This window comes from Schistocerca cancellata, chromosome 4, assembly GCF_023864275.1.
Source record: "Schistocerca cancellata isolate TAMUIC-IGC-003103 chromosome 4, iqSchCanc2.1, whole genome shotgun sequence".
NCBI lineage: Eukaryota > Metazoa > Arthropoda > Insecta > Orthoptera > Acrididae > Schistocerca > Schistocerca cancellata.
The window spans coordinates 566,994,596-567,138,774 of NC_064629.1; the positions used below are offsets into that span (position 1 = coordinate 566,994,596).

The window sequence follows — 144,179 nt, forward strand, 5'->3', positions numbered from 1 at the left end:
ATTAACTGATGGAATATTGTTCATTGACCATTACCAATAAACCTAAATAATTAAATGTAGATCTTACAAAATGATCTGCATTATGAAGAAGTAATTTTGCAGTAGCTCCAGAAGTATATCATATCTGTATAAATATCAAGTTCTATGGCACATCAAATCAGCAGCTGATGTAAACAAATGTATCCACCGTCTTGATTAGTTTAGCTCATGGATCTGCATAGATAAAAAATGAATATCAAACCTCTCTCTTATAATATGTAAAGGAGAGCTTTACATGAAATAAGTACAACGTGCAGAGCTTATATACAATGTAAAACCTGTTGTAAATCTATTTAATCAAAAAACCTTGTTACGTTTTAGAACAAAAATGTAAATCTTAACTGAAAATCCATGCTACCATCTGAAAATGGACTCAGGCCCGAAACTAACACGATACAATAAAATTACTTCTAAAAAATTCTGGCTGGTTACAGTTAATTGTACATTGCAACTTAAAGCAAATATTTTGCCTACAAAAATTTTATTGTATGCATAGAAAATTTTTCGTGTCATTCAAACACGCAATTATAATTAGTCACCTCCATTATAACTAGCAGCTGATAATATTGTCAATATTCCGTGTGGAAGAATTATATTTTAATTTCCTATGCAATATAGAGGGAGGTTTATTAGTTACACGACTTCCACTAGGCCACAATACAATCAGAAGTATGTTTAGAACTACCAATAAAAAATAATGTAAATATCAGTTTTCGTAATTATAAGAAAGTCTCACTAGGGACAAAGTTGGTAGTACATTCTGAAAGAACAATTCAGTACTCGAAAGACAAAAAATGAGATGAGAAAGCTGCTTGGGAACCACACACTGTCTTGATAGCATTGGCAGCGAGCCAGAGTCAGGTACAGCTGTGGCAGTTAGGTTATAAAAATATGAGGAACTGGAGGCTAGGAGATACAGATTCAACCTTTTTAAACGACAGCCGCCCATACAGTGTAGAGTCTGACGTCTTACAAACAGTTAAGAAAATCAGGAATGTGACACACTGGAAATACTTGAAATTAGACATGCAAAATGCCAGTTTAAATCTGACTATATATAATTTCCTCCCTCTCCACTCTATTAAACTGAGTTTCACTTAGCCAAATTTTGAATTACAGCGAGTAAATCTCCTAATTCCGATTTTTTATAGAATCCAACTTCCATGCATAAAGCGGTTTCAAAAGTCTGATTACTTTACAAATGAGTTAATGAGTCAAATATTAGACACAAAGCATGTAAGCGATAAATAGTTAATAAAAGGTTTGAAAGTGTGTTTAATGTTTGTTGGAAGTCTCGAAAGGCTCTAATTATCAAACACCGGGTGACCATAGTCTGAGTAATTTGCACTCGGTTTTAAACAAAAGCTAATTTCTGATACATTTCAACGTTTATGACGTCGTCTTCCCTGAATCAAGTGTTGTACAACGACACAATTTTGCGTATACATTCAGTTATAGATATAGATACTGTCTGCAAAATGTGTTGCGCACAGAAGTAGCAGTAAAGAAGTAATAAATTCAATGTCATGCCCCATCCTGAAGTTGTACTACATGGAGAACGAAAATGTGGTAAGCGGAAAACTCTTTTGTGGGGGTATCAGCGATCAGCGAGATAAAGCTTCATAAAGTTTGAAATAATGTATGCAGTTTGTTGGAAGTCGCTGAGTTACCTCATTTTCAAATACTGGATGAATATAATATGCGGAAATTTGAAAGCTGGAAGCTATGCTACCTCAAGACATGTAACACTTGACTTCCATATTAAGCCTTTAACAAAAGACTACTACTCTTAATGAGTAGATTGTGACAGTATTTTAAATTTTTAAATTCGGTTAGAAATTATGAAAATGAAATACTGAAATTCAAATGTTTGTTGCCCCTGAATTTATTAGATAGGTAACCTGCAGCTGTAACGTGTGACTGTGCACCTGGTTAGCCGTTTGTCAATATAAATACAGCACAGTCAATCTTATTTTACATATTTTGTTAAATGTTGCACGATTTCCACACAGGAAAAAAAACTCAGTTTTTCATACTTTTGTTACATGTAATGCTTTTTGCATAATATGAAAAAGTAATACTTTCTTGTGTAAGCAATCTGCCTCATCGTTTTAGTATCTTCTTTAACACTATCAGCGGTATCTGTGTGTTGTACTTGCATCAAACAAAAAGAAAACGGGAAGCAGTAAAATGATAAGCGCTTAAGGGATCGCAATGCCATTGCCTATGGAAGAAGCTGTGGAAACTATAAAAACACTGAGGCTCCAAACTCTCAGCTGGAGGAATATGGGTGAACACCCACGCGGTGACAGAGCCAGCACGTGCACGCGTCGACCGTCCACTGCATTCGGTGTTGCTGAAAATACAGAAATGGAGGCTTCCAAAGAAGAACTAAGAGCTGTAGCGCGTTTACTAACAGAGGAAGAAGTGCGGGCAGCGGAAATACATCGAAGAACGGTTCTGGGGTACTGGCTGCCTCCGTAACTCGGCTGTTTTCGATAATGAGGGAAATCATCTGTTGGACAATGGTGCTGGCAGTGCTGTGTGGCGCTCTAGATCACACGTCATCGGGCAACGGCAGCCGTGCTTTATTGATAAGCTTGTGCCAAGCCTTGATCCTTGTGATGAGGCATGCAGTGCTCTTTGTACACTTGTTCCATTCTTTGATGAATTTCTTTTCTCCGCACTCCTTCCGCTGTCAGGAAACGCACTACACCACTTTAGTCTTTTTTGGATGCTCCCATTTCTTTGTTTTCAGCACGAATGTGTGCATTGGACGGTCCATGCGTGTCCTTGCTCACTCTGCTGACATGTGAGTCTGCGCCCGTGTCCATCCGAATTTGGGCTTCAACGCTCTCATTGGGGCCACACCTCCTTTCATAGGGAATGACATCCCGATCACTTCAGTGGATTTCATTTTACAGCCTTTGGCTCATTTATTTTTGAGTGACCCTGATACACGGTCCCGTCACATTAATGAGACCACCTGCTAAAAGCCTAATAACCAACTTTTGCAGCGCGGACGTACAGAAAGAGAGTCAGTGAGATACACACAGGGATGTGAAGCCATGCCGACTCCAGAGACGTGGCCAGCTGTGCTAGGTGTCTCGTTTAGGATCCATGATGCGAACAGCCCAGTTGAGGTGATCATACAGATTCTCGATTTGGTTCGAATCCGGGGAGGTTGGTGGCCAGAGGAGTATGGTAAACTCATCCTGACGCTCTTAGAACCACGCACGTACACTGTGAGCGATGCGACACGTTTCATTGTCCTGCTGGTAGATGCCATCGTGCCGAGAAAAAATAAACTGCATTTAGGGGTAGATATGGTCCCCAAGTATAGATGCATACTTGTGTTGATCCATCGTGTCCTCCAGAATGACGAGCCCACCCAAGGAATGCCATGGAAACGTTCGCTAGACCATAACGTTCCTTCCTCCAGCCTGGATCCTTCCGACGACACGCAAACGGCCATCTTTCGGATGACCCAAAAAACGAGATTCATCTGAAAAGTAACCTGTCGCCACTCAGTGGACGTCCAGTTGCGGTATCGGTGTGCAAATTCCAGCCTTCGTCGCCGATGAACGGCAGTCAGCATCGGTGCATGACCCATGCACCTGCTGTTTAGCCCCAGACACAGCAACCTTCGGTAGCCCATTGGTTCACGTGGGCAGTCAGTAGCTCAGCAGTTGGACGTCTGTTCGCTTGTACACATCTCTACAGCCGTCGTTCAGCCCCGTCACCTACGACTCGTGCTCCACTAATTTCGCACAGCGTCAATTTGTCTTGTACGGTATGCTTTAACCACGACGGCACGCGAACAGTAGAACCTTAAACGTTTCGGACATGCTTCTACCCCAGGCCCGAAACCCAGTGATCATTTCCTTTCGGACGTCAGATAAATCGCTCCGTTTCCGGACTACGACGACTGCACCGTTTCCCATGACCCAGAGATACTTTATATACCCTCCACTGCTAGTGCTGCCACCAGCCATCTGCGTATATGTGGTTGCAAACTTCAACTGTCATCTGACGGTGGCTTGCGAAGTCGAAATCAGCTTCATGACAAATATTTTAAAGACCATCTGCTAAGTGTTTCGCATTCCATATTAATAACAGTGATTAACTTAAATTAGAAGGAGTGTTACATTCTTCAACAGTGTGTGCAGTATTTGAAGCTTCTTTGATGATTAAGAATTTGTGTCGCACTAGGAATGGAAGCTACAACTTGACTTTTGCTTTGGCTAAGCCATTTCTATACGATGTCATATGATCCACGGGTGTTAACCAAGCAAAATACGTAGGAGAGCATCTGTGAAGTTGAGAAAGTAACAGGTAGGTACTGACAGAATAGGAACTTTGAGTTGTGCTTGGATAGCTCAGTCGGTAAGAGTACTTCTCGTGAAAGGAAAGTTATGGGTTAGATTCCCAGTCCAAGAAAAATTTTTAGTATACCAGGAAGTTTTAATACATAAATTAGCTTCAAGATGTGGGCATATCTTATTGAAAAATGAGAAGAATCGGTGTTCCCAATGCAGGCCTTACTAAATCCATCACAGCAAGGTTCTATCACGTACACTGCTGACCGTTAAAATTGCTACTTCATGATGATGACATGCAACAAACGTGGAACTGGCATGAAGTATAGTACAAGTATGTGCAGCACGACCGCACAAAATAGGTGGAAGTAATATCACCTTCACTGATGAATCAGACCATTGTGATCACCTGTTTAATAGCTTGTTTGTCCGTCTTTGGAACGAAATACATCACTGATTCTGCGTATGCGTATCCGACAGTTTATTGGTAGGTTTGTGGAGGTTCAAATGGCTCTGAGCACTATGCGACTTAACTTCTGAGGTCATCAGTCGCCTAGAACTTAGAACTAATTAAACCTAACTAACCTAAGGACATCACACACATCCATGCCCGAGGCAGGATTCGAACCTGCGACCGTAGCGGTCGCTCGGCTCCAGACTGTAGCGCCCAGAACCGCACGGCCACTCCGGCCGTCGGTTTGTGGAGGTATGTGACATTAGAGGTCCGCGCAAAGGTCATGTAATTCTCGTGAATAACGGGCCGCTGGTTTGCGTATACGGTAATCGCACCCGACAGCGACATAGATGGGTTCCATACGATTTACATCAGGCTACTTTAGTCGCCAAAACACGAACGTGAGATCGCTATAATGTTCCTCAAACCACTGAAGCACGGTTCTGGCTCTGAGACGTGGACAGTTATACTGCTGCAAGATGACGTCGCCGTCGGGGATGATATCAAGCATGAAGGGATGCAGGCGGTTCGCAGCTGTCAGCTTGTCTTTGGTTCCTACCACAGGTCCTACGCAAGCGCAGGAGAATGTCACCCACAGCATAATACTGCTCCCAACAGCCTGTGTCCGTGGCGCTCTGCATGTTTCGAGCCGCTGCTCACCTTGCTGACGGCGTTTTTGGAGACGACCATCGACCTAGTGAAGCAAAAATGTGATTCGCCCGAAGAACCGACACGTTTCCATTGATCGACAGTCGAATCCCGATGGTCCCATGCCCACTGCAGTCGTAATTGACTATACTGTTGAATCAACATGTGAATATGTAAGGGTGGTCTGCTGGATGCTCCATGTTCAACAATGTACGATGAACTGTGTGCTCTGAAACACCTGTGCGTGCATCAACATTGTGCTCTTTCGGCAGAGATGCCACTAATCACCACCTATCCTACTTTACGGAGCAGAAAAGCCTCAGAACCCGACGTTCTTTGAAGAGTTGAGGACGTCCATCCATTTAGCACCTAGTGGTTGTTTCACTGTCCTACCTCTTTCCGTAGATGCTCACGACAGTAGCACGTGAACATTCGACCAACTTCGGTGGGCTGTGGTCATAGTGTTTTGGCTTATTTTCGAGATACTTGTTCACAGGCTGTGCGTAATAATAATTTTCTCTTTGTCAAAGTCACTTATCTCAATGGATTTTCCCATTTGCAGTCCATGTGTCCTCTAGGATGACCCCAGTCCGTGTTTGCTTCGCTTACTTATTTTTGTTTCCGCTTCACATGCCCGCAAAGCCAGCAAGCGGCATCCCACGTCGCGGTGGGCTGTGGTCAGAGTGTTTTGGCTTCTCAGTATATATTCTGTATGTAAAGGAAAATTATGCAGTTAGTTTCTCATTCAGAAATCACATTTGAATGTTGGTGGTTTGCGAGTAGCTGGTGTTATGCCTCGTTCGAGAAGGGGTAATGTCTACCTGTAAATGTCCGAATACTGCAGTGGCGGGGTCGTGACCTGTCTTGACTATGATTTATCATTCCGCAATACGAACGATCCCATTGGTCTGTGTCCCACAACTGTCATACTAACATGGAATATATGAATTCAAGGGGCCATATTTAACACCATATAGGGATAGTCAAAATAATGTGAACAGTGGTAGCAAGACGGTCAACAATGCAGGTAAGGCATGTGTTGCGCTAGACTGTGCGTGTTCAGTACGGACTAGGCCTCAGTGCAGGTTGTTTACGAGTAATGCACACTTCGTATTTGCATTCAGAGGCCGAGGTCGAAATGCAATGAAAGGCCTAGCAGAGTTCCAAAGAGGGCAGATTATGGGGGACCAGATTAACTGGAGCATCAGTAATCAAGACAGCCAACTTATTGAATGTTTCAAGAGCAACTGTTTCAACATTAATGACAGATTACACAAAATATGGAAAGACATCATCGTGTAAACGTAATAGTGGGCGCAAATGAAATCTAAATGACAGAGATCGTCGTACACTAATAGGAATTGTGTCAAAAGAACACAAAACTACGGCGGCTAAAGTGACTGCAAAGCTCAATAGCATCTTCGAGATCCCGTATCTATCGACTCTATACACCGAGAACTCCATAAAGTGAATATTCACGTAAGATCTGTTATCCGAATCCATTAGTGACGACAACCAACGCAGAGAGGCGTAAAACATGGTGTCAGGAGCATAAATCCTGGACGTCTGATCAGTGGAAACACGTCATACGGTCCGACGAGTCAACATTTTCTTTAGTTCCAACATCGGGTCGGGTTTATGTCTGGAGAAAGCCAAAAGAAACCTGATTGCTTGATTCCAGCGGTTAAGCAATGAGGTGGAAGCGTGAAGGTGTGGGCAGGCATATCATGGTATTCTGCTGGCCCCATCATTACTGTCAAAGGCCGTATTACAGCCAACGATTATGTGAACTTTTTAGGTGATCAAGTGCACCCCATGATTTAAATATTGTTCCCAACAATGATGCCATATTTCAGGACGTTAATGCACCCATTCGCACAGCCAGGAAAGTACGATCGTTGTATGAGGAGCATGCAACTGAACTGCGGCATCTTCCCTGGCCAGCACAGTTCCTTGTTGGCGGTATTGGAGCGCAAACTCCGGAGCAGATTTACACCTCCCTCGTCACTACAGGAGCTACAAGAGGTTCTGATCGAAGACTGGCATTACATTCTACTGGAGACTATACAATCATTATATCCCAGTATTCTAAGAAGAATCGCAGCTGTATTACGGGCAAATGGGGGTCGAACCCCATATTACACTACTGGACATTAAAATTGCTACACCAAGAAGAAATGAAGACGATAAACGGGTATTCATTGGAAATATATATTATACTAGAACTGAGATGTGATTACATTTTCACGCAATTTGGGTGCATAGATCCTGAGAAATCAGTACCCAGAACAACCACCTCCGGCCGTAATAACGGCCTTGATACGCCTGGGCATTGAGTCAGACAGAGCTTGGATGGCGTGTACAGGTACAACTGCCCATGCAGCTTCAACACGATACCACAGTTCATCAAGAGTAGTGACTGGCGTATTGCGACGAGCCAGTTGCTCGGCCACCATTGACCAGACGTTTTCAGTTGGTGAGAGATATGGAGAATGTGCTGGCCAGGGCAGCAGTCGAACATTTTCTGTATCCAGACAGGCCCGTACAGGACCTGCAACATGCGGTCGTGCATTATCCTGCTGAAATGTAGGGTTTCGCAGAGATCGAATGAAGGGTAGAGCCACAGGTCGTAACACATCTGAAATGTAACGTCCACTGTTCAAAGTTCCGTCAATGCGAACAAGAGGTGACCGAGATGTGTAACCAATGGCACCCCATACCATCACGCCGGGTGATACGCCAGTATGGCGATGACGAATACACGCTTCCAATGTGCGTTCACCGCGATATCGCCAAACACGGATGCGACCATCATGATGCTGTAAACAGAACCTGGATTCATCCGAAAAAATGACGTTTTGCCATTCGTGCACTCAGGTTCGTCGTTGAGTACACAGGCGCTCCTGTCTGAGATGCAGCGTCAAGGGTAACCGCAGCCATGGTCTCCGAGCTGATAGTCCATGTTGCTGCAAACGTCGTCGAACTGTTCGTGCAGATGGTTGTTGTCATGCAAACGTCCCCATCTATTGACTCAGGGATCGAGACGTGGCTGCACGATCCGTTACATCCATACGGATAAGATGCCTGTCATCTCGACTGCTAGTGATACGAGGCAGTTGGGATCCAGCACGGCGTTCCGTATTACCCTCCTGAACCCACCGATTCCATATTCTGCTAACAGTCATTTGATCTCGACGGACGCGAGCAGCAATATCGCGATACGATAAACCGCAATCGCGATAGGCTACAATCCGACCTTTATCAAAGTCGGAAATGTGATGGTACGCATTTCTCCTCCTTACACGAGGCATCACAACAACGTTTCACCAGACAACGCCGTTCAACTGCTGTTTGTGTATGAGAAATCGGTTGGAAACTTTCCTCATGTCAGCACGTTGAAGGTGTCGCCACCGGCGCCAACCTTCTGTGAATGCTCTGAAAAGTTAATCATTTGCATATCACAGGATCTTCTTCCTGTCGGTTAAATTTCGCGTCTGTAGCACGTCATCTTCGTGGTGTAGCAATTTTAATGGCCAGTGGTGTAATAAACAATTCCCAAGTAAGTACAGGTGTCCACATTATTTTGCCTATTCCCTGTACGTACCCTGCGTCAGGAAATGGGTTTACTTGCAACAAGAGAAGTAGCCACTTCACACAACTATGATGTATGGAGCACCACTAATTATCATCACTGCTACCATTGTTTCAACTTCTCTCGAAACAGCAGCAGAGACAATACTAGACGCCGGCCGCGGTGGTCTCGTGGTTCTAGGCGCGCAGTCCGGAACCGCGCGACTGCTACGGTTGCAGGTTCGAATCCTGCCTCGGGCATGGATGTGTGTGATGACCTTAGGTTAGTTAGGTTTAAGTAGTTCTAAGTTCTAGGGGACTGATGACCACAGCTGTTAAGTCCCATAGTGCTCAGAGCCAATACTAGACACAGAAGTGGCAACACGTCTACTTTTCAGGCAGGTCCCCGATTCTGTATACAGCATCACGATGGGCATAACCGAGTATGCTGGCTCTGAGGAGAGAGAACGTTGCCACATTACATTCATTATCGTCATCGTCTGCAAGCACCGTAATGTTACAGAGTGCCTTTCGGCACACATCACGATCACCTCTGGGTCGTATAACCGATAACTTGGGCAGCAGCCGTTACGCTTCTGATGTGTTATTGCTGGTATCTGCGCCCTGTCTTCAAGATCTGCGTGACCACTTGTTACGTGCGCTGTCTTGACATATCTCAACACAGAGTGTGTCAACTGTAGCTCTGACCAGTTCGTCTCCAAACCTCTCACCCATTGAAAACATATGGTCACAGGTTGCAGAGAGACTAGCGTGTACCACTCGTCAGACTTGATGAACTGTGACATAAAGATGAAGCAGCACGGAACGACGTAACAGTTTTTGTCATCCAAGTTCAGCTCGACTTGATGCCCAGCCAGGTTAGAGCCATTGTTGCTGCGATAGATTGTACTCTGTGTATTACGCTTCGCACCCTTGTGCCCCTGAATCACCTTCAAATCTAATCTTGTATTCACCTCACTACACAGTTTACGCACAACAAGCATATTTTCGTTATTTGCTATTTGCTCTGGTGTTCGAGTTTTAATGATCAGCGGTGGGATTTCGCTTATGAAGTGTATATTTGTAGTGGAAACACAGCTACATCCATCGTGGGATTTGTGCGAAATGCAGACCTGGACTTACGACTGTGTGGCAGATTTCTTTCTTCCAGTTAGTGCACTCGAGGTCTCGTACTCGGCTTCTGGTGCCAGCTAAAGAATGGACAGCTCTGAAAAGGATCGTCAGAGTGAACGTAGGGATCATGAAGAAAAGAAAGTGTGGTGAGTGTGACGAGCTTTATTGTGTTACAGTTACAGCGTGGCGCGGTCAGGTGTGTCGGTATCCGTGCAGAAAGGAGTGCGAGAAGCGCTGGTTGCGGTCGTACTCCTCGTAAGCGGGCAGCCCGGGCCGCAGCAGCTCCAGCACGGAGTCCGCGACGGGCGGCGGCGACCACACCGGCGGCTGCGGCTGCGGCTGCGGCGGTGCCTGCGGCTGCAGCAGTGCCTGCGGCTGCGGCGGCGTCTGCGGCTGCGGGCTGATGGGTACCGGCCGCTCGCTCTGCTGGGTGTGCGAAGGCTTTTCCTGGGAGCTCTGCCGGAAAATATCAACACTTGTTACGCCTGCCTTGTTATGTGAGGCTCGCTTTTATCAAGACAACTACAAGTCCCTCTTCATAAATCCTTTGACACGACAGCCCCAAGATCATCGTCCACTAATACTTGTTTCTGTGGTAAGGTAGCGAGATGGCAACAGTTTGCAAGAAAACTGTAATCTCTGGTTTAGTTTTTTGAGCGGCCAAAGCCAGAAGTGGCACCTAGTGCAGGGAGTTGGGGACGATGGTGGGGAGGGGGGCACCTCTTCAACCAGGAGAAACTGCGTTGTCGCATTCCCGAAACGATGAGGTGCTTCTCTCTCGAATGAACTGTTACAGAATGGGCCCTGACTTATCTTCCCCCTCACCCCAATCTCCCCATCCTCGAGAAGAGACTATGGCGTGAAATAACGAATCCAAGTTTACGAAATATTAACACAGTGAATCCAAAATTAAAAATACACATCTTAAAGGCAGAGGTACATTTTAGAAATACTACATAAGAAGCCGGTATTTGCAACAAGGGGAGGTGGCCTGACTTTGGTGTGAAATCTGGTGAATGCCCATTGGCGGAGTTCTTCAAAATCGTGCAGTTATGTGTGATGTGGATGTCAGCATGCTAAAGCCGCTGTGTAGGACCTCACTCTTGGCTGGGATCTGATAGAGGAAGGACATGACCTAGGTGCTCCAAGAGACAGGCTGGGTAAAAATTCCATGACACTGCAGCAGCACACATGGACGAGATTCTAGGATTGGCTGTGTAGATCGTTTGCTACTATTTATTTACCTGTTGTGTTACTTCTAAGACGTTCCTTTTTGTCAGGATGAGGTAATAATTGTTTTAATTGCGTGTCGATGAATGTTTATTGTGCCTCATGCTACAAAAGTGTCATCATAACCCGTAATTTCCGCAAGTTGACAAGAACAATGCACCACAAAGTAATTATCCGAAAGAGCCAGATATCGGTTTATGTGATGTACATGTACAAGTAAACAAATGATTATGATAGTAGAAGAAAGAGCTTCAGAAATTCAGCAAGTCAATAGTGTGTTGTTCCACCTCTGGCCCATATGCAAGCAGCTGTTCGGCTTGTCATTGATTGAAATAGTTGTTGGATATCCTCCTGAGGGATATAGTGCCAAATTATGTCCAATTGGCGCATTAGATTGTCAAAATCCCGAGATGGCAGGAGGGCCTCGCTCCAAACGTTCTCAGCCTTGCTGGCCAAGGTAGGGTTTGACAAGCTCAAAGACAAGCACTAGAAACTCTCGCCGTGTGCGGGCAGGAATCACACGTATTATAGTACAGTTGTCTTCAGTGATCAGTCCCAGCAAAGGAGAGCCTAGAGACACCCCAGACACCTGTGGGATACCAACCTGACTGTCTCCTGCCATAAAAAAAAATGTTCAAATGTGTGTGAAATCTTATGGGACTTAACTGCTAAGGTCATCAGTCCCTAAGCTTACACACTTCTTCACCTAAATTATCCTAAGGACAAACACACACACCCATGCCCGAGGGAGGACTCTAACCTCCGCCGGGACCAGCCGTACAGTCTACGACTGCAGCGCCTGAGACCGCTCGCGTAATCCGGTGCGGCCCCGCTATACAGCCCGGCAACTGGGAGTAGTGGTCTGGGTAATACGTCTTTTCATATCAGGACCTCTTTGGTTGTCATCTTCGGCACCCTTACAGCATAGCAGTACGTCGATGATATTTTACGCCCCTTCATCGCAAGTTATCCTGGGCTTACATTTCAGCAAGATAATGTCCGCTCACACAAGGCGAGAGTTTCTACCGCTTATGTTCGTGGTTGCCACACCCTACATTGGCCAGCAAGGGTGCGGATATCTCTGAAGTTGAGATCCATTTGGGGCATTATGGGCAGGGCTGAATAACTGTTTGCATAACGGCCAGAAGTGGACCAATGCGTCATTGGCTTGATGAATCTGTGAAGATCATTCTCTTGAATAAATAATACAGTTTTTTTTCTGAAACTGTAATAATTTATTTGTCTGTACATTTAGATCACATCTACCGATTTCTGTCCCATTCAGATAATTCCCTCGTGGTGCGTTTTTGTCTTAGAGTGTAAATTGTTAACGAAAGTTGAGTCACTGCTCTGTTATAGACATGTACAGCTGGAAAACTTACTTCTTTCTTTTCTAGATGTTAAAGTCTACTGCCCCCCCCCCCCTGTTATTCAATATTTAATTTATTTTTATCATATTTCAGAGCTGCCAGTTGATTTGCAACAGCGCCTTAGTTAAACAATAATGTATAAAGGGGAAGGGGCTATCAAAAGGTTTTCGTTTGAGAGCGTTGTTGCAGCGTATATGCAAAGTAGCGCGACTCTAATAATGTGTATATATAAGCACCGACATGTAGACAAGGCATTAGTGTGGCATTCGTGTCTTCCCACGTCCGTATGGTAAATGCGGAAACGTGAATTACGGCGATATTATTACTACATGCATCCAAACAGGCCCAAAGTGCTGTTATTATTTTCTTGGCTGTCGAAGGACAAAACTGACAGAAATTCGTCGAATATAGAAGAATGAGTATTGGCAGCGTGTCTGTCGAAAACTGCGACAGGGTGTGCTGCTGCTTCATGATAACACACGTTCCCATATCACAAATGGAACGCAGAAGTTACGCTGACTCAAGTGGGAGACACTCGAGCACCCGTCCTAAATTCCTGATCTCTCCCCATGCGATTATCACGCCTTCGGTCCCGTAAAAAAGACCTCGAAGGGTTGCCTATTCCTGTCGAACAAGGAAGTGCAGCGGGCAACTACGAATTTCTTCATGTAACACGACACAGTGTTTTACGAAACGGATATCTTCACTCTGGTGCGTCAGTAGGATGATTGCCTCAGTGCTCATGCTGATTGGCATACCGATTCTGAACTGTACGGCCTTCGAACGGAAACTGTTTGATCACTCCTTATAAAAAAGCTATGAAACAATATGGAAGTTAAATGCAAGTGCTAAGGTAATTAAGGAGCTTGTACTGTGAAGGATGACCAACGCCAACAAAATCCGCCTTACTTACAGAAGCCCACGATTTCCACAGCCCAGCGACATTTGCAACTAAAGGTGGAGGTGGACAAAAATATGGAAACACCGAAAACACAACCCATTATCCTGGCCAATACGATTTAGAAAAACCATTGGCATTTAAAACAGCTCCCGGTCGTCTTGGAATGAATAAATACAGGCCCTGTATGGTTTTCAGTGGAAAATTATACCATTCATACTTTAGAATACTGGTAAGTTCAGGTGACGATGATGGAGGTGGGTAGCGGTTACGTGCCCTCCTTTCCATAGTAGACCACAAAGCATCAGTAATATTGATGTCTGATGATTGCTGTGGCCAGGGGAGATGGGACAATTCATCCTCGTGCTCACAAAACCAGTCCTTGACGTTGAGACTTGTGTGAACGAGGGCCGACCGTGGTGGCCACGCGGTTCTAGGCGCTGCAGTCCGGAATCGCGTGACTGCTACGGTCGCAGGTTCGAATCCTGCCTCGGGCGTGGATGTGTGTGATGTCCTTAGGTTAGTTAGGTTTAAGTAGTTCTAAGTTCTAGGGGACTGATGACCTCAGATGTTAAGTCCCATAGTGCTCAGAGCCATTTGAACCATTTTTTGTGTGAACAAGGACTCTGTCGGTTTGGAACTCAGTACCACCATTTGCGAACAAATATTGCACCGTGACATGGACAGCCAAAGCGGTCACAGAAGCCTTGGCAGTAATGTGACCTTGAAGAGTAACCATGGATCCTGTGGAATACCACGATAAAAAATGTTCAAATGTGTGTGAAATCTTATGGGACTTAACTGCTAAGGTCACCAGTCCCTAAGCTTACACACTTCTTAACCGAAATTATCCTGAGAAACACACACACCCATGCCCGAAGGAGGACTCGAATCTCCGCCGGAACCAGCCGCACAGTCCATGACTGCAGCGCCTTAAGACCGCTCGGCTATTCCCACGCGGCAATACCACGATATGCTTGCCCAAATCGTCACCAAACCCCCCTCCCCCCTCCCTCCCCATTTTCACTGTTGGCAACAGGCAACTCTGGACGACGTACGCCAGACGTAAATTCGGCTAGAAGTTGGAAACAGTGCGAAACAAGGCGAAACAAGGCTCACCCGACCAAAAAACTTTCTTCCGTTGTTCCATACTCCACATTTTATGGCGTCAGAACCACGTTTTACTGTTAGAGGCATTTGCATAACTGATGTATGGTTTTGGAAATCCAGCTCACCCTTCAATTCGCAGTTACCCGTTTATGGAGCCTCCGTTCGTGTTGTTTTGGTGCTGATAGGGTTCCCGAGTGCCACATTCAGTTCTCCAGTGACTTTGGAAGCTTTCGTCCTCTCATTTTTCGTTGCAATTCTCTTGAATGACCGTCTTTCACCATCACTGAACACACATTTTCGTCCACTTTGTGATTTAGCGGATGAGGTTTTCCGCTTTCCTTGTATGCGATATAAACGCTCGATATGTTGCCTCTTGAAACTCCAAACACCTCGGCTCCCTCAGTTACAGAAGAACCCGCCACACAAGCACCAACAGTTTGCCTATGTTCGAATTCACTTAACGCGAACATAAGCATTCACAACTACACAGAACGCTGTTATGGCGACGACTGACTCTTGCAATGTATTGAGGGCACTGCAGAAGTACCATTTGTGCTCAAATACAATAGTGTCACCTGCAGGCTTGGTTAGCATCTGCATCTACGTCCAAACATGCATTTCTCGCGGTGTTTCTATATTTTTGTCCAATCCATATATTTGCTACATTTTCTTAGCTGAGCGGCCAGTATTCACTGTACAAGAAACACTGACGGGAACTGAAGGTCTTAGCTCATGGACTCCTTGTCTGAACGCTACCAAACTGATACTACAGTAGTGAAGCCTGACATTGTCAGGGAGTAGACGTAATGTAATTTATGAAATAAAAAAACTAATTAAAAAATTTAATGCTTAGATCGTAATTTTTCACCTCAATCCATTGAAGCACAATAACTAGTTTCAATTGCTCTCTAGAACCATCTTCAGATCTTCCACATCGTAACTAATGCAACTGGCCATTCGACTTTCTTAATACCGTCTTCTTGCGAGATTATAGTTTAAAACCTGGGTCGCTCACGATATTTGTAACTACATAATGTCATAGTCTTGTTGGTCCACAGTACGAATGCATGCAACTGCATGATTACAGTTAATGATGACAGTATTTACTGTGTATTCACTGCTTTTTACTGTTTGGATGATCTGATGGTTGTAGGAAGCAACGGAAACTAACTTTCGTGCTTTAATTCTTTAAGGAAAACCCCCAGTTGCGGTCTAGGAATTAAAAAATCTTTAAATTATTTTTTTTCGTAAATATAATACTACAGTATTTCCATCCCCATGGGGTATGTTGAAGAAAATTTCGTCCCTTCCCTCCAGTATACAAAATAGCCATTCCTACAGATGAATAATGGTATGGTGATATGACGGCTGTTTGCTTTGTCTAACTGTACCGAAACTTTTCAGCTGGAGGTCGCAACACAGCATGCTCAACGGACGTACACGTGCGATTTATCTCCTTCTTTCGGTCTCTGAGAAAGGTCGCGTCATTGCCATGAGGGACAAGAGACCATCATAACGACATATTGCACACACAGCTGGCTATAGCCCAATGACTCTGGATAAACAGACGGATGACAAAAGCTAAAGTCCAACCAGAGGTCACAGGAAAAGTGTCACCACGATCCACCAGAGGCGTGTTGTTAGATTGTTAATGGGAGCTTCGATCAGCATGTGGATATTACGGATACTACGCGAACTCAAATGGGAATCACTGGCGGGAATAAGACCTACTTTTCGCGAAGCTCTTTAGAAGAAGTTTAGAGAACCGGCATTTACAACAGACTGAAGGCCTAGATACATTTCGCCTAAGGACCACAAAGACAAGAGAAATCAGGGCTCGTACGAAAGTATATAAATAGTCATTTCTCCCTCCCTCCATTGACGAACGGAACAGGAAAGGGAATAATTAGTAGCAGTACAAATGCTCGATATGATGGCTTTCGGAGTGCGTATGTTGGTTTAGACGTAGATGTAGTTCAGGTTGCCGGAAGATGGGTTGAGGGCTAGAGTTTCCTTGTGTCTTTTACCTTTGACACCGTACCATCATTAACTGAGACTTGCCAGAGTCAACTGTAACATTAAGTAGCATTCTTTGCTGTCCAGCAAAGACTGTCGCTTCTGTTTATAGCCGCCAGATAGTCCCCAACGCGCCCGTAGATGATCTGGTGAAAAGTTGCAGGTGTGGTGTGGGAGATATTGGATATGATAACAGGACTGGTAAACTTTATGTTGTAGGGAGTTGTAGGGATGATACCTTCAGCTGTATTTACAGGTCGTATTTTATTTCCATTCGATTTCGGTGTTACATTACACAACAGTTATGTTTCCCTATGATACGAGATTGAAAGCTACGGTAAATGTACAATGGAGGCTGAATGCTTTCCAATATGTGCCAAAAATGTTATACCATTTTCCAACGGGATAATGCAAGGTCCCACACCGCAGTTCTCACAAGGCATGCTTTGAGGAATGAGCGGATTCTTGAGTGGCCTGCCCGGTCCGCTTACGCATGTCTGGATAACCACGTTCCTCGGAAAGAGGTCAGGATGGGCCAGGTTGATGGGAGAGAAGTCTGCTCACCGGCTTATCGTGCAGGCGCGCGCCAGAGTGCGCCCCAGCGGACTGGACCCGCTGCGCCCACAACAGCAGCTCGTGCAGCTGGTCTGGGTTGGTGGGCCGCAGCGACGCCGCGGCCAGCGCCACCACGCTCCCCAGCAACAAAACCTGCAACACACACTATCTTAGCTACAAATTTAAGGCCTGAAGTGCTCGCCTCCATCTAGTGTTAAGCTGCACACTCAATAACTCTTGTCAATAATCATTTTGAATATGCTGTGTGATAAAGGCCTACGTATTTTTGGTTGTAAGATCAAAACGAACCGTTAAAGTTGTAGTATCTCGTAAGATTCTAGATATATTTAAAATCATGTTTTTTTTTTTTCATTTCCGGTCGATTTTATTTCATTTCATTATCCAGTGTGGTCCATTGATAGTGACCGGGCCAAATATCTCACGAAGTAAGCGTCACGCGAAAAAACTACAAAGAACGAAACTTGTCTAGCTTGAAGGGGAAACCAGATGGCGCTATGGTTGGCCCGCTAGATGGCGCTGTCATAGGTCAAACGGATATCAACTGCTTTTTTTAAAAATAGGAATCCCCATTTTTTATTACATATTCGTGTAGTACGTAAAGAAATATGAATGTTTTAGTTGGACCACTTTTTTCGCTTTGTGGTAGATGGCGCTGTAATAGTCACAAACGTATAAGTACGTGGTATTACGTACCATTCCGCCAGTGCGGACGGTATTTGCTTCGTGACACATTACCCGTGTTAAAATGGACCGTTTACCAACTGCGGAAAAGGTCGATATCGTGTTGATGTATGGCTATTGTGATCAAAATGCCCGTGTGCTATGTATGCTGCTCGGTATCCTGGACATCATCCAAGTGTCCGGACCGTTCGCCGGATAGTTACGTTATTTAAGGAAACAGGAAGTGTTCAGCCACATGTGAACGTCAACCACGACCTGTAACAAATGATGATGCCCAAGTAGGTGTTTAAGTTGCTGTCGCGGCTAATCCGCACATCAGTAGCAGACTAATTGCGCGAGAATCGTAAATCTCAAAAACGTCGGAGTTGAGAATGCTTCATCAACATCGATTGCACCCGTACCATGTTTCTATGCACCAGAAATTGCATGGCGACGACTTTGAACGTCGTGTACAGTTCTGCCACTGGGCACAAGAGAAATTACGGGACGATGACAGATTTTTTGCACGCGTTCTATTTAGCGACGAAGCGTCATTCACCAACAGCGGTAAAGTAAACCGGCATAATATGCACTGTTGGGCAACGGAAAATCCACGATGGCTGCGACAAGTGGAACATCAGCGATCTTGGCGGGTTAATGTATGGTGCGGTATTATGGGAGGAAGGATAATTGGCCCCCATTCTATCGATGGCAATCTAAATGGGGCAATGTATGCTGATTTCCTATGTAATGTTCTACCGATGTTACTACAAGATGTTTCACTGCATGACAGAATGGCGGTGTACTTCCAACATGATGGATGTCCGGCACATAGCTCGCGTGCGGTTGAAACGGTACTGAATAGCATATTTCATGACAGGTGGATTGGTCGTCGAAGCACCATACCGTGGCCCGCACGTTCGCCGGATCTGTCGTCCCCGGATTTCTTTCTGTGGGGAAAGTTGAAGGATATTTGCTATCGTGATCCACCGACAACGCCTGACAACATGCATCAGCGCATTGTCAATGCATGTGCGAACATTACGGAAGGCGAAGTACTCGCTGTTGAGAGGAATGTCGTTACACGTATTGCCAAATGCACTGAGGTTGACGGACATCATTTTGAGCATTTATTGCAGTAATGTGGTATTTACAGGTAATCACTCTGTAACAGGATGCGTTCTCAGAAATGATAAGTTCACAAAGGTACATGTATCACATTGGAACAACCGAAATAAAATGTTCAAACGTACCTACGTTCTGTATTTTAATTTAAAAAACCTACCTGTTACCAACTGTTCATCTATAATTGTGAGCCATATGTTTGTGACTATTACAGCGCCATCTATCACAAAGCGAGAAAAGTGGTCCAACTAAAACATTCATATTTCTTTACGTACTACACGAATATGTCATAAAAAATGGGGGTTCCTATTTAAAAAAACGCAGTTGATATCCGTTTGACCTATGGCAGCGCCATCTAGCAGGCCAACCATAGCGCCATCTGGTTTCCCCTTCAAGCTAGACAAGTTTCGTTCTTTGTAGTTTTTCCGTTTGACGCTTATTTCGTGAGATATTTGGCCCGGTCATGATCAATGGACCACCCTGTATATTTGATATGTAAAAAGTGTCAGTATTAAGTTACTTTTTTGCGTTACCTAGTGCCGGTTTGCGTGTACGCACAGATATAAATGGTTTTATCCAAGATCTGGATGTTCAGCATAACGCTCAACACTGGCAACTATTTATCGACTGCATGTAAAAGCATCTTAGAAGCGACATTTTTGTGTAATGGTAACAAACTTCCATCATTACCTTTCGGTCATTTAGTGGATAAGAAGGCCATCAAGTATAAAGATCATGAGTGTATGATCTTTCTGTGATTTAAAAGTTACTGCACTGATTACAGTTTTACAGCTGGCCGTGGTGGCCAAGCGGTTCTAGGCGCTTCAGTCTGGAACCGCGCGACCGCTACGGTCGCAGGTTCGAATCCTGCCTCTGGCGTGGATGTGTGTGATGTCCTTAGGTTGGTTAGGTTTAAGTCGTTCTGAGTTCTAGGGGACTGATGACCTCAGAAGTTAAGTCCCATAGTGCTCAGAGCAATTTGAACCATTTTGAACAGTTTTACAGACCAGTTTCACAAAAAGATTTTTTTTTCGGACACCTGACACCTCTAAAACCAGAATGTCAAGAAATGGCTTAGGAGACATACCCATGTTACAGGAAATGAAACGTTAAGAACACACCATTACTTTTAAGAACAATTACTTTTGTCCATTAAAGTTATACAGCCTCCTCTTCACATTAGATTAGGCCAGATGAAGAATTCCGAACAGAAAACTTCGATAAATCATGTGAAAGGAGTTTTTCCTAGGGTAGCGAAGCCTACTTGGAAGAAGCTGTTTTTATGGGGCCACAAACAGAAAATATGACATCGATGAGACTGTCGATGCTAAACTTGCGAATCTCAATTTGCATGTTGCAACTTCTTTCAAAGCAATTTTTCATGAATTTTTGTGCAACAAAAGAGAACGGAATTATGTTTCCATAGCGATTGTACTGTTGCACAAACACAAAAAAGTATTGTAGACTGTCACAACAATAAGCTTTTTTATTCGTAGTTTAATTTTTTCCTGTGAAATATGGTGGCGGTTACCGATATGAGTGAACGTTTCCACCAATATACTTTTACCATGGAAGCTGGAACCCTCAGTGATGAACGATTATACGTTGTTGTTTAGGGAAACTGATGAGAAATCTTACAAAATAGAAGCATCATCATCCAATATTTTCAGTTATGATTACTGTTTTGATCGTAATGTGATTTATTTTAGAATATGATAATTGTTTTGGTGTTTTATGTAAATGTTTGGACAAATTTCGAGTCATATACTTCATACTTTTGTTTTATTGATGTTCATCGCGTTTATACATCATAATTTGGTTTTACTAATGTTCATGTCGTGTCTGATATGAAAGCGATACAATTTTTATTGTTATATTGTGTTTCAGAAATGTAGCGTGATGGAAAAATTTGTCTGCTCTTCTGAAATCCTCGTCCCAAAATTACTTAAATACGATAGTTAGAAATCAGATGCAGAAGCAAAATTTCAGTTTGTTGACCAGTATAATTACTTGGATTTGTGTCGCTGTGCCTTTTGGGTATGAAATTTGCGATGTAAATTTACATCAAGTTTCGCTTATTATTCCATAAACCATTGTTATTGTTCAGATTATATGTATTCTGGCCAACTTTAGTTGCTGGCTTGTTCTGAAATATCCACGCATCACTGCAACTGCTACCTTGTATCCATTACCTACATCTATACTTGACGAATCACTGTGAAATGCTGAATTGAGAGTACATTTCTATTGTATACCTTGCCTTTTGCCCGCGGCTTTTCACCTGTGCACATATCTCCTTCTCCTATCTCTTTTGGTCCATCTCCTCCTCTCCCCTCTGCCCATCTCGTTATCTCTCTCTCTCTCTCTCTCTCTCTCTCTCTCTCTCTCTCTCTCTCTGACCGTCCCTTCCTCCCTCCCATCTCTCTGTCCATACCCTTCTCTTTCTATCAGCACAATCTATCCTGCTACACTCTTACAACCTTTTCAGACTGTTTTTGACTACCCTATGTATACTGTACACTACCCTTTTCTCTGCGACTTCGCTCATGTACTCGTTTGACACATATATCGCACTCGTTTCCTCCTCCCCCTCTGTGTGTCCATCCCTTCATATCCCTTCTCTCTGTCCACCTCATCCTTCCACGTCTGTCTGCTCATCTCCTTCTTCCAACTCTCTCTGTCTCTCCATTTCCTTCTCCCATCTCTCTTTGTCGTCTTCGTTTCCCATCTGCCTCCCCACCTCCTCTCTATCTGTCCATCTCCTCCTCACTTTCCTCTGTCCTTCCTGTCCTCCCCTCTCCCTCACCATCCATCTCATCACCCCTTTTTTCAGATGGGTCCATCAGGAAATTTAGCCCCTGCAAGACAGGCCAATACTACTCGCACAACATGTCTTCTCTCCTGCCTTTCTGTCCATGTCCTCCTCTCTCTGTCCATCCCCTCCAGCCCCCCCCCTCTCCCTATCCATCCCCCCTCCTCTACCCTCTACATATCTGCTCCTTTAAACGCTCTCATATAAGCTTTCTTTCCGTTCCATTCACAGATTAAGAAGGAAAAAACTGTGTGTATGCCTTTGTGAGAGCTGAAATTGCTTGACATTTCTTGGGATGCACGTTCTTTGAACTGCAACAGTAAAAGGAGTTTGATGACCATTTCTGCATGGCTGTCGTGCTCTCTAACCGAACCCATAACGAAACACGCTTCTCTTATTTGGACATCCTCTACCTCTTCTATTAATCGTAGCTGGTAAGGACCCAAAACTGATGAGCAATACTCAAGACTCTGTGGAAAAAATGTTTTACAAACCACTTCTTTCCCCACTACTAGCTGTATGTGGCCATTCCACTCTAGGTCGCTCCAGCTGGTAACTCCTAGGTATTTTACGTTCGTTGCTGTTTCCAGTCATTTTTCGCCAATTGTGTAACCAAACAGTAATAGGTGCCCTCCGCTTACTCATGTCCAATACGTTACATTTATTTGCGTTGGCCGTTAACAGCATCTCCCCACACCAGTTATCGATCCTCCACAGATCTTTCTTTATTTTGCCATTTTCTGGCGTTGTAATCTCCTTATACACAACAGCATCATCTGCGAACAGCCTCTCGGAGCTAGGTAGGTATCTCTGATTGAATTCCTCGGAAGTTTATTTTAATGCACAAAACGTAAAGGCCATGATTACTACACAATTTTAACGCGACCCATTTCCTAACAACGGTATGGGGATCTACTCTGAAAGAAGTAACATGACAAAGATCGGCCTTAGTCTTTGTGTATGGTGTTTCCAAAAGTGTTGTACACTCAATGCTGTACCGAGTGGGTGTGCGATAGTCCCCCACCAAGGGCGCACGCACAGATGGGACGCAAAAACTGACAAAGAATAAAAAAGAAAAAGAAATATGGTTTAAGAATTTACCGGAATAGATATATGAGTTGTTCTAGTCCTTTTGTTTCTGTCTACTTCCTAGGAGAAGAAGGCTTTCGCTCTGTATATGCACACAGTAGTCACAGTGAACCGTTTCAGCAAGAGTGCTCGAGTACAGAATAAAGAATAATTAGTGAAATTGAAAACAGATATCACATTATTTCACCTGAATTTAAGTTCCTGTCAGGAAAGTTATAGATTGAAAGATGTGTATCTTATCGTGAAAAGTGTTTAGCTGATTTTGGTGTGAAATATAGCAGAGATATTCATACAGCATAACTACTTAATGACATAGTTGCTTTCAAGTTCCAGGTGAAAGCGGATTTCCATTTAGACATTCTGAAGGTTTTTGAAAGAATGGGTTAAGAGATGCTTGTCCGAACATTAAAATAATTTTGAGGACAGTCAGTGACTAAAGCATCTTGTGAATGCAAAAATGGTTCAAATGGCTCTGAGCACTATGGGACTCAACATCTGAGGTCATCAGTCCCCTAGAACTAAGAACTACTTAAACCTAACTAACCTAAGGACATCACACATATCCACGCCCGAGGCAGGATTCGAACCTGCGACCGTAGCAGTCACGCGGTTCCGGACTGAAGTGCCTAGAACCGCACGGCCACCGCGGCCGGCTCTTGTGAACGCAGTTTCAGCAAATCAAAGATGGTAAAAAAACTACGAAATGTCGAATATGTGTGAAAGAACACTGCCAAATTCTGCTACTTTGTCGATAAAATACAATGCAGCTGCTGAACACTACATCAGTGGCACGATCAATGCGTTCGAAATTCGTAAGGTAGCAGGGGTTAGATGGCAGGGGAAGAAAGGTTACTTACGATGTGCGTTCAATAAGTATTGTAACACATTTTTTCTCGGCCAATTTCGGACGAAAAAATGCGGAATTTGTTGTGGGACTTCGTAGAATATTCACACTTCAGTCCCTATTGTTTCATGAAGTTTGGCCGGCCGCGGTGGTCTAGCGGTTCAGGCGCTCAGTCCGGAACCGCGTGACTACTACGGTCGCAGGTTCGAATCCTGCCTCGGGCATGGATGTGTGTGGTGTCCTTAGGTTAGTTAGGTTTAAGTAGTTCTAAGTTCTAGGGGACTGATGACCACAGATGTTAAGTCCCATAGTGCTCAGAGCCATTTGAACCATTTTGAACCATGAAGTTTGGACAGGTGGCGACGCTATACGTAACATTCAAAATGGCGTCTGTAATGAAAGTTCGTTCCAAGAGGAGCGTTGTCATTGAATTTCTTTTGGCGGAAAACCATAGCATCGCAGATACTCACAGGACCTTGCAGAATCATTGCGGAGACCTGGCCGTGAACAAAAGCACGGCAAGTCGTTGGGCAAGGCGTCTGTCATCATCGCAACAAGGTCGCGCAAATCTCTACGATCTCTCGCGTGCCGGCCGGCCGCACACAGACTCCTGCAATGTTGGAACGTCCGGACACTCTCATTCGAGGTGATCGACGGATCACAATCAAACACCTCGGTACACAAGTGGACCTCCCTGTTAGTAGTGCTGACACACTCATCCATCAGTTGGGGTGGCCGCTGGGTTCCTCCCCACCTAACAGTAGACCATAAAGAGCAACGAAGGATCATGTGTCCGGAATTGCTTGCGCGCTACGAGGCTGATCGTGACAGCTTTTTGTCGAACCTCGTCACAGGCGATGAAACACGGGTTCATCACTTCGAACCGGAAACAAAATGACAATCCACGGAGCGGCGACACACCACCTCTTCTCCGAGGAAGAAGTTGAAAGCCACACTCTGAGCCAGCAAAGTCACGGAGACGGCCTTCTGCGATTCTGAAAGGGTAGTCAGTTTGATGTCCTCCCTCATAGTGCAACGATCAAGTCTAAAGTGTATTATGCTACCTTCAGGAAACTGAAGGAACGACTCCAGCGTGTTCTCCTTTTCCATAACTCACATAACTTCATTGGACTGTTCTTCCTGAACCACCCTACTGCCCGGATTTCTCGCCTTCCGACTTCCGTCTGTCTGGCCCAAAGAAGGATCCACTCCGAGGGAAGCAGTACGTGGATGATGGGGAGGTTAGGGGTGATGCAGCCAGAAGTTGTCTTCGACGTCGACCAGTAGAGCTGTACCATGCGGACATACAGGCCCTCCCAGTGAGATGGTGTAAGGCCGTCACACTGAACGGATATTATTTTGAAAAATAGGATTTTGTACCAAAACAGTAGGTAATAATATGGTGTACTGGAATACTGAATAAAACCAACCAGCTTAGAGGAAAAAGTGTGTGGCATTAGGTATTGAACGCCCCTCGCACAACTTGTACAGAAACCAGACCGTATATACAAAAATCGAAGGGCATAAAAGGAAAGTAATAGTTAAGAAGGGAATGAGACGACGTTGTAGCCTATACCCGATGTTATTTAACGAGTACTATGAGCACGTAATAAAGAAAACCAAAGAAAAAATTGGAAAAGGTATTAATGATCAGGAAGAATAATAAAAATTTTTGATATTTGCCAAAGACATTGTAATTCAGCCAGAAACAGTAAGAAACTTCGAGGAGCAATTGAACGGAATGAACAGCGTCTTGAAAGGAGGATACAAGACGAACACTGACAAAAGCAAAATAAGGGTAATGGTCTGTAGTTGAATTAAATCAGGCGATGATGAGACAATTAGATTAGGAAATGAGACACTAAAAGTGGTAATTGATTTTTCTTTTTGGGAAGGTAAACAACTGATGATGACCGAAGTAGACAAGATATAAAATGCAGACTGACAATGGCAAGCAAAACATTTATCAAGAAGATGGGAAATTTTTAGCATCGAATATAAATTTATGTGTCAGGAATTCTCTTTAACGTATTTGTGTGGTTTTTATTAATCTTACTTCCACGGAAGTGAAATGTGGGCGATACTCAGTTCGGACGGGAAGAGGTAGAAACGTTTTAAATGTGGTGCTACGGAATAATGCTGAGGACTGGATGGGTAGACCGCGTAACTAATGAAGAGGTAATGAATAGAACTGGCGAGAAAATAAATTAGTTGTGCAGTGTGAGACATCAATCATCAGTTCAAAATTAAAGGGAAGCGTGGTGGTGAAAATTGTAGGAGGAGACCATGAGATGAATACAGTAAGCAGTTTCAGAAAGTTATAGGTCGCAGTAGTGATTCGGAGATGATGAGACCTGCACAGGACAGACTGGCATGAAGAGCTGCATCAACCCAGTCTCTCTACAGAAGCTCGCAAACCCAATCTTCCTTCCTTTAATAACAACAACTAAGAAATATTTTTCAACAATTTTTCATTTTTATTAATCTTACTTCCAAAATTATAATATTGGGGTTCAAATCACATTGGTGCGGTTACGTGTTTCGTTCTCTAGTCTAGTTAGCCAAACATGATCTCCAGAGGTAGCCGGCCTGCTCGTGCAGTTTAATGCTCAGCGCGCTATCTTACGAGGATGAGAGATGAGGCAGATTAATGTCCGATGAGCGAATATTAGCCTGGTTCACTGCTCAGCCCGTGTGTGCTTTAGTAGCATGTTTTCCATGTGCCTACAAGATGACTGCGGGTAAACTCTGTATATTATACTTACTGGTCGCTTCTGTGTAATCAATACGTCCTTTCTAGCTGATAAATTACCTCAGAAAATGATTCCACAAGACATTATTGAGTGAAAATACAAAATATGTTAGGTGGTTGATTCGCTTGTTCCCAAAGCCAGAAATTATACGAAGAGCAGAAGTAGCTGAATGTAGTTATTTGAGTAGGTCAGTAATATGCTTCTTCCAGTTCAAGTTTTCATGAGTATGAACACCCAAAAGAATTGGAACATTCTAGCCTTTTTATTGATTCCTGTTCATGTGCTACATCAATTGTTCGTGTAACTTTATATGTTTTACAGAACTGAAAAGAGTGTTCTCTTTTTTTCAAAATTTAGTGAGAGACCACTGTCGCAGAATCACTTAATAAACACTTAATAATTCTTTGAAAAATATCATTAACAATTTCTTCTATCGCTTCTTTTCTAATAGGATTTTTGTAACACTAGTATCATCTACAAAAGAACAATTCTGCTTGATGAATATTGAGTGGAAGTTCAGTCACAGTTATAACGAATAGGATTTGACCGAAAATTTAGGCCTTTGGGAGTCCTTTGACGGTTTCTCCGCAGTCATTAAAAGTTTCTTTCCTTCCACCGTCGTTTGAATTATGCAGGACAACGTTTTGGAAATCAGTTGTATCTATGTTTCTAAATCCGTCAGTTCCATTAAACTTACGTTTCTGTAAGAGAAATTGTGCTTAGAGAGAATGATTGTTAGCCAGCCACCTTGCGACCTTGAATCTGCATTCATGGTCGTTTCACGAAATACATGAAAGAAGATGCAATATATTAGTTGACTTCTAGGAACGTACGCTCTCAGAACATTAACAGTAAAGCTTCCCTTGATGCAGAACACCTCTCTTGCAGTGCCTGTAGCAGGACTTCGCTGAGCATCTGCGTGACGTTTTCGAGCTTTCTAAATGAACCTGTAACGAAGCGCTCCGCTGTTGTTCGGATTTTCTCCGTTTCCTCTATCAAACCCGTCTGGTGTGGATCGCAGACTGACGAGCAACATTCAAGTATTGGTTGATGGGCTACATTTCCTGAGTATACTTCCAATGATTCTAATTCTGGAATCTGCCTCAATTTTATTGGGTCTTTCTGTCTATGTATTCGTAGCACGTTACATTAGTTTACGTTGAGAGCCAATTGCACTACCTGCACCAAGCTTCGATCCTCTGCAGGTCTTCCACCATTTCGCTACAATTTTTATTAATACAACTTCTCTGAATACAACAACATCATCTCCGAAAAGCCGCGTATATTTCCTACGTTATCTATTAGGTCATTTATGTATATATTTCTTTCTTTCGAAGACTGACTTTTAAAAATAGGGATAAATATTATCTTAAGAAAAACTCTTCACATTAATCATCAAATAATTGTTGTGAAGTATTGAATACTCTTCAATACAGTAGGATTTACGCAAGAAAAAGTTGTTTGATTTAATCTTAAATTCCAGCGCATACAAGAAATGCAATATGCTCCGGCAGACTGGTGAATACATGTACACCCTTATATATATATATATGACTCCTTTAAGAGTTTGTACAGACTGTTTTTGGTTCTAGAGGTATATCCATGCTTTCACTACTTTTTGTGAGAAAATAAAAATATTGATGACGACAAGGCGCTTGTCAAAATAGCAAGCTTCTTGAATAATTTTCTGCGGGATGTTCTAGAACGAAATTATTAAAACACGTTTCTTTTTTGTGGAAATCATATGCCTGTAATTTGACATCCCCGAAGAAGTTCCATAACTTATTATTGAATGGAGATGCACACAATAAATTTGTTTCTTTCAAGTTAAAATATTTTACTGCAGTACTATGCGTACTGAAAATGCTGCTGAACCAAGGCGCTTCATTAATTCTAAGAGGTGTGTTTTTTATTTACGATTATACTTTATCTGTACTCACAAAAACTTAGCACTGTCTACTTTTTATATTTTATTGTTTGAGAAGCCTATTGTTATAGCTTGTGGAGTTCTGTGAGAAGTACCGATTTCTACGTATTGAGCATTGTAAAAGTTTCATAACAATACGTTTTCCTTCGAAAATGTGTTGATATTTTTAAATATTTCATTATCTACCATTTCAGAAAGTTAGCTAACACTAGTTTTATTAATAGACTTTTATCATTTGCGGAAATGACCGAATTAGGATCTTCTGATAATGCAAATGAAAGATCATTTACGTATCTCAGAAAAAAAAACAGAGGACCCGAAATAAAACTCTACGCCACACCACACCTGCTAGCTTAAAATACTGGTGTAGCTATTGGTATATGCTCGACATGGAATCGGCACTTTCTCCCTCCTGTCATACGGTAAGATAAAAACCACGAACCTTCTACATTGTTTGTTCCGTAGTATTTTAACTTTTGCGTGAGAAAATCTTGGTTATCACAATCGAAAGCCTTACTTACAGATCGTGGTACTATGACAATTATATTTATGTAAGTAGATATGCACCATACGAAGGAACGATCGAGTACTGGACCACGAAATAAAGAGTGGAGGATTAGAGTTTAACGTCCCGTAGGCAGTTAGGTGATTAGAGACGGAGCAAAAGCTCGGATTCCGAAAGGATGGGGAAGGAAGTTGACCGTGCCATTTTAAAGAAACCATCCTGGTATTTCCTTGGAGTGATTTGTGGAAATCATGGAAAACCTAAATCTGGATGGCCGGACGGGGAGTTGAACCGCCGTCCTCCCAAATGCGAGTCCAGTGTGCTAACGGCTGCGTCACCTCGCTCGGTTTGGACCACTCAATGTGATCAAAGCACATGACGACCATCCTGTTCGCACGAAAACCTAAGCCAACAACGTTGGTCCAACAAGAGGGTACTGCCAGAGTTGGGCGTGTGGCAGCGTCGGCATTTCGTTGTCTGCTGTGACCTTTGCTGGCGGGTCCGGAGTCCACTGCGTCGACTTCCCTTTTCTAGACGCAGTCAAAGTGTCTGATTTCTACTGGGGACGTGAACGCCATCCCTGGATACCTGACTGGTAAAAGTGTAGTTTATTCACAATAGTTCCTCTCCATCCTGTCTTACGGACTCTACCATGATGACCGCATTTTGGCAACCTGGACTGAGTGGCATAGATGACAAACGATGAATGTAGTGATTTAGGTCACAACTGGATAAAACATGCGATCTCGACTAACCTGCAGTTCTTTTGTTATACCAAACTGAGCTTTTGTAGTACTTCGTGTCTAACATGATTACGAAAGATTATAACTGCATTTCTCACTTTACAAAGGCATAACATTAATATCCAAATTTTTAGGATACTGACAAATGGAGGAATAAATAGGTGGCGTATAACGAATCGGTTCATGTGAAAATATTAGTTAAAAAGGTCTCATCTTTGGTGTACCATATTTTAACCAGCCAATGAACGTAATACGTAATTTAAATTGTCTGAGCAGCTAGTCACCTTACAAAATGTGGTGTGCGTACTGTAAGACCTTCAGTACACATTCCATCAGATTATTTGACTTGTCACTCTAACGAAGTAGACGAGTGTCAGCAATATGTCACGTGGTCTTATCGTGGCGTGTTTATCTTCTGCCGTTAGGTCAGACGATAGAAATGCCACTTGCATGCTTAGAGTAGCAGATTGCCGGTAACCAACTTCAAACAGAACTTGATTAATTTTCACACACATTTATTAAAATAATAACAAGCATAAAAATTACTTAACTTGGTTCTGGATGCTATTTACAATTGACGATCTGAAGTTCCTTTGGTATTGGTACGTTAATCTTATTCTCACATATATCTCTGATACTTGCCAAAAGTGTCTATACATTTATCTTTATGGCTATGTACAGGAATATGGTAATCTTATTAGGTGCAGACTGAAACTTGACTATAGACTGGTACAGACAAATGTAGAACTCATACAGACTGTTGCAGACAAATGCAGACCAACTAATCGGAGGTCTGTACACTCGTTATAATACCTTGCGCGTTCACGTATCACTGCGCGAGTGTGATCCACGAGGAGAAAAGGTTCTACGTTAGCAGCAATCTCATTGGCTGCGTTACATATTAATACGCGGATCGGCGGAAGGAGAATTTGGTCCATCTCTATGGCAGCGCCATCTCGTAGTGCGGAGACGGACGAGTGCTGCGCCTGCGCTGTTGTGCTTAGCAGGGCGCGCTCTAGTGGGAAAGTTGTGTACGCGCTGACTACGCGGAACTATGTACACAACACAAAATATTTCCCCACTTTTTTACTTTCGTCCCTCTAAAGCGATGGTACGTTTATTTAATCCAACAAGTATGTTACAAATTACAGTGGGATAGCTACTTCGAAGGTCACGGTGCGGTGAAAAGGGCGCCAGTTTTATCCTGTGGGTAGAGGTATGTGAGGATTCCCGACAGCCTGGTGCCAAGGGTACGGTACACACGATGCGTCCGCTACTTTCGGCAATTGTCGGAGGTGCTTGCCCTTGGCTTGTGCATTGCAACAGTAGAGGTGACTCCTTCAGGGCAGCCTCGCTTGCACTGATATCCTGAGGCAAGCGGTGGTAGAGTAACTATCTATCGCTGGCGCCTTTGTCCCGCTTTTTGCGCGGGGTTGGCGTGGTTAAATCGGATTTGGCATGTTAATGTGAAGGGGTGGCCGGATGCCCTTCCTGCCACCACCCCGCGGTGGGAGAGTAACTCAACGGATAAATTACAATGGCGAAGGTTTAAAGCGGCCACTGTCTCGCTATTAAAAGATCCGTTGAGAAATCACTCTTAGTCCGTCTCGATCGGTGCCACCGCGCTAACGTGTGAGCAACTTCTCAATGTGGGGAGACAGGCTCGTCATTACTTGCTTCACTGCGTACTCCATCTCTTAACTCTGGTTAGTCACTAGATAAATCACTGCTTGGGGTGATCAAGTTGTGGCACACCAATGTGTTCTTTATTTTCAGTTCATCACTCTCATCGCCAAAGGTATCTATAAACTCCTTTTATATTTCATGTCCTTATAAATACGGCTTTTATAGTGTAGAGTAACGGGATAAGGATGAAGTTAATCTATCCCTTGCAAATCACGGCAAATAGTAAAGCCACTATCACCGAAATTACAGGACAACAGCCCCTGCTGCAATTAGGCAAAGAAGTCCGAATTACTTGTATAAGGGACAAATGATATTTACTGCTGTGTGGAATAACTTAACAGCACAAAAATCCACTTAGAAGCCTATTCCTCCTCCAGGTTCGAACGTCTCCTTTCCTCCTCATATCTGCGTTACCGTATGTTCCGACGTGTCTCAAATACAGATTCCAACCATTGTGTACAACGCGTTTTGGCATATGACAGTCAAACATGGACTTTCAATGCGAAAGCCGTTCAACTATTGTTAGTTGCTAAGCAAACAATAGAGAGAGGCATGTTAGGATTACTAGAAAACACAGACAGTAGCAGGTGTACTGGAAGAGGTAATTGTGACAGTGATGAATGTTAATCGGATCTGGGATGCAGCCGGGCGACTGAGTGTGAGATGGAAAAGGGAAGTTCTTTGCTGTATTTCAAGAGATAGGAAACGACCGTGGCTACGACATAATAGAAGGTGGGTAGATGGTATGCCTTGCCGTTGGTGGGGAGGCTTGCGTGCCTCAGCGATACAGATGGCCGTACCGTAGGTGCAACCACAACGGAGGGGTATCTGTTGAGAGGCCAGACAAACATGTGGTTCCTGAAGAGGGGCAGCAGCCTTTTCAGTAGTTGCAGGGGCAACAGTCTGGATGATTGACTGATCTGGCCTTGTAACATTAACCAAAACGGCCTTGCTGTGCTGGTACTGCGAACGGCTGAAAGCAAGGGGAAACTACAGCCGTAATTTTTCCCGAGGACATGCAGCTCTACTGTATGATTAAATGATGATGGCGTCCTCTTGGGTAAAATATTCCGGAGGTAAAATAGTCCCCCATTCGGATCTCCGGGCGGGGACTACTCAGGAGGACGTCGTTATCAGGAGAAAGAAAACTGGCGTTCTACAGATCGGAGCGTGGAATGTCAGATCCCTTAATCGGGCAGGTAGGTTAGAAAATTTAAAAAGGGAAATGGATAGGTTAAAGTTAGATATAGTGGGAATTAGTGAAGTTCGGTGGCAGGAGGAACAAGACTTTTGGTCAGGTGATTACAGGGTTATAAATACAAAATCAAATAGGGGTAATGCAGGAGTAGGTTTAATAATGAATAAAAAAATAGGAGTGCGGGTTAGCTACTACAAACAGCATAGTGAACGCATTATTGTGGCCAAGATAGACACAAAGCCCATGCCTACTACAGTAGTACAAGTTTATATGCCAACTACCTCTGCAGATGATGAAGAAATAGATGAAATGTATGACGAGATAAAAGAAATTATTCAGGTAGTGAAGGGAGACGAAAATTTAATAGTCATGGGTGACTGGAATTCGTCAGTAGGAAAAGGGAGAGAAGGAAACATAGTAGGTGAATATGGATTGGGGGGAAGGAATGAAAGAGGAAGCCGCCTTGTAGAATTTTGCACAGAGCATAACTTAATCATAGCTAACACTTGGTTCAAGAATCATAAAAGAAGGTTGTATACCTGGAAGAATCCTGGAGATACTAAAAGGTATCAGATAGATTATATAATGGTAAGACAGAGATTTAGAAACCAGGTTTTAAATTGTAAGACATTTCCTGGGGCAGATGTGGATTCTGACCACAATCTATTGGTTATGAACTGCAGATTGAAACTAAAGAAACTGCAAAAAGGTGGGAATTTAAGGAGATGGGACCTGGATAAACTGAAAGAACCAGAGGTTGTAGAAAGTTTCAGGGAGAGCATAAGGGAACAATTGACAGGAATGGGGGAAAGAAATACAGTAGAAGAAGAATGGGTAGCTCTGAGGGATGAAGTAGTGAAGGCAGCAGAGGATCAAGTAGGTAAAAAGACGAGGGCTAATAGAAATCCTTGGGTAACAGAAGAAATATTGAATTTAATTGATGAAAGGAGAACATATAAAAATGCAGTAAATGAAGCAGGCAAAAAGGAATACAAACGTCTCAAAAATGATATCGACAGGAAGTGCAAAATGGCTAAGCAGGGATGGCTAGAGGACAAATGTAAGGATGTAGAGGCTTGTCTCACTAGGGGTAAGATAGATACTGCCTACAGGAAAATTAAAGAGACCTTTGGAGAGAAGAGAACCACTTGTATGAATATCAAGAGCTCAGATGGCAACCCAGTTCTAAGCAAAGAAGGGAAGGCAGAAAGGTGGAAGGAGTATATAGAGGGTTTATACAAGGGCGATGTACTTGAGGACAATATTATGGAAATGGAAGAGGATGTAGATGAAGACGAAATGGGAGATAAGATACTGCGTGAAGAGTTTGACAGAGCACTGAAAGACCTGAGTCGAAACAAGGCCCCGGGAGTAGACAACATTCCATTTGAACTACTGATGGCCTCGGGAGAGCCAGTCATGACAAAACTCTACCATCTGATGAGCACGATGTATGAGACAGGCGAAATACCCTCAGACTTCAAGAAGAATATAATAATTCCAATGCCAAAGAAAGCAGGTGTTGACAGATGTGAAAATTACCGAACGATCAGTTTAATAAGTCACAGCTGCAAAATACTAACGCGAATTCTTTACAGACGAATGGAAAAACTGGTAGAAGCCGACCTCGGGGAAGATCAGTTTGGATTCCGTAGAAATATTGGAACACGTGAGGCAATACTGACCTTACGACTTATCTTAGAAGAAAGATTAAGAAAAGGCAAACCTACGTTTCTAGCATTTGTAGACTTAGAGAAAGCTTTTGACAATGTTAACTGGAATACTCTCTTTCAAATTCTGAAGGTGGCAGGCGTAAAATACAGGGAGCGAAAGGCTATTTACAGTTTGTACAGAAACCAGATGGCAGTTATAAGAGTCGAGTGGCATGAAAGGGAAGCAGTGGTTGGGAAAGGAGTAAGACAGGGTTGTAGCCTCTCCCCGATGTTATTCAATCTGTATATTGAGCAAGCAGTAAAGGAAACAAAAGAAAAATTCGGAGTAGGTATTAAAATTCATGGAGAAGAAGTAAAAACTTTGAGGTTCGCCGATGACATTGTAATTCTGTCAGAGACAGCAAAGGACTTGGAAGAGCAGTTGAACGGAATGGACAGTGTCTTGAAAGGAGGATATAAGATGAACATCAACAAAAGCAAAACGAGGATAATGGAATGTAGTCAAATTAAGTCGGGTGATGCTGAGGGAATTAGATTAGGAAATGAGACACTTAAAGTAGTAAAGGAGTTTTGCTATTTAGGGAGTAAAATAACCGATGATGGTCGAAGTAGAGAAGATATAAAATGTAGACTGGCAATGGCAAGGAAAGCGTTTCTCAAGAAGAGGAATTTGTTAACATCGACTATAGATTTAAGTGTCAGGAAGTCGTTTCTGAAAGTATTTGTATGGAGTGTAGCCATGTATGGAAGTGAAACATGGACGATAACTAGTTTGGACAAGAAGAGAATAGAAGCTTTCGAAATGTGGTGCTACAGAAGAATGCTGAAGATAAGGTGGGTAGATCACGTAACTAATGAGGAGGTATTGAATAGGATTGGGGAGAAGAGAAGTTTGTGGCACAACTTAACTAGAAGAAGGGATCGGTTGGTAGGACATGTTTTGAGGCATCAAGGGATCACAAATTTTGCATTGGAGGGCAGTGTGGAGGGTAAAAATCGTAGAGGGAGACCAAGAGATGAATACACTAAGCAGATTCAGAAGGATGTAGGTTGCAGTAGATACTGGGAGATGAAGAAGCTTGCACAGGATAGAGTAGCATGGAGAGCTGCATCAAACCAGTCTCAGGACTGAAGACCACAACAACAAACAGATGGTATTAGAAAACATTTAGCATTCATGTTGTTTCTTCATGTTTTCATGACTCATCTACTCATCTTATGTTGCGTCGTAGACTCGGTATTCGTCAACCCGTACCAAAGGAAGAAAGAAAATTAGGGTTTAACGTCCTCTCACAAATGATATCATCTGAGACTGATGATATGCTCAGTATGGCAAGGATGGGGAAGGAAATCAGTTGCGCTCTTTTAGAAGGAACAATCCCATGACTCGCCTTAAGATATTTCGGAATAACACGGGAAACCTAAATCATAAAGGCCAGATGGGTATATGAACCCCTCTACATACAGAGTGTTTATAAACTGGTATCCTTTCATGTAGGGATGCGTTCCTGACACCAAAATAATACAAAAGTCCGCATGACCATGGGCCCGGGAATTCTTCGTTATGGAGCTACTGGTCCTGCATGCATTTTCACCTACTTTCTACTTACTTCTTTACAGATGGTAGTGGCATTTTTTAGATTTGTTTGATTGTCTTTTCTCTTTTGTGCTATTTTCAAAGTAACTTCCATCACTTTATAAAGCTATGTATTCAGTGCGCGGAATGATGGGTAGGCACAACATGTATTGCCTTGCATGTGGGAATGCGGTAACAGCACGCTAGATTTATTCAGAAATGTACACTGGGAGGCGATTACCTTGCGTAAAAACGTTTGACGATTCCACCAACACTTGCAAGAGACACATTTTAGCGGAGAGTTTATTTCTGTCAAAACATGTTGTAGGAGTAAGCTGTGTGCATGTATTTCTTAGCATTTACCCTATTCACTGATGAGGCTGGCTTTGCTCGTGGTGACATCTTCAATAATTAGAAGAATCGCATCTGGGCGTATGGGAACCTCAATTAAGTACGACATGATAAACATCAACAGTGAATCAGCATCAACGTGTGGGATGGATTCATTAATGATTATCGTCCCTGTTTCTCCCCAAAGCGTCCTATTGGACAAACATCCCTAATGTTTCTCAGAAATGAGATGCCACATGTACTTGATAATGTATCTCTAGACGTCATCCAACGACTGCGGCTTCAGTACGATAGTGCTCCATCTCACTATAATAGTCCTCCCGTTTCTCAATAACCAGTGTCCGAATAGATGGACTGGTCAAGTGGATCCATTGCATGGACTGTCCAATCACCAGATTTGAATCCAATGGATTTTTAGGTCTAGGAATATCTCTAATTTTTGGTTTATTTAACTCCTGTACCAGATATCGAAGCTCTGAGGGAGCATATACAAAATAGACTTAATCAAATACGACGCACTCCAGGAATTTTCAACAGAGAATGGGAAAACATGGAACGCAGGCTCAGGGCATTCATCAGTTCATTGCAATTTTTGTAAATTTACGTTGTTAATGTATTACAAAACCCATGCAACTCCCTAAAATGTTCAAATGTATGTGAAATCTAATGGGACTTAACTGCTAAGATCATCAGTCCCTAAGCTTACACATTACTTAACCTAAATTATCCTAAGACAAACACAGACACCCATGCCCGAGGGAGGACTCGAACCTCCGCCGGGACCAGCCGCACAGTCCATGCGCCATAGCCCGTTCGGCTAATCCCGCGCGGCTGAAACTCCCTGACGAAGGGTTTTCGTACCTGTGATGACACGATAAACATCCTGTATTACGTCTGTAGAAATCTTGAAGAAACAGGTATGATAGTAAAAACACACATATAGACGTTATATCCTCCAGCCGTGCACTTGTAATGACAATTTGCTATGTCAATTGGCGAACTTCATGTAGACCGTTGTTCAATTGTCTCGGAACTTTCACTATACCTTTTGCCTGTTAGTTATGTAGTGACTCATTCCATGATCAACTAGCTTTGGCTTACATGGTCCCACAGAATCTGAAGAACTAAAATTGGAATTACAACAAAGAGTAAATGTAGTTGGAGATGCAGAAAAATTTACAACACAGCGAGAAGTGGTTCCACACGCTCAATACGAGTGGCTGTAGCCAGTGTCGTCGCGCCAGTGACCTACATCGGTGGTATAAAAAATGTGAGCATTTCAGTTCTGTATAAACAGGGACTCCGAAAAGAAAATTACTTAAGGCCTTCATAATTAAGCGTAACACATTCACTAAGAAATAGCCGTGACACTGTAGCCTGCACTGGTATCCACGGAGATAAACAAGTGTGTCGGAGAGCTAGAGTGCGGTAGGCGGCAGCGGCTGGGCCGTTGCCAGCGCAACTGTTCTCGCCGTTGCCAAGACCACTTAATGAAGTGTATCAGAAAACAATCTCGCGTATCCTACCTGCTGGGAATTTCGACCCACACCTGAGACTTATGACACATTTTTGTGTTGCGTAGCAGCGATTTCACCAATAGCCAGGCGTCTCCGTTTTCGTGTCATGGGCTACAGGCCACAGCTGACCTTAAGGAATGCAGCAGCTACGTAACTGCTTTCAGCTGTCTCCAGCCGTCCTTACGTAATGGACTCATACAAATCTGTTTTCTGCGGTGCTCATCAGAGAAAACGAAGACACGTGTAGGAGAAGAACGAACCGAGCACAGAAACGTTCTATCATTATTTAAGGGGCTGAAAATACAAGTGGAACAAGTGACATTTCGCAAGAAAATGATCTAAGCGCATATTCGTTAAGTTAAAGTGTGTATAGCTTCAGACTAAAAGATGTACAGGCAACTTCTACCATAGTTCTGTATTTTCGAAAGTATTGCAATAGCCTGATGTGTTTGCTTTTAAGATCGCATACAGCAATGTTTAACGCTTGTTTAAATAGACCTGTTTTAAAGTAGTGAATGTACATCCTGAAGCAAAATCAGCAAACTGACACCATTGATCACAAGTTCCTTGAACCTGGTCGTACGTAAACGAAATGCCATAATTGAAAGAAACACTTGAAATATGTATTTGTTTCTCCGAGACAGGATGGAAGCAGTGAAGAACGTAAGCCTAAAGCTTACCGTAGTGGCAATAAAAACAGAAAACTTTCTTTCAATTAAAGCCATGACTGTCACAGCAAGGCAAAGTTGCTGACGACAGTTAAGGAAAGAAAATACGACAGACTAATGTTATTAGGATCTCAATTAGCAAAGAAGATCCTCTAACAATGCAGTTCAAGTATTCACGAAAGCGTGCTCTTGAGTTTCTTGAAATGGATTTTAGGAGGCTGTAGCCTTTACATCAAGATAAGTACGAAATAAAATTTTAGAAGTGGAAAAATCTTCAGGAAATAACGAACTACATCCCTCCAATTTATCGTGAGTTCTGTAACAATATATTCCATTCTCAGACTTCAGTTAGCCTGGGTGAAAGAAGAGGAAGTGGAAAAAGAAAGTACGAGGTCAGAGATGAGGACAAAGAAGGCTGAAAAATGCACAACACAGTCTTCAAGGCATACCACAGAAAGAAATGATTTTGATTCCATATTAAGGTAGAGAGTGTGAGGGGATTATAGACGGTGACAATGAATAATCCCTCGTACATGTTGGAACCACACCAACATTGATATTTTTATTTTACTTGATATTTATCTGTCGTCTCTCAGCTTGTTGTATTAAGTTTGCATTAATTATGCACACATTTATCTTTCATAGCGATAATGTATTGTACTAAGCGTATCCTGTGTGTTGTACCAAAAAATCCTCAGAATAAAGCAGAGTAAAGAAAGTGTTTTTGCACTTGTACCCCATTTACTCTAAAAAGTTTTAAGGTGCAATGAGTATAAGTATTTTTAATATATTATAAAAATAAATGCACAAGTACTACAGTCTTGAGCCATATCTATAGCTATACACCGATTAACTGACCATTATAAAAAAATTATCTGATGGTTCGGCAGTAACTTACATAGTCCATAAACATCCAGCTAAGTTTGGCAGTGATTTACTCACAAGGGGAGGCCACGACGTTGGGATCATGGATTTAGTTCAGACTTTGTACACTAGTAAGGTGCACGACTGTGGCAATTCCGAGAAAATCACAAGAGAAGTTATACGCGCCTATTATGTGTCAAGGGTCTGGCTATAAGAAGGCATTCTGATCAAGTGGTTAGGGGTTGCGCATTGGGGGAAGGGCAGGGATAGGGCGTCGGTTCGAATCCTGCTAACACGTATTTTTTAATCTATATTTTTTTCATCACTGGACACATTATTTAATTTTCATGGCATCGAAGAGGTAATATAATGAAGAAGAAAAACCACGTGCATTTTTATGAAGTTGTTGCGAAGTTCATGTTATTTGTCTATTTACTACTTTTAATTAAACTGTCAAGGACGAGGGACAGGCTTGGTAAGTTCAGGTCAAACCTTTATAAATAATGATGCGAATGACGTTATTCAGTAATATAGTAAGTGACAGTGGGCCAGATCACAAGAGCAATGTACAATTTCTCGCCGGGTATGCACTCGGCACCACACATTGCAGGATGGTATTTGTCATACAGACACGGAAAGCATAAATTGAAACGGCATCTACTACATCGAATTAATGCATTTTTCCCGCATTTACAGGGAATGTTCAGAGCTTCTAAGGTAAAACACACCTCGTCGACATTTTGAAAAATTTCACTTTCTTCCGATAGTATAAATTAAAAATTACGCTTGAGCGAGAGTCGAACCGTAGCCTCAGACACGTTCGTCTCTTGAGTTCGAACACTAATCACTTGACCATAATGAACACAACCGATCGGTTCCTACTCACAGATATATAATCCACATAATAGACGCGTAAAACTCTTCTCGAGATTTTCTCGAAATTGCCAGAGTAGTACGCCTTATTACTTGCACATTATATTGTTTTAATGGCCTACTAAAGGTCAACAAAATTTGAAGTAAATCTGTGATTCCAACATTGACCTCCCCTTGTCAGTTTGCTTGTAGTCTCAACCCCTCATTTAGTGCATGACGATGGTGGCTGAGCTCCATGGCTGTGGTTTAAATTGTCAGCTACATTTCGAATGCTACAGCTGCCAATTCACCTACGTACTTTTCCTTGGTTACTTCTTCAGTATTGATCGTTCGCCGTAAATGTACTGTTTCTTACGTCATTTTCGATGTGGTAAATATTGCTTCCGGCACATTCAAACAATTCGCTAAAATTCAGAGCAACAAGTAAACGGTACATCTTCGTCGAAGATGTTAAAACTGAAGAAGCACCCGAGAAAACGTGCGTAGAGGGAACAGTAGCATTCAAACTGCAGCCGACATAAAAGTAATAATGGCGAATATTTAACTGTATTGCGTCAATTGAGGAAGGATGAAATCCCAATATGTGCTTTGTCACACGTAAAATTGTAAAAAAATATAGCCAGTTACTATATTCTTTTAAGTAAAACAAACATTTCTTGAAAGATGTTATTTAGTCTTACTACTTATGGAAGATATATATTGATACTTAAATCGTAAACGGGGAAATTTTAAAAAAGTTTAACTGGCGAGTTCAAGACTCGCTGAGGAACAAGTAGGTTTTAGGAAAGGATGTTTGATGCAATACTTCTTTTCCACAGATTATCGAAAAAAACAACCCAGGGAGAGTTCATTCAAGAAACCAAGCTCTCAAGGACTTAAAGAAAGCCTTCGACCATTTCGTAATATAAAAAGTGTACAAGGGATATCCTCTGTTCCTCACTTTATCAGTCAAAACTATTTATGAAAATATAATTACACTATTAATCTTCATTTGAAACTAACGAAGCCAATTAATTACTCCTCAGCACTGAATTACTTACACATGGAAACACACGAATTTAACAATATCCGCACCGAATTAAATATGAAAATATCTATGCAGGAAAAAAAAACAATGTTGAGACAAAAGTTGTTTTCTAGCAAAAATGGTTGTTAACAATAAAGTGCTACAGCTTGTGAGACATTTTAATTGCCTTGCTTATAACATTTCCTGTGATTGCTACTAGGACATACGATATATGGTCAACAAGTTTAAAATTCGTCAAAATTATGGAACCATTTTAACCATCGTAGGCTATTAGTTTTATAGCTTTAATGCACCATGCATGTAAATTACATTACTGGAAAGTTTCACCCTTAGGCCGTTTTCAGGTGTCTGCAATATAATACTAAAAGTACAGTCAGTAGGTTAGATACGTTAGTGCTCAACATTATGCTTCCGTATAACAACTGTTGTTTAAATTACTTGTTCCCACATACATAAGTCGAATGTTCCAAATATAGTCTTGCGGATACCAATTAGTTTACACGCACAAATTGCACATCACGTCGTGTGGACAAAAACCTTACTGACATCTAGCTTACAAGTCCTTGCACATTTGTTTAACAGCACACCGTGTACTTTCACGCAGTTATACATAAACATAACTGTTACAAATCGAGGTAAACCCAAGCAGTATGCCAAGACCATATGTGTAACATTCGACGCATGTATGTGTGGGAACAAGTGTCTGTCCCCAAGTAACACGAAACAAGATTTTTAAATGTGACACACACATCACAAATACCATGTAAGTAATTTGAACAACAATTGTAATACATAAGCATAATGTTGTTCACTAATGTGTTTCACTTATTCACTAAATTTTGGTATTATATTGCAGACATCTGAAAACGGTCTAAGGCTGAAATTGGCCAGTAATGTAATTTACATGCATGGTACATTTAAGGTAGAAAACTGACAGCCTGCGTTGGTTAAAATGGTTTCATCACTTAGACGATACATTGAGGCTGTGGACGCGTACATTAAGAAATTAAAGTTTTAAAATTGTACTCTTGTTGACAGTTATGTGTAGAAGTGAGTTAAGATATTTCATTAAGAAATAAGGACATCTTAAAAGTGCAGATATGAAACTTTACGAACTATTGAAGGGTATGGTAGGACACAAGGAAACAGTGACCCAGAATGAATTTTTCACACGGCAGTAAAGTGTGCGCTGATCTGAAACTTCCTTGCAGATTAAAACTGCGTGTCTGACAGGACTCGAACCTGGGACGCTTGTCTTTCGCAGGCAGGTGCTCTACCGATAGATCCGTCCAAGTACGACTTAGGACCCCGCCTCGGCCTTCGCAGCTTCACTTCTGCCTACCTTTTGAATTTCACGGAAATTCTCCTATACTGCCTGCAGGAGAACTTCAGCGAAGTTTGAAAGGTAGGAGATGAGGTACTAGGAGATGAGGTAATGGTGCAAGTTAAGCTTTCTGGGCGGGTACAGCGTCGCATTTGGATAGCTGTATCAGTAGAGCACTTGGACGTGAAAGATCAAGATCACAGGTTCGAGTCCCAGTCCGACACACAGCTTTAATCTGCCAGGGAGTTTTAGAAACAGTCATGTTTACGTTCAAAAAGAACGTCGAGGGAAAGGGAATTTGGAACGATCACCTTCAGTGAAAGTATTCCTATACACGGGCTGCACGTCGGAGATGGTGTGTGCTATGCGTCAGGCACTCACGGTCTGGCCGCTGTCAAATTCTCCGTTGTCGTACACCTTTCCTACCCTGCGCTAGACTGTCACGCCGACGGCCAGTGCAAGGTACGAGGAATAACATCTCATTCACGTGACAGGAGCTCTCTTCCCGCCCCCCTCCCCCTCCCCCACCCCTCTCTCTGTCTCTCACTCTTTCTCTCTCTCTCTCTCTCTCTCTCTCTCTCTCTCTCTCTCTGTCTCCCCCTCTCTCCCTCCCAAACACAGCAGCTATCTACTGTTCAGTCACTCGTCAATGTATTAGTTGTCTGATAGGAGACCTTGAAATACTGGGAAATATCAACTGAACTATTGCCAGATACAGTCTCTGAGAATTTGTAGGGCAACTGTCACATGCGTGTCAATGTTTCATTTTGCAGAAGTAATGATTTGCAGCGGATGTGGCATAATATGTCTTGTTTCACGATCACGAACACAATACACTGTGCTGAGTACGTCGTTACGTAGTTTCCGTAGTATATGTCCAGATGTGGCATGGAATAGTTTCGTGAACATTTTGTTACGGGTAAAGACACTCCTGCAACTCCTATAGCAAGTGACTAAAAGAAAAGCACTGAATAAATATGTGTAACGCTCCTGAAATAATTAAATTAGCTACATTAAACGGAAGTAATACAGTTTTCTCGGTGCAAGTGTAGCAGTAAGTCTAGTACAGTGACACACTGTCAACAAGAAAAGTACTCAGCATTCAGGACTGAGAGTACATTTGTCTCGCGCTATGTAACTCAACAGATAAGGTCTGACAACGATCATTTGTCGTCCCTGCAGCTTTATTAGGGCCAATCTCAGCTTTACAACTTGCAACGAGAAGGATTGGTCCTTCCGGTTAGTAACCGATGAAAGCACAAAGACGTCTCCTACATTTTGTCATCCTTATTGTGATTAGTCTTTCACTTCCGCTTGCGCTAAAATCCCACATATCTACCGGCTTTCTTGCAGCGCCTGTGTAAGGTCGATAATTGACAGATTCTTGAACACATGAACGTCTTTGTTTTTTAACATACATTTACGTAATATTTCAGTTGAATTTCGATTGCAGACAACATATATGTCTGACAACATATTAATTTTGTTTATAATGTTCTGATCTGTCTGATACCGGCCCACTAAATGCATTTACTCGTGTGGATATTTGTTAGTGTATCAGTTATGTAAGGTGAGAGAAACAAAAGTGGCCCGATAAATATTTACCTCGGGACTGACGCGGGATTCACCCCTGTTAATGAGAACCACAGAAGATGCTGGAAATTACCACCGTTTACGTCGATGTAGCACTGTGATGTTTAAGACTGTTCGCCTACGATGCGGTTGTCTATAAGAAAGTAGCAATGCCAGAAGACAGTATCGACTTGCAGAATGACCTGTAGAGGATTTATTAATGGTGCAGGCTCTGGCAGTTGACGCTGAACGTCCATAAATGTAACATTTGTGCATACATACGAAAAGAAATCCATTACTGTACAACTACACTATTGCTGGAAGCAGCATCTACGGTAAAATACCTAAGTGTGCGTCCTCAAGAGGAATGACCACATAATAAAAATAATAGGAAAAGCAGATGTCAAACTCAGATTCGTAGGAAGAATCTTAAGGAAATGTAACTCATCTACGAAGAAAGTGGCTTACAAGGCGCTTTTTCGACCAACTCTTGAGTATTGTGCATCAATTTGGGATCCTTACCAGGTGGGACAGATAGAAGACATAGGAGAAGATCCGTTACAGTAGAGGCGTTACAATAGAGGCGTTGTGCATCACAGAGAGGTTTACTATTGAAACTTCGAGTGAGCGCTTTGCGGGAAGAGTCGGATAACATATTACTTCCTGCCATATACATGTCACGAAATGTCCACGATGAGAAAATTCTAGAAATTAGAACTAATACAGAGGTTTACTGATAATCATTCTTCCTATGCGCCATTCGCAAGTGGAACAGGGAAAGATGGGGGGCGGGGCGGGGGTGGGGGTCACATAGTGGTACCGGAAGTAACCACCGCCACACACCGTTAGATGGCTTGCGGTTTATGATGTAAAAAAAAAGAGAGAGAGAGAGAGAGAGAGAGAGACGCTTAGGACCTCTGCGTATGGGATAGAAGCAATAGCGCTTTCAATGATGTGCTGTAACTTTTCCATTGTGTGAGGATTGTCTGCGTACGACTGACACTTCAGACTGCCCCAAAGGTAAAACTCACAGGAGGGGAGACATCAGCTAGCCAGGATACTGTACTTTCTCTGCTGATTGTCCTCTTCTCACCGAACGTCTCGTGCACTCCTGACAAGGTTGTCAAGGCGGCGTGTGCTGTTACTCCGTCTTGCTGAAAATATCCATACACTCGTTTATCTTCTGTGGGTTGATCCACATATAGATGAAACAGTTCTTGGGCTCCCAAAGTAACATTAAGGGATTGGGGTGGCAGTTTGTACGAATACCATTTAAATAAATAATAATTTCAAGTAAACTGCCTTTTGATTTTCAAAAGTCAATGTGCATAGTGTTGCTTTTAGAAGAAAAGCTTCAAGTACAAGTGACAGTTGGTGCTGCGCTCGCTTGAGAACGAGACATGCGTCTGCTATCGCCGTTTTCTAGGTAATCTTTTTTAGAAATTTTGGGTTGGCAACACGTTTGGCAAGATGGCTTGTGTGTATGGTGGTAAGTTCCTGTGGGACCAAACTGCTGAGGTCATCGGTCCCTAGGCTTACACACTACTTAATCTAACTTAAAGTACGTAACTTACGCCAAAGACCACACACACACCCATGCACAAGGGAGCAGTCGAACCTCCGACGGGGGAAGCTGCGCGAGCCGTGGCAAGACGCCTAAGACCGCACGGCTACCCTGCGCGGCAAGTGGGCTTGTAAGCAAGTGTGTGTTTATTTATATGAAAAATAAATATGTAATAAGTTAGCAGTGTTTCTGTAAAATAATGAATTGAAATTCAAGATGCCACCATTTTTCAAACAGTGAACCTGTCGACTTTGAACCCTGGACTACGATATCGAGCACAAAAATAAGTATGTCAAATCGTTATCCGGATGGACTCTCCACTTCTGGTATTCACCACACGTATGTTCGCTTGAGCCTAAAACGTGTCTGAACTAGTTGACAATTTCACACAACGTTCTTAACAGCTACATACCTTGATACTTTTACACTTTCATCGTGAATTGGGAAAACAAACTAAATTATTTATGAACTAGCGAACAGAAAATATATTGAGGCGACAAAAGTCATGGAATACTTCCTAATATCGTGTCGGAACTCCTTTTGCCCAGAGTAGTGTAGCAACTCGACGTGGCGTGGACGCAACACGCCGCTGGAACTCCCCTGCAAAAATATTGATCCATGCTGCCTCTGTAGAGTTTATGCACGATTTGACCTCTCGATTATGTCTCATAGATTTTCGATGGGATTCATATCGAGCGATCTGGTTGTATTCTTTATCGTGTGTTCTGCGGTGTACCGTGGAGACCAGCCCGGCACCAACCCAAACGACCATAAAAAACACCCTAAAACAGCATAAAAAGCACCAACAGTCTAATCTGGCTCACCTCTCAGAAAGCGCGTTGCGCGTTAAACTACTCGAGCAGGTCGACTGTCTCTGGAGACCCTATTTGGCTAACTGGAGTAGAGAACGAAAACAGTGCCTCGTCCTTGCAGCCAACTAGCAAAGTCGGCCGCCGATTCGTTATGCGACACAGGCAACAACAGTTTCCATCGTATTACAGTTTGAACGAGTAGTTAATTATTTCAGCGGGGGAATGTGAAAAGAAAATGTAGCAGCTATAGTTCGCTTAAAGAATATTTGCAGCCATGTATTCGTTTAGCGTACGTTGCAATATACAGGGTGATTCAAAAAGAATACCACAACTTTAAAAATGTGTATTTAATGAAAGAAACATAATATAACCTTCTGTTATACATCATTACAAAGAGTATTTAAAAAGGTTTTTTTCACTCAAAAACAAGTTCAGAGATGTTCAATATGGCCCCCTCCAGACACTCGAGCAATATCAACCCGATACTCCAACTCGTTCCACACTCTCTGTAGCATATCAGGCGTAACAGTTTGGATAGCTGCTGTTATTTCTCGTTTCAAATCATCAATGGTGGCTGGGAGAGGTGGCCGAAACACCATATCCTTAACATACCCCCATAAGAAAAAATCGCAGGGGGTAAGATCAGGGCTTCTTGGAGGCCAGTGATGAAGTGCTCTGTCACGGGCTTTCTTTTAATCTTATCAGCTGCAGACAGTGCTTGAACCAATTTCAGACGATAAGGTTTCATAACTAACCTTTTTCGTAGGACTCTCCATACAGTTGATTGTGGAATTTGCAGCTCTCTGCTAGCTCTGCGAGTCGATTTTCCTGGGCTTCGAACAAATGCTTGCTGGATGCGTGCTACATTTTCATCACTTGTTCTCGGCCGTCCAGAACTTTTCCCTTTGCACAAACACCCATTCTCTGTAAACTGTTTATCCCAACGTTTAATACACCACCTATCAGGAGGTTTAACACCATACTTCGTTCGAAATGCATGCTGAACAACTGTCGTCGATTCACTTCTGCCGTACTCAATAACACAAAAAGCTTTCTGTTGAGCGGTCGCCATCTTTGCATCAACTGACGCTGACGCTTAGTCAACAGCGCCTCAAGCGAACAAATGTACAACTAAATGAAACTTTATAGCTCCCTTAATTCGCCGGCAAATAGTGCTTAGCTCTGCCTTTTGTCGTTGCAGAGTTTTAAATTCCTAAAGTTGTGGTATTCTTTTTGAATCACCCTGTATATTTTTTCTAAAGAAAATTTAATTTCATTAAACTCCTAAATAATTAAAAAAGAACTATCAACAAAATTTTAAATAAAACTGCTTTCTACAATGGCAGTCGCCTTGTCGCAGTGGTAACACCGGCTCTTGTCAGATTACCGAAGTTAATCGCTGTCAGGCTTGGCTAAGTGACCGTCCGGGTCTGCCGGTCGCTGTTGACAAGCAGGGTGCACTCAGCCCTTGTGACGCCAATTGAAGAGCTACTTGATTGAGAGGTAGCGGCTCCGGTAACGAAAACTGAGCGCAAGACCCTCCACAGCCGCGCCCAAGTGATGGATAACACGGCTTTCGGTCTATACCGTTCGGCCTTCCGAGGTCTGTTGGGACAGAATTTGAGTTTCAGCTTTGTACAACCAGAGAATTTCGCTGGAAATGATACAGTTGCATCTACATCTATACTCCGCGAATTACTGTGAAATGCGTGGCAGCGGGCAGTTTTTATTGTACCATAAATTCCTGTTCCATTTACGGATGGAGTATGTACGTCTCTGTGCGAGCTGTCTGTCTAATTTGATATGCTTGATCTCTTTGGGATAAACAAGTAAGAGGCTGATGAATATTCGTAGCTTCTTTCATGGAACACGGTTCTTGAAGTTTCTCACCAGATGTACGGCGTATTTCTTCGAGTTTCAAACAAGACTGTAATTATTAACACTGCCCTTCTTTGAACTCGCCCGCTGTCCCGTTTTAATACGATCATAAACTTGAGCAATGTTCAGACATGATTTGTAAAAGTGTTTTGTACGCATTCTCTTTCGTACACGAATTGCCGTTTGCTTTATCTACAACTGAACCTACGTAATTGTGCAGTTTTGTATTTCTTCAGACTATTACTGTCAAATATTTGTATACCATGACTTACTCTAATTGGGACTCATTATTCCAATAGCCAAAGAATACCACGCCTTACTGTTTCCTGAAGAGCAAAACCCTGCATTTCTCTATATCAAGAGCAAGTTGACGATACTTACACAAGGCTGATATTTAACCGATATGTAACGGGATATTATTGCAATTTTTTACTATACAGAATTTCCTCACAGCTAACTGTATCATCTAGAGAGAGCCCCGAACTGCAACTAAACTACCAACTAGATCACTAATGCTTGACATAAATATCAACCGTCCTATTACTATCCTTTGATACACTATCAGATATTAACGCTCATCAGATATTAATTCCGTGTTTGTGAATGCCTCTCCATCCGGGGTAATCTGCTGTTTCGTGCCTGTGCTAAAATTTTCGATCCAGTCGTAAACCTGGTGAAATGGCTTATAGGAACGTAATTTCATTAGGAGACGAGGATGTGGTAATGAAATGAGTCAAAAGATTTTCGAAGGTCTACAGACGTATACAGCACAGAATGTATCGTGTGCGTATTGTGCGAGCTGAGTTGCACACGACTGATATTTTCAGAGCTCGCGTTGGTGTCCACAGAGCAAGTTACTTTAGTCCCTATAGGTTGTAAAGTTTGACAGATAATTTTAAAACTGGGGCAACCGCAGCTAAAATAGTTGTACATGAGTGACTGATAGTTACTACAGAACATCAGGTATTTAAATACAGGTGTTAAAACTATTAAAATACAAAACTGAATGAAAAGTCCAATACTTCGCTGAAACTGTAATTATTTAAGTCGATTAGAGACCCACACTACCGGTTTCGAAGCTTTTAAGTTGCATCTTCTGGTGTATATTTGTACAGATCCCTATCTGTTTTCCATTTGAGTTACTGCTTTACTGTTTTTTAATCAAGGATTAGTTTCTAATGCTTAATTTTGGTCTTTCGTTTTTTAAACATGAAATTCATCATTGATGATGGGTTTTATCAATTGACGAGGGTTGAAAACTTTGCCTAGTCACGCCAACTGTTACTCTGCGGCATTCTGTAACCATCCCTGTGCCATACGACATTGCATTTGTAGCGTTCTTTTGATATGAAACTACTATTTTTGTTTATTGACTACATGTAGGACCGTTCTTTGTGGGGCGTATGTGATCAACTCGCAGTTTTCTAACTAGGCTATCCATTCAGTACTTTAAGATATCTCAGATAACTTCAATTTCCATTATCGAAACATTAATTTAAAATTTTCTGTACAGATATATACCAGAGGATGCAACTTGAAAGTTGTGAAACCGGTTGTGTGGGACTCTAATCGACTTAAATAAATACAGCTACAACGTGGAATTTTCACTCAGTTTTATATTTTACTCGTTGTAATACCTATATTTAATTACCTTTGTACTGTATGAATTGTCAGTCTATTATGTATAAAGTTTGAACTCAGAATATTTGTAACTGTATGCTGCAAAAAGATGTGAGTGAAACAGGACGGCACTTTTGGATGTAGCCCATAGTCCTTTCCGATCATAGGGAACGTATCCTTGCTCACTGAATCTGCAGGAAATCAAGGTCAAGAGAAGAGCTGATTTGCTGGAAAGTCCTGTATAGAAATTGCAGGAACTTCACTGGGTCTTCTGGAGTTTTGGCGTAGTTAGCTGTTTTTCGGCATCTCTAGTGCCCATTAGTATGTCACTGATAGCGGTAGTACGACTGCTGAATGATGGCAGCATTTCTTGATTTTCTTTTATGAAGGAGCGTTTGAAAACAAGCCAGCAATTCTGCTTCTGTTTTGCTGTCTACCATGAAGGCGGTACGCCACCAACGTCAAATTGGTATGAAGTTTACCACATGCTAGGGTACTCAGATAATTAGCCTTTAAAACGTTAACACCGAAGCTGAGAATTGTTTCTCTCGTGGTGGGGTTGCGCGTGTATTCATGCTTTCCTTTATCTGGCGGTACCTTTTTTCCTGTTACTCGCTGCGGGGCTGTGAACGTATTGAAATGCCCTAGGCTACTGTTTTAATATATTGACCTTTTATTTTGAAAGTAGTATAAGTCCATTCTTTTAAAACAAAGAGAGGTCACATAAAATAATTTTAGACTAAATTAATCACAAATTATGTGATATCTCTTTTTGAAGAAAGGTTGACGGGTCACACAAAATTGTACTCAGAGCTGTTCGTTATGCCTGTCTGACACGTAATACATCGTAGGTTAGTGTATTGTGGGTAGCTTAATTGGTAGAGAATCTAGAAAAGAAGAGCGACCGATCACGAAATCCGTCGTTTTATTACAGCAGATATAGATTTCAACTATAACGTAGTCATCTTCAGTGCGTATAACAACAGGCGACAACAGTCCAAACTGTTACGTAGTAAACAATATTGGTTGGTATAGAGCATACAGGAGTGAATTTGGCATAGTTTATGCAGCGGCCGGATGACCTTCCTGTGCCACCCTGTTAGACCCAGGACGGAAAACGTGGAAACCAACTGTCTGCGTGTAGTGTTATTCATGTGAAAGTATGCGAACACTTTCTAAACGTTTGCGGATAGTGCATCTGGGTACCAACCCGGCATTTACGTAATTGGATGTGGGAAACCGCCTAAAAACCACATCCGGGCCGGTCATCACACCGGCCTTCGTCGTCAATCCACTGGGAGAATTCGATCCGGAGACGGTGCACGTCCTCGTCCTGGAACCAATCTTTAACAGAAAAAATCAGTTTCACTTGTGAATTAGAATATAACGATCGTCAGCTTAATTAATTGGACCTCAGTATTGCTCTTGACAACGACAGACTTTCTGTCGGAATTTTTCGAAAAGCCACTAATACAGATCAAATTGCGCCCACCAGTTCAGTTCATCCTCATTCCCATAAGGAAGCATTTTTTCATTCAGTCATTCATCGCGCAGTTTCTGTATCTCTGTCACCAGACAAGCTTAGTGAAGGGATAAATATAATAAAAACAATTGCACTTAATAACGACTATGATCCTAGTTGAGAAGATCTTCAAAGTTAAAACTGATGCTAAAGTGACCACTTTAGGCAACAGTGCTGTTTCCGACAGTAATGAATACAAAAACGTTTTCTCGATTCCAGTTTTAGGCCCTCATTCTTATAAAATTCGTCGTCTTCTGATTGAAAAATATACCTTTTCCACGAACAATAACTTGCAAATAAGTCTCATTCACAATCTCAAGTCCGTAGTTGTTCCTATCCGCAATTCAGGAGTGTGTAAAATTCCTTGCGATACGAGTCCAGTTTATTATATAGGACATACTGGAAGGTCTTTTGGTGTAAGGTACAAGGAATATTTATTGGGAAAAAGAGGCACTAATGTACACAATTCCACTTTTGCTGATCATCTGCTAATTTCCGAACACAAACAGAAATGCGTTCAAGAAATTTCCATTCTAAATAGAAAAAAGAAAGGTCATAGGCTCGATGTACTCGAAGAGCTGAAGATTTTCAAGTATATTTCCAAGAACAATGACCTCATCCTCAATGAATAGTTACAACTGCGTAACAAAAAAAATTTTAATGGTTTCAATCCACTGCTCGCTGAATTTTGATTTCTCTATTTTTACTGTATTTTCCTGCCTCTGGTTCGAAAACATCGTTTTCTTCAAATCTCGTAGATACAGTATGTGCTACTAAAGTTACCTTCATGCAAATATTTTCTGGATTGTACAACTGTTTGTAAAAAAATTTCTATACTATTCCGTCCCTTATGTAATAGTAATTTCTGTAACGACTATTGATGGTTCTTAGTTATACTTAATATGCTTTACTACTGTCTAGGTCTCTTTCTTTACACTTTTTTTTAAATTAACTATCGTATTTTATGTTATTTCTGTTATAATGTTTCAAATGGGCACATGTCACTGTCCGCACGCGATGGGCGGCACAACTTGTATTGTTTTCGTGGCAACAATTAAGCCACTGGGCCGATTAGTCCAACGTTGTTCCCAGCAACGTGCACGTGGCAAAGGCTGGAACGTTGTATTTTATTTTTTTATTTTTGACTTGAGCATAACTGCTCTAATTTCTGACCATTGACATTTTACAATGTGATTTTACGTAAGTAACCTTTGTACGTCATTACAAATGTCACCTTGGTTAACGCATTTTTTTCTCATACTAAATTTTCTGTGTACTTCATAGGGTTTATAAAAAGGTTGTTCTGATGAAGACACCCTTAGTAGGTGTCGAAACCTAGATCAGTGCACCTGACAGTTATTTGCAACCGGTTGGCTGTATAATCCTATGCTCAACAAAATTTTTGTAATGTTATCTAGTTTTGGGGACTATAAAGACTATTCAAAGGAAAATTTATTTTACGAATTTATTGGTGAGAATAAATACAGAAGTGCCTGCCATGATAACGACTCAGAGCCATATCATGCCCAGCACAGCGGGCCAGACCGCACACAATGGTGCGCACTATTATGGCGCACTCAACAGTGAAAGGCTTAAGTGACGATGACCACTTTTCTCCCTCATATTTTTCGATCTCAGTAAGTTCTACGTCTAACAATGATTTCGTTGACAGGGCTTTACACTAAACTTCATTACAACTGATAATAAAGTCTATGAGATATCTACACTTCAAATCGTCACGACTTAAGTCGGTAGCTGTTCTCATTCAGTACATCTCGAAGGGTAAACGACCATTACACGAGAAAGCTTTTGCCAAAGGCAGCAAGTATTGCTTCCGAATGTGGAATCTCTTAAAGGGAAATCAGCCCGAATCTGTGATGGACCCATCAGTAAACCGTTGAGTGTTGTCTAGTGGTAGCAGGTGTACCAGCCTCGAGTCCAATCCGTCTGGAGGATTAACGACGAGGGTCCGAGTGCCACCCTGCCTGGGTGTAGTTTTTAGGCGGTTTCCCACATCCCATATCCCAATTCAGTTACACCACTGGTAAATATTTAGAAAACACTGGCGCTCTTTCAGATCTGTAACACTACGCACAGACAGTTACGTTACACACATTCCCTCCCGGGAGGTAACGGGTCGGCGACAGGAAGGGCATCATGAGACCCATTAAAGAAACCATGCCATATCCAATAATAACCACGACGATCCCGTGTATATGTGGGATAAATGCACAAGAAAAAGAAGAAGATCCGTTACACACTACAGATTACGGGGAATTGGTCCCTAAGACAGACCACAAGCCCAGAATCCAATCACATAACTGTTTGCTATGTAGATAGCATAAATCTTCGAGTGAGAATCTCCGTAGCTTACATAAATAAACTATCAAAACATTAGAAAAAATTGTTTTTAGTTGATTGTTAGTGAAATGTGAGGCTGCAATTCTAGCAACGAAATTATTCCGAGATTGAGATTTCTGGCTGAGAGATTTAGTTATACACGCGTAGTGAATGTTAGTGATATTACTGAGACCAGTGAGCATCAAAGGCAATCAACATTCTAGCTCCAGCATGTCTAAGAAATTAACTGACAGAGACGTCTCAATTCTGACGTACACTGTACGAACCAATCTACAGACATGTCAGTTGTGGCACTGAGGTCATTGACAAAACCACCCATCGATATGCGATATGGATACTTCCAGCTTCCTACTGCTGTCAATAAGCTACTAATAGCAAGAATGAATTAGTGACGTCGCTTAAAGCTGTGCAGATAACATCTCCATTCGTCTGCGTACTCTGTAGATGATGAGTCACGGTTTAGAATGCGGCACTCCGATGAGCGTGTGTTGACAACCGGATACCTGGCGCATGCCATGGCAATTACCTCAGTGTGTTGTCGCGCCAGTGAAATCCGGTGCAAGTATTCGGACTGTCTGGAGCTGTTTTTCTGGTTTGGCCTTAGACTCTGAACTCGTAGAAGACACAACTGGCCATGTATTTTGCCGATTCTCACCAACAGCCAAAAATACAGTAGTCGGTTTCTGAAGATGTACAGTAAAAACGCTATACTTTCATAAGGAAATGACAGAGGGTAATAAAGGATTTGTTTTTAAATTCCGAGTTGTGAACTGAGGAGGAGACATATACTGAGCGTTCAAAATCTAATCCTACTGTATTTGACTAGCTGGAAGAGGCAGTGTGTTGTTTCGAGCATTCGAGCATCGCACTGAGGTGCGAGGGTCATGCTGAAAGGCATGAGCAAACCACTGTTATGAACATTCACTTTTGATTTTTGGACACCCAATGTACAGTCGGTGATAGAATTCGCGAGACCCGTCGCCTTATTGTTATGCTGAACTGCACAGCTGTACGATCTAAAAAATGGCTCTGAGCACTATGGGACTTAACTTCTAAGGTCATCAGTCCCCTAGAACTTAGAACTACTTAAACCTGACTAACCTAAGGACATCACACACATCCATGCCCGAGGCAGGATTCGAACCTGCGACCGTAGCGGTCACGCGGTTCCAGACTGAGCTGTACTATCTGTTATCACAGCACATCGTGCAAGGAGACGAAGTGCTACCAACATATTGTCTACATGCTTGGAGTCGGAAAACCATCCAATCACTGTCAGGTTGTTTTGCATAATGTGGGAAAGTATATTGCTGCTGGTTAATTTATCTCTTATGTTTATAGGGTCTGTTCAATAAACTAATGAAAAAACGCTATCGCTATTTAGTATGCTCCGTACTAATACAATTGAATTTTAACTTATCATAATATTAAGAAAAGGTCTTTCTTAATACAATAAGGTACCCCAAATTGTCACGAATTAGCAAGATAATATGAACTTTCGGCTTCGAAACAGTCTGTGTCTACGTCATACTGGAGAACTATCCCGGAAGTGTGCAAATGCAGCAGTAGGAGTGGATACATAACGACAACCAGATAACAAACCATTCAGTGCCACAGGTGAGTCAATATAATCGTCAGTAGCAGGAAAAGCAGGTATCAACAAGTGTGCAATTCAGCAAGTATTCCACTCTTAGACCTACAGGGTATAGATTTAAGGTAGCGACTAAACATATGGGGATGGGGGAGAGGGGGGAGAATTTGTCTTAGGATTTCCTTTGTGATTGTCGATCTGTCTGCTAGCATCACTTTCACACAAGATATAGAAATATTGTCCCCAGCGAGACTGGAAACGAAAACTAACGCAAACTTTCGCTTGAACATCAAATACTTTACCGCTAAGGTAGCATATAACAGCGTCAAACAGTGCTCGCATGCTGACAACTAAAATAGAGAATTCTCAACATAAATGGTGAAGTAAGCTGCAGTTTCTGATGGAATGAGCTTTCTGGTCTCAAAAACGTAAATTTGTTACCTCTATGTCATCGCCTAAATGAGAATAATTCAGAATATTTAATCTAAATGACAAGAACTTATCGAGTGAATTTACCAGAATGACTCTGAACCACTCCATAAAGTAAGTCGACGGTCACATATTTGTCAAATGTATTCTGCAATGTTGACAATTCTGCATTAGGCAGGCAAAATATGTTTGCTCAGGCGAAGTGTTCATTGAGCTGGCTGACACTGGGGAAGATCGCGCTTCGAAGACACGGTGTCGCAGCTAGCACTGCTTTGTCTGGGAGCAAAAATACTTAACCAACGACTTTTATTCGCATTTCTGTAACTATGATCTAGGTCCTAAGCGTAGTTACGAATAATATCCAGATAAACCGACTGCAACTCGAACATCATAAACAAAGAGCAAGGAAAATTTCTTGGGTGGTTCTCCTCTTCAGTAGCAGTAGTAGATATTTTTGTTTTCATTGGACCCTGCCTAGTCGTCGAATATGAGGTGTCTAGGAAACCTGCTTTCTCGGATCGCTAGAGAACATTCAAGCAAATCATATTAATGAGTTTTATTGCGAAAAGAAAAAAATTCAATGCTTAAGTTTATGTTAAACAGATGTGTCACAAGCAAAGGGCGACAGACAAAATAATCAATGTCCTTCAGTATATCAATCCTAATACAAGAGACAGACAAAATAATCAATGTCCTTCAGTATATCAATCCTAATACAAGAGAAGTAATACAGTTGACCCTTCTATTCAAGTCGCTAGTGTTGTGGCTCTTGTATAACTGGGCCGCGGCGCTTATGTTTTCTTCGCAGAGTGTCCGCTGCTGTCGCGTTGTCGTCCTGGAGAGGGGTCGGTCAGCGTGCAATTGGCTGATGTCTTCGTCACAGCCCTCTCTGCTCTCTCGTTCTCGACTCGCGTATAGGATAATGTTTCTAGGGCGTTTATCATGAAGTGTACGACGGAAATCCAAAAGCACCTGAAGAAACTCAAACAGAATGTAACCCTCTACATCTCAGAAGACGTAGCCCCTAACTTTCCCAGCAGATCGTATTGTCCTTTCTCTCTCTTTTTTGTTATAGTCAGTCCTAGTGATGCCATTCTATACTGCGACGTTTTATTTCAGGTTCGTAATGGCAGAAAAGGTGTTCATCAACTGTCGAAAATATTTATCAAAAATTGTCTCCTTCATTTGTGGTGGTTCATCCCAGAACTTCGCACTTTCCGTTAAAAAACTTGGGACCAAAAGACGCAAACTTCTGAACAACCAAGTTTTGAATCATTTTCCGCGCTGCGCTACGCACTGTCGCAAGTTTTGTTGCGATTTCATTCACAGTGACCCCTCTGTCTTCTCTAATGAACGCGTCAGCTCTTTCTTTATTGAATTTCGTGAAGGCAGTCAAAGGGCGAACTCGAAGACGCTCATCTTGGATGCTCGTTCTTAGGTCTCACATGAATTTTAGCAGCAGCTTTTAACCCTTTACGAAGGAATGTTATTACAACACGCTGTCGAAACGAAACATCGATTCGGTCATTTTATAAATACAGCCTGTTGTCACTTGATAAACTTCAGTGATATTGAAAAGTGTCGACAGATAGTACTAAGTTTATTATATTGTCCGAATTTCAGTTGTAATAAACTGTTGCTAATGACTTTCAGAAAGATCCTAGTGTTCAAACTAACCGAGGTGGCTTCTAAGGTAATTTTCGTGATCAGAACAGGTTGTACCTTGGTGTCAGTAATGGTTGCTAGTGATAGCAACACACTGGACTCGCATTCGGAAGGTCGACGATTCGAATCCGCGTCCGGCCATTCAGATTCAGGTTTTCCGTGATTTCCCTAAATGGCTCCAGGTGAACGCAGGGATGATTTCCTGAAAGGAAATGGTCGATTTCCTTCCCCTTCCTTGAAACTTTCCGAGCTTGTGCTCCGTTTATAATGACCTCGATGTCGACTGGACGTTAAACGTTAATCTTCCTTCCTTCCTTCCGTCCTTCCTAGTATTCAACATTGCAGAAAATCCAGAGTGCCATCGACGAGCACAATCAGTGCAAATAAATTGATTTCAGCGAGATTGCGTTGTGTGTCAGAAGCAAGGGTTTGAGGGCTGAATGGTAATTCCGAAGAGATAGCCAACGCTTTGAATGTAGAGTGTTAGCTATGAGATGTTTATGAGTATCAGTGCTAGTGGTCTAGAGATAGTGAAACCGTAGTCATCTTCGATTAGGGTCAGAGCGTTATCTAAGACCACTAGAAAGCGACTCCTGGAAGCCTGGCTCCGTAGAAGGTGGTCACTCACCACCCTTTCTGTCACTTTTTCAACGTGTGGTCTGCTACGGTGATGCAGCGAAAGACTCAGTTCGAAAGGTTAATGATTCTAAGCTATGTTTAGTGATGAGAACAGTTTATGCCTTTGTGTCAGTAGTGAGGGTAGCATCCATCAGAAGGGTAATAGCTGCTGGAGATCATCAGACTGCGACACCCAGGACGAACGCCTGGCATTATGGTTTGTCTCCAATCGGCAGTATGTACTGTTGTTCATTACGGAAATGCAGAACAGTGCAGGATACGTCCAGAATATCATTCAGCTCATTCTGTTGCCATTCGTACGTGACGGTGGTCTAATCTTCAAGCAGGAAGGTAACACACTGCCCAACTCAACATACACAGACATGTCTCCCAGTTATTATGTATGGGAGAATTTATGGTATTGTCCATATTACTAACAACATCCTCGATCTGCTACTTCAGCTGGTGTAAGTAGCATAAAATAAAGCCTCCCAAGGTGGCATCCGACACATCTATGCTAGTCTCTGTACAAAAACTGCCTTTTTAAATTTGTGGGGGTATGAACTGGAATGTTCACATAGGGTCAATCATAGGTAAGGCATGTAACACACTTCGATTTATTCGTGGACTACTGGGTTCAAATAGCTCTGAGCACTATGGGACTTAACTGCTGAGGTCATAAGTCCCCTAGAACTTAGAACTACTTAAACCTAACTAACCTAAGGACATCACACACATCCATGCCCGAGGCAGGATTCGAACCTGCGACCGTAGTGGTCGCGCGGTTCCATACTGTAGCGCCTAGAACCGCTGGGCCACTCCGGCCGGCAGACTACTGGGAAATTGGAGTCAATCTATACAGGAAAGTGCTTAAAATAGTCGTATATCCCATCCTAGAGTATTGTTCTAGTATGTGGGACTTATAACAAATAGAACTAACGGGATATTGAACGTATACAAAGCCGGGCAGTATGCATGGCCACAGGTTTGTTTGACCCACAGGAGAGTGTCACGAAAATGCTGAATACCCTGAGCTTGCGGGCACTTCAATTAGACTCCAACGATCCTGCACTAGTCTACTTACAAAGTTTGAAGAACCAATACTCAGCCATTAATCTATGAACATATTACAATCTTTTACTTGTCGCTCCCGAATGGTCCCGAAAACAGAAGTAACCTAATTAAGTGCGCACACGTGTATTTAAGGTTTAAGCTATCTTTATTCTCGCGCCCCACATCCGAATGAAATGAGAAGAAACTCTAAATGCGTTACATTAGTAAGTACCCTCTACTATCCACCTCACAGTCGGTTCAAGAGCATAGAGGTACATATAGCTAGAGGAGGCTATGAAAGTTATAATATGTGCACTGTTTTATGGCCACGCGTTCACAATCATTCGCACATTTTTATTTTTCCTTTGTGATATCAACTTCTTCATTTTTGCTAGAATCCATACTGGAAAGCTATGCAGATAATATCGTTACTACACTTTTCACGGTAGGCGAGGAGGATAATCATATAGCTACAGACGCAACAGCCATCAAAAGAAACGAGAGAGAGAGAAAGAGAGAGAGAGAGAGAGAGAGGGAGGGAGAGAATCTCTGTCAAACAATGGCCTGTTAAATCCAAGCTCATCAAAGAAGCCGGTACGTCCAGTAGAGTGAAGTTTGTAACTATTAATATCTTTGGAAATTTTCAATTGCGAGGTTACTGCAGTGTATGTATGTATGCATCGCCGCGTGTGTGTGGAGGGGGGAGCAGGGGGGGGGGGCAGGAATAGGATAGCGTTACAGGAAGGTTTAACATATAAAGTCGATTAGGAATTGTGTTGCCTTCACAATAAGAATCTCGTTTGCTTATCTCTAATGGCCTACATGCTGTCACGTATTGTCCGAATATTTCCATTAAGAATGAGAGTTAATACGGTTTATTTGTACCTCAGTCGACCCACTTCTGAATATACAGCGTGCGACTACGATAAGCAAGCCAAGTAATGAACAGCTGGAGACATGCCTTGACGCCAGTACCCGCCCACAATGTAGCAGGTAACACAATATGCGTGGACTGCTAGTGAAAGCCTGTGCCTTGAAGACAGAGGCGCATATATCGACTGAAACTTGCGTCAGAATCTCGGTGCCACGGATTAGTGCAGTCACAATGGGCTAGTCGGGTTTACAGGTGAAATCTTACACACAGCCAACGTACGGAAATGCTTACGACCCGCAGGCCAAAACAGCGTGTGGCAACGAGAGAGAGTCCTGTGAAAAGAAAGATAAAGGAGGAAAAAACAGTATTTACTCAAGCGAGTTTTTGTGTTATGATGAATAGTCAAAAGCTGTTTTCTTTTTTTAAGTGCAAAACTTAAAAATGCGATTTTCACACACCGAAAATATATGTTACATCTACTACAATATTAAAAGGTTAAAAAGGACACGAATACCGCACATGAAACGTAATTTTACACTTGTTTTGGGCTTCAGACTAGTTTGAGGAAAGAGTCAATATTTTAAACGGAGTTCTTAAATGAAAGAGTGAAGAAGTGCCAATATCTGCAGAGCGAAATTCTCCTGAGATCATTGTTAGCTTCAGGGTAAACTCTCGGGATAGAAAGCACTTCATTTTCCTGACTTATTTCTCCCATGTCAGCTCTGATTTAATTTAGCGTTGATGCCATCAGAGGACGTGTACATAAATGACGCATTACATTGTATGGCAGACAGTCTAGGGTTTACTGGTTTGATCTTTGATGCAGTAAATAAAATTCCACCTATACCACAATGTCAGCCGGCCGGAGTGGCCGTGCGGTTCTAGGCGCTACAGTCTGGAACCGAGCGACCGCTACGGTCGCAGGTTCGAATCCTGCCTCAGGCATGGATGTGTGTGATGTCCTTAGGTTAGTTAGATTTAAGTAGTTCTAAGTTCTAGGCGACTGATAACCTCAGAAGTTAAGTCGCATAGTGCTCAGAACCATTTGAACCACAATGTCTTGTACTCATAATATTATATCCTTCTGAGGGTTAATCCTTCATCTGAAGACACCTGCCAAACAGAATTACGTTATTGAGACAGTTCAGCCATAAATAAACCGAAAGTTATTGAAAATAAAATTTATATCACAACGGTAAGACCGTTTTCCACAAAAGTGTAACCTAATTTAACGTAAAAACTTTCAGACACGTGATAAATTCAAACTATTAGCGTCGAATTTACTTGGTCCATTAAGAACAATTAACTGTGAAAGTTCACATTTTAACCCCCATTACCTTAGCGATTCAATGTACAATGTGATAACAGCAAAGATGGTTCTGGAGGCTTATGATCACATGGTGCACGTACGCTCTAAGTAGAAAAAAAGAAAAGAAAGAAAACGATGCATCACGAAGGACTTATCCGAATGGGACGGAAATCGACAGACGCTAAGTACATGTACACACAAACAAATTATTACAGCTTCAGAAAAACTGAATGACTTATTCAAGAGAAAGAGTTACACAAACTGAGCAAATCAATAGTGCGTTGGTCCACCTCTGGCCTTTATGTAAGCTTGGCATTGATTGACAGAGTTGTTGGATGTTCTCCTGAGGGTTCTCGTGCCAAATTCTGGCTAATTGGCGCATTAGACCGTCGTAATCCCCAGATGGTTGGACGGCGCTGTCCGTAATGCTCCAAATGTTCTTACTTGGGGAGAGATTCGGCGCCCTTGTTGGCCAAGGTAGAGTTTGGAAAACACGAAGTCAAACATTAGAAACTCTCGCCGTGTGTGAGCGGGCATTATCTAGCTGCAGAGTAAGACCAGGATGGCTTTACGCGAAGGACAGCAAAACGGAGCGTCGAATATCGTCGAGGTGTCACTGTGCTGTAAGGGTGCGGCGGATGACACTGAAAGGGTTCCTGCTATGAAATGAAATGGAGCCCCAGACAACCGCTCATGACTGTCAGGCTGTATGACGTCAGGCTGGTATCCCACCGCTTTCTTGGACGTCTCTAGACAGGTCTTCGCTGTGCATCAGCGCTCAGTTCGAAGCAGGACTCATCACTGAAGACAATTCTACTCTGGTCAAAGAGATTCCAGGCCGATGACGTGCCTGGAGATGCGCTGGACAGCGGTGGGATACCAACCCGAACGTCGCCCGCCATTCGAGCTGCCAACCAGGAATTATGGTCTGGTGCGCCATTTTTTTACATAACAGGAGTCTTTTGGTTGTCACCTGGAGCACCCTTACAGCACAGCCGCACGTCGACGATATTCCACTCTCCGTTTTGTCGCCCTTCATGGCAAGTCATCCTAGGCTTACATTTCAGCAAGATAATACCTTTGCGTTCACGACGAGAGCTTCTACTGTTTGTCTTCTTGCTTATCAAACCCTACCTTGGCCACCAAGGGTGCCAGGTCTCTCCTCAATTGAAAACATTTGGGGCATTACGAGCAGGACCCTCCAACCAGCTCGGGATTTTGACGATCTAACGCTCCAGTTGTACAAAATTTTGCACGATTTCCCTCAGGAGGGCATCCAACAACTCTGTCAGACACTACCAAACAGAATAACTGCTTGCTTAAGGGCCAGAGGTGGACCAAGGCCTTATTGTCTTGCTCAATTTATGAAGCTCTTTCTCTTAAATAAACCATCGAATCTTTCTGAAATTGTAATCATTTATTTGTGTGTACATGTACAGCGCATGTACTGATTTCAGTCCCATTCGGATGATGCCTTCGTGGTGCGTCGTTGTTTTCTGTCTTAGAGCGAATATTTGCAGGTCACCGCCGATGGACTGTGCCGGGCAGTCGAACTGCACACTAAAAACTATAGATTCATACCTAATAGTTCCAGTAGAATTAAAGGTACTTCCTCTGAAGTGATATATGCAAAAAATCTGACTTTACCAACTCACTGAAGATCTTTGTCTGTCACAGTTGCCAGCCTAGTATTAGCTTTGGTGGTTCACAATTAACAATCAATGAGAAACCGTTGCATTGTGGCACAACCTCTCTAACGTTAAGCTATTACTAATTTACAAACGAAAGTTCAAACATAATAGCTGAGGTGCTGAGGAATAACATCTAATTCTGAACAGTATGGCTACAAACGCAAGATGAACGGTCTACTGCTACGCGACAGATGATGCTGCTTCTTATTTGCAGTGTGTTGAAAATAATGTGCTATTTTGAAATAATAAAAGCTACATTAAGGATGCAAAAAGTAAAATTCCGTAGTTGTATAGCAACCAAGGTTACGTATTTCAAACACAAGCTTTCGTAGTATCCAGTGACCCAAGGGGAGATTTTTGCGTTTGCGATAAAAAGTATCCGGACATCACCCAAGATGAATGCGACTGGTAAAGATAATTCATCTATTGTATGTAAAATGCGATTGGTGAAAAAATGCTCTGCGGGACTTTTCAGCCCTTCTAAACATAGATCAATTATTTTCGGTTTCATAATGAATCGGTAAAGCGAAACACGGCGCATCATATGCAGGACGCGTTCAGGTCGATTTCACATTTTAACAAACCGGCGAGAGTTGAAACAACCTCAGTAAGAAGCCGACACTGTTTCGGTATTTATTCGTGCCCATAATCCCTACACTACCCTCCGGGATGCAAGGGGCTGAGCTGATGTGTGTAACGGCGCAACAGGATCGTAGCTAACTGGCCACACTTCCCACAAACCATGACATGGGTGTGTGTATTACAGCTATATCTGAAACAGACTGGCTCATCAATGCGAGTCAAGTATGCCATTTTACGTTCACACAAAGCCGAAGTATTAATTGTTAAAATGAATGGTGGTGTCTTTTCCAGATCATTACTGGCTCTCTTCATTGCAATCCGGCGTTTAAATTATCGATTTACGAATATCTTATCAGAAACTCTGATCAAATGTTCAAAATGTCCACCGAACGGTTCTACATATGTTTGCAATCCCACAAAATTTGTGGGCAGATGAAAACCCTCTTTGTAAATTTCAGGGCATGTAGCATCGTTAGTTTTGGATTAATGTATGCGTTTCTGACTTGTAGGTCCATTTTTTCATAAAATTATCCCAGTCTTGCAGCGACTGAGGTGACTCTAGGGTATGCCACAGGACTCATAGTCGGGGTCACTTAAAATCCTCGTCCCGCCATTCATAATTATGTTTTCCGTGACTTTCTTTAATCGCTGAAGCTGAATGCCGGGATGATTGCTTTGAATGGCCGGTTTCCCTCCCTAATCCGTCCCCCTTCCAGGCGTGTGCTCCATCCCTAATGACCTCGTCGTTGACGGGACGTTACACCCTAATTATCTTTTCTATCTCTTAATCTGCAAATAAGAGATAGTTAAGTCACACTGCTCTACCTGTACCATTATATGCGGATAGGTAAAGGAGGATCAGCTCTGTTGCCTGCAAATTCTCTGACGTCAACACTTGGTATCTGTGGGATCACCTAAAGCAGTTGGTTTATAAAGCAGTCATTCCTAATGCAGAGGTATTTCATCAACCTGTGATGTAAACGTATGAAACAATGGAGCACTGTCCGCCATTCGAAAGCGTGCAACAGCCTACGATCCGACGAGTTAATGCATGTGTAAAACCAAGCGGAGACGACTTTGAATATTTGTTATGGGTTGCTGGCTTCAGAACTTTGTAAAATGTTCTGTCATTTATATATTAAAACTGGATTTTAAAAGCATGTTTCAATGGAGTAGTCTGCTTAGTTTGCTAAGTAGCATGGCTCCCAGAAATAGTAAAAGTACTGGTATACTTTGCACCTTTCCAGTAAAATAACGCATTCCCATTGTACTTTTCGTTTAGTTCCTCGCATCAGTACTTATCAAGGGTCAGCAAAAACAGTATTCTCTCTCAAATTCAGCTGTTTGTACAGTTCAGTTACTAAAAGATAGCCGCCATGCAAGTCACATTTCACCCTAGCCAGCTTTTTATAAAGGGTGTTTGACAATCCCTCTTACAGGCTTTTAGAGGCTGTAGAGGGAACTCAGTAGATATAAAAATGGTTCAAATGGCTCTGAGCACTATGGGACTTAACAGCAGAGGTCATCAGTCCCCTAGAATTTAGAACTACTTAAACCTAACTAACCTAAGAACACCACACATCCATGCCCGAGGCAGGATTCGAACCTGCGACCGTAGCGGTCGCGTGGTTCCAGACTGTAGCGCCTAGAACCGCTGGGCCACTCCGGCCGGCAGACTACTGGGAAACTGGAGTCAATCTATACAGGAAAGTGCTTAAAATAGTCGTATATCCCATCCTAGAGTATTGTTCTAGTATGTGGGACTTATAACAAATAGAACTAACGGGATATTGAACGTATACAAAGCCGGGCAGCATGCATGGCCACAGGTTTGTTTGACCCACAGGAGAGTGTCACGAAAATGCTGAATACCCTGAGCTTGCGGGCACTTCAATTAGACTCCAACGATCCTGCACTAGTCTACTTACAAAGTTTGAAGGACCAATACTCAGCCATTAATCTATGAACATATTACAATCTTTTACTTATCGCTCCCGAATGGTCCCGAAAACAGAAGTAACCTAATTAAGTGCGCACACGTGTATTTAAGGTTTAAGCTATCTTTATTCTATCCATGGAAGTCGTGCAATTAGGTATCTACAAATGTATAACGGTGAGGGCTCGAATAATCGCCAGAAATAGAGATTACGTAGAAGTGAGCGTGTCGTGCACGAAGTGAGCTGCGGAACGGTAAGGGAGTGCATCTGGCAGCCGACAGGGTGTGCCTTGGCTCGGCGTTCCGCAGAACGCAGTTGGCAGGCAGCGAGCGTGCGCTCCAGGCGTGTGGCTGCTCTGACCTCGGCCGCGGAGCACGAAGGGCAGCGCGACCAGCCGCCGCCTGGGTGTGTCCCGCAGCCGTTGACACGGAAAAGCTCGGCGGCGACCTTTAGCTCCCAACAGTTCTGTAAACAACCCACAACTCGCGCACTTCCTCACGGAGCTAGTTACATAGACCATACACTGATAAGGCATAACATTATGATCATTGTCCACCGCAACGTCGGATGCTGTCTAGTGACGTTGCGGAAACGTGTCGAGGTGACATAAGTATGCAAGCGGAGCAGACACGTATGGGGGATCACCCTAGCAAACACTTGGGCTACAAATGGGGAAAATTATTGAGATAAACGACTTTGACAAAGGGCAGATTATTATTACGCGGAGCCTGTGAACGAGTATCTCTAAAACGGCGAAGCTGATCAAATGTTCACGTACTTCTATCGTGAGTACCTATGTAAAGGGTAAAAAGACAGTGAAACTATCCCTAGACGCTAAATGTTTGGATGTCCAAGACTCTTCACAAATCGTGGGGTTCAGAGGCTTGTCTGCTCTGTAAAGTAGGATAGAAGGTGATTAGTGTCATCTCTGCCGAAAGAGCACAATACTGGTGCACGCACAAGTGTTTCGGAGCACACCGTTCATCGTACATTGTTGAACATCGAGCACCCAACAGACCGTCCCTACGTGTTAAAAAAAATGGTTCAAATGGCTCTGAGCACTATGGGACTTAACTTCTGAGGTCATCAGTTCCCTAGAACTTAGAACTACTTAAACCTAACTAACCTAAGGAGATCACACACATCCATGCCCGAGGCAGGATTCGAACCTGCGACCGTAGCAGTCGCGCGGTTCCAGACTGTTACGCCTAGAACCGCTCGGCCACCTCGGCCGGCCCCTAAGTGTTCACATTTTGACCCAACGACATCGTCAATTGCGATTGTAGTGGGCGAGGGACCATCGGGATTCGACCGTCGATCAATAGAAACGTGCAAATCTTCTGGCGAATCAAATTTTTGCTACTCTAGTTCGATGGTCGTCTCCACAAACGCCGTCATCGAGTCTAGCGCTCCACGGACGCAGCTTGGTAGGAGCGGTATTGCGCCGTGAGAGACGCTTTCTTGCGCTTGCATGAGGCCTGTGGTAGACACGCTGACACTGCGCACCACCTACACCCTTCATGCTTGGTGTCTTCCCCGACGGTGATGTCCTCTTTAAGCAGTATAATTGCCCGCATCTCGTGGTCGTGCGGTAGCGTTCTCGCTTCCTACACCCGGGTTCCCGGTTTCGATTCTCGGCGGGGTCAGGGATTTTCTCTGCCTCGTGATGGTTCGGTGTTGTGTGCTGTCCTTAGGTTAGTTAGGTTTAAGTAGTTCTAAGTTCTAGGGGACTGATGACCATAGATGTTAAGTCCCATAGTGCTCAGAGCCATTTGAACCAAGCAGTATAATTGTCCGTGTCCCGGAGCCAGAACCCTGCTACTGTGGTTTGAGGAACATTGTAATGAATTCAAGTTGATGACTCGGCAACTGAATTAGCCCGATAAAAATCCTATGGATCCCATCTGGGTCGCTATCGGGCGCCTCACCGCGTACATAAATCAGTGGCCCGTTATTTACGCGAATGTGCATAAACATCTAATGTCACATCCCTCCACAAAGTTACTAACAAACTTTCGCATCCCTGATACGCAGAGTCAGTGATGTATTCCGTTTCCCCTTAAGCAAGGGGTCGTAATAATTTGGCTTGTCAGTGTATATCAATGGCAATATTTCTTTCTAAATGATGTGGAACGAATCAAAAGCTGTGTATGCAGCTGTATGAAAAGAAATGGCACCGCTGGAAAACTGTACCGAAATGCGGGAAACCCTACTTAGGACTGGCACTTAAAGTAGGGATTGGCAATTGATCCTTAGCATGAACACATCTAACGCAATGCACTTACATAGTCGGGAAGACCCAGTATCGTTTGAACACACGAGAGTTGAACAGTTACTGGAAACAGTCACATCTACACTGTTTGCCATTAAAACTGCAACACGTGGATGGCTAGCAAATTACAACATTTTCCTTATTGTGCCTATACGGTACACTACGAAGAATATATAACTAAATTTGTAACTGATTCGGGGAATACGTGGTGCAAAATATAGTACGCAGGCCTACCACCTATGGCAGTAACAATGGCTCCAACACGTCTGGGCGACGATGACAACTGAACTTGGACGATAGGCGCGTGTACGTCATTCCACGCTGTTTCAACTTTGTGCCAGAGTCCATCAATCGTGTTATGACAGTCTTCGGCTGCCCGTGATCAGATTTTATCGATGGGTGAGAGATCAGGAGAACGTCGTGGCCAGTGGAACAGTCTAACTCCTGAGGTAGGTTTGAACAACACGGGCAACATGATGTTCTTAAAAGATAATGTCTCTGGGACTTCCTTCTTACACTGGCTGTAACACGATTTCTCACAAATACGTAACATTAAAATGCAGTTTCCGAACGAGAACTCGTTGCGTAATCTTTTTTCGTATGAAGAATGTAAATAATGTTACTCTTACCTATAAGGGAAATGCTGATCATTTGCATATCCAAGCATTTAGTACGCTTCATGCCAATTTGGCATCTGTTGCCTGCTGCGTTCATGGTTTTTCAATTTTAATGGTCACCGTCGTATTATACAGGGTGATCAAAAAGTCAGTATAAATTTGAATACTGAATAAATCACGGAATAATGTAGATAGCGAGGTACAAATTGACACACGTGCTTGGAATGACATGGGGTTTTATTAGAACCAAAAAAATACAAAAGTTCAAAAAAAATCCGACAGATGGCGCTTCATATGATCAGAATAGCAATAATTAGCATAACAAAGTAAGACAAAGCAAATATGACGTTCTTTACAGGAAATGCTCAATATGTCCACCATCATTCCTCAACAATAACTGTAGTCGAGGAATAATGTTGTGAACAGCACTGTAAAGCATGTCCGGAGTTATGGTGAGGCATTGGCGTCGGATGTTGTCTTTCAGCGTCCCTAGAGATGTCGGTCGATCACGATACACTTGCGACTTCAGGTAACCCTAAAGCCAATTACCGCACGGACTGAAGTCTGGGGACCTGGGAGGCCAAGCATGACGAAAGTGGCGGCTGAGCACACGATCATCACCAAACGACGCGCACAAGAGATCTTTCACGCGTCTAGCAATATGGGGTGGTTCTAATAAAACCCCATGTCATTCCAAGCATGTGTGTAAATTTTTACCTCTCTATCTACATTATTCCGTGGTTTATTAAGTTTTCAAATTTGTACTGACTTTTTGATCACCCACCTATCATATTCTATTTTGTTGGGCAAACGATCAAATATTTCTGTGGCGCTCGCGGTAGCTGCGCAGTCTTAGGCGCCTTGCCACGGTTCTCGCGGCTCCCCCCCTCGGAGGTTCGAGTCCTCCCTCGGGCATGGGTGTGTGTGTGTGTTGACCTTAGCGTAAATTAGTTTAAGTTTGATTGAGTAGTGTGTAAGCCTAGGGTCCGATGACCTCAGCAGTTTGGTCCCATAGGAACGTACCACAAATTTCCAAATTTCCAAAATACTGTTGTGTCTCTACGCTGAACTCCTTCTTACAGTGTTGTAGCTATATACATTACGCTTCTTCTCAAACTGCCGTGAATTATTCATAACGAAATTCATTAGTGAATGTAAACGTTGTGAAGGTGCAGTTAGAATGGCTGTCTCCTTGAAGAAACACGACTCAGAACATTATATCATTTTTTCTGTAATCATTACATTTGCAAATAAAGAGTTACCATCTGAAAGTACACTACAAGACTTAAATTGATGCGAATATGTTACGATGTTTATTTGTTGCTTTTCAAAACTACAGATTATATGACAAACAAAAATTGCTGCACTTCGCTGGTTAAGACATTCGGTAACACGATTCTTCCAGTTCGAATTGTAGTCAATAGTTACTTGAACAACCAAATATTTGTAGTACTGTGACCTGTGAACTCGTGACCCTTCATACTCTTTATAATATATTATTATCAATTTATTCTGCTGATGTCTCTCTAACCTAATTAATTATAACAGTCACGTCATCTGCAAAAATAATCAACTGTGCTTGATGTATTGTAATGACAGTCATTTACATATATAAGGAAATGGATTGGACCAAAAATTGAATTCTATGTCATTCCATTCGTGATTTCTTACCAGTCACTAAAGGAAGAGTAACTAAGGAGGCCTCTTTTAGGTACATACCTGTTTTTCAAAACAAAGAGACGGACAGCTTAAATTCCTTATCAAATATAGTTATCCATTTGGTCGCTAGGAAAACTCAGATTCCTGAAATCCGAAATGTAGCTTATTCGGGAAATATCGAAATATCGAATGGATAGCTGCGGGAGAAGATTTGTTTTTAAGGAATGTTTCCTTTTACTACAAGAAAAGACAGATTAATATTCCTTGTTAATCCGGTTTGTCACCTGCATCTGCGGCCTAATGACTTGCATTGTTATTATTTTTGCTTTGATTTGAAACCTTTTCTCAGTATTCTTTTCATCGCAGGATATCGCTAGGTAACGGAGGTAAAAGTAAAATTGAACTTGTTTTGTAGCACGGGATTAGCCGAGCGGTGTCGGGCGCTGCAGTCATGGACTGTGCGGCTGGTCCCGGCGGAGGTTCGAGTCCTCCCTCGGGCATGGGTGTGTGTGTTTGTCCTTAGGATAATTTAGGTTAAGTAGTGTGTAAGCTTAGGGACTGATGACCTTAGCAGTTAAGTCCCATAAGATTTCACACACATTTTTGAACTTGTTTTCTTAGCAGAGTTCAGTTGCGCGCGAGGTAAAGTAGCTGACGTACGAGTAAGTCTATCAACATGCCTCGAAGCACCGTTTGAAGTTTAGACGGTGCACACATTGTCAGTTTAGGTCAAGAAGTGTTGTCAGCACAATACGTTGCCGCCGTATTAGCGTACATCACAGTGACGTCCTTCGAACGCTCATCTGCTACCGTGAGACTAAAAATGTTGAAGGCCTTCAGGTGTCGATTGCCAATAACAGCATAAAACCTCGGGCACTGCGATGCAGGAAGTAGTCGGGCAAGGAACAACTGGAATGGAGCGAGTATCAGTGGCGTCGGGTTCTCTTCATCGATGAGTAGAGGATTTGTTTGATGCCTGACGATCGTCGTAAGATTGTGGAGGCGGCCGGATATCGAACCATGTCTCAGCCTTCAGGTATGATATGCACTGCTGTTGTTGTGACTTTCAGTCCGAAGACTTGTTTGATACAACTCTCCATGCGATTCTACCCTGTGCAAGCCCCTTCATCTCCGAATACCTATTGCTACTTACATCTTTCTGAATCTGCTTACTGTATTTATCGCTTGGTTTCCCTCTACAATTCCCCTTCCCCCGCCAACTTCCCTCCAATGCCAAATTGGTGATCGCTTGTTGTCTCACAACGTGTCTTATCAATCGATCCCTTCATCTAGTCAGGTTGTGCAGCAAGTTTCTTTTCTCCCCAATTCTATTCAACACCTCCTAATCAGTTGCGTGATCTGCCCACCCAATCTTCAGCACCTTTCTGTAGCACTACGTTTCAAAAGCTTCTATTCTCCTCTTGTCTAACCTGTTTATCGTCCACGTTTCACTTCCACACATGGCTACACTCCATACAAATACTTTCAAAAAAGACTTCCTAACACTTAAATATATATTCGATGTTAAAAAGTTTCTCTTCTTCAGAAACGCTTTCCTTTCCATTGCTATTCTGTATTTTATATCCTCTCTATATTGGCCATCATTAGTTATTTTGCTACCCAAATAGCAAAACTCGTCTACTACTTTGTCTTATTTCCTAAGTCTATTCTCTCAGCATCACTTGATTTAATTCTACTACATTCTGTTGTCCTTCTTTTGCTTTTTCTGAAGTTCATCTCATATCGTCCTTTCAATACACTGTCTATTCCATTCAACTGCTCTTCCAAGTCCTTTGCTCTCTGACAGAATTACGGTGTCATCGGCAAACCTCAAGGTTTCTGTTTCTTCTCCCTGAACTTTAATTCCCGCTCCAAACTTTTTTCTTGTCTCCTTTACTGCTTGCTAAATGTACAGATTGAATCACGTTGGCGATAGGCCCTGTCTCACTCCGTTTTCGTCCGTCCCCGATAGTTGAGTGATCAGCGCTACAGAATGTCAATCCTAAAGGGCCCAGGTTCGATTCCCGGCTGGGTCGGAGATTTTCTCCGCTTAAGGAGTGGGTGTTGTGTTGTCCTAATCATCATTATTTCCTCCCCATCGACGCGCAAGTCACCGAAGTGGCACCAAATAGAAAGCTCCGACGGGAGGCCTTAGTCACACGACATTTATTTTTACTACGTTCTCAACCACTGTTCTCCTTTCATGCCCCTCGATTCTTATACCTGCCATCTGTAGCCATACAAGTTGTAAATAACCTTTCGTTCCTTGTATTTTATCCCTACTACCTTCAGAATTTCATAGAGAATATTCCAGTCAACATTGTGAAAAAATTTCTCTAAGTCTACAAATGCTATAAACGTAAGTTTGCCTTTCCTTAACCTATCTTCTACGAGAAGTCGTAGGGTCAGTATTGCCATGCATGTTCCTACATTTCTGCGGAATCCAAACTGGTCTTCCCCGAGGTCGGCTTCTACCAGTTTTTTCATTCCTCTATAGAGAATTAGTTTTAATATTTTGCAACGCTGACTCATTAAACTGATAGTTCGGTAATATTCACACCTGTCAGCACCTGTTTTCTTTGGGATTGGAATTATTACATCATTCTTGGAGTTTGAGAGTCTGTCCCATATATTTTCCACACCAGATGAAAGGGTTTTGTCATGGCTGGCTCTCCCAAGGCTGTCAGTATGGCTCTGAGCACTATGGGACTCAACATCTTAGGTCATAAGTCCCCTAGAACTTAGAACTACTTAAACCTAACTAACCTAAGGACATCACACACACCCATGCCCGAGGCAGGATTCGAACCTGCGACCGTAGCAGTCCCGCGGTTCCGGACTGCAGCGCCAGAACCGCTAGACCACCGCGGCCGGCCCAAAATGGCTGTCAGTAGTTCTGACGGAATATTGTCTACTCCCGGAGCCTTGCTTCCACTTAGGTCTTTCAGTGCTCTGTGAAATTGTTCTCACAGTACCATGTCTCCCATCTCACCTTCAGCTACGTCCTCTTTCATTTCTATAACATTGCCTTCCAGTTCGTCTCGCTTGTATAGACTCCCTATGTACTCCTTCCACTTTAAAGCTTTCCCTTCTTTGCTTATTACTAGTTTTCCATCTGAGCCCTTGATATTCATATACCTGCTCCTCTTTTCTCCAAGGGCTGTTTTAATTTTAGTGTAGGTGGTATTTATCTTTCCCCTAGCGAAATATTCTTCTAAATCCTTAGATTTGTCCTCCAGCCATTCCTGCTTAGCAATTTTGCACTTCCCATCTATCTCATTTTTTGGACGTTTGTATTCATTTGCTGAATTTTTATATTTTCTCCTTTCATGAGTTGTGTTCAATACCTCCTGTGTTATTCAAGAATTTCTATTAGGTCTTGTCTTTTTGCCTGTTTGATCCTCTGCTGCCATCACTATTTCATCTCTCAAAGGTAGTCATTCCTCTTCTACTTTACTCTTTCCCCCTGTTCTAGTCAGACGTTGCCTAATGCTCCTGAAACTCTCAACAACCACTGGTTCTTTCAACTGATCCAGGTCCGATCTCCTTAATTTCTAATTTTGCAATTTCCTTAGTTTTAATCCACAGTTCATAACCAATAAATTGTAGTCAGACTCCACATCTGCTCCTGGAAATGTTTTACAATTTAAAATCTGATTTCGAAATCTCTGTCTGAGCATTATATTAACAATCTGAAACCTTCCGGTGTTTCCAGGTCTCTTCCCTGTGTACAAGCTTCTTTCTCGATTCTATGATATGCACTATCTGATCAAAACTATTCTAAAACCACCGGCCTGAGTGACCGAGCGGTTCTAGGTGCTTCAGTCTGGAACCGCGCGACCGCTACGGTCGCAGGTTCGAATCCTGCCTCGGGCATGGATGTGTGTGATGTCCTTCGGTTAGTTAGGTTTAAGCAGTTCTAAGTTTTAGGGGACTGATGACCTCAGATGTTAAGTCCCATAGTGCTCTGAGCCATTTGAACCATTTTTATTCTAAAACCTGTTTGTGAACATTGCTACGAAGTGTGTCCAGCCTTTACCTTTATGACGGCTTGAACTTTGCTAGGATCACTTTCAGTGAGAGGTCTGAATGTATGTGGAGAAACGGCATCTCATGCCTCCTCAATAGCCGAAACCAGAGAAGACAGTGATGTTGAACGCCAGGATCTGCAGCGAAGTTTTCTTTGTAACTCATCCTGAAGACGTTCCATTGTGTTCACGTAGGGACTCCGGACGGGCGAGTCCGTTTCAGGAATGTTTATGTCTACAGACCATGCTGCTTTACGACAGGTTGGATTGCCATGCTCATACAATCATCGCTTCTGAACTGTGTCTCTACTGTACACAATACACAATGCTGCAAACTGTGTTGATCGCGTTTTCTTAAAGGGAATAAAGAGACCCACCCTAACCACGAAAAACCACCCCTCATCGAAACATCACCACATCCGTACTTCAGCGTTGGCGCTACAAATAAAGGCAAGTAACGTTCTCCAGGCGTTCGGAAACCCAAACCCTTCCACTGGATTGCAACAGGATGTATCTCGATTTACGAATGCAGATCGCTGTGGGACAGCAGTGATTACAAAAAATTACCGTCTTGATCGACAAAGACCAGAATGGATAGAGACTTCTTCCAAATGGAACATGCTCATTATGTTTTAATGACACAACTATATTCAAACAATAACAGGAAGAGTTCTGAATGTGAATTTAATTACATTTCTTCACATTATCTTTCCAAGTTCAAACAGTAATAATAGTATTTTGTAAATTGATTTTATTACATTGCACGTTATTGGACACAGATTCAGTAATAAGATTTTGTGTTAAATGATTTGCTGCTTTGCTAACATGTCAAAAGCACAGTGCATGTATCGCGTAAACATCACGCCACGCTCCTGTTTCTATGTTATCAACGCGCTCACGTCGGCGCTGAGAACTATGTTTCTCACTACGGGGCGTTGCACGTATCCATACTTTCCTTCACCTAGATCTCGGTCTCTGTCTCTCTGTTTCTCGCAATGCCGTATTCAAATTCTCTAGGATACTGTTTTAATACATTGACCTTTTATTTCAAAAGTGGCATAGGTCCATTATTTTAAAGCAACGAGACATCACATAAAATAATTTTACACTAAATTAATCACAAATTTTGGTATATCTCATTTGCGCAGAAAGCTCCCTCTTTGAAAGGTCGCACAAAATTATATTCAGAGCTGTTCGTTGTGCCTGGCTGATAGATAATAGATACCGTACGTTACAATCTTGAACATGGCTGACGTTTAGGAACCGTATTTAAGTTTTAATGAAGGATAAAAACAACCATCCTGTTGCACCATTTTTATTGTACTGAATGCAATAAAATTTGTACAACCGGTTGGCAATTCATCATTATACATTTGTGTATTGCTGGTAGCATAATTTCTGAAGTCGAGCGTGAGCCATTGGTGGTACACAATGGCGAGTATGTGTTAAGTCATATCAGTTTCAGAAACAATTCAATTTCCTGTTTTTAAATAAGAGGTAGTGAAAGTGGTCTCACATTTCAGTTCTGCTGTTCACCTGGATTAATTACAGTGTTTTTTTGTTCTGAGATCTCTTATTAGGTTTCTCTCTTCATAATTCGCTCCTCGCCTAAATTAATTAACCTAGCGACAGTAGTTTTGGAGTCGCAATTCCGGAGGACCACGATTAAAATCTCCGTCCGGTCTGGCCATCCAACTTTAGGTTTTCCGTGATTTCCCTAAATTGTTTGAAGCAAATCCCGGGATTGTTGCTTTGAAAAAGGGCACGACCGATTTTCTTCACCCTCTTTCCATAATCGGAGCTTGTGCTCCGACTCTAATGAACTCGTTGTTGGTGGGACGTTAAATTCTAATATTCCTTGCTTCCTTCTTCCGACAGTAGCTAAACAATAAGCAGAGGTAATTGTCTGCAATACCCTCTTTGTTAATAGTTACGTTATGAAGCAAACATATGCATTTTACAGCAACATCAGCAAATGCGTCGATTCCTCCCATGTTTTGTACCGTTTCAGCCTTCGCCTAAACACAACAGAATTGTCCTAACACACAGCTCAGTATTACGTCAGCTGCCAGACAACGACCGCCAGCTACGTGCAAACTCAAGAGGATGACTCTGGTCCTACGACGTAATATATTGTGTTCGTTGTGTGACTGCCCTATTCAGACAACAGCAAAGGCTCCCCTTTTACCCACTGTCAGACGCAGCAAATCTGCCACACTATTGATTGGCCTTAAGAGTTTTCTACGTCACTACCTGTTTCCGACTCTGCCGTGTATTTCATAAACAAATATAATAGAACAGCTTCTGAAATATATTAAGCGTGTCTGACACACAGAGTCCTTAAAAATATTCAATACCGGAGATGGAACAAAACAACCAACCTTTATGTCTTGGATGTTGTACTGGAATACGTTTCCAGTAAATGAAGGGGACAGACAATCCATTTGCTGTGGGTGGATTCCTATGTGGGCATCCGCTATAATGAGGCAGTTTGACGCATTAGGAAGCGAGTTGCATCTATAGACACTGTCACTGATTTTAAATTTCCGTACACAAACTACTTACGTGACATCAAGAGTCACGGAAACATCAATGGCAAGAGATGCGTTTGAAACGTGTCCCAACAAACGAAAGGTGGCTAAATGCGGTGTTACAACCTCGCATTACTACAAGACAGTGATTTACGAGGACACATTTGGATCGATCAACAATTTTCACCCTTATTCGACTCCGCTTCAAGCATGCTTCTTTTCCTCTCCATCTACGTCATATCAGTTTGCGATTGTCCTGCATGTGAGTGTGAGCCGGAAGCTGCTGTAAACCACATCTTGTTTTCGTGTCCCGGATTTGACTGTGAACGATTGGACTTCTTGACGACACTGCTGAGTATGGGGTATCACCATCCATAAATCAGTTTTTCTTTTGTTTATCAAAGACATGTTTAAAGTTCAGACATGGTATCAACTGATAAATCAGAGGTGTGTAATTTACTTATAAATCCATTTCTTAACATTTTATGGAGGACAAAGCTACGAGAGATTGAACTCTTATATCTGTAATATGCATTTATGTATTTATTTCACACAATTAAATATAAAATTTAACGAATTGTTTTAGATGTCTCAACAGAGCACAAGCTCTGGAGGCCAAATGAAGACAAAAATAAAATAAAACAACAGGACTAGAGAATGACAGAGACACACGACTAGCACTCTTTCCTACTTAGAGCCTACAACGTAGTCTAAGACGTACGTATTATCACAGAGCTGTTCTGTTGTCTTTCAGGATGCAACAAGAAGGGAAAAAATAACAATTTTTGTCAAAAAGCATGATGCACTTAGACCGCTGGCCCGATATCAGACTCTTGACATATTATTTCACAATTATTTGTGCATGACATTTTCTGTTGGTCCTATTGCACAAATACAGTTAAATTTGAGTAACAAATAACTGAGACTAAAATAAACACTTGCATAAAGATTACTTACTGCTTTTGTAATCAGTTGTGCAGGTTAGAAGTTCGTATAATTTATGTTGTAAAAACACAGATTTTGCCTATTACACGAGTAAATAATAACCATGGTTTGCGAATGAAGGCGGGTGTTTTTCCTTTATATTGTACTAATATAAATCAGTCATGCCTCCAACAATTGCCAGTGTACATTAAATTAAAAGATATTCTTAGTGCTCAAATGGTATTCACTCTTTTTTGTTTAGCCGTCCAGATCAAGTTACATACACCAGGAGTAGACCTGATATTGCCTAATTAAACTTTTGGCTATCTACAGGGTGTTTCAAAAATGACCGGTATATTTGAAACGGCAATAAAAACTAAACGAGCAGCGATAGAAATACACCGTTTGTTGCAATATGCTTGGGACAACAGTACATTTTCACGCGGACAAACTTTCGAAATTACAGTAGTTACAATTTTCAACAACAGATGGCGCTGCAAGTGATGTGAAAGATATAGAAGACAACGCTGTCTGTGGGTGCGCCATTCTGTATGTCGTCTTTCTGCTGTAAGCGTGTGCTGTTCAGAACGTGCAAGTGTGCTGTAGACAACATGGTTTATTCCTTAGAACAGAGGATTTTTCTGGTGTTGGAATTCCACCGCCTAGTACACAGTGTTGTTGCAACAAGACGAAGTTTTCAACGGAGGTTTAATGTAACCAAAGGACCGAAAAGCGATACAATAAAGGATCTGTTTGAAAAATTTCAACGGACTGGGAACGTGACGGATGAACGTGCTGGAAAGGTAGGGCGACCGCGTACGGCAACCACAGAGGGCAACGCGCAGCTAGTGCAGCAGGTGATCCAACAGCGGCCTCGGGTTTCCGTACGCCGCGTTGCAGCTGCGGTCCAAATGACGCCAACGTCCACGTATCGTCTCATGCGCTAGAGTTTACACCTCTATCCATACAAAATTCAAACGCGGCAACCCCTCAGCGCCGCTACCATTGCTGCACGAGAGACATTCGCTAACGATATAGTGCACAGGATTGATGACGGCGATATGCATGTGGGCAGCATTTGGTTTACTGACGAAGCTTATTTTTACCTGGACGGCTTCGTCAATAAACAGAACTGGCGCATATGGGGAACCGAAAAGCCCCATGTTGCAGTCCCATCGTCCCTGCATCCTCAAAAAGTACTGGTCTGGGCCGCCATTTCTTCCAAAGGAATCATTGGCCCATTTTTCAGATCCGAAACGATTACAGTATCACGCTATCTGGACATTCTTCGTGAATTTGTGGCGGTACAAACTGCCTTAGACGACACTGCGAACACCTCGTGGTTTATGCAAGATGGTGCCCGGCCACATCGCACGGCCGACGTCTTTAATTTCCTGAATGAATATTTCGATGATCGTGTGATTGCTTTAGGCTATCCGAAACATACAGGAGGCGGCGTGGATTGGCCTCCCTATTCGCCAGACATGAACCCCTGTGACTTCTTTCTGTGGGGACACTTGAAAGACCAGGTGTACCGCCAGAATCCAGAAACAATTGAACAGCTGAAGCAGTACATCTCATCTGCATGTGAAGCCATTCCGCCAGACACGTTGTCAAAGGTTTCGGGTAATTTCATTCAGAGACTACGCCATATTATTGCTACGCATAGTGGATATGTGGAAAATATCGTACTATAGAGTTTCCCAGACCGCAGCGCCATCTGTTGTTGAAAATTGTAACTACTGTAATTTCGAAAGTTTGTCTGCCTGAAAATGTACTGTTGTCCCAAGCATATTGCAACAAACGGTGTATTTCTATCGCTGCTCGTTTAGTTTTTATTGCCGTTTCAAATATACCGCTCATTTTTGAAACACCCTGTATATCTGGGTTCAGCCACATCCATCAAACAGCGAACTCTAAATACAGGTGAGCGAAGGCTGGTCCAAACAGTTCTCGACAATTGTTCAACGTTCTGGTATCATTGCCTAAGAGAATTAGCAGAAGAAACAAAACATGATTCAGAAAAGAGCTTCTGTGTTACAGAAATGTTCTACAAAGCGCTTTAAAATTCAGTTTGCGGATGTTTCATGACCAGTCAAAAAACATATTACTTCTCCCTCGAATATCTATGGTAAAATGATAGAAGTTCAGGTCAAGCAGATGCCTACGGCCCAGTAGGGAATAAAACTGAAAAGAGGGAATGTTACTGGAGTGGTAAGCAACCTGTGCCATATAAATGGTGGCGCTTCATTGGGAAAACAGCGCTAGAAATGCTTATCAAAAACTATTTGTTTCATTATGGTTTGTTATTCAGTTCTACATTTAAAAATTACAGCTTTTTCATTTAGTATCTCTCAGTTGTTCGCTGTGAATTTAGATACACTGCGTGGTACAATAGCAATACAGTAGTGTTACACAGTTGAGAGTTGCGTTAAAAGTTTGTAAGTGGTCCGTACTCGGGAAATTAACAATTCGCTAAGAACAAAAGGGAACTTAGGAAGCTACACAGCATCAATAAGGCAAGCAAATATTTTAGAAAATTGTAGTGTGTAAGCTATATAAATAGTGGAGGCTCTCACTCGACAGTGAAATGGGTATGGAAGGCAACTGACTGACGGATCAAACATTTGAGCCTAACGTGGACTGTGGTTTCAAATTTATCTGTCTCGCTTACATTTCAGACTGCCTTAAAGCGCTCGTACAAAAAGGGACTGTAAAATCATATTTTAAATCCTGAAATTGTAACCTTCGAAAGAAAATCCGCTCCTTTCAGATCTGCAACTGGCTCAAAAGACGGTCATTGCGTAGGTCATTATCTTAAATGGACAATCATTAACAGAAGTTAAAATAACATCCATTGCTTCACAGAGAGTGCAACTCTACTGTTGCTTCACATATTGCACATTAATGAATTAGCATATAGTGTTAGTTGTGATATCAGACTTTTCGTAGATGATGCAATTATCTGCGAGGAAATTCACCTTGATAAATATTCCAGTGACATAAATTTAGATGTCAACGAAACATTAGCCTGGTGCAAATGGCAACTTAATTTAGATACGGTGTATCTCAACGAAAAATAAATTCGTGGGCTCCTTTGACAAGACGAGTAAACGATTCAGAACTAGTCAATACTGCCGCACAAATATTCGAGAATAACAGTTTATAAAGAAATGATGTGGATGTACTTCGTAGACTCAGCTTGTAGGCAAAGTAAATTCCAGCCTACGATTCATTGACAGGATGCTGTAAAACTCAGTTTGGCTACAAAAGAGATGACCCATACTTGAATGCTGCTCACATGCATGGAATTCTTACCAGATCGCACCAGCAGGAGAGCGAAAAGAAAGAAGGGCTGTGTGAAATGGTCACAGCATTATTTTACTGGCGAGAGAATGTCAGATAAAATCGTAAAATCTTAACTGGTGAAAAGCCGCAGAAAGACGTCAAACTCTTGAAAAATTAGTTAAAAAACTTCAATAATCGTCTTTCTGGGCAAAAACAATGAATGTTCTTTAGCTCCTTCATATCTACCCCTTAGAGTTGGTGCAGATAAAATTAGCCACAGAGGCACAGAAACAATCATTCTTTCCAGTACAACGGGAAGACGTCTTAATATACAGAAGAAGAAAAAAGTATCCCTTGCAACACGCTTTACAGTGATTCACAAAGTTTAGATTTAGACATGTGAACTACTTTTCTCTAAATTCAAGAGTCCCGAATTGAGGAATATTGTGATATGACCTTTGTTATGGCTTTCGCTGCAACTTTTCGCGAAAGAGCCCAGGGAAAGTGCAAAACACGAAAACCGTGACTACCGCTATAGCGCAGTTTTAATTGTTACTGCGTAAACAGCGGGTAACGCAGCAGCTGTGTTAAACTTTACGTTCAGCTCATTGTCTGCTTCTTACAAAGAAGTGTCAGTAGAGTATATTTGTTTTTGACGGGAAGGGTGCACCAGAGTTTACAGACCTTGGCGGCCATGGTGCGGTGCGCTGCGAGCTTCGGCGACGGCGGCGGCGGCTGCGGAGCAGGCCTCACTGCCGGCTGAGGGACTCCGGCGCGCTTAAGAGAAGCGGCCCCCACCACGCCGGCCGCAGCCACAGCCGCCCAGCTACTCCCGCTGCCTAATGGGCAGCGCACGTTGACTCGCTGACGCATTCTTCCCTCTACTGAATACAACCCCGCATCACCACTCTCACAACCGAGATCCACTCATCGTTAACTAATTATATTAAATGTAGAGCGTACGAGTCGTATTGGAAAAGTACGGGCCGTTTGCTTACACATCGCTGGCCATTAAAATCCCATCACCAGTGACGATAGCTAATAACGAAATTTTACTTGTAAACCTGAGATTTTTCCGCGGTGTTTCGCTCATAGACATGGAGACGCCACAACAACTGTGTCGTCCGGCCCTTACAATAAAAGTGTACCTAATTACTCGATTAGACCTAATAATATTTCAAGTCACGGATTCAAGCAGGACGCAAAATTACAAATCTTATGACCTTAATCGAGGGTCGATTTCGTGAATATCTGAAAATTCGGAAAACTTAATATGCAAATTTCAAACAAAATATCAATTTTGTTCGGTATTTTGCACCTGACAATGTCCTGCTGAGACACAGCTCCATCAGATGGTGAAGTCAAAGTAATTTTAATGTCCGCCAATAATACTGTTTAAGAAAGTCACAAAATGGCGAATATCGTTAAAGAAAGTAGCTGTTTCGTTCTACTTGGCGTTGCAGACGCGCTACTGCGGAATAAGACCTTTTCTTCGCAGAGGTGCCCGACTGGCGCCACCGCAGAATAACTAACCTAAGCGCCATAGAGCTTCCCCGTTCCACTCCGGCTAAAATGTCGCAGGAATGGTCAGCACAGTCTGCATAGTAAATCTGGCTGCAAGAACTGCTTTTTACCTGTGTTTGCAGTCACCGTGTGTCCACTGTGGGAATATAACCACAGAGACTCGCTCCCTGGGCACATTCTGATCGAGGTTTTGGACTGTGCCGTTTGGTTGGTCGGTAAGAAACAGGCTGCACCACGGCAGTACGCATACACCTACCGCGACCATCGCAACTATGCGAGGGGACAGTTTTTTCCGAGCGCTGACTGCACACCACTCACCTATGCTGCTCGGGTAAGAGTTAACATACTTTGCTTTCGTATCTCTTATGGTCAACAATAATTCCCTTATTCCTAGCAAGATGGTTTTCCACATTTTATTAGTTAGGACTTTTATTCCTTGTTTGATAATTTTTCTGTTGTATCTTCTGGTTCCCTTGGAAGACCGGCAATAAGACGAATTTGGCCGAGCGGTTCTATGCGCTACAGCCTGGAACCGCGCGACCGCTACAGTCGCAGGTTCGAATCTTGCCTCGGGCATTGATGTGTGTGATGTCCTTAGGTTAGTTAGGTTTAAGTAGTTCTAAGTTCTAGGGGACTGATGACCTCAGCAGTTAAGTCCCATAGTGCTCAGAGCCATTTGCACCATAAGGCGAATTATCCGAAATTGTGGAATGGTATAGTCCCATTCTGTGATAGCAACCTCGGTTTTCCTGTGTTTAATTGGTCAAAATATAAAGTTACTTTTCAGCCTTTCCGTTATGTTTTTATGGTCTTCCCCCTATGCCTTATTCATGTACGTAGGTGAAACAATTACTGTAAGTTAGCTTTTATCTGGGGACAGGGAAGCAGTCATCATCATATGATTTGATTGTCTCACTGGAGGCATTTTAATGAGACATTACGCTTTTTTAACTCTCCATTGCACGATTTACACAAAAGATCCATATCCCCACGCACTCATTGTGCGTATATGGTATAGTAGGGAGAAAATATGATTAAATTTGTAAAACGTGTGGACAAAAATATGGACATACGAAAAACACAACACATCACCACTCGTCTCGAAGTGGATAAATACATGTCCTGTATGGTTTTCAAGGGAATCTTACACCTTTCTTCCTACAGAATAGTGGCAAGTTCAGGTAGCGATAATCAAGACGAATACTGATCAAGCAACCGTTCTTTCAAAGTAGACCACAAGGGCTCAACAATTATGTTGAGACCTGATGACTGAGGTGGCCAGCAGAGATGCGAAAATTCGTCCTCGAGCTCACAACACCAGTCCTGGATGATGCGAGTTGTGTGAACAAGGCCCCTGTCGTCTTGGAAGACGACATCACCGTCGAGGAACAAACATTGAACCGCGGGATTGACCTGATCAATCAAAATGGTCACATAACCCCTGGAAGCAATGCGACCTTGCGCAATAACCATGGGGCCCATTGAATACCACGGTAAGGATGCCCAAATCATCACCGAACCGACACCACGTATCACTCTTGGGACATAAACTTGGTCGGAAGTTGGTAGCGGTGTAAACCAAGACTCATCCGGCCAAATGACTTCCTTCCATTGCTTCATAGTCCAGCTTTTATGGCTTCGGCACCAAGTTTTTCTGTTACGAGTACTTGCACAACTGTCGAGTGACTTTGGAATTCCAGCTCGCCCTGCAGTTCCCTGCTTATGGAGCTCCCTCCATGTTATTTTGGCGCTGACAGGGTTCGTTGGTGCGACACTTGGTATTGCAGTGACATTTGCGGTGGTCGTTTCCTTACTTTTCGTCATAAACCTCAATACAAACTTCCGTCCGCGCTGTGTCTTAGCTGGTGATGTTTTCCCGGTTTCCCTGTATGCGGTATAAATTTCCGATGTGGGGCCTCCTGAAACACCAAATACTTCTGCTCCGTTGTTTACCGAAGCAGTAACAATTTGCCCACGCTCGAATTCACTCAGGTTCGGCATAATGCACTCACAACAACACAGAGCACTGTTCTGAATGAGACTGACACTTGTAGCGTATTCCACAGGTATCGTTTGCGGCCAAACACAATAGCATAACCCGCAGTTTTTACTAGCATCTGCATTTATGTTGAAGCATGAATTTCCCCTGGTGTTTCCATATTTTTCTCCATCACCTGCAGGTTTGAATGGCGAGAAATTTAGTGCAGAGGGCGCCACCTCTGGCAGCACCAACGGCTCTAGCTCGGGTAGGCACCGATCCTAATTGGGATTGGATGAGAGATATGGGTACGCTGCATGAACTTTGTCACAGGGTTCGTCAACAGTAGTAGCTGGAGAGTGAAGGCGTTCCAGTCTCCCAGCAACACGAGAACAGATGTTTCCAATGGGGGACTACTCAACAGAGCAACAATCGAATACTCTTTGTTTCGAAGTAGGAGAGGAAAGTTTGGACATGTGATCATGAGTTAGCTTGTTGAAAAATAACGTCTCAGAGACCTCGATGACAGGGCGCAGCCACAGGTCTTAACACGTCAGAAATGCAGCGGCTGCTGTTCAAAAAATCAGTGTTATTGTGCATCTAATGACCTACATTCCATCACCTCAGGTGCTGGGTACGTAATATGGGGATGAATGAAAGCTGGCGAAGTTTCATTCTCCTCGGAGCCTCCACACATGGTTACGTCCAGCACGATCCTGTACGCAGAACAGGAAGTCTTATAAAAGACGACGTGGTGCCATATCTACACACAATGTAATTGTTGGGCGCAGCACTGTAAGTATCCACACGGACAGTGCGTCGATGTCTGGAAGACCACAGACTGTTAGCTAGGCGACTATTGTTGGGTCTTTCACTGACGAGGCAGCAGAAAGTGTGCATCCACTTACAATTTACAAGTCTATATCTTTTGTAAGGAACTATTCAGTCGGATTCACTTACCCAGGGGCGTGTAGGACCCTTATCACGTTAATACATTGTAAGAAAAGAAAAACGCACCGCGAATGAATAATCCGAATGGGACGGAAATCGGTAGATTTGATGTACATGTATAGACATACAAATGATTACCATTTCGGAAAAATTCTATGATGTATTCAAGAGAAAGAACTTCACAAATTGAGCAAGTCATTGACAGTTGATCCACCTCTGGCCCTTTTGTGAGTAGTTATTCGGCATGGCATTAATTGGCAGAGTTGTTGGATATACCCCTGAGGAATATCGTGCTATATTCTGGACAACTGGCGGATTAGACCGTCAAAATCCAGAGCTGTTTCGAGGACCCTGCCCATAATGCTCCACACGTTCACCATTGAGAAGAGATCTGGTGACCTTCCTGGCCAAATTAGGGCTTGCCAAGCATGAAAACGAGCAGTCGAAACGCTCGCCGTGTGTAGACGGGCATTATCTTGCTGCAGTGTAAGCTTAGGATGGCTTTTCATGAAGGGCAACAAGACGGGGCGTAGAATATCGTCGACGTACCACTTTGCTGTAAGAGTGCTGCAAATGACAATCAAAGATGTCCTGTTATGAAAAGAAATGGCACCCCCAGACCATTATTAATGGTAGATACTCTGTGGCTACTTACACTGTAGGCTAGTATTCCATCGCCTGATGATGTACCTCGGAGCTATGTAACTACTTAATGTTCATTATTGTGAAATAATGTATTTTGTTGATTCTTGTAAAAGTCATTTTAACCCAACCGCAATTTTTTGTCTCTTGTTCCTTTGGAGATCTGAAGATGGTTGCTAGGCAACTGAAAATAATAATTAATTGCGAAGTAATGTGTTATTGCCATAAAGACGATTGAAAAATTCTATATAAATTTTTTTAAGCTATAGACATGCATCAGAACGCATATCTTCGTCACCTGATGACGTCAGGTCTTATTAAAAATAAAGTCTCGTAATTAGAGGGAAAACAGAAACAAGATACGCAAGAAACACTGTCTACGAACCACACAAATCGGCACACATATAAAATATTTATTGGTTTGTTGCACGATGTAACGTTACCAATATGTAGGCGTGTTATTCGCCCACCTACAGTTGGTATTGAGGAGAGCTGAATTTGCTTGGTTGGATGAGTGCGAGTCGGCGGGATGAGGGCGTCATGCGGCCGCTCAGGTGCGGAGACAAGGCGCGCGTCGCCGGAAATGGACATCATATTCTCCACGTTTACACAGCTAATGATCACAGCATCAGTTTCACATATTTCGTCATATTTGTGTTTTTATTTAATCAACAGTTTACTATTGTGTCAGTAACTTTATTTAAATTTTAATGGCAAGTGCTGTTAAAGAACTGTGCTGATTTAAAAGTGGTCAGTCGCATGTGTTAATGGACAACACCATTCAAAAAGAGACCTAAAAGACGCTTCTGTCAAGAAGGCATAACTAATTGTATGAACAAATTTTAATGACAATTCGTTGTCATTTAACGTGAGCACACTTGCACAAGAATGCTGACTTATTTATTTATGAATCATCTATTACTTATATTTGGTAACGGCCTTGCCGCAGTGGATACGCCGGTTCTCGTGAGATCACCGAAGTTAAGCGCTGTCGGGCGTGGCCGGCACTTGGATTGGTGACCATCCAGGCCGCCATGCGCTGTTGCCATTTTTCGGGGTGCACTCAGCCTCGTGATGCCAAATGAGGAGCTACTCGACCGAATAGTAGCGGCTTCGGTCAAGAATACCATCATAACGACCGGGAAAGCGGTGTGCTGACCACACGCCCCTCCTATCCGCATCCACATCTGAGGATGAGACGGCGGCCGGATTGCCCGATGGGCCACTTGTGGCCTGAAGACGGAGTGCTATTACTTATATTTAATGTAAATGGTCTGGGTGTAGCCAAATGATTATGACATATCTTTAGTTAAATATTGTTGTAATACATAAATTTAGTCTGGGAAGTGTTCATGTTGAGTCAAATGATGTCTGTGGAGTGTAAGAACGATGTGTTTTTGGTGGTGATGGCCTTCAGCCGATGGAAAAGCAGACATTAGTGGATCACTACGAGAGTGAAGTGGAGGCTGCGACTTTTCGGGTGAAGAGCACAAGGGAGCGATTATGGTACTTTATGTCGAGTTCTTGAAGAAGGAAGACATGCCTGAGGTAGCATGCGTGATTCAATTGTATGAGTGATTGATTCTGGGGTGTGAATGGCCGCTACCATACTTTAACTTCTCAAGGGACTTTATAGTTCGTGAGGTCTGAATATGCTCCAGTGTAGGACTCAACCTTTTCTGCTTGTGTTATGGAAATAAGGACAGACAGAGTATTAGTTATTATTCTTTATATCACGTGTGTAAATAAGTGAATCATCATGTTGAACTCTGAATTGTTTTGAGCTGGTGAATATTTCGGTACTGTGATTACAAAATGGCCTTAGTTCTCGTGTATCTTTGATAACAATTTAGTTTGGGGATTTTGCTGCCATCATCACAACGCTCTCAAAGCAACTTTACGCCATTTTATGAGGGTATTTTCTGCCTGTATTTTAACTGTATGACATAGGACCACTTCCCATTTATCTGAGATGTCGTTCCTTGAATAAACATTATTAAACATAATTCTCTGTCGTCTACATCAATTAAAGATGTTAGAATAGAACCCTTGTTATTAAATTATTCATTTAACTTTTATTGTCTGTTTCTGTGAATTGTATTAACTCGCAATTCTAGCCGGTGCATAGACTATTTTACTGCAGGATCACAGCTACAGGTTATTATTTGTAGGGAACTAGCTGTAGGGCATGAAATCAGATGCGCGCGACTCGACGCTATAACTACATTGAGTTATTCTTCTTAAATAGAACTGTGCATAGCACAAGTACCTAAGATACGAGTAAAAGCAGGCGAAAAGGAAACTAGTTTGCTCATATGGTATGCTGCTTGGAAGAGCAATTACACAAAAGTAGGAACTGTTGCGAACAGTCACAATAAAGGCTCTCCAAACACACCGTGTGTCATTCCGAGCCACATCATAAAGGAATGCTTTTCAGCTGCAAGGAAAACAGTACCAACCATCCCACATAAACTCGCTATCAAGAATCTGAATAAATACGAAAAAAAGCCGAGATCCATAAGGAAGAGATAATTGAGTGGACTGCATTGATATTACACCTGACACTTACCGACCTGGAACACTGAGTCAATAATGATTTATGAAAATAAGGTATCCTAGTTAGCAGATGTATTTGGCAGACAAGTCGTGACATTAAGAAGCACTGATTCTTGTATGTCTTCTGACAACACTGAGCAATAACGTGTAAATCTAATTCTGAAGAAATAGGCGGATATTCCTTTAGATGTCACGGTAAACATCACAGATTTTTACACAATCTTTACATGAATTAATATTATATTGACTTCCTTAATATCTAAACATCTGTAGTAGTAACCAACAGTAAAATGGAGCTTAACAGCTGATTTGCTATGCAGTATTCTGGTATGCACAATAGTACAGCTTGAGACATAGTGAATAAATTGATGTTTGGAAACATCAGTGATTTAACAATGGATTAGTAATATGATTATTGACAGTGCCACGATGCAGATCCCCACAACACCACCGTCAGTGTCTATGATTCTCTCCATATCTTCATCAGTGTATGGATATCGACGACAGACACTGGCGCAATGTCACGCATCTGCCCATTTAGCAGAACAGCAATATTTTGCTGAGCAAACCAATAAATGCAAATAGCGGGAGTCTGTGACGTTTTTCTGGTCAATAAACCCAATTTTTTGAAGTAATTACAATGAAAGAGTAAATAAACATTACGTTAGGCATTTTGTTAAAATACTGCAATAACCGATATGTAAGAATGCAGCAGCGGCCATTTCAACAAAAATAGGTGCAATTTTTGGCACATGCAGTAAGGTCTTCGTCTTACACTGAAGAGCCAAGGAACTGGTACACCTGGCTAATGTCGTGTAGGGCCGCCGAGAGCACGCAGAAGTGCCGCAACACGACGTGGCATGGACTCGACTAATATCTGAAGTAGTGCTGGAGGAACTTGACACCATGAATCCTGCGGGCCTGTCCATAAATCCGTAAGAGTTCGGGGGGGGGGGGGGGGGGCGTGAAGCTTTCTTCTGCACAGCACGTTGCAAGGCATCCCAGATATTCTCAATAATGTTCATGTCTGGGGAGTTTGGCGGCCAGCGGGAGTGTTTAAACTCAGAAGAGTGTTCCTGTAGCCACTCTTTAGAAATTCTGGACGTGTGGGGTGTCGCATTGTCCTGTTGGAATTGCCCAAGTCTGTCGGAATGCACAAGAGGCAAAGATGGATGCAGGTGATCGGACAGGATGCTTACGTACGTGTCACCTGTCAGAGTCGTATCTAGACATATCTGGCGTCCCATATCACTCCAATGACACACGCCCCACACCATTACAGGGCTTCCACCAGCTTCAACAGTTCCCTGCTGACAGTCAGGATCCATGGATTCCTGGTATTCACGGTACACTCGTCAAATGGTCGTTCGGGAAAATCCCCATTTCATCGCTACCTCGAAGATGCTGTGTCCCATCGCTCGTGCCCCGACTTTAACACCACGTTCAAACACACTTAAATCTTGATAACCTGCCATTGTAGCAGCAGCAAATGATCTAACAATTGCGCCAGACACTTGTTGTGTTATGTAGGGGTTGCCGACCGCAGCACCATATGCTGCCTACTTACATATCTCTGTATTTGAATACGCACGCCTATACCAGTTTCTTTTGTGCTTCAGTGTAGTATACAAATGAAAGTCATGTATTCGTCAAAGGTGAGTCAACAGTATACGTTTCCCCTTCTTATTTGCATGTGTCAACGGAGACAAGTGGGACTCAGATCTGGTCTAGGTCACATCTCCCTGGACCTGATTAGCTTATATCTACATCCACATGGATACTCTCAAATCACATTTAAGTGCCTAGCAGAGGGTTCACCGAAACCTGGTTACTTATTTACCTCAGTCTCATATCAAGTAGAAAAAAATGAAAAATGTCTACAGATTAAAACATAGTTTATTTACATCTTCTTAAAACTATAAGTACAGTATACAAATTACAAACTGAAATCACTCACAAATTCAGTGAGTAGTAGGATTATGATGTTACAGGCCAGCATTTGATGTCAAATTGAAATGCAAATGCCGGCCGGGGTGGCCGAGCGGTTCTAGGCGCTACAGTCTGGAACCAAGCGACCGCTACGGTCGCAGGTTCGAATCCTGCCTCGGGCATGGATGTGTGTGATGTCCTTAGGTTAGTTAGGTTTAAGTAGTTCTAAGTTCTAGGGGACTGATGACCTCAGATGTTAAGTCCCATAGTGCTCAGAGCCATTTTTGAAATGCAAATTAATGTTACAGGCCCTCTATTGTTCCTGATCTGTATAAACGATATAGGAGACAATCTTAGTAGCCGTCTTAGATTGCTGGCAGATGATTCTGTTTTGTAAAGTCATCAGATGACCAAAACGAATTGCAAAATGATTTAGATAAGATATCTGTATGGTGAGAAAAGTGACAGTTGACCCTGAATAAAGAGAAATGTGAAGTTATTCACATGAGTACTAAAAGAGATCCACTACATTTCGATTACGCGATAAGTCACACTAATCTGAAGGCTGTAAATTCAACTAAATACTTAAGGATTACAATTACAAATAACCTAAACTGGAACTATCACATAGATAATATTGTGGGTAGACCAAACTATAGATGCGATTCATTGGCACAAAACTTAGAAAGTGCAAGAAGTCTACTAAAGAGACTGCTTGCACCACGCTTGTATGTCCTGTTCTGGAGTATTACTGTGCTGTGTGGGATCCGCATCAGGTAGGACTGACAGAACATCGAAAAAGTACAAAGAAGGGCGGTTCGTTTTGCATTATCGCGAAATAGGGAAGATAGTGCCACAGACATGATACATGAATTGTTGTTGCAATTCCTCGATGCGACGGGATCTTCTAATGAAATTTCAATCACCACTTTTCTCCTTCGAATGCGGAAACATTCTGTTGGCACCCACTTACATAGGGAGAAATGATCATCACAATAAAATAAGAGAAATCAGGGTTCGCACAGAAAAATTTAAGTGCTCGTTTTTCCCGCGCGCCGTTCAAGAATCGAACGGTAGAGAGAAAGCTTGAAGGTGGTTCATTGAACCCTCTGCCAGGCACTTTATTGTCAATGGCAGAGTAATCACGTAGATGTAGATGTAGAATTAAATTAATCAATTAATTACCCCTACCCTACCACCCACACACCCTACCCACCATCACCCCGACCCCTAAGATGACGTCACGTGTGTTCCTCAGCCTGCTCGTGGGTCCCCCACTCCTCCTCCTCAACCCTCCCCACCCTCTCCCCTAAATACCCTATTGGCGGGAATTTCGAAATTTGGTAGGAATTTCTTAGTCTCAGGGCTGTGCTGACGTCCCACCCCACCTCCCCCCCCCCCTGGGAATTGGCGGGAAATTAAAAATGGCGGTACCCTTCCTGGGACTGGAAGTCTGGTCCGTCTGGACAGAAAGCCCAAGTGCACCCCAAACACATGGAAACTGTCCAGATGCAGGGCAGGAAGGTTAGGTTAATGTACTGCTTTTATTTTGCTTGGGAAACTGAAGTAAAGATCGGTCCTAATAATCTAATTAAAGATTGTGTCTAATTACACGACTATATTCATAGCGCTACACAAGGCACGTCTAAAATCGCAATACAGCTAAGAAATTGACGATGTCATACAACCACTGTTATCCTGCTGGGGAAAAAATCACAATACCACTCGAAATTAGTGCCAGACATAGTCAAACACTACATAGGATGATCCCTTCACCTACAAGCTGGCCGAAAAAAGGCTGGAGTGGAAGGTAATATCTTTATTTTTGGCGGGAATTGTGTTCAACTGACGAGGCGCTGGTGTTGGACAGAGAGGAATTTAATAAGTGTATTACCTGTAAGCAAACATCTGAGAACTGTGGCTGTCGCTGTTAGACGTCAGAGTTCGCTACAGATGCCTCCTGATTCATTGCTCGACAATCACCCTTTAACCCAGATGCCTGAACTTCAGGAAGGCCAGTAATTAATTGATCAATTTAATTAATTTGCATATCAGTTTGATTTCAAAAGTGAGCTTGTGCCACTATCTCCCTACTACTTTAGCGCACTAGCAATTTCACACAAACATTGCTGCGGCTGTGCTGGAGTTGTACTTCACCACTGCCACCTTACCCATATAGTAATCCATATGTGTTCTAAGTTTGACTGAAATATCTACATGCTTGGCAGAGTTATGTTGATATCACCTCCTGTGTCCCCTTACTGCCATACAATCCATGTAATTGCTAGGGTATACCTCGTCCACAGAATATTTTCCAAGTAGTAAGTCATATGCATGCCAAGTTTGGCTGAATTTTTCCAAGCGTTTCAGCGCTATATTGGAATACCCACACACATATGCACCGATGCGCCAAAGAAACTGGTATAGGCACACATATTAGAATACAGAGATTTGTAAATAGGCAGAATATGGCGCTGCGGTCGGCAACGCCTATATAAGACAGCAAATGTCTAGCGCTGTTGTTAGATCGGTTATTGCTCCTACAATGGCAGGTTATCAAGATTTAAGTGAGTTTGGACGTGGTATCACAGTCGGCGCACAAGAGATGGGACACAGCATCTCCGAGGTAGCGATGGAGTGGGGATTTCCCGTACGACCATTTCACGAGTGTACCGTGAACATCAGGAATGTGGTAAAACATCAAATCTCCGACATCACTACGGCCGGAAAAAGATCCTGCAAGAATGGGATGAAGTGGAGATTTCCCGTACGATCATTTCACGAGTGTTCCGTGAATATCAGGAATCTGGTAAAACATCAAATCTCCGACGTCGCTACGGCAGGGAAAAGATCCTGCAAGAATGGGACCAACGACGTGGCAGAAGTGCAACCCTTCCGCAAATTGCAGCAGATTTCAATGCTGGGCCATCAACAAGTGTCAGCGTGTGAACCATTCAACAAAACTTCATCGACATGGGCCTAAGGCCCACTTGTGTACCCTTGATGAGTGGACGACACAAAGCTTTACGCCTCGCCTGGCCCATCAACACCGACATCGGACTGTTGATGAGTGGAAATATGTTGCCTGTTTGGAAGAGTATCGTTTCAGATTGTATCGAGCAGATGGACGCGTATGGATAAGGAGACAACCTTATGAATCCACGGACCCTGAATGTCAGTAGGGGACCGTCCAAGCTGGTGGAGGCTCTGTAATGGTGTGGGGCGTCTGCAGTTGGGGTGATATGGAACCCCTTATACCTCTAGATACGACTCTGACAGGTGACACGTACGTACGCATCCTGTCGGATCACCTGCATCCATCCATGTAAATTGTGCATTCTGACAGACTTGGGCAATTCCAGCAGGATAACGTAACACCCCATAATTGCTACAGAGTGGCTCCAGGAACACTCATTTGAGTTTAAACACTTCCGCTGCCCACCAAATTCCCCAGACATGAACATTATTGAGAATATCTGGGATGCCTTGCAATATGCTGTTCAGAAGAGATCACCACCCTTCGTACTCTTACGGATTTATGGACAGCTTTGCAGGATTCGTGGTGTCAATTCCCTCCATCACTACTTCAGATATTAGTCGAGTCCCTGCCACGTCGTGTTACGGTACTACTGCACTACTGCGTACTCGCGGTGGCCCTACACGATATTAGGCAGGTGTACCAGTTTCTTTGGCTCTTCAGTGTATACGTAAAGGGACAAAATGGAGACACCTAAAACACTACACATTACCGGATAAATACAGGTCCTGTGCGGTTTTAAAAGGTGTCTTATACTCGTGTTCTTGCAAAATAATGACAAGTTCAAGTAACGATGATAGAGGTGGATATCGATGACGCACCCTTCTCTCGAAGGAAGACCATGTAGGCTTATTACTACTGAGATCTGGTGACTGCAGTGGCTAGGACAATTTATCCTTGTACTCACACAGCGTGAACAGTAGTCCTGTCGTCTTGGAACACAGCATCACAATGTTGTAACAAACATTGGACAATGGGACGGATCTGGTAAGCCGAAACGGTCACACAATCCTTGGCAGCAATATGGCTTTGCAGCGTAACAATGGGACCCCTCACATACTTTAATAAAACTGTATCGCAACGGATAATTAACGGGGCAGAGGTAGCCCTAGCAAACGTGAGACTTGGGTGTTGCACCTCAGAAACCATAACAAGGGAGTCATCCAAATGGTCTACATCAACGCCTATTTATTATAAACTTCTCTACTTACTCAAACACGAACAAAAAATAATCACAAGATCTACTCGATCTTCAAAAAAGCAGAGTACACGAAAGCTGACAGTTATTAATATGGAACAGTTATAATCTAATTCTTGAATGATCTCGCGAAGACCAGATAGCTTATGTGACTAGACGAATCACGGAGAAACAAATCTGTGGTGGACGCACAGTGATTGCGCCAGTAGAATGAAAATCTACATTATGCGGTCATCATTCACTGAGTCATGAATGAGCCTTCAGTCATTCGGCAAAAGTATAAGATTCGCAGGACCATCTTGATCCTAATAACGCGTCTACAAGCGCTCGTCAACTCTCATTCCCTGCTTCGCCTAAATTGCAATTTCTCTCAGTATTCTGCATTCAGTAGTGTGGAGAGTTGCGAGCGACGTGATCTGCTGCAGTCTAAAACAAACCAGCTGCTGATTTCGGGAAGATCCCTCTTCAAAATCCACAGACAAAGTGCTCCCTTCAGAATCCGCAACAGACTTCTCTCCTCTGTCTACAAGTCTGCGTAATTCTTGTGCGCCAATGTGAAAGGCTCTGCAAAATGCTGGCCAGTGATACTGTTGTTAACAAAATAGCCAACTCCCGACCTATCATACCTTTTACAGCATTAGCCAATTGTCTAATTTCCACGTTCACAGTTCTTAAACAATTCTGTCACACTCCCGCTTTTCAGTAAAGTTTTTCACTTCAGTCAGTATGCTAGCCTTCACGTCCCAATATCTCGGAAACTGACTTCCCCTTTTCTGCTATTTTGTAAGATTAACAAATGTGGAGCTCTCTTACTACTTTTTAGATAAGATGGTGTTCAGCACACGTAAAGTGATACCATAAAGTTCACCCAGTGCGTTACAAAAACAAAAAAATAATTTCTGAACACAATGCAGCTGTGTCACTACTCACTAAATGTAAAAATCTGCATCTGTGGTAGACTTCGACCTCCACACCATTTCAGGAGGGCGACCCGTTTGCGAAAAATAAAGCTCTTTCGAAATGTGTGTTGAATGGATGGCACAGCTTGTAAAAATCAAGATTCTGCACTCGCGCAGGTGCTCGTCACTGCACATTAGGTGACTTCCTTGACTGGAGACCTGGGCCCCATATTGTACAGAGAACACTCTGCAAAAAACTGCCAGAGTGCAACTCCTAGGCGCCCGGGCCAAACAGTGCTTCAGCTGTGACGTCTTACCTGCTCTGAGAAGACACTTCACCTCATCACCCAAAATTTCTCCTTTGAAAGGCAAGCTGAAAATCACAGGGTCGTTTTGTGTCATCTCGTTGTCTCTATAGAGCTGTACAAAGGGAAGCCAGGAGAGCATGTTGACTGGTGGTTGGTATCCTCTTTCTATAACACAAACTGCACCCACAGATTAACTGTGTTCTTTATTCATAAGAACAGAAAGTTTACTTAACTCGAGCTATTCCTTGTGGTACCAGCTCTTCTATCATAGTCCACAGGAGCCTCACTGCTGGTGAAGTACAAAGTCCGCTATGTTCTGAATTATGGTTGCTATGCACTGCCGGTCTCTGAGTTAGCAGTGGAGCTAACTGCTACGGCGCTTCCCACTGGGCTGCGACTGATGACACTGGAACTTACTCAAACAGTCACGCCCTTCGGTCTGCGGCGGCGATCCTAAATATTGGCGGCCTTGAGGGTGTTGGTGGCGCGTTCCTTGCGAGTCTGTTGTTGGTTTCTGTCTATCATCTCGCAACCTCTTTGCTGCATGCTGTCCTCGGACCAGCACATTCCTTCCCCCTCCCCCCACCAACCCTTCCGAAATGCCGCACCGTTTTAATGTAGTGAGGCTGCAAATGACAACAGGGATGGAGGCAAGACGCTGGATGTAGAAATGGGCTGGGAGCCGTGACTGTGGAGGGCGGCATACATCCAACTGTACCCCACATCTGGCTTGCAAGGCAACAAGAACATCCACCGGAAAATTGCTGCCGGGGCACACGTCCAGGCCTGAGGGCGTGTGCTGGGGCGATAACGGCGATGGCGGGTCCAGGTCGGCGCGCAGGGACAGCCGGGGCGAGGGTACGTCGTCCATCCGTTCCTGCTGGGTGCCCTGGCGGTGCCAGTGGTCTGCTGCAAACGCTGCATGGTCCCATGAAGCCGCGAATCTGCAGGAAAAAAAGCAGCAGAATCACGGGACAAATGACATGCACGAATTTGGTTCTGGTGGCGGCGCTGGAAACCATCGGGACTTGCAATCAAATACATGTAAGAGCAAATGCGTTTCTGGATCACGCCTCTTTCCCAGCGCTCACGGTTGTCATAAACCCTGAAAAGAACAAGATCGCGCGGCACAAAGCGATACTTGCGGACCCTTTGGCGGCGTCAGATGCTGCGGTGGGTGGAGCAAGTGTAGCAGCGTCCGAATGCGGCGGCCTCACAGAAGTTCCGCCGCTGATGTTCCGTCTCGTGGATGGGAGCGGTAAGAGGAGAGAAAGAGTTGCAGCACCTGTTCCCGTGTGTGGGTGGTGCGAAGCTTGGTCATCTGTTGCTTGAAATTGCGTATGAAGCGTTCCGTTTCTCTGTTGGACTGTGGGTGAAACAAAGCACTTGTTAGATGCCGAATATCATTCTGTGCACACAACTGTTCAAAGTCATGTGAAGTGAACTGTGATCCATTCTCCGGCACAAGTACTTCTGGCAACCCTTCGATGCAAAACATTGAGGACAATGCTTGAATGGTACTACGTGATGTGGTAGAAGTTCAAATGGCTCTGAGCACTATGCGACTTAACGTCTGAGGTCATCTGTCGCCTAGAACTTAGAACTAATTAAACCTAACTAACAAAGGACATCACACACATCCATGCCCGAGGCAGGATTCGAACCTGCGACCGTAGCGGTCGCTCGGCTCCAGACTGTAGCGCCTAGAACCGCACGGCCACTCCGGCCGGCTGATGTGGTAGAAGTCATAGGCACCGCAAATGCGAACTTGCTAAATGAGTCTACCTCTATGAGCCAACGAGTGTCCCAGAATGGTCCTGCAAAGTCAATGTGCGCTCGTCACCATAACAATTGAGTCTTAGGCCAAGCTGAGAATGTTTTTGGCTAAGCGGATTGGTTCTCCGAGCATGCGCGACACCGTACCGTCATCTGTTCAATGTGGGCGTCCATTCCCTGCCAAGTACAGTGCTGGCGCGCTAACTGTTGAGTGTGAACAATTCCCCAATGTCCTAGATGGAGCAATCGCAACACATCCTTTTGCAATACTTTGGGAATAAGCACACACCATACTCCACTGTCATTCTGAACTACAATCACACCTTGTTGAACTGAAAGACTATGCCGACATTCAAAATATAGGCGCACAACTGAGTTCTGAATACTGTTCAATAAACGAGGCCAAGACTTGGGAATGTAACGCAACAAAATCTTGAGGTCCGGATCTGCTTCCATGGCCTGTTCTATTTTTCTGTAGTACAAGGGAAAAGATTCAGCAGTTAAGAGTCCTGTGCATCGATTTGGCAAAAGGATGCGGCAGCACCATCAAAATCGAAGTCTGACCCAATCGGAAGGCGAGATAGGGCGTCTGCATTACCATGCTTTGCCGTAGGTCTGTACACAGTTTCATACCGATATTGAGACAACAACAAAGCCCATAGTTGCAATTTTTGAGCAGTGCGTGTAGGAACCGGCTTTGGCGGATGAAACAAGGACTGCAAAGGCTTGTGATCCGTCACTCGGCTTGGCAGGGTCAAAATGCACTAAACGTCTGTCACTAAGCAAGGCATTTCTGAGTTTCTGAGATGCGTCTTGACAGTCTTTAATCCACACAATAGGTACACTTTTGCGACGCAAGCGATGCAATGCCGCCACGATCTGAGCGGCATTCGGTATGAACCGAATGTAGTACGTCATCTTCCCTAGTACTGGCTGCAGTTCAGACACATTGCGAGGAACAGGCTGGTCACGGATTGCATACAAATGAGATTGGAGACGGTGCACACCCTGACCGTATCTCACATGACCTAAGTACTGTAGTTCAATTTGAATCGCGCGGGGTAGCCGCGGGGTCTAGGGCGTCTCGTCACGGTCCCCGCGGCTCCCCCCGTTGGAGGTTCGAGTCCTCCCTCGGGCATGGGTGTGTGTGTTGTCCATAGCGTAAGTTAGTTTAAGTTAGCTTACGTAGTGCGTAAGCTTAGGGACCGATGACCTCAGCAGTTTGGTCCCATAAGACCTTACGACAAAATTTTCCAAATTTTTTTTCAGTTTGAAGGAAAAAAAAACAGACGAAACTTGAGTCATGCTTCTGACAACACTCGAAAAAGAGTACGCAAATTGACAATGTTTTCCTCTGGTGTACGACCTGAGACGACAATATCGTCAAGGTAGTTTGAACAAAATGGTACTTTTGCAGTCAACTGTTCCAACCTTGAAAAATGGAGGGTGCGGAAGCACTGCCGAAAGGCAAACGTAAATATTTGAACAGTCCTAACTGTGTATTTACAACAAACACCTTCTATGATTCTTCATCCAATGGAATTTTCAAATAAACATCACGCAAATCTATCTTAGAAAAGTAACATCCTAGACCAGTCCTCTCCATGAGTTCCTCGGGGCGAGGTAACGGATAAGTGTCAACTACTGTCTGTGGGCTGATTGTAGACTTGAAGTCAACATAAATGCGAATGCGACCAGAAGACTTAGGCAACAAAACTAGTAGACTTGTCCATTGACTAGCTTGAATGGGAGAAATTGCACCATTATCTTGCAATTCTTTCAATTCACTGGCTGCTTTGTCTCTTAAAGCAATTGGAATGGGGCGGGCCAATAAAAACTTAGGCTGTGCATTGTTTTTCAATTTAACATGCGCTACAAAGATATTAGCTTTTCCCATTCCTTCTGAAAATAGCCCAGGAACTTCTTTAAGCAAGCTATCTACACTGTCTTGTGTTACAAATGTAGAGGCCGACAGTACATTGTCATGGATGCTAAGGCCAAACAAATCAAAGGCATCTAAACCGAAAATGTTCTCATTGTCTCTTGATTTCAAAACAGTAAAATTCATTGTGCTGGTGTGAGATTTGTAAGTGGCAGGCAAACTCCACTGTGCAAGAACTGGAATTTCCTGCCCGTTGTAAGCAGTGAGGTGCTTGCTAGATTTAGAAAGGCGTGGTGAGCCTAAATGTTCGTACGTGGCGCGATTAAGCAAATGGCTGGGACCGCGCGGCTCCCTCCGTCGGAGGTTCGAGTCCTCCCTCGGGCATGGGTGTGTGTGTTGTCCTTAGCGTAAGTTAGTTTAAGTTAGATTAGGTAGTGTGTGAGCCTAGGAACCGATGACCTCAGTAGTTTGGTCCCATAGGAACTTACCACAAATTTCCAATTTCCAAATTTTCGAAACTAATTGATGCACCTGTGTCTAACTGAAAGTTCACACGACGGCCAGCAGTTCGTAATGAGACAAATAGTTTGTTAGAACGTCGTTTCACAGCTGTTGTAGATTCACTGCATGTACACGAACATGTTTTTTCTGGGAGCAGGCAAAATTGGCGTTTTTGTGCCATCGCAAACAGCCTGCTTGGACATGGCCTTTTTTCCACACGTGTAACACGTTGCGTTACGTGATGGGCAATCTCTTTATTTTATGGCGAGCAGAACATCTATGGTCACTAAGTCCACAGGTCTGTTTACATGTATAGTGGCTGTCTGCGCGGCTGTGTATGCATACGATCGCTGTTGTGGCTGCTTGGGTCGGTCGCGAGCAATAGACGAGTCGACCCGACAAATCGGGGCCTGGTCAAACTTATTGGCCGCTATGGCATCCAAATCATATTGCTCTAAAATTTGCAACACTTGAGGAAGTGAAAGATCAGAGTACTTTAGGATCTGTTTCCGTATTCTACTATGGCGGACACTGAATGTTATAGCTTCCCTAATCATTAAGTCACTGTAAAAGTTGCCACAACTACATGTAAATTTACACTTCCTAGTCAAATGGTTCAAATGGCTCTGAGCACTATGGGACTCAACATCTTAGGTCATAAGTCCCCTAGAACTTAGAACTACTTAAACCTAACTAACCTAAGGACATCACACACACCCATGCCCGAGGCAGGATTCGAACCTGCGACCGTAGCAGTCCCGCGGTTCCGGACTGCAGCGCCAGAACCGCTAGACCACCGCGGCCGGCACACTTCCTAGTCATGCCCGTTAATTCTGTATACCATTCTACATCTACAGGGTGTTTCAAAAATGACCGGTATATTTGAAACGGCAATAAAAACTAAACGAGCAGCGATAGAAATACACCTTTTGTTGCAATATGCTTGGGACAACAGTACATTTTCAGGCGGACAAACTTTCGAAATTACAGTAGTTACAATTTTCAACAACAGATGGCGCTGCAAGTGATGTGAAAGATATAGAAGACAACGCAGTCTGTGGGTGTGCCATTCTGTACGTCGTCTTTCTGCTGTAAGCGAGTGCTGTTCACAACGTGCAAGTGTGCTGTAGACAACATGGTTTAGTCCTTAGAACAGAGGATTTTTCTGGTGTTGGAATTCCACCGCCTAGAACACAGTGTTGTTGCAACAAGACGAAGTTTTCAACGGAGGTTTAATGTAACCAAAGGACCGAAAAGCGATACAATAAAGGATCTGTTTGAAAAATATCAACGGACTGGGAACGTGACGGATGAACGTGCTGGAAAGGTAGGGCGACCGCGTACGGCAACCACAGAGGGCAACGCACAGCTAGTGCAGCAGGTGATCTAACAGCGGCCTCGGGTTTCCGTTCGCCGTGTTGCAGCTGCGGTCCAAATGACGCCAACGTCCACGTATCGTCTCATGCGCCAGAGTTTACACCTCTATCCACACAAAATTCAAACGCGGCAACCCCTCAGCACCACTAACATTGCTGCACGAGAGACATTCGCTAACGATATAGTGCACAGGATTGATGACGGCGATATGCATGTGGGCAGCATTTGGTTTACTGACGAAGCTTATTTTTACCTGGACGGCTTCGTCAATAAACAGAACTGGCGCATATGGGGAACCGAAAAGCCCCATGTTGCAGTCCCATCGTCCCTGCATCCTCAAAAAGTACTGGTCTGGGCCGCCATTTCTTCCAAAGGAATCATTGGCCCATTTTTCAAATCCGAAACGATTACTGTATCACGCTATCTGGACATTCTTCGTGAATTTGTGGCGGTACAAACTGCCTTAGACGACACTGCGAACACCTCGTGGTTTATGCAAGATGGTGCCCGGCCACATCGCACGGCCGACGTCTTTAATTTCCTGAATGAATATTTTGATGATCGTCTGATTGCTTTGGGCTATCCGAAACATACAGGAGGCGGCGTGGATTGGCCTCCCTATTCGCCAGACATGAACCCCTGTGATTTCTTTCTGTGGGGACACTTGAAAGACCAGGTGTACCGCCAGAATCCAGAAACAATTGAACAGCTGAAGCAGTACATCTCATCTGCATGTGAAGCCATTCCGCCAGACACGTTGTCAAAGGTTTCGGGTAATTTCATTCAGAGACTACGCCATATTATTGCTACGCATGGTGGATATGTGGAAAATATCGTACTATAGAGTTTCCCAGACCGCAGCGCCATCTGTTGTTGAAAATTGTAACTACTGTAATTTCGAAAGTTTGTCTGCCTGAAAATGTACTGTTGTCCCAAGCATATTGCAACAAACGGTGTATTTCTATCGCTGCTCATTTAGTTTTTATTGCCGTTTCAAATATATCGGTCATTTTTTAAACACCCTGTACATCTACATACATACTCCGCAATCCACCATACGGTGCGTGGTGGAGGGTACCTCGTACCACAACTAGCATCTTCTCTCCCTGTTCCACTCCCAAACAGAACGAGGGAATAATGACTGCCTATATGCCTCTGTACGAACCCTAATCTCTCTTATCTTATCTTTGTGGTCTTTCCGCGAAATATAAGTTGGCGGCAGTAAAATTGTACTGCAGTCAGCCTCAATTGCTGGTTCTCTAAATTTCCTCAGTAGCGATTCACGAAAAGAACGCCTCCTTTCCTCCAGAGACTCCCACCCGAGTTCCTGAAGCATTTCCGTAACACTCGCGTGATGATCAAACCTACCAGTAACAGATCTAGCAGCCCGCCTCTGAATTGCTTCTATATCCTCCCTCAATCCGACCTGATAGGGATCCCAAACGCTCGAGCGGTACTCAAGAATAGGTCGTATTAGTGGTTTATAGGCGGCCTCCTTTACAGATGAACCACATCTTCCCAAAATTCTAGCAATGAACCGAAGACGACTATCCGCCTTCCCCACAACTGCCATTACATGCTTGTCCCACTTCATATCGCTCTGCAATGTTACGCCCAAATACACTCCTGGAAATTGAAATAAGAACACCGTGAATTCATTGTCCCAGGAAGGGGAAACTTTATTGACACATTCCTGGGGTCAGATACATCACATGATCACACTGACAGAACCACAGGCACACAGACACAGGCAACAGAGCATGCACAATGTCGGCACTAGTACAGTGTATATCCACCTTTCGCAGCAATGCAGGCTGCTATTCTCCCATGGAGACGATCGTAGAGATGCTGGATGTAGTCCTGTGGAACGGCTTGCCATGCCATTTCCACCTGGCGCCTCAGTTGGACCAGCGTTCGTCCTGGACGTGCAGACCGCGTGAGACAACGCTTCATCCAGTCCCAAACATGCTCAATGGGGGACAGATCCGGAGATCTTGCTGGCCAGGGTAGTTGACTTACACCTTCTAGAGCACGTTGGGTGGCACGGGATACATGCGGACGTGCATTGTCCTGTTGGAACAGCAAGTTCCCTTGCCGGTCTAGGAATGGTAGAACGATGGGTTCGATGACGGTTTGGATGTACCTTGCACTATTCAGTGTCCCCTCGACGATCACCAGTGGTGTACGGCCAGTGTAGGAGATCGCTCCCCACACCATGATGCCGGGTGTTGGCCCTGTGTGCCTCGGTCGTATGCAGTCCTGATTGTGGCGCTCACCTGCACGGCGCCAAACACGCATACGACCATCATTGGCACCAAGGCAGAAGCGACTCTCATCGCTGAAGAGGACACGTCTCCATTCGTCCCTCCATTCACGCCTGTCGCGACACCACTGGAGGCGGGCTGTACGATGTTGGGGCGTGAGCGGAAGACGGCCTAACGGTGTGCGGGACCGTAGCCCAGCTTCATGGAGACGGTTGCGAATGGTCCTCGCCGATACCCCAGGAGCAACAGTGTCCCTAATTTGCTGGGAAGTGGCGGTGCGGTCCCCTACGGCACTGCGTAGGATCCTACGGTCTTGGCGTGCATCCGTGCGTCGCTGCGGTCCGGTCCCAGGTCGACGGGCACGTGCACCTTCCGCCGACCATTGGCGACAACATCGATGTACTGTGGAGACCTCACGCCCCACGTGTTGAGCAATTCGGCGGTACGTCCACCCGGCCTCCCGCATGCCCACTATACGCCCTCGCTCAAAGTCCGTCAACTGCACATACGGTTCACGTCCACGCTGTCGCGGCATGCTACCAGTGTTAAAGACTGCGATGGAGCTCCGTATGCCACGGCAAACTGGCTGACACTGACGGCGGCGGTGCACAAATGCTGCGCAGCTAGCGCCATTCGACGGCCAACACCGCGGTTCCTGGTGTGTCCGCTGTGCCGTGCGTGTGATCATTGCTTGTACAGCCCTCTCGCAGTGTCCGGAACAAGTATGGTGGGTCTGACACACCGGTGTCAATGTGTTCTTTTTTCCATTTCCAGGAGTGTATTTAATCGACGTGACTGTGTCAAGCGCTACACTACTAATGGAGTATTCAAACATTACGGGATTCTTTTTCCTATTCATCTACATTAATTTACATTTTTCTATATTTAGAGTTAGCTGCCATTCTTTACACCAATCACAAATCCTGTCCAAGTCATCTTGTATCCTCCTACAGTCACTCAACGACGACACCTTCCCGTACACTTCCATTGACGGTACGTCTGTTCCAGCTATTTCTGCAAACGAAAAACCTGATATCTGGTTGCCCCTACTTCAACTTGCTGATCATAGTACTGAGTTAATGCAGCGACTACTTCGTCATAACTGAATTCGTCGGGAGATGCAGTTGGGAATAGGTTTTGTATTAACCTGTACACTGGGGACCCTGCAATCGAAAGAAAGTATTGTAGCTTCACAATACCTTGAACTCGATGTTGAACTCGATGAATTGCACAATCAGCTTGAAACTGTGTCATGTATTCGAGCCATTCCTCTTCTGTGGCGTTAAATTGCAGGAACGGTGTTATGATGGTCGGCCGCACTTGTTGGGTGTGTCGGACGGTTGGCTGTTGTTGTGTCGCCGACGCTGCTTGTGCAGCCAGAAGTTGTTGTACCGTCGTCAGCAAGGCAGCAATTTGTTGGTTATGAAACTGGAAAGTTTGTTTTTTTGTGAAATCTTATTGGACTTAACTGCTAAGGTAATCAGTCACTAAACTTACACACTACTTAACTTAAATTATCCCAAGAACAAACACACACACCCATGCCCGAGGGAGGACTCGAACCTCCGCCGGGACCAGCCGCACAGTCCATGACTGCAGCGCCCAAGACCACTCGGCTAAAAGCTTGTGTTAGATCCTTCACATTGGGCATCTGCGACTGAGACGCGGGGGCCGGGGGTGGAGAGGGCAGGGTAGCCACGATTTACACAAATATGTTACAGCAAAAAAAAAAAAAAAAAAAAAAAAGCAAAGCCTCTGAAAAGAGAAATTTTATTAGTTCTACGGCTCCCCTATTGGAATACATGCAAGACACAACAAAAATTTTGTGAGCACTTGCATAAGATCACCCCTGCAATCTGAAACACAAGAGAAGCAAGCAAATTCTTCGTCACTGAAGGATTCTCGTCACCATCTTTTATGTCGTCCCGTTGTCTCTGTAGAGCTGCACCAAGGGAAGCCAGGAGAGGATATTGATTGTTGACGAGTATCCTCTTTCTATAGCACAAACTGCATAGATTAACTGGGTTTTTTATTCATCAGAATAGAAAGTTTACTTAACTCAAGCTGTTCGTTGTGGTACCAACTCTTCTGTCATAGACCACGGTAGCCTCACTGCTGGTGAAGCACAAAGTCCGTAATGTTCACAATTATGGTTGCTATATGCTGTCTGTCTCTGAGTTATTGGCGGAGCTAATTGCTACGGAGATTCCTGGTGGCCCGCGACTGATGACACTGGAACTTACTCAGTAAAACAGGTTCGAACTGACTCGCCCTCCGGACCACGGCGGCCACCCTAAAAACTGGCGGCCGAGAGGACGTTGTCGGCGCGTTTCCTGCGAGTCTGTAGTTGGTCTGTATCTGTCGTCTTGCTGCCTCTTTGCCACGTGGTATGCTGGCGCCAGCTTACGCGAGCACAGGTGGTCCGACCGAACAGCGAGTCACTGCCACGGCTCCTTCTGTCTACTGCGGCTCACTATGGACCCAACTAAAGCACATAAAATATCCCATGCACAACTGACACCAGAAAGAGAAGAACCTAAAATAACAGTAGACGCCTTAATCCTGGCAGTCACTGAAGTTACTTAATACAAGCATTAAATATTTATTAACTGCCAGGGGTAGAACTCATACTGATAAATTTAAATCAATAATGAATTAAACTTGAGGCATGCTAGTCCAGCAATGGACTAATGTGTAGAACCATTTTTCACACTTGGGACGTAAACTCAGTCGGAAGTTGGAAATAACTTGAAACAAGACTCATCCACCCAAATGACTTCCTTTCACTGCTTCATCTTTCATGTTTTAAAACTTCAGCACCACGTTTTACTGTTACAGGCATTTACATCACTGATGTGTGGATTTGGAACTGAAGCTCACCCTACAATAATTCCCTACTTATAGTTCTCCCTTCGTGTTGTTTTGATGCTGACAGAGGTCGCAAGTGCGACTTTCAGTTCTGCAGTGACGTTTGCAGCTGTCGTCCCCTTATTTGGCGTCACAGTGTATTCCAGCGACCGTCAGTCACGATGGCTCAACACACACTTTCGTCCATGTTGTGACTTACACTGAGGTGACAAAAGTCGTGAGATGGATTTGCACATATACAGGTCGCAGTAGTGTCGTGCATACGAGGTGCCAAAGGGCAGTGCGTTGGCGGAACTGTCATTTGTACTCAGATGAATCATGTGAAAAGGATTCCGATGTGATTATGGCAGCACGACGGGAGTTAAGAGACTCTGAACGCGGAGTAGTAGTTGGAGCTAGACGCATGGGACATTCCATTTCGGAAATCGTTAGGGAATTCGATATTCCACAGTGTGCCGAGAATACCAAATTTCAGAAATTACCTCTCACCACAACAGCAGTGGCTGACAGTCTTCACTTAACGACAGAGAGCAGCGGCGTTTGCGTGGAGTTGTCAGTGCCAACAAACAAGCAGCACTGTATAAAACAGCCGCAGAAATCAATGTGCGACGTACGACGAACGTACCCGTTAGGACAGAGCGGCGAAATTTGACGTTAATGGGCTATGGCAGCAGACAACCGACGCGAGTGTCTTTGCTAACACTACGTCATCTCCTGCAGAGCCTCTCCTGGGCTCGTAACAATATCGGTTGGACCCTAGACGACTGGAAAACCGTGGCCTCGACAGATGAGTGCCGATTGCAGTTGGTAAGAGCTGATAGTAGGCTATGTGCGGGGCGCAGACCTCTGAAGCCATGGACGCTGGCTGTCAACAAAGCACTGCGCGAGCTGGTGGTGGCTCCATTATGGTATGAGCTGTGTTCACATGGAATGGACTGGGTCCTCTGATCCATCTGAACCGATCATTGACTGGAAATAGTTTGTTTGGCTACTTGGAGACCGTCTGCAGCCATTCATGGATGGAATTTTTGTGGATGACAATGTGCCATATCACTGGGCCACAATTATTCACGACTGGTTCGAAGAGCATTCTGGACAATTCGAGCTAATGATTTGCCACCCAAATCACCCGACATGAATCTCAACAAACATTTATGCGACATAATCTAGAGGTCAGTTCGTCCACAAAATCCTGCACTGGCAGCATTTCCGCAGTTGTGGACGGCTATAAAGGATGCATAGCTCAATTTACCTGAAGGGACTTCCAACGGTTTGTTGTATCCATGCGATGTCGAGCTGCCGCACTACGCAAAAGGAGGTCCGACAAGATATTAGGAGGTATCCCATGCTTTCGTCACCTCAGTGTAGCGGCTGATGTTTTTCCACTTTCATTGTACGTGGTATAAATAGACTAACACTTCGGCTCCCTTGGTTACGGAAGGCTCACCATGCGAACACCAACGATTTGCCCACCTTCGACTTCACTTATCTCTGACGTAATGCAACCAGAACTACACAGAACACTGTTCTGACCACGACCAACACTTGTAACGTATTGAGGAAAGTGCCCAGGAGCCGTTCACAACCGCAGGCTTGGTTAGCATCCGCATTTTTTGTCAAGCATGCATTTCTCGGGCTGTTTCCATATCTTTTTCCAACCCCTGTACTGCCAGCCACCAAAAATTTCAACACCATGAAGCCGGTATGCCACAAACGTCAAATTTCCACGACATCTATTACATGTTTGTATGTGCAATTGATTATCATTTCAGTGCAGCCGCACAAAGTAGATATGAGTTATCCCGTTTACATTCTGTCTATAAGAAAAGACTACGCTGCGTATTTTTCATTCAGAAATCACATTTTAAAGAAGATCGTGTTATGTATGATTCGTGTGTGAGTGAAAAGGAGAAACGGCTACCAGTGCGTGTTAGAATAAGACACTGACAGGATCGTGGTCCATTGACACTACTGATTATCATTCCCGTTATTGCTGATCACGTTTGTCGTTATCCAATGAATGTCATACAAATTTGGAATTGATCGATTTAGAAGGGCTATACTCAACTCTACCAGCAGTCCTGTGCAAGTTGCGCGTGAGACGACAGACATATTGTCGTTCGACCGTACAGGATCGTACAGCCCATCCGGAGATGGGTTCATTTGCAACAACCTAAGTACCCACACGGCTCCGGGCGGGAAGGAGCGCCGGTCCCCGGCACGAATCCGCCCGGCGGATTTGTGTCGAGGTCCGGTGAGTCGGCCAGTCTGTGGATGGTTTTTAGGCGGTTTTCCATGTGCCTCGGCAAATGCGGGCTGGTTCCCCTTATTCCGCCTCAGTTACACTATGTCGGCGATTGCTGCACAGACAAGTTCTCCACGTACGCGTACACCATTACTCTACCATGCAAACATAGGGGTTACACTCGTCTGGTGTGAGACGTTCTCTGGGAGGGGGGGGGGGGGGGGGTCCACCGGGGGCCGAACCGCACAATAACCCTGGGTTCGGTGTGGGGCGGCGGAGGAGTGAAGTGGACTGCGGTAGTCGTCGTGGGTTTGCGAACCATTGCGGCTGCGGCGGGACGGAGCCTCTCCGTCGTTTCTAGGTCCCCGGTTAACATAACATAACCCACACGGCAATGCGGCGACAGGTGGAGTACAGCTGACTCTCAGCACGACGAACATTCTTGCAGCTTCTCCTGACGCATCTGCAGAGAAAGTCACGCCGATAGTGCTTGGCCCAGCAACAACACTGGTTCTGTGTACGGCAACACGATGGACACACCCCTGCGTCCACTCTCTGAGGAGAACGAACGTTACCAAACTACAGTCGTGATTGTCACACTGGCCCTGCACCTGACGTAATGGTACGAGCTGCCATTTTGTAAACACGATTATCACCTCTGGTTCGCGTAGCCGGTAATTTAGACAGCAGGCGTTACATATCTGAAGTGCTAAGGTCCATGGCTGTGCCCTATGTTCGAGATGTCCATGAAGTTATCTTTCAACAAGTTAACAGAACACCGTACGTTGCCAGTATCGTTGTGTTCCATATCGATACAAAGGGTGTTCGACTGTTGCCCTGGCAGAACGTTCTGCAAAAGGTTCATCCATTTAAAATCATTGGTCACTGGTAGCCCACCACTCGCCAGAAACTACTTGTGATGAACCCTGGCATAGAGTTGAAGCGGCTAGGAATTACATATTTGAGACATCAAAGCTCAGTTCGACTTAATGTCGAGGCTGTTTCGAGTCGTTGAATTTCCAGAGGTGTTATCTCTGTGTAATACACTGAGGTGACAAAAGTCATGCGATAGCGATATGCACATATACAGATGGCAGTATTATCGCGTACTCAAAGTATAAAAGGGCAGTGCACTGGTGGAACCGTCATTTTTAATCAGGTCATTCGTGTGAAAAGATTTCCGACGTGATTACGGCCGCATGGCGGGAATTAACAGACTCTGAACGCGGAATGATAGTTGGAGCTAGACCCATGGGACAGTTCATTTGGAAAATCGTTAGAAAATTCTATATTTCGAGATCCATTGTGTCAAGAGCTTGCCGAGAATACCAAATTTCAAGCATCACCTCTCACCACGGACAACGCAGTGGCCGACAACCTTCACTTAACAACCGAGAAAAGCGGCGTTTGCCTAGAATTGTCAGTGCTAACAACCAAGCAACATAGCGTTAAATAACCACAGAAATGAATGTAGAACGTAAGATGAACGCACCCGTTAGGACAGTGCAGCGAAATATGGCGCAAATGTGCTGGTTGGACCCTAGAGGAGTGGATGGGCTCGTGACCATATAGGCTGGACGCTATATGATTGGAAGCCGTGGCCTGGTCAGACGAGTCCCTATCCCAGCTGATGGTAGGGTTCGAGTGTCGCGCAGACCCCACGAACTCGTGGACCTAAGTTGTAAACAGGGCACTGTGCAAGCTGGTGGTGGCGTCATAATAGTGTGGGCTGTGTTTACATGGAATGTACTCGGTCCTCTAGTTGTGTTTGACTACTTGGAGACCATCTCCAGCCACTCATGGACTAAATGTTCCCAAACAACGATGGCCTTTTTATGGATGCAATACTCCATGTCATCAGGCCACGACTGTTCGCGATTGGTTTGAAGAACATTCTGGACAATTCGAACGAATGATTGGCCACCCAGATCGCCCAGCATGAATCCCACCGAACATTTATTGTACATAATCGAGAGGTCAGTTCGTGCACAAAATCCTCCACCGGTAACGCTATCGCAATTGTGTTCGACTATTGAATCAGCATAGCTCAATATTTCTGCAGGTGACTTCTAACGACTTGTTGAGTCACTGCTACGTCGAGTTGCTACACTATGCCGAGCAAAAGGAGCTCCAACGCGATATTAGAAGGTATCCCATGACTTTTGTCACCTCATTGTAAGTTGTGCATCGTTTATAATCCCAAATCACCTATAAATTTATTCAGATATCAATCCTACCGTAGTGCAACACACAAGAAGTAAAATTTCGTTATTTGTTACCTGTCCTTGTGTTGCAGTTCCTATAGCCAGCAATATGTATCCATTATTGTAGATTACAGCTGCGATTCAGAAGTTGCAATGTTTAAGACAGTGTCACGGGCAGTGATCAAGTCGCAATGAACAGCCAGTTCTTTAATGGATAGTAGTTATAATTGTTGCTCTCAATAAATAGAAATGAGTCATTCCGACTAAGTCAATTACTGTGTAGGGTTTCCTGCGACCTGCCAGACAGATATCTTTAAGACTTTTGTTTATTTTTCGGTTCAGCGTCATCCCTGCAAGAACAATGGAAACAGAAATAAACTACAGAAGTAACCGACTCTCATCTAACGTCAGCTCACGACTCCCTGATGTGTGCCTCCTACGCAGAGCGCCCAGTGTTACGTATTCGCGAAGCAAATCCAATGATGGCGTAAGTACAGCCCACGGAAAGTAGAATTGTCAAGCGTAACTCGTATTGGGTATCGTTTTTCTGGGAAATTCCTTGCAGCACGCATGACGACCTTTCGGCTAGAGCTGTTGCGTGACACGTACATTGACGATAAATATTACGTGGGAATAGCCAAGGCAGGAAATGCGCAACAGTGGAATTTTGCACTTTATAGGTAACGAAAGTGAATGCATTCGTGAATAATAGAATAATAGCTTCCAGTTGACACCCCAGTGATTTTTAAAATTTGCGTAAGTGTAAATATTGAAGTGACATTGCCAAAAATCAAAATGGTTCAAATGGCTCTGAGCACTATGGGACTTAACTTCTGAGGTCATCAGTCCCCTAGAACTTAGAACTACCTAAACCTAACTAACCTAAGGACATCACACACATCCATGCCCGAGGCAGGATTCGAACCTGCGACCGTAGCGGTCGCGCGGTTCCAGACTGTAGCGTCTAGAACCGCTCGGCCACTCCGGCCGGCTGACATTGCCACGCAAAATGTAAAATTAAAAAGGAAGATAGCCTGGAACTTTGGGGAAAAGTGGTGACTGTGCATGGAACAAAGTATTGCACACGAAAAAAAACCGTGACGAGAATAGTAGTAAAAGTGACACGATCCAGTCACATTTATATGACTACCACATATGTTCAACGTGAACGTGCAATAACCACTCACACACGGCAGGTGGCAGCACCAACACTGGAGAGTACAAAAAGAGTGCCTGGGGGGTCATGGAAAACAGTAGAGATGGGCAGACTCGTTCATCCTTGGGAACTGGTTCACTGGTGATCGCTCTTTTTTGGGAACCGTTCATTTTTACTCGTTCACCGTTCATTGTGCTTGGTATTTGGTTCTTATGAAAAATTGAAAATTACTAGCATAGGTGACTGAAGATGGAAGACGCAAAGAGGGGGCACTTCCCTCCCCCCTGGAGTACAGTGTTTTTATTCATAACAGAATTCTCACGCACTTGTAATTTTCGTGATCCTGCAAAACATGTCGTTTAGCCAACTGTAGCGTTATGTGGCTGATCGCAGTGAAATAATATAAGGTGGCGCACGAGAAACCGGCCCCGAGTACAGACTGCTCGCCAATTACGCACGATTTGTTGATCGCTACGAGCAGAATAGATAAACATGTAATAATTATGCAGTGAAGCAATAACAAATAAGCTAATGCAAACAACTTCGAAACAACAGATGACGACTGGTAAGCGACAATAAGCAGTCTAGTACTCAGGGCCGATTTTTCGTGCGCCTGTAGGCCTACCACTGAAATAATATTGTAGGATTTATCATACTCTCTTTACAAAATGTGACAACATACACTCGATTACGAAGCGCGGGCTTCATTCGGTTGTAAGTCGGTCTGCCTTCGATAACAATGAACACGCTCTTTTACCCTGGACCAAAAAAGGCGGAAAATGGCCTCTCGTGTGTGCCGTGCCGACGTCCTTTGCATGTGTAATGACAAAAAATTTTGCCTTTTCACAAGTATTTCTTCTGCTGTTTATCGAAATAGTGAAGTTAGCTGATACGCCGTTCCGTTAACTGAAAAGTGAAAAGATGTATTTATTACATACTACGTAATTTTTATGTAATTTACGTAATTATAAAATATATTTTGATTACCGGTCGTGGAGCTGAATAGAATATGAAAAGAACCAGAAGTTCAGAGTTCAAAAAGGGTTTGAAACAGATCTAGAATGGGCGTGCAAAGCAAACGAAACGAACAACTCGATGCTGAACTAATTATGAGCAGTCGGCAGCAGAGCTGCGACGAGTGGCCACGCGAAGAAGGACGAGTCCCACCGAGGAGAACGAGACCGGCCGACGTGCCATTCGGGAACGAGACCGACCGTTTCCCGTTCCCGGGAACTATAAGTAGAAAGCCGAGACCGAGACAGACGGGAACGGGACCGAGGCTGGAACGAGACCGGCCGACGTGCCGTTGTGGGAACGAGACCGACCGTTTCCCGTTCCCGGGTACTATAAGTAGAAAGCCGCGACTGCAGTGAACTATGAAAGACCGTTCCTTAGAATTCGTTCCTCGCTCGTTCCGTTCATCTTGGTGAACCGTTCGTTTGGACCCGTTAGTTCGCGAACGACACATCTCTAGAAAACAGTGCACTTTTCGTCGTAATGCGGATACGGAGCGATTTATTTGACATCCAAAAGAGAATGATCAATGGCTTTCGTACCAAGGTGCAAGCATTTCCGAAACAGCTAAGTCTGTAAATTGTTTACCTGCCGCTAGAATACCGTGCACGGCAAAATGGCGCTATTCATAACGGGTGCCAATGCTACTGTTATGCACCACGTGCACTAGATGACAGGAGTGAACGGCGGCTGCGGATATGTATACGGGTGAACAGACACACAACTGTTGAGCAGATGACCCCCTATAAGAACCAAGGGGCTAACAACAGTGTCTCCTCAACAGCCTTTCAGCGAACGTTGCTGCGTTTGGGCCTCCGCAGCAGGCGGCTGGTTCATGCACCGATTCTGGCTGCTGTTTCTTGGCAACGAAGGCTGGAATTTGTACGTCAATACCGCAAATGCACGTCCATTGAGTGGCGACAGATGGCACAGTGGATCAACACAAGTATATGTCTCTCCTTGGGCATCATGCCCATCAATAAGTGCAGTTTGTTTTTTCCTCAACACGATGGCATCCACGAGCAGGACAATATAACGTGTCAGACAGCTCGCAGTGTACGTGTGTGGTTTAAAAAGCACCAGGATGAGTTTACCGTACTCCCCTTGACACCAGATTTTCCAGAACTAAACCCAATCGAGAATCTGTGGGACCATCTCGATCAGGCTGTTCGCGCCATGCACCTTCACATGAGAGACCAAACACAGTTGACCACCGACTGGAGTCAGCATGGCTCCACATCCATGTCGGTACCCTCAGAACCTCACAGACTCTCTGGCTCCCTCTCTATTGGTCCGCACTGCGAAAGATACTTTTGACAGGTGCTCACATTAAAGTGATTGGACCGTATATGTGACGTGAATATAAGGTGCAACTGCAGACAAGAAACATTGAGGAGGGCAATATCAGTTATGGCGAGACCAACCACGTAAAAGAGTAATCCTGTGTGGGCGAGAGGCGTGAAACAGACCAGGTGGGATGTGTCCAACAGATTGGCTGTACTTGGCTATGCTGCTGGTGTGTTCCGCTATTGGGTACTTGGGTGGTCTCCACAATGCTAATCAATTACACTGACGCAAAAGGAAAATGTTACATAATGAACACCTTCATCAAATGCTGTCTAAAACATACCCAGTTCTTCCATGCCTGTGAGGTATAGCAATTACATTTTTGTCCTGATGCGAGCTAGTTTTCAGTAAATAAAAAAAGCTATTCATGTAGATGAAGAATTCTCTAGGGACGTGATGGCTATTAGTCATTACTGGAACTTTTCAGATGTAGATCGCAACATGGCATGCACAGAGAACATGCACGTACAGCTTATCGCCATCTTTTGGATTTTGAGGTAGGTCGAACCAATAGCATGACGGAGCATCACATTGACAGATCACAAAGAGAGGTGGCTGCAGAGCAGTGAGAGGCGAAGAGACAGACACAGGGCACAGTGTGGCAAAAAGAGTAAGCATGGGTACTTCCAGGAAAATGACACCACTAGAAGACAGTAGGACTGTTAGGCTGGCTCTGTCAAATAGTTGGATGACGAAGCTGTAATTCAAGCAGAGCTTACAGGCAACGTCTCACCATCGACCATAGAGAATGTTGCGTCTGGATGGGGAATAGCTAATAACTGCAGGCATGTCTCAAAAATCGGTGCTGAAAGTTTATCATGAATTAAGCCGTGAATCGTTATTGCATTCGCTCTGTTCTGCAATTCCCGCTGGTTTCCAGAGGCAGATGATAATTCTGAAACCTCGAAATAAAGATTTTAACCTAGCCAAAAAAATAATCACACTGGTAGAACACAAGTGTGCAGTTTGGCGGTATTACGTCTATCGTGCAAGTCGGTTGGCCCTCATCATCATCATCATCATCATCATTTAAGACTGATTATGCCTTTCAGCGTTCAGTCTGGAGCATAGCCCCCCTTATACAGTTCCTCCATGATCCCCTATTCAGTGCTAACATTGATGCCTCTTCTGATGTTAAACCTATTACTTCAAAATCATTCTTAACCGAATCCAGGTACCTTCTCCTCGGTCTGCCCCGACTCCTCCTATCCTCTACTGCTGAATCCATGACTCTCTTGGGTAACCTTGCTTCTCCCATGCGTGTAACATGACCCCACCATCTAAGCCTGTTCGCCCTGACTGCTACATCTATAGAGTTCATTCCCAGTTTTTCTTTGATTTCCTCATTGTGGACACCCTCCTGCCATTGTTCCCATCTACTAGTACCTGCAATCATCCTAGCTACTTTCATATCCGTAACCTCAACCTTGTTGATAAGGTAACCTGAATCCACCCAGCTTTCGCTCCCATACAACAAAGTTGGTCGAAAGATTGAACGGTGCACAGATAACTTAGTCTTGGTACTGACTTCCTTCTTGCAGAAGAGAGTAGATCGTAGCTGAGCGCTCACTACATTAGCTTTGCTACACCTCGCTTCCAGTTCTTTCACTATGTTGCCATCCTGTGAGAATATGCATCCTAAGTACTTGAAACCGTCCACCTGTTCTAACTTTGTTCCTCCTATTTGGCACTCAATCCGTTTATATTTCTTTCCCACTGACATTACTTTCGTTTTGGAGATGCTAATCTTCATACCATAGTCCTTACATTTCTGATCTAGCTCTGAAATATTACTTTGCAAACTTTCAATCGAATCTGCCATCACAACTAAGTCATCCGCATATGCAAGACTGCTTAATTTGTGTTCACATATCTTAATCTCACCCAGCCAGTCTATTGTTTTAACATATGATCCATGAATAATATGAACAACAGTGGAGACAGGTTGCAGCCTTGTCTTACCCCTGAAACTACTCTGAACCATGAACTCAATTTACCGTCAACTCTAACTGCTGCCTGACTATCCATGTAAAGACATTTAATTGCTTGCAAAAGTTTGCCTCGTATTCCATAATCTTGTAGAACAGACAATAACTTCCTCCTAGGAACCCGGTCATATGCCTTTTCTAGATCTATAAAGCATAGATACAGTTCCCTGTTCCACTCATAACACTTCTCCATTATTTGCCGTAAGCTAAAGATCTGGTCCTGACAACCTCTAAGAGGCCTAAACCCACACTGATTTTCATCCAATTGGTCCTCAACTAATACTCGCACTTTCCTTTCAACAATACCTGAGAAGATTTTACCCACAACGCTGATTAAAGAGATACCTCTGTAGTTGTTACAATCTTTTCTGTTTCCATGTTTAAAGATTGGTGTGATTACTGCTTTTGTCCAGTCTGATGGAACCTGTCCCGACTCCCAGGCCATTTCAATTATCCTGTGTAGCCATTTAAGACCTGACATTCCACTGTATTTGATGAGTTCCGACTTAATTTCATCCACCCCAGCCGCTTTATTGCACTGCAATCTATTGACCATTTTTTCCACTTCCTCAAATGTGATCCTATTTCCATCATCATTCCTATCCCATTCTACCTCGAAATCTGAAACATTACTGATCGCATTTTCACCTACATTGAGCAACTCTTCAAAATATTCCCTCCATCTTCCCAAGGCATCCACAGGATTCACCAGCAGTTTTCCTGACCTGTCCAAAATACTTGTCATTTCCTTCTTACCTCCCTTTCGAAGACTGCTAATTACACTCCAGAATGGTTTTCCAGCAGCTTGACCCATAGTCTCCAACCTGTTTCCAAAGTCTTCCCATCATCATTCCCTCATCATTTATAAATATGTTGTTATACATGACGGTGTTAGTTTGTCCACCCCAGGAATCCAGTATCAGACACAACTTGTTATCAGCAACATTCGAATTTAAAATTTTCTCAAGATACGTTTTGTAAATTGAATTTCTCTGTTTCCCAGATTTGGAGCAAGAGCCTTAAACATTTTTTAACGACTCGTTTAAACGATTGACCTCTTCTTACGTATACCCCAAGTACCAAATTAATCATTTATCGCCGGCCGGAGTGGCCGAGTGGTTCTAGGCGCTACAGTCTGGAACCACGCGACGGTCGCAGGTTAGAATCCTGCCTGGGGCATGGATGTGTGTGATGTCCTTAGGTTAGTTAGGTCTAAGTAGTTCTAAGTTCTAGGGGACTGATGACCTCAGCAGTTAAGTCCCAGAGTGCTCAGAGCCATTTGAACCAATCATTTATCTACAACTACTTGATTACTCTGCAATTCAAAGCATATTCAAGCTATTTCTCTACCGTTCCACTCTCAAACAGCGCTCAGGAAAAACGGACGCCTAAATCTTTCAGAGCGAGATCTGATTTCTCTTATTTTATTATGATGATCATTTCTCCCTATGTAGGTGGCCACCAGTAAAATATTTTCACACTCTGAGGAGAAAGTCGGTGATTGAAATTTCATGGGAAGATCCTGCCGCAACGAAAAACGTCTTTGTTTTAATGATTGCCACCCCAATACGCATGCCATATCGGTGGCACACTCTCCCTTATTTCACGACAATATAAAACGATCTGCCCTTCTTTGAATTTTTTCGATGTCCTCCGTCAATCCTGTCTTATGCTGATCGCACACGGCACAGCAATACTCCAGAAAATGACGGACAAGCATAATTAAGCATTCAGTTTAGTAGACCTGTTGCATTTCCTAAGTACTCTGCCAGTAAATCTCAATCTTTGGTTTGCCTTCCCATAATATTATCTATGTCATCGTTACAATTTAAGCTATTCGTAATTGTCATCCCTAAGTATTTAGTAGCCTTTAGATCTGTGTGATTTATCGTGCAACCGAAATTTAGTGGATTCCTTTTAGAACTCATGTGGATGACGTCACGGTTTTCATTATTTAGAGTCAATTGCCACTTTTCGCAGCATACATATATCTTAGTTTCTTATAAGCACTGGAGAACTTTAGGCAACAGTTTTCCAGACGCTCTTTTTAAATATTGCACCGTCTAAGAATGCTTTATTTTATGTACACTACCAACTGCGACAAGAGTTAGTTTTTTCCCCTTATGCGATAACGTGCGCCGAATGTTCATCTTCACAGAAATCTTATTCGCAATTGTTTACAAACAACGAGACTTAAAATTTTAATTATTCGCTAATCCAAGACTTTAGAGAATTTTATTTTCCTGCTTTGTTACTATTCCTTATTGATTTACTTGCTTTATTAACCCTCCTAAACTTACCAGTTTTGATGCGGAAAAAAATAATAATAAAAAAATGCAGAATGCAACTGGGAATCGAACACAGGTTCTCTTTATCCAAACCAGAAGCCTCGGTCTCTACACCAGCGGCGCTTTCATTTAACAGCGCATACCTTATGGGTACACAACCAGCAGTAGAAAAAGTTTCTTTTCTCGTATATAGTTTGATGAAAACTGCTCAGTTTTCAACTATCTATCGATCGCGTCAGTTCTGAGGCTAATGCGCCTCACGAACTGTAGTGGTAGTTTTCTCAGAAACTGGGTTGGGAGGGGGGGCGTTGAGCCAATTTAGGCGACTTTCCAAAAATGAGCCGAATCGGTTGGCCGTGTCTGACGCCTTCCCCTTGTGAGTGGCTGCAGTTTCTCGTTTTATGGCCGTAGTTCACAATGATTCAGCATCAATCTAAAGTTTCTTGACAGTCCCTCAAAAACAGTGTGAACAGTGGTTCAAAATTTAAAAGCATCGGCCAGACCATAGATTGTGGAGTCCAGAGGCTGGGAGAGATGCACCGCAGTGGGTCGACGAGGGGCTGGAGCCAAGGAAGACCGTTGCTCGCCCGTGGGACGGAAGGCAACAGTCCAGCACACCTTGCAAGTCTGGAAAACGCCATTTTTTGCCTAAATCTTAGTCCATGAACTACAGCATTACTTTAGTGTGTACGTGTCCTAGTTAAAAGGTATCGTATTGCATTAGTTCAAGAGAGATAGACAAACAGAATTTGTCTTCTTCCAAATCAAGAGGCAAGGTGGCAAGGTCAATTGCTTTTGTCTTTTCTTTCCTTCTTTTTTTTTTTTTTTCAAATACCGCAGTACATATACATTGCATTGGATGTAAAAATAACGTAGAGAGAGGATAGGTTTGACTCTGATCGTTCACAACATTGGTGAGATTTCGTGCACCATTTACCATGCACAAGCCGGCCGCGGTGACCGAGCGGTTCTGGGCCCTTTATTCCGGAATCGAGCGACTGCTACGGTCGCAGGTTCGAATCCTGCCTCGGGCATGGATGTGTGTGATGTTCTTAGGTTAGTTAGATTTAACTAGTTCTAAGTTCTAGGGGACTGATGACCTCAGATGTTAAGTCCCATAGTGCTCAGAGCCATTTGAGCCATTTTACCATGCACAAGCCGTGTTGGCTTTTCCAATTAGTAAACAAAAATGGTTCAAATGGGTCTGAGCACTATGGGACTTAACTTCTAAGCTCATCAGTCCCCTAGAACTTAGAACTACTTAAACTTAACTAACCTAAGGACATCACACAGCCGGCCGCGGTGGTCTAGCGGTTCTGGCGCTGCAGTCCGGAACCGCGGGACTGCCACGGTCGCAGGTTCGAATCCTGCCTCGGGCATGGGTGTGTGTGATGTCCTTAGGTTAGTTAGGTTTAAGTAGTTCTAAGTTCTAGGGGACTTTTGACCTAAGATGTTTAGTCCCATAGTGCTCAGAGCCATTTGAACCATTTTTGACATCACACATATCCATGCCCGAGGCAGGATTCGAACCTGCGGCCGTAGCGGCCAATTAGTAAACAATTTGTGGCTTAGCGAGTATAGTGTATATAATAGTATACTTCCTAACAAAATTATGAACAACATAGAAGGGACGAGAAAATGGAACTACACGGACTGAGAAAGCATGGTATGTCATTTCCATGATTATAAAATCGAGTCGAATTTATGAAGAACTTGTCATTGCAAGCCCACTTATCAGTATGATGTTGCTCCTTCTCTGGGCTGGATGTACACACTGATTTGCTTGTGAAGGCTGTCATAAAGGCGTTGTCTCGTCTCCCGAGGCAAACTGGCTCACAACTGTTGTAACTGGGCGCTGGGACGAGACTGATATGAACTGTTCCTGGACACAGGAGTACCTTAACATCATGCAGACAGTTCACAGGGACACGTGTCAAGTGTGGACAAGCATTGGTATGTTGAAAAATGGCATCACTAGCCTGTAGTATGAGAGGAAACACATGAGACGCAGAACGTCCGTGATGTACCACTATGCCGTAGTAGGGGTTGCCTCAGTCGCTATCAACTGTAATCTGAAGTCATACCCGACGCTCGTCACATCATGAAGCCAGGGGTTATTGCTGTGCCCCACCGAAACATTGGAAGGGTGAGGTCTTCCTCAAGGTCGCCGCCATACTTGGCGACGATGGTCATCCCCGAGAGTGGAGAACCATGATTCATCGCTGAACACAATGCGATGCCATTCATCAGCAGTCCATGTTTAGCGGTCATGACACCACTCCTAACTCACCCGTTGTAGTGTTTACATCTGCCTCTGCATAGTACGATAATTACCTAGTCCTGCTGTTGCTAGCCTCTGACCAATGGTGCGGGATAAAACAGAATGTTGTAGGGAATCCTTTACTTGTTCTCGGATGGCAGACGCAGGTGTGAAGGATCTACAATGTGCCTGGTGCACTACACAGCGATCCTCTCTTGTTGTGCTCAGACCTGTCGACCAGAACCTTGACGAGGAGTATACCTGCCGTCACGTTCCCGTGCAGTCCAACAGCGGGCCACTGTCACATCCGAGTGCTCCACAAATCGTCACACTGCAAGATTCGACCAGCTGTCCAAGTGGAGATCAATGAGACCCCTTTTCAAGCTGTGTCACGTGCTAATAACGCTGTCTCATGCGGTGTCCTTCACAGTGATCTCTCAGCATCTGAAGCTATTAATGCTGCTTAGGTACACAACCAGGCCTGGTAACAACACAAAATACGAACACCACTAATGCACTCTGGTAGCCATTAGACCTCACACAGAGAATTGCAACCTTTAATCATTTATGTACCGGCCGATGGTGTGTACGTGTATGAAGTTACATTGACACCCGACTATGTATTCCGGGAGCTTCACTTTTGTTGTCAGGCAGTGTAGATCAGAAAAGAAATATTAAGGGAAGTTAATTTTGTAAATGTATTTCAGGTTGATGTGTATTTAACAAAAATAGTGTTAAGCTGAATCAGAGTTGTTCATCCCGGGTTGAGAGTCAAATGATGACCTTGACATTCATCTGATGGCCACGGATGTTGCTTCACAGGCTTTATTGTACTGTTATGGGTGCATCCGTTGTGCGAATCGATACAGATGTGAAGGATTAGTTGGGTGTTGATTGTGTTTGTACAGTACAAAGCAGATATCACTCTGCTGATGTCCGCGGGGAGCGCAGTCCACAAACACAATCACGATACTGCACGATATACAGCACTGGTAACATTAACTGGTGGCGCAGTGGTTAGCACACTGGACTCGCATTCGGGAGGACGACGGTTCAGTCCCGTCTCCGGCCATCCTGATTTAGGTTTTCCGTGATTTCCCTAAATCGCTTCAGGCAAATGCCGGGATTGTTCCTTTGAAAGGGCACGGCCGATTTCCTTCCCCATCCTTCCCTCACCCGAGCTTGCGCTCCGTCTCTAATGACCTCGTTGTCGACGGGACGTTAACCACTAATCTCCTCCTCCTCCTCCTCCTAACATTAACTGTTACACTTCCTTGACGTTTGTGGTAATATCTCCCCAATAAGAACTACATACCTTTTCTGTTTGTTCCGTTCAATCATATGTTCAATACTTTTGCTTAAACAGTGGACCACTTTACTCAGTTCCTCAGTTGTAAGTGAGAAAGGGAAGAATGCCGTAGGAGTTTTAAATTTTAGCTATTGTCTGACCAGTTACTCAGACTTGTACTCATGAAAATTAAGTATGGTTTCATCTACATCTTTACTCCTCAAGCCACCTTACAGTGTGTCAGAGGGTAATTTGTGTGCCACTGCTACTACGCCTACTTCCTGTTAGTTAGTTAGTTAGTTACACGGTCTATTCACATTAATGTGACCACCACCTACGTTCGACTGCAACTTGTAATAACCACTTATAGGTCACAGGTGGCAGCACTAGCAGTGAAGGGTATATAAAGCACGTCGGGGAGATGTGGAAAAACAGTACAATCGTTGTCATAATGCGAAAACGGAACGCTTTATCTGGAGTCCAAAAGAGCATGATAATTGGCTTTTGTGCCAAGGATGGAAGCATTTCCGAAACGGACAAGTTTGAAAACTGTTCGCGTGCCATCGTGATTAAAGTATAGCGTGCACGGCAGAATGGCGCTATGCAAAACTTGCGCCGAGGCAGCTATGGTGCACGACGGGCCAAAGATGACGGGGGTAACAACAGCTGCGGAATATGTGTACGGGCGAATAGACATGCAACTGTTATGCAGCTTACTGCCCAGATGAACTAAGAGGCTACCAACAGTGTCTCCTAAAAGGCTGTCCGTGGACGTTGTTGCGTAAGGGCCCCCGCATCTGGCGCCTGGTTCATTTACCTATGCTGACCGATGTTCATCTGCGACGAAGGCTGGAATTTACGCGCCGATACCGCAACTGGACGGCCACTGAGTGGAAACAGGTGGCCTTTTCAGATGAATCATGTTTTATTCCCCATCAGGTAGATGGCTGCTGGTGTTTACGGGGTCAGACACCCTGCAACAATCGTCGGAAGGCTCCAGGCTGAAAGAGGATGCCTTATGGTCTGGAGAATGTTTTCGTGGCATTCCTTGAGTGATTTCGTCATTCTGGAAGACACAGTGGATCAACAAGAGTATGTGTCTATCTTTACGGACTACGTTAATCCCTTAGTGCAGTTTTCTTTTCCTCGGCACAGTGGCATCTACCAGCACGACAGTGCTATGTGTCACACAGCTCACAGTATGCGTGAGAGCACCAGGATGAGTTTATCGTATTCCCCTGGTTACCAAACTCCCAGGATTTAAACGAAATCAGAATCTGTGGGACCACCTCGATCGGGCTGTACGCGCCACGGGTCCTCAGCCGAGAAACCTAGCACAGCTGGCCACGGCACTGGAGTCACATCCCTGTCGGTATCTTCCAGAACCTCACTGACTCTCTTCATGCAGGTCTCGCACCGGCCCGCGCTGCGAAAGTTGGTAATTCAGGCGTTTGGCAGGTGGTCACATTAATGTGATTTGACAGCGTAGTTACATGTTTAACAGATCATTTGAATGATTTTTTTTATCAAAATGACTGGAATGATTCAGCGCTGTGTGTGCTTTGTTATATACTTGTAATTTAAAGGAGGTGTAAAAGAACGTTGGTTGTTGGAATGGCACATACCCTCAAAAAGAGGCAACATATTGTCACGACCATTTAAACAGGAGTGGGAATTACAGTACTTTTCCGAAGATATGTACGGAAATTCTCAGCGTCTGGTTTGCAGTCTCATAATCGCCGGGCACCGCAGATATGCTACAGAACGGCATTACATGTACCCGTTTCATTGTACTGTGGGTGTAAAAAATTTCTTTATGTCGATATCTGTCCTTTGTCGAGCCCGTGTAACTTCGTACCATGGTACGTCTTAAACGAACGAATACTCTAAATTGTCAAAAACAAACTGTAATATAACATTTCCAGTGTTGAGATGGTTGTATCGGCACGTTCCGAAAGCCAATAAATTTAAAAAAGGGGCATTACACTACAATGCACAAGGAATTTAAAGATTTAGTTGGCGACGAAAGAGAAAAGAAGCTACTGGACTAAAAGAGTGCAGTGCTGCATAGCGAGCCGACCTCAACGAGAGTAACGAAAATCATTGTTTTTGTGCTGTTTGTACAGGATGCGGCAGCGTTCATATAAAAACACACCATCAGACAGTGAATGTAATTTATTTATTCATCTCAGGAATGGTGGCCAGAATTTGCATGGAAATCTTGCGACAGACATTTCCCGGTAGATTTCCCATTTTGGTGACATTTCCTGGCCGCCCGGCTCACCTGACCTTTCATGTGCAGACTTTTTCCTTTGGGGCGACCTGAAGCAAGAAGTGTTCCGAATACGTTGTGCCACCATTTCTGAGTTGAAGGATGGCAGCAGAACTGTCGTCGGCAATGTCCCAGGGAATACGTTACGCCGAGCTATGGAAAGCTTCCAACGCCGCCTACATGAAGGTGTTGTGCAGAGGGGGCACCGTTTGACAAGAGTCATATTCAAAAAGTAACCCACGCAATGGACAATGACTTACACATTAGTAAATGGCATACCTTTAACTATTAATTGACATAAGAGGCAATAAATAAATTTCAGTTACTGCCTGATGGTGTGTTTTTAATATCCTACTATGAAAGCTGCCGCACCCTATATATTTGTTCGTATTTGCTTCTAGAAATCCAATGATTTTAGACTCCGTTCTGTTGTTTCTTATTTTTAGCCGGCAACCAACTGTATCGGCCTTCATTAAAAGCAAGCTACAAATTAGCATCCAAAATTGCCAGATCTAATAAACCTTTCAGAAATGGCGAGTTCATTAAAAAGTGCGTTGTTGAGGCAGTGCAACTCGTGACGTCATTCGAGGTACAAAAGTTTTCCGAACTTAGTCTTTCGCGAAAAACAGTAACTCGCCGCATAGCTAGTAGCGGAGGTCTACAGGCAGTTAACTGGCAATGCCAGCAAGTTCTTTGCATTCTCGATTTCTTTGGACGAGTCGACCGACATTTCGTACATGAAACAACTTGCAGTTTATGTTCGTGGAGTCGATAGCAATTTGCACTTAATACAAGAACTGTTAGATTTGGTGCCAATGAAAGACGCAACGAGGGGGATCGACTTGCTGAAAACTGTTGAAGGGGCAGATGAAGTTGCTGGTATGAATTGAAATGTGTTGGATGTTGGTCTCGGTTGCCACCGCTGGAACGCCAACGATATGAGAGGCAGAAAATGGGCTCGTAGCATTGTTGTACAAGAAACTGCAACAGTCAACAGACGATTTGTAGGGAATTCATTGCTTCGTCCATCAAGAAGAACTTTGAGTTAAGTTTACAGGAATGGAGCACGTCATGAGAATGGTGGTCCGAGTAGTGAATTACCTAGTCAGATGGGTTGTTACAGTATCTGTTTTAACAGTTTTTGATGGAAATGCAGGAACAATATGATGGCGTGATTAACTACTTCTAAGTACCTTGGTTCAGTCGAGGGGCATGCCTGGAATAATTTTCGAGCTGTGCCCTGCTATTGTTCAATTTTTGAGAGAAAAAGGAAAGCAGCAACCAACATTAGAACATCCGCAATGGACTGAAAACTTCGCATTTTTAGCGTACTTGAATGCACACTTGAACATCCTATAAGACGTTGCAAGGTGAGAAGCCAGTAGGGAAAGGTGGATGTATTTAAAATAAAAATCAGGTTGAAGGACAAATCTGAAAAAGAACACCGCCCATTTCGCTAACCTCTCTACTGTTAAAGAATTTGTGAATTTCGAACAATTCATTTTGGTACTGGAAGAAGTACAAGAACAGTTTTCAAATCATTTTCAGAACAGTGGCAACCTAGCATTTATTTCTGAGACGTCTGCAAGACCATTTGCCGTATCAGTTGAAAGTGCCCTTGTACAGTTGCAGAGGGACTTTATCGATCTGCAGTGTAATGCCCGATTAAAAGACAAAGTCCATTACTTTAAAACTGTTCAGGAGTTCTACAAATGTTTTCTCGGAAAGAGCTTCCATGTCTCCACGATGAGGCCGTAACAGTGATGTCCATGTTTGGATCAACATATATAAGTGCGAAAGACTTCTTTCGGTAATTAAAGTATGTCAGTCACGATTACGGAGCAGCCTGAGTGATGGATAAAGTTATGTGTGTGAATGACTTTTTTTCCGTAACTAAACTTTGTCAGTCACGATTACGTGGCAGCCTGAGTAATGACAATTTGATAAATTCCCTGAGCCTGACAGTGTGCCGGCAGTTTGTACCAGATATCAAACAAAAGCAGTTAAATATTGATGACAATTTAGTTTTGTTTGCGGTGTATTTTGTTGAGAATTGTATCAAAGGCACTGTCGGTAGAGAAGTGCTAGGTGATACTTTTTTATCACATGTAGTTATGACAATTTATTCCATCCCTAACGTCATGCTATAGAGACTATTTGTTTTTGTCTCTTTTCCTATAACTTAGCTGAAATATTGTAAGAATTTTACATGAAACAATGTGGCTCACGCAGTATTACTGGTATAATGCAGTTGCAAACACAACTTGAATTTAATTATTTTATTTTTGTAGGTGTACACTTTTGTACCAACAGTCAGTAACAGCTTAATGACATTCTTCATGATACCAGCTTAAGTTTTTAGAACTTCCTTATATAGCATGATACGAAACAAAGCCGCATGTGTTCCGTGTGCGACTGCTGTGCAACGTGTTTGCAGGTCCCCTCCGCTCCAGTACGGACAGCATAGCGGACTGGTGGGGAAAGTGTGCAGTAAGATGAGACACCGCGGCCAGTGTGCCAAAGGGCCACCCGCGTGCACAATTTCTGGCCATCGTTGGTTCACAGATTAGCTTAACATTAATTAACGTATTATCATATTTTTCGGTCCTAGTCATGCAAGTACGCTCAAAACCAGTTTTTTTTATACAGGCTATCATTTTTTAAATAAAAATTAGTCTGTTGAATCGAAGGAAATGTCTGGAAGAAATGATTTTAGGCTAGAATTAAAACTTTATTTGTCACCAGTCAAACATGTTATGTTATTGCGCAAATGATCAAAAATTATTGTTGATGCATACTGAACTCTTTTATGAGCCTCTGGTAATTGAATAATGGCTAATATAGGTCATTTTTACTTCTGGCATTGTAGGTATACACACCACTATTCTCCTGAAATTGTGCTCCACTATTTATGACAAATTCCATTAGCGTACTTCTTAAAAGGAGCCTTCAAGATGTTTGTGAATGAATACCATATATTATTCTTACTGCTCGCTTTTGTGTAATCAATACCTTCTTTCTGTATGATGAGATACCCCAGAAAATTATTCCACAAGACATTACCGAGTGCAAAATGCAAAATATGTTATAAGGCTGTGTCGCTTGTTCGCAAAAACCAAAATTATACGAAAAGCAGATCTCGCTGAATGTAACTATTTGAGCTGCTTAGTAATATGTCCTTTTCATATCAAGTTTTCATCAATATTAATACCCAAAAACACTGGAGTGTTCTAGTTACTGACTCTTGCTCGTGTGCTACATCAACTGTTGGTATGACATTATTTGTTGTACAGAAGTGAAAAGTGTATATTTTCTCAGATTTTAGGGTAAGCGCACTTTCGTAAAATTACTTAACAGCTCTTTGAAAAACGTCATCAACAATTCATTCCACTTCTAATAGGCCTAAAGTTTGTATGACACTAGTATCGTCCGCAAAAAGTACCAACTCTGCATGATGAATGTTGCATGGCAAGTCATTCACATACGAAATAGGAGCCCTTCATGAGTTATCCCCTGACACTAAAATTTTCTTTCTTCCCAACATTATTTGAATTATTCAGCACAACTTTTTACATTCTATATGATTAAAATCAGTTGTTTATATGTACCGGTTCCATAAAACATAAGTTTTTGTAAAATAAATTTTGCAAAAGAACAGGTGCTCATATTGTTAGCCAATCAGAAGATTGTAATAATACTTAAAAAGTGTATTGTTGTGCAAACAAACACTTTTTTAATGTAACTGTGCTGATTGACATCAACAGACTAAAAGTAGGGTAAATCAGAATATCAGGATTCTAGTGCGAATCGTTTATGAGATATGGTAGTTTGAAAAGTTCCCACACCAACACTTGTACAATAACTGTGGTAGCACACGCTAAAGATCAACACAAATGCATACAGTACCTATGTGGATTCTGACCAGTAACGGGACAATCGACCATCATAGGTAGTGTTCAAAATGACCACCGGCAGTAGCAATACACGCTTCCAATCTGGTACTGAACGGCTGTTGCATGCTTGCTAGCATTTCAACGGAGATGTCCGAGCACGCTGCAGTAATACGTAGTTGCATATCATCGGGTGTAGTTGGTGTGTGCAGGCAGACAGCATCTTTCAGCTTTCCCCACAGAAAAAAGTCTACAGGCGTCAAAACTGGCGAAGCGGCCGGCCAAGGTACAGGTCCTCTGAGTCAAATCTAGCGTTTTGGAAACAATTCGTGAAGACATCTTGTAGCACTTCGTGCACTATGGGCTGCACAGCCGTCACATTGGTACCATAACGTCCTCCTAGTCGGCAAAGGAACGTCTTCTAGCATCCGTCAGAAACGATCTGTTAAGAGGCTGCGATACTTCCGCGCGTTCAGTGTTCTTTCTATGAAACAAGGGCCTATGAATTGATGGTTCACTATAAAACACCACATGTTTACACTCCATGGGCGCTGACGTTCCACCTGAAGGAGCCAAGGGGGATTATCAACAGATCAATAGCGACTGTTTAGGCGGTTTAGTTGGCCATGATCGATAAATGTGGCTTCATCACTAAACAAAATACATGATACATCTGGAGTATCCTGTGTTAATCCCCGTGCACAGAAGTTAACACGACCCTCGTAATCGTTTCCATGCAGCTCTTTATGGAGACAGGTGTGATAGGGATGGAACCCATGTCAATGGAGAATGCATAGGGCTATTGCCTAACTCATGCCACTTCCTCATGCGATTGCGCAGCAGAAGCTAACGTGCGGATCAACTGCAACAGCAGCGACAGCAGTAATTTCATCCTCTTCTGTCGTCACTTGTTTCCTTCTGCTACGTTGTGTAGGTGCTACACTACTACTTTCACTTAACTGGTTGAAGAGGCTGGTAAATGATTGCCGAGATGTTTAACGTCTATTGGGATATCTTGCCACAAACACCGTACAAGAACGAACTGCATTCTTCCCACACTCTCCATACACCATGAGCATGTTGGCTTTTTCTGCATTGGTAATTCCGATCGCCCTCTCACGACCTACTGCTTGGACTAACAAGGAACAATGCACTCACGGAATACACGAGCATACTATAAGTAAACATAACATCGTTCATAGCAACTACGCAGGTTCAATGGTACAAACAAGTGTCGGTGTGGAAACTTTTCAAAATATGGTATGTTCAAATGTGTGTGAAATCTTATGGGACTTAACTGCTAAGGTCATCAGTCCCTAAGCTTACACACTACTTAACCTAAATTATCCTAAGGACAAACACACACACCCATGTCCGAGGGAGGATTCGAACCTCCGCCGGGATCAGCCGCACAGTCTATGACTGCAGCGCCTAAGACCACTCGGCTACTGCCACGCGGCCAAAATACGGTATCTCGTAAACGACTCTCACTAGAATCCTGCAACAAACACCACTGACATTCTGATTTGTTAATGCCAATATGCATTGCTCCATTTAAAAAAAGTGAACGTTTGCACAAGAAATACACTTTATAAGCATTATTACAATCTGTTTGTTGGCTGTCAGTACGATCTCCTGACTCCAATCCGTTCTGTGAAAATTGAGTGTCAATAGCACTTTCCATTTCCGCAACATTTGTAGTGCAAGATTTAGGTGATTCACCCTTTATAATACAACAAATATAATTGGAAGATCCTTGAGACTGTTTGCAGATGATACTGTTGTATAAAGAGAAGTTCCGATGTTAGAAAGTTACAGCAAAGTTCAGGAAGACTTGCACAGGATCGACTCTTGGTGCAGGGATTGGCAGTTCGGCATTAATATAAGCAAATGTAACGCATTGACGATAAACTGGCGGGAAGATAGGTTATTGAATGATCACACCATTTCTGAACTGTCACTGGAAGCTGTGATATCCTTTAAATACATAGAAAATTGTGTATGGAGAGACTGGAGTGACGTGAAGTGGAACGACGACATAAAAGTAATCGTAAGAAAGACTTATTTGAAACAGAGATTCACTGGAAGCATACTCAGAAAGTGTAGTCCACTCATGAACGAGGTAGCCTATAAAACTCTCGTTCGACCGATGGTTGAGTACTGGTCGTCAGTATGCGATCCTAACCAGATGGGATTGATAATGGAAATAGAATCGCTAGATAGAATTTTACGTTGTAGTTCGTTGAACGCTTCACGCAGTGCTCTCTTTAAACCAAAATCAGCGTACGGAGATTCACGCGTGAAGCGTTTAACGTATACAAAAGTAAAATCCTATCTACCGACTTGACAGAAAACTCTAAGATCTTTTGGTCTTATGTTAAATCTGTAAAACGATTGTAGCCATCTGTCCAGACACTCTGTGACCATAGTGGTATCGGAACGTATTTTCACACTGTCCGAAATACTAAACATATTTTTCCAAAACTGTTCCACTGAGAAAGATAACACTGCAGTTCCTCCTTTAAATCGCCTTAATCGATTTTCACAAACGAAGTATCTACGGATAGATCTCATCGAGCACTATCGGACTATCATAGCATATTTTTCATAATATTACCTGTTCTGAATTACAGGCCCATGCATTCCACATGTAAAAACATTAATTTCTACGTAAATAATGGATGAAATACGAAGAGTAGCAGCGGCATTGCGAATTAGACGCAGGATGTATCTAGTTTTAACTGTTTGTATTTATTAGTGACAGAACAAAGTAAAGTAGTTTTCACCTGGATGAAATCATTATTTGTGAACAAACTGTATTAGTTAGAGAAAAAAAAAACAAGAACAGCAATGGAAAGCTGAAGAAATTTGCAAGCAAATTCATATATGATACATGTATATAACATTCCAGTCAAAGCTTTTAAGTATGTTGCAGAAGCCGGAGATGTATGCAGTTGAGTCGTGTCAAGGCGAGGGCTTAAATAGCGGCAGTCATCTTGGTGCGGGGGAACTTTGCATACATTTGGCAAGCCGAAATTCAGATCTGGAGCAGGGAGTATTTATGAGTGGCAATAGGTCACCTCTTGAGTGTGTCGAAATTATTACAAGTATTGAATCATAGATTGTTGATATTAGCGAGTGTCGTTAGTAAATACTGCGAAATATTTTCGCCTTGAGGACATAGAACATTTCGCATCAAGCGAACTTGTTGACTCGCGAATACTCTAAAAAATTTTTAACTTGGGAACTCAGAATATTTTGCGTTAGGTGAACTAGTCTCAACCTTATAAACTCCACTGCAGTTATTTTTTGCGAGTGATACGCACTTGGGATTTAGTTAGTTCGTAATTGTAGAGCTTTAGCATTAAACTAGCGCTACAGGAACTTTGATTATTTTCGGAAGTTTACTTGAACGTGAAATACTGTTTCGTTCCATTTAAGCCCTCGCTCAGATATTAATTAATTCAATATTAAACCATTATTAAATTGCGGTAAATGTTATTGTCATCGGAAAAACACAGTATGTTAAAACTGAAAGCGCTTTGAGTAGTGAATATTATTCCTACCTGCAATTATTTGAACTTTGGTGATTAGATTTTTTAAGGGTTAATGCGAAAAATGCGTTGTTGACCCTAGGCGGCAGCGCAGCCAACTTTTAGAAATTCAACCATGCATTCGGAGGCCCTATAAACAGTGAATTTCTGATTTTCAATTTATTATTTGTGCTGATGCCCGTGGGGGATCACGAGCTAGAAGTTTATGGAACAATATTTTGTGGAATTAACAATATGGACACAAGTTTTAGCATCTCCTTTCACTATCCGTCACGCTGCAACGTCTTACAAATAAGACAGAGAACTGACTGCACAGCCTGATTTTAAAGATTCGAAATGGCGGTTAAAGTAGCCTACAGTTAGGAAAAGAAGACCAAAAGGTAGATTTTGCCTCAGAACTGAGACTCTTTTTATTGCAGCTAAACATCGTAAACGTTTTAAAGGCGGCGATTGGACATCACACACTTCTTGGTGCTCTGACTACCTTGAGCTGTGTGAAGGCACTGAAAGGCTTCCTCACCAGATGGTCCTTATTCAGCACGGTCTTTGTCTCTTGGATCTTCCTCGACACCTGAAGGGTCTTTGTCGTTCATAGCAATAGCAGTTAATTCGTCATCCATCAATAATTGATAGCTAGGATGATCAACATCACATTGAAGCCAGTCTTGAATATTATCTTTCAACATTCTTCTTCAAATCCTGAAGAATCTTTTATCAATTCAGCCAGTTTGGCTCTTCAGGTGCAAACTCACCTGAATGAAGGAGCTTATAGCAAACTTTGTGGCGTGTATAATACTGGCTTTCTTCCATTTTCATATTTTTTTTCTGTGTGTAAGCCTCCATCTTCACTGTCAAATACATTCACAACTGTTATTTTTTATGTTCGCTATTGTTGCACTTCCTCAACACTCCAGACTTACGTTCGATCCACTAGCACCTTTCCTCAATTGATCTATTGTTTTACGTTTATCGGAAACACTAAAACCAACGTCTTTATGTTCAGCCCACATTGTAAAAGGCACACCAGCCCAGACCTAGCGAAACGTCTACATGGCGTACACGCAAATTTAAATTTAGCTACTGGAACGCCTTCCAATTTCCAAATTTAAATTTGCGTGTGCGCCATGTAGAAGTTACGCTAGCTCTGGGCTGGTGTGCCTTTTACAATGTGGACTGAACATACAGACGTTGTTTTTAGTGGTTCCGTTAAGCGTAAAACAATAGATCAGTTGAGGAAAGGTGCTAGTGGATCGAACGTAAGTCGGGAGTGTTGAGGAAGTTGATATATATATATATATATATATATATATATATATATATATATATATATATATCGATACTGTACTCGTAAGAGTGCTCCATTCTCGGATATGTAATCGATTCCTTTTCGTTCGTTATAGTTGTGTTCTTGAGTCCTTGACGTTCTCGATTCCGTCCACGACTAAGTTTTGGCATCTCAGCTGCCTCTGGCCTCTGGCGTCGCGTGGAACCTGCGCTGCTCCTGTAGCTGCACCTTCCGATGCGCTTGATCTGGCACGTTCATCCTCATCCACAGGCGAATGGCGAGAGAGGTCACTCACCTCTGAGCAGGAAGCGAACTCCAGCATAAAGCGCGCACTGGAAGCAACGAAGATTAAAGTATAATGCCGCGTCAACGTCGAGTTTTTTAGTGAGGGGTTGGGGGAAGGAAATCGGTCGTGTCCTTCTCAGGGGTACCAATGCGGAAGGAATTCTAGTGCACACTCGGTGTGTTTACCAAATGGCTCAAATATGCAGGAGGCTCTGACGTCTGTTTTTGAGCTCTCTGTGTGCAGCCGGCTGTAAATCGTAGCTCATGTCGATATCAATAATGTATGACGTACATCAGAGATGACCCGTGTCCTCACATGAGTCTTGCTTCCATTGCTCAGTAGGTACAGAACTTATCCGCAAAAGGCAAAATACCAAGTTCCGAGTGCCGTTCCGGCATCCGAAAGTTTCAAATCAGCACGCACTACGTTGCAGAGTTAAAATTCAGTGCAGAAATGAAACGATTGCAGCGTGGCATTATAGTAGACAGTTGAAGATCAGATGGATTAATCGAACAAGAGACGAAAATTTCCCGCACCGGGTTAAAGACAATAATATTAAAGAGCATAATGAAGTGGAGACATGGAATGATTGGAGACATATTATGATATGAGAAAAATTTTAGCTGGAGCGATGGTAGAAGGGAAAAATGCAGGAGCAGACCTGTAAGTGAGACAAAATGCAAAATTTATGCTGAAATTAAGAGGATAACTGGTAAATATCAGGGACTGAGAACTGCATCAAACCAACCTTAGGATTCGTGACCAAAATGACAGAACATATTCAGAGGTTCGGTGGTAATAGAATTCTGCCTTCACTTAAGCTCCGAGACAGTTCCCGTTTTCGCGGCAGCTGACCATAGTTACTAGTTGTGTCCTTCACCGTTTACAACGTAACCCAGACCGTAAGGACTACGCTGGTTACGATTCGGAATACACGCTGATGCCACATGCGTGCGCCATACCAGTGGGCCACAGCATCGACATTCGCGGCGCTGCGCTCACCCGCGAACGTGCGATCCCTCAGGAAGTACATTGGCACGAAGCCATTACGTGGTTCGCCTATCGCAATGCAAATGCTTCAGACGACACGTTACCTCTAAGAGGAACATAGGAAACAGAGACGCAATTTCATTCTTTGTTTGTAAGCCATTCTTCCTCAGATAATCCGTCGGCTACCAAGGCAACTATATTCTCGGAAAGCCTGTGACATGTTTCTAGATTTTTGCGACGCTGTTATGCTCGTTCACGATAGTTCATGCGCCGCATGCACTACCTGCCTTCCTTTACTCTGTCATCTGATCCTCCCAGTACATCACTCTCCGCTAGAGAATGTGGCATTCCGATGCCCAGTCTGGTCGTTGTATTGCATATTTTCTCTTTTACTTACAGTTTCCCCAGGAGTCCACAAATACTTCAAGCTTTATTGAAAAAATACAACAGACATCTCCCTCAAAATACACTGCCTGACAAAATAGCGAAGCACCCACAAGAGGAGGAGGAAATGAAACGAAACTTCACGGGATGAGAGGGTGCGTCACGTTAATTCAGTGTTTACATAATATATTCAAGTTTACAAACAAGTTTTCAGTGTGTGTTCACTTAACAGTATGACATGGCACCCGCTCTGACCTGGATACAGGCACTGATTCGATTGCAAAGGGAGTCATAAAGACGTTGTTTCCTCTCTTGTGGCAAGATAGGCCGCAGCTGTTATTACTGTTACTTAATATCCTGAATAGGAGCATTGGGATAGAGTTAACGTCCGAGCTGGTCCCATACATGATCTATCGGTGACAGGTCTTGGGATCTTGCTGGATACGGGAGTACCTCAGCATCACGCAGGCAGTTCATAGAGACACGCGCCAAGTGTAGATGAGCATTGTCCTGTTGAAAAACGGGACCACCATACTGTCGCATAAGAGGTAACACAGGAGGACGCATACCTTTGTGCCGTGAGTGTTCCCTGAGGCCATAGCTGATGGCTCCCCACCCTACGACACCGTTGTTCCTCTCCAAAACATTGGAAGATGGGACCTCTCCCCGGGCGCCGCCTAACTCGCCGGAGATGCTCACTAGGTAGTGCAGTACTGCGTGCGATTAATCACCGAATACAGTACGACGCCATGCACCAGCAGTTTATGCTTCCTGGTCACGGCAGCATTCCAGACTCAACGACTTCTGTTCTGGTGCTAAATACACTCCTGGAAATTGAAATAAGAACACCGTGAATTCATTGTCCCAGGAAGGGGAAACTTTATTGACACATTCCTGGGGTCAGATACATCACATGATCACACTGACAGAACCACAGGCACATAGACACAGGCAACAGACCATGCACAATGTCGGCACTAGTACAGTGTATATCCACCTTTCGCAGCAATGCAGGCTGCTATTCTCCCATGGAGACGATCGTAGAGATGCTGGATGTAGTCCTGTGGAACGGCTTGCCATGCCATTTCCACCTGGCGCCTCAGTTGGACCAGCGTTCGTGCTGGACGTGCAGACCGCGTGAGACGACGCTTCATCCAGTCCCAAACATGCTCAATGGGGGACAGATCCGGAGATCTTGCTGGCCAGGGTAGTTGACTTACACCTTCTAGAGCACGTTGGGTGGCACGGGATACATGCGGACGTGCATTGTCCTGTTGGAACAGCAAGTTCCCTTGCCGGTCTAGGAATGGTAGAACGATGGGTTCGATGACGGTTTGGATGTACCGTGCACTATTCAGTGTCCCCTCGACGATCACCAGTGGTGTACGGCCAGTGTAGGTGATCGCTCCCCACACCATGATGCCGGGTGTTGGCCCTGTGTGCCTCGGTCGTATGCAGTCCTGATTGTGGCGCTCACCTGCACGGCGCCAAACACGCATACGACCATCATTGGCACCAAGGCAGAAGCGACTCTCATCGCTGAAGACGACACGTCTCCATTCGTCCCTCCATTCACGCCTGTCGCGACACCACTGGAGGCAGGCTGCACGATGTTGGGGCGTGAGCGGAAGACGGCCTAACGGTGTTCGGGACCGTAGCCCAGCTTCATGGAGACAGTTGCGAATGGTCCTCGCCGATACCCCAGGAGCAACAGTGTCCCTAATTTGCTGGGAAGTGCCGGTACGGTCCCCTACGGCACTACGTAGGATCCTACGGTCTTGGCGTGCATCCGTGCGTCGCTGCGGTCCGGTCCCAGATCGACGGGCACGTGCACCTTCCGCCGACCACTGGCGACAACATCGATGTACTGTGGAGACCTCACGCCCCACGTGTTGAGCAATTCGGCGGTACGTCCACCCGGCCTCCCACATGCCCACTATACGCCCTCGCTCAAAGTCCGTCAACTGCACATACGGTTCACGTCCACGCTGTCGCGGCATGCTACCAGTGTTAAAGACTGCGATGGAACTCCGTATGCCACGGCAAACTGGCTGACACTGACGGCGGCGGTGCACAAATGCTGCGCAGCTAGCGCCATTCGACGGCCAACACCGCGGTTCCTGGTGTGTCCGCTGTGCCGTGCGTGTGATCATTGCTTGTACAGCCCTCTCGCAGTGTCCGGAGCAAGTATGGTGGGTCTGACACACCGGTGTCAATGTGTTCTTTTTTCCATTTCCAGGAGTGTAGCAGTGTACATATGGAAGTGTAATTCTCTAGTCCGGTTGCTGCTGTTCTCTGACCAATGTTGTGAGATGACACAGAATGTTGCAGGGAATTCATCACTTGTTCTCGTAAAGAAGGAGCAGGTGTAAAGAGGTTACAATATGCTTGGCGCACAACACGGCGAATCTCCCTTGTAGTGGTTAGACGTGGTTTACTGGAACCTTCAAGAAGAGCATGCCTGCCCTCACATTCCCTTGCAGTCCAACATCTGGTCACTGTGATACCTAAATGCCTCTCAAATCTGACTATTTTACGATTAGTCCTCCCTACCCAATGAAGACCCACAGCGAGGTTCCTTTCAATATCTGTCAGAGGCTGATAACGTTCTCTCACACGAGTACAGTATTTCTCAGTGTCGTCGACAGTAATCACTCTACATCTGGTGTTGTCCAAGATTCTTATACACCCTACCAGGCCGGGTAACGACACTAAACATGGACAACACTAAAGCACTATTGTAACTGTTCTACTTGTCACAGAGAATCGCAATTCAGATCATTTACATACCTACGGATGCTCTGTATGTGTACGAAGTTACACTGACATCCGACCATGTCTTCTAGTTGCTTCACTTTTTTCAGGTATCTTTAACCCAGTGGTTCTCAGCATGGGGGTAATTACTCCCTAAGGGGGAAAAAGACATTTTCCGGGGGGAAGGGGGTGGTGGTAATAATACAAAGGGTTACATTACGCTACAGTCAAATAACTAAATTGCTTCAAAAAACCATTTTCACTACCTCATTAGACTAATAACTTGAAAATAGATTGCTAATTCTAAAAGTGTCAAAAATAAACATTAACGCATAGCGGTACGTGGTGCAGCGAATGTATTAACGACAGACATTTTTGGAACTTCGCTCACAGTGGACGATGACAACGAACTGCAGCTGACTACTTATCTGTATTGTTGCGGCAGTTCATTATTTACTCCACAGAGTTACCGGCTCGCTCGTTGTTTTTTTGTCGTTAGCCTGTTGTTAGCTCTCCACCCAAGCCGACGGACACGAAGTGAGTGCCTCCAGTTTCAATACCTTTCAATGTTTTTCGGATTGAGACGAGAAAGCGAAAGAGCTGAGTGAAGTTTTTACTATTCAAGCTGTATGGTAAGAAATTCCTGTCGTTTACTATTGAACATAAGTAGCTGCGTCGATAAGTTATAAGCAGGTGTATAAGTTTCTTTCTTATCTGTAGTTGTGTTGCCACTGAACAATAATCATAGGAAGAACACTGTAAATGACGTACACTGCTACAATCTAAAAATTACTTCACAATAAGGACAGAAATGGATTCAGTATGTCCCTCAATCCGACTTTTCACTGCAAAATAAACGTTGGAGTCACGGGTATATGGTTTCAGACGTGGGCATAGTCGTGATTACAAGCCCGTGAATCGAGGGATACAGGGCAAGAAAAATCCTTATAGCAGTCTATGAGACATATTTTGTTAAAATATTCCCATTAACATGAAATGGGAAAGTATTTACTGTCATCGAAGTGTGGTGAATGGCTCTGCTTGTGATCAAGGTTACAACAGATTTTACATTTGGCCACGCTTCGAAAGGAAGCGCACACTTTGCGCTATGTACCGCTGTCTGCCCTCCCCATTTTATCACAACGTTTGTGCTCGTCAAGTTGCCTCCTGAAAACACTTGATCTAGGCATGTATAAAAAAGGTGACAGCACAGCTCCTGCAAATTGCAGTATGCAAAGTCGTTGTCAAACCACCGCAGGAAAACTATTCGGTAAAATATTTGATTCTTTTGCATCTTAGTGTCATATCGCAGTCTGATGATGAAGTGACTGTTTTCATTATTGATCTTATTTGTTACGATTATTTGAAGTTAAGTAACTCACTTCCTGTTGTCCGAAAAATATGCAGCGAATTGTGAGTGCAAAGTGCGACTGCTGCTCCGAGGGAGGCGGAAATTGGAAGTCTGAAAACGTCGTCTTTTTGCGAAATGCGCCCTCCAACCATCTCTACACGCTTTTCGAAAACTTTCGTAGTCATCCGCAAGTAATTTCTGTACCCCATTCCATCCCCCATTTTTTAAATATCTAGAAGGTTGTACCCAAATGTGTTTCTTACTTTCAGAGCCTCATGCATCCTCCATCGTTTATAAGCAATGCTGCTATTTTTCGGTTGTTGCACTTTAGATCATATATCTCTGCAAACGAAAATAGCTAACACATCGAAATAATTTGTTATGTTCATAATAAACCAATATCTATTTCTCGTCAGAGGAGATTCGTTTACCAGTCTTATGTATAATTTCAAATTGTCCTAAAAGAAATAATCTGAATACCTTAAGGCGCGTCCACACTATGCGCTCAGCGTTGAAGGTGTTCCGTATGTTGCCGGTACATCAAAGGAATGTGAGGGTTCATGCTCACTCAGTTTGGGCGCAACGACACCGAGCAGTGCATAGTGGTTCAAGTTGGTGCGCAGCAGTCTCCCAGCAAGAGCAAGCTAAGATTGTAAGTGCCGCATTTATTGTTCTGCACCGTCATATGAAAAAGAGCTGCTATCAGAGTTGATACCAGTGTTAAAAACGAGAGCAATGTACGATGGAAAGAATCTTTTCATTGAAATACTTTATGGAAAGGCTGAGGAGTTTGATTTTTTTATCGAATGTCGTTCAAAGACTTAACATCTATTGTACATGAACTACGAATAATGGACACAGATTGCACAACTGCAATATCAACTAAAGTTCTTTCTTTATGGGTTTCATGTACCTCTTCAAGATATCCAAAATACACTGAAGCGCCAAAGAAATTTAGGTATGAGTATTCAAATACAGAGATATGTAAATAGGCAGAATACGACGCTGCGGTCGGCAACGCGTATATAAGAAAAGTGTCCAGTACAGTTGTTACATCGTTTACTGCTGCTACAATGGCAGGTTATCAAGGTTTAAGTGAGTTTGAACGTGGTGTTCTAGTCGGCGCACGAACGATGGGGGACAGCATTTCAGAGGGAGCGATGATGTGGGGATATTCCCGTACGACCATTTTGTCCATTTTGCATTCAGACGGACTTGTGCAATTCCAGCAGAACAATGTGACACCCAACACGTCCAAAATTGCTACAGAGTGGATCCAGGAACACTCTACTGAGTTTAAACACTTCCGCTGGCCACTCTCCTCTCCAGACATGAGTAGTATATTGATGAGAGCTCTGGACCAAAGTGCATTTTGGAGTGATATTTCCAGGTTGCAAACCAAGAATCTAATTTCACAGTTTTCCCCAACAAAAAAATCTCATTTGCTTATACTGAAAAACCCAAATTCTTATTCTCTCATTTAAAAATTTTCAATCTAATAAATTTTATTCTTTATAAATAAGAAAAAAATCCCATTTGCCTGTATAAAAAAATTCTCATTTTCTCATTTAAAAATTTTCAAATGTAATTAATTTTGCTCTTTATAAATAAGAACCATCAAACCTAAAATCTCAAAGGTACATTTTAGCCATAAACGTTTTAATAAAATAAGAAATCAAATTTCATTCTATATAAATACAATGATGATCAACAAACCTCAACAATTTAAGAACTTAGAGAATTATAGCAAAGGAAAGTATGGATTGAGTTATTAAGATTTAGAAAATTATCTTAATGAAAATGGTTATTCAAATGTAACTAGAGAAGATCTGTTGGAATTTATTGATTATTTTAATAGGAAAGAAATAAAGAAGAGAGAACTAAAATGTAAAACTTTAAAAGAACTTCGATCAGTTGCTAAAACAGATAATTTGAAGAATTATTCTAAACTTAATAAAGAAAAATTAATCAATCTTATTGTAAATCCAGTTGACAATATTAACCCTTTAATTGCTCTGGATGTGTTAACACGCGCCTTTGTACCTGTACGCGAAGGAACTTGCCCCCCTTCTTGCAGCGGTGTACCGTAGGTCTCTAGAAGAGCGTAGCGTTCCAAAGGATTGGAAAAGGGCACAGGTCATCCCCGTTTTCAAGAAGGGACGTCGAACAGTTGTGCAGAATTGAGAACTGTAGACCTATATCTCTAACGTCGATCAGTTGTAGAATTTTGGAACACGTAATATGTTCGAGTATAATGACTTTTCTGGAGACTAGAAATCTACTCTGTAGGAATCAGCATGGGTTTCGAAAAAGACGGTCATGTGAAACCCAGCTCGCGCTATTCGTCCACGAGACTCAGAGGGCCATAGACACGGGTTCACAGGTAGATGCCGTGTTTCTTGACTTCCGCAAGGCGTTCGATACAGTTCCCCACAGTCGTTTATTGAACAAAGTAAGAGCATATGGACTATCAGACCAATTGTGTGATTGGATTGAGGAGTTCCTAGATAACAGGACGCAGCATGTTATTCTCAATGGAGAGAAGTCTTCCGAAGTAAGAGTAATTTCAGGTGTGCCGCAGGGGAGTGTCATAGGACCGTTGCTATTCACAATATACATAAATGACCTGGTGGATGACATCGGAAGTTCACTGAGGCTTTTTGCAGATGATGCTGTGGTGTATCGAGAGGTTGTAACAATGGAAAATTGTGCTGAAATGCAGGAGGATCTGCAGCGAATTGACGCATGGTGCAGGGAATGGCAACTGAATCTCAATGTAGACAAGTGTAATGTGCTGCGAATACACAGAAAGATAGATCCTTTATCATTTAGCTACAAAATAGCAGGTCAGCAACTGGAAGCAGTTAATACCATAAATTATCTGGGAGTACGCATTAGGAGTGATTTAAAATGGAATGATCATATAATGTTGATTGTCGGTAAAGCAGATGCCAGACTGAGATTCATTGGAAGAATCCTAAGGAAATGCAATCCGAAAACAAAAGAAGTAGGTTACAGTACGCTTGTTCGCCCACTGCTTGAATACTGCTCAGCAGTGTGGGATCCGTACCAGATAGGGTTGATACAAGACATAGAGAAGATCCAACGGAGAGCAGCGCGCTTCGTTACAGGATCATTTAGTAATCGCGAAAGCGTTACGGAGATGATAGATAAACTCCAGTGGAAGACTCTGCAGGAGAGACGCTCAGTAGCTCGGTACGGGCTTTTGTCAAAGTTTCGAGAACGTACCTCCACCGAAGAGTCAAGCAGTATATTGCTCCCTCCTACGTATATCTCGCGAAGAGACCATGAGGATAAAATCAGAGAGATTAGAGCCCACACAGAGGCATACCGACAATCCTTCTTTCCGCGAACAATACGAGACTGGAATAGAAGGGAGAACCGATAGAGGTACTGAAGGTACCCTCCGCCACACACCGTCAGGTGGCTTGCGGAGTATGGATGTAGATGTAGATGTAGATGTTGTGTGCTCTGAACGTTTTTACGCGCATCACCAGACCTTCTACCTGGTACTCTGAACGTGTCTTATCAAAAAATCTGAAACTAAACTTAATAATGATAACAATTTGAGTAAAAAGTCTTTAAATGATCTTCATAAAATTTGTAAAATGAAAAATGTAATTATTCTAATCTTAATAAACAAGAATTAATAAATCTTATCAATAAACCTGAGAAAAATATTAATAATGAGAATCAGAAAAATATTAATAATGATATTGGGAAAACTTCTGGTAGATAAATATGAAGAAATTAAACAAAAAGATTATCAGAAAAATTTATGAGGTTTCGATTTTCTAGATGATGAGCATTTTCTCAAATTATCTAAGCGAATTTACAGGAAAGTTTCTGCTTTTAAATCAAGAATAATAACTTATGCAATTAACATTAATGATAATATTGTTGAGCTACAATAATTTTTTAATCAATTAAAGAAGGAATAATCATAAAATTATAGAATATTTTAATACAAAAAGGGCAATTAAAGTCAATGTAGAATTTTATTGTAATTTTAAAAGACAAGAGAAAATACAAGAATTTAATCTTAAAACAACCAATGAAGTTCCATTAAGAACAACTGATGCAGAAGATTATTATCAAACATCAATGACTTAACTATTAACAGAAACGGAAGAAATTAAAAGGAAAAAATCTGGTTGGTCTTTATTTTGTATATATAGGTTAGAATTAAATGTTAATAAACACAATCCATATTTTGCTTCTTCTTATACTGATTTACCAAAAATAATTAAAGATAAAAAAGCTGTAGTTAACATAAAAAACAAAGATCAAAAATGTTTTCTTTATTCAATAAAATCAGCTATATAGCCAGCAAATGATCATGTAGAAAGAGTTAATAATTATAAAAATATTGGATTAGAATTAGATGAAAGTTTTGAAAAAGAGAATATTAATTTTTCAGTTCAGTTAACAGATATTACAGAATTTGAAAAGAAATCAAATATTTCAATTAATGTTTATGCATATGAGAACAATGAAGAAGAAGACACTCCATACTTAGTGAGAACACACTGCCGCAGAGCGAATGTAAATACTCACGGGGTCACTGCACCTGCAAACATTAAGCCGTTTATGCAATATGTGGTACACTGTAACTTGTCAGACTGTACATTGTGTGGAGGCTCGGTGCAATATTCAATTATCGCTTGTCTCTGACTCACGGCCGCATTGGCAATCTCCCGTAGTGCTCAGTCTGAGAATCCCATTTCGGGTAGAATTTAAAATGCCTGGGATATACTGTCCTGCAAGCAGCGGATTCGAATTGCAGTTCCACGAACTCACATGAGTTGCCGTCCAGAAGTACCCTTGCAACGGTGAGTCGAAGCTTTAAGTCTCAGAGCGTAGTACGCTTAGCACTATTGCATCGTATGCTTTCATTCTCTCCGTCTCTTTCTCAGACATAAACACGGTGCTGCTA

The 144,179-nt window shown here is 43.3% G+C and overlaps 1 protein-coding gene across 1 annotated transcript; it reads right to left on the reverse strand.

The window, feature by feature from the left end:
* Window positions 1–10,311: 10,311 nt before the first annotated feature.
* Window positions 10,312–81,849, reverse strand: LOC126184330 (bromodomain-containing protein 4-like). The gene is made up of 3 exons (XM_049926705.1): window positions 81,661–81,849; window positions 17,353–17,496; window positions 10,312–10,620 (listed from the first exon to the last, which is right to left on the reverse strand). Exons 1-3 carry the CDS (start codon window positions 81,847–81,849, stop codon window positions 10,357–10,359), a joined length of 597 nt encoding a protein of 198 aa, XP_049782662.1. The 3' UTR covers window positions 10,312–10,356.
* Window positions 81,850–144,179: the final 62,330 nt, after the last annotated feature.

Coding starts and splice junctions, on each gene's coding strand:
- LOC126184330 (XM_049926705.1), bottom strand. CDS start 81,849: ATGCGTCAGCGAGTCAACGTGCGCTGCCCATTAGGCAGCGGGAGTAGC. Junction 17,497..81,660: donor ACCGCACCATGGCCGCCAAG/GTCTGTAAACTC, acceptor TGTGTGTTGCAG/GTTTTGTTGCTGGGGAGCGT. Junction 10,621..17,352: donor CGCGCCTGCACGATAAGCCG/GTGAGCAGACTT, acceptor ATTTTCCGGCAG/AGCTCCCAGGAAAAGCCTTC.